At 43.2% G+C, this 144,179-nt stretch overlaps 3 protein-coding genes across 3 annotated transcripts; 2 read left to right on the top strand and 1 right to left on the bottom strand.

The window, feature by feature from the left end:
* Positions 1–32,513: 32,513 nt before the first annotated feature.
* Positions 32,514–48,752, top strand: LOC142194913 (glutathione S-transferase Mu 4-like). Its single transcript, XM_075264353.1, has 8 exons — positions 32,514–32,610; positions 32,696–32,771; positions 34,321–34,385; positions 34,509–34,590; positions 40,576–40,676; positions 41,550–41,645; positions 41,756–41,866; positions 47,828–48,752. The coding sequence occupies exons 1-8, from the start codon at positions 32,578–32,580 to the stop codon at positions 47,915–47,917; spliced, it is 654 nt and encodes a 217-aa protein (XP_075120454.1). The 5' UTR covers positions 32,514–32,577; the 3' UTR covers positions 47,918–48,752.
* Positions 48,753–53,331: 4,579 nt separating this feature from the next.
* Positions 53,332–90,169, top strand: LOC142194918 (glutathione S-transferase Mu 1-like). Its single transcript, XM_075264358.1, has 8 exons — positions 53,332–53,441; positions 53,535–53,610; positions 59,616–59,680; positions 61,950–62,031; positions 80,527–80,627; positions 81,115–81,210; positions 81,312–81,422; positions 89,940–90,169. Exons 1-8 carry the CDS (start codon positions 53,412–53,414, stop codon positions 90,027–90,029), a joined length of 651 nt encoding a protein of 216 aa, XP_075120459.1. The 5' UTR covers positions 53,332–53,411; the 3' UTR covers positions 90,030–90,169.
* Positions 90,170–111,479: 21,310 nt separating this feature from the next.
* On the bottom strand, positions 111,480–140,038 carry LOC142194071 (epidermal growth factor receptor kinase substrate 8-like protein 3). Its single transcript, XM_075263097.1, has 18 exons — positions 139,939–140,038; positions 138,947–139,011; positions 138,670–138,825; positions 132,813–132,956; positions 132,654–132,730; positions 130,544–130,665; positions 129,029–129,123; positions 127,505–127,580; positions 125,742–125,812; positions 124,588–124,662; positions 124,357–124,505; positions 121,976–122,075; positions 121,182–121,255; positions 120,869–120,959; positions 117,461–117,559; positions 116,227–116,315; positions 112,819–112,951; positions 111,480–111,485 (listed from the first exon to the last, which is right to left on the bottom strand). Exons 1-18 carry the CDS (start codon positions 140,036–140,038, stop codon positions 111,480–111,482), a joined length of 1,722 nt encoding a protein of 573 aa, XP_075119198.1.
* Positions 140,039–144,179: the final 4,141 nt, after the last annotated feature.

Genomic DNA, 144,179 nt, shown 5'->3' with positions numbered 1-144,179 from the left:
GGGGGCTAGAATAAGACATTATTCATAGGTGAATGCTGCCAATAAACTAAAGGTAGTTTGGGGAGCTTGGAAAAAGTTTTGGTTAGGTTTGGGGCTGGGACAAAACTAGAGTTCAGTTTGGAGACTAGAATAACACTAGGGCAAGGGTTGAGTGCTCGGAATAAACAAAAGTTAGTGTGGGGAGCTGGGATAAAGCTAAGTTTAGGGTTAGGGCTGGTCTAAAGCTAGGGTTAGGGTTAAAGACTGAGTCAATGCTAAGGTAAACTTTGGGGGCTAGAATAACACATTATTTACAGGTGAGTGCTGCCAATAAACTAAAGGTAGTGTGGGGAGCTTGGAAAAAGTTTTGGTTAGGGTTGTGGCTGGAACAAAGCTAGGGTTAGGGTTAAGGACTGGGCCAAAGCTAAGGTAAACTTTGGGGGCTAGAATAACACATTATGGAAAAAGTTTCAGTTAGCGTTGGGGCTGGGACAAAGCTAGAATTCAGTTTGGAGACTAGAATAACACTAGGGCAAGGGTTGAGTGCTGGGAATAAACAAAAGTTAGTGTGGGGAGCTGGGATAAAGCTAACTTTAGGTTTAGGGCTGTTCTAAAGCTAGGGTTAGGGTTAAAGACTGGCTCAATGCTAAGGTAAACTTTGGAGGCTAGAATAACACATTATTCATAGTTGAGTGCAGCCAATAAACTAAAGGTAGTTTGGGGAGCTTGGAAAAAGTTTCAGTCAGGGTTGGGGCTGGTACAAAGCTAGAGTTCAGTTTGGAGGCTAGAATAACACTAGGGCAAGGGTTGAGTGCTGGGAATAAACAAAAGTTAGTGTGGGGAACTGGGATAAAGCTTAGTATAGGGTTAGGGCTGGTCTAAAGCTAGGGTTAGGGTTAAAGACTGGGTCAGTGCTAAGGTAAACTTTGGGGGCTAGAATAACACAATATTCATAGTTTAGTGCTGCCAATAAACTATAGGTAGTTTGGGGAGCTTGGAAAAAGTTTCAGTCAGGTTTGGAGCTGGTACAAAGCTAGAGTTCAGTTTGGAGGCTAGAATAACACTAGGGCAAGGGTTGAGTGCTGGGAATAAACAAAAGTTAGTGTGGGGAGCTGGGATAAAGCTAACTTTAGGGTTAGGGCTGCTCTAAAGCCAGGGTTAGGGTTAAAGACTGGCTCAATGCTAAGGTAAACTTTGGGGGCTAGAATAACACATTATTCATAGTTGAGTGCTGCCAATAAACAAAAGGTAGTTTGGGGAGCTTGGAAAAAGTTTCAGTCAGGGTTGGAGCTGGTACAAAGATAGAGTTCAGTTTGGAGGCTAGAATAACACTAGGGCAAGGGTTGAGTGCTGGGAATAAACAAAAGTTAGTGTGGGGAGCTGGGATAAAGCTAAGTTTAGGGTTAGGGCTGGTCTAAAGCTAGGGTTAGGGTTAAAGACTGGGCCAAAGCTAAGGTAAACTTTGGGGGCTAGAATAACACATTATTCATACTTGAGTGCTGCCAATAAACTAAAGGTAGTTTGGGGAGCTTGGAAAAAGTTTCAGTTAGGGTTGGGACTGGGACAAAGCTAGAGTTCAGTTTGGAGGCTAGAATAACAATAGGGCAAGGGTTGGGTGCTGGGATTAAACTAAAGCTAGTGTGGGGAGCTGGGATAAAGCTAAGTTTACGGTTAGGGCTGGTCTAAAGCTAGGAATAGGATTAAAGTCTGAGTCAATGCTAAGGTAAACTTTGGGGGCTAGAATAACACATTATTTACAGGTGAGTGCTGCCAATAAACTAAAGGTAGTGTGGGGAGCTTGGAAAAAGTTTTGTTTAGGGTTGTGGCTGGGACAAAGCTAGAGTTCAGTTTGGAGGCTAGAATAACACTAGAGCAAGGGTTGAGTGCTGGGAATAAACAAAAGTTAGTGTGGGGAGCTGGGATAAAGCTAAGTTTAGGGTTAGGGCTGGTCTAAAGCTAGGGTTAGGGTTAAAGACTGAGTCAATGCTAAGGTAAACTTTGGGGGCTAGAATAACACATTATTTACAGTTGAGTGCTGCCAATAAACTAAAGGTAGTGTGGGGAGCTTGGAAAAAGTTTTGGTTAGGGTTGTGGCTGGAACAAAGCTAGGGTTAGGGTTAAGGACTGGGCCAAAGCTAAGGTAAACTATGGGGGCTAGAATAACACAATATGGAAAAAGTTTCAGTTAGCGTTGGGGCTGGGACAAAGCTAGAATTCAGTTTGGAGACTAGAATAACACTAGTGCAAGGGTTGAGTGCTGGGGATAAACTAAAGTTAGTGTGGGGAGCTAGGATAAAGCTAAGTTTAGGGTCAGGGCTGGTCCAAAGCTAGGGTTAGGGTTAAAGACTGGGTCAATGCTAAGGTAAACTTTGGCGGCTAGAATAACACATTATTCATAATTGAGTGCTGCCAATAAACTAAAGGTAGTTTGGGGAGCTTGGAAAAAGTTTTAGTCTGGGTTGGAGCTGGTACAAAGCTAGAGTTCAGTTTGGAGGCTAGAATAACACTAGGGCAAGGGTTGAGTGCTGGGAATAAACAAAAGTTAGTGTGGGGAGCTGGGATAAAGCTAAGTTTAGGGTTAGGGCTGGTCTAAAGCTAGGGTTAGGGTTAAAGACTGGGTCGATGCTAAGGTAAACTTTGGGTGCTAGAATAACACATTACTTAGAGGTGAATGCTGCCAATAAGCTAAAGGTAGTGTGGGGAGCTTGGAAAACGTTTCAGTTAGGGTTGGGGCTGGGACCAAGCTAGAGTTCAGTTTGGAGGCTAGAATAACACTAGGGCAAGGGTTGAGTGCTGGGAATAAACAAAAGTTAGTGTGGGGAGCTGGGATAAAGCTAAGTTTAGGGTTAGGGCTTGTCTAAAGCTAGGGTTAGGGTTAAAGACTGGGTCAATGCTAAGGTAGACTTTGGGGGCTAGAATAAAACATTATTTATAGGTGAATGCTGCCAATAAACTAAAGGTAGTGTGAGGAACTTGGAAAAAGTTTTGGTTAGGGATGTGGCTGGAACAAAGCTAGGGTTAGGTTTAAGGACTAGGCCAAAGCTAAGGTAAACTTTGGGGGCTAGAATAACACATTATTCAAAGTTGAGTGCTGCCAATAAACTAACGGTAGTTTGGGGAGCTTGGAAAAAGTTTCAGTTAGGGTTGGGGCTGGGACAAAGCTAGAGTTCAGTTTGGAGGCTAGAATAACACTAGGGCAAGGGTTGAGTGCTGGGAATAAACAAAAGTTAGTGTGGGGAGCTGGGAAAAAGTTTCAGTTAGGGTTCAGGCTGGAACAAACCTAGGGTTAGGGTTGAGAACTGGGCCAAAGTTACGGTTCAGTTTAGGGGCTAAAATAACACTAGAGTAAGGGTTGGGTGCTGGGATTAAACTTAAGTCAGTGTGGGGAGCTGGGATAAAGCAAAGGTTAGGTTAAAGGACTGCGATAAATCTTCGGTTAGGGTTAAAGACTGGACCAATGCTAAGGTAAACTTTGGGGGCTAGAATAAGACATTATTCATAGGTGAATGCTGCCAATAAACTAAAGGTAGTTTGGGGAGCTTGGAAAAAGTTTTGGTTAGGTTTGGGGCTGGGACAAAGCTAGAGTTCAGTTTGGAGACTAGAATAACACTAGGGCAAGGGTTGAGTGCTCGGAATAAACAAAAGTTAGTGTGGGGAGCTGGGATAAAGCTAAGTTTAGGGTTAGGGCTGGTCTAAAGCTAGGGTTAGGGTTAAAGACTGAGTCAATGCTAAGGTAAACTTTGGGGGCTAGAATAACACATTATTTACAGGTGAGTGCTGCCAATAAACTAAAGGTAGTGTGGGGAGCTTGGAAAAAGTTTTGGTTAGGGTTGTGGCTGGAACAAAGCTAGGGTTAGGGTTAAGGACTGGGCCAAAGCTAAGGTAAACTTTGGGGGCTAGAATAACACATTATGGAAAAAGTTTCAGTTAGCGTTGGGGCTGGGACAAAGCTAGAATTCAGTTTGGAGACTAGAATAACACTAGGGCAAGGGTTGAGTGCTGGGAATAAACTAAAGTTAGTGTGGGGAGCTGGAATAAAGCTAACTTTAGGGTTAGGGCTGTTCTAAAGCTAGGGTTAGGGTTAAAGACTGGCTCAATGCTAAGGTAAACTTTGGGGGCTAGGATAACACATTATTCATAGTTGAGTGCTGCCAATAAACAAAAGGTAGTTTGGGGAGCTTGGAAAAAGTTTCAGTTAGGGTTGGGGCTGGGACAAAGCTAGAGTTCAGTTTGGAGGCTAGAATAACACTAGGGCAAGGGTTGAGTGCTGGGAATAAACAAAAGTTAGTGTGGGGAGCTGGGATAAAGCTAAGTTTAGGGTTAGGGCTGGTCTAAAGCTAGGGTTAGGGTTAAAGACTGGGTCAATGCTAAGGTAAACTTTGCGGGCTAGAATAACACATTATTCATAGTAGAGTGCTGCCAATAAACTAAAGGTAGTTTGAGGTGCTTGGAAAAAGTTTCAGTTAGGGTTGGGGCTGGGACCAACCTAGAGTTCAGTTTGGAGGCTAGAATAACACTAGGGCAAGGGTTGAGTGCTGGGAATAAACAAAAGTGAGTGTGGGAAGCTTGGATAAAGCTAAGTTTAGGGTTAGGGCTGGTTTAAAGCTAGGGTTAGGGTTAAAGACTGGGTCAATGCTAAGGTAAACTTTGGGGGCTAGAATAACACATTATTTATAGGTGAATGCTGCCAATAAACTAAAGGTAGTTTGGGGAGCTTGGAAAAAGTTTTAGTTAACGTTGGGGCTGGGACAAACCTAGAGTTCAGATTGGAGGCTAGAATAACACTAGGGCAAGGGTTGAGTGCTGGGAATAAACAAATGTTAGTGTGGGGAGCTGGGATAAAGCTTAGTATAGGGTTAGGGCTGGTCTAAAGCTAGGGTTAGGGTTAAAGACTGGGTCAGTGCTAAGGTAAACTTTGGGGGCTAGAATAACACATTATTCATAGTTGAGTGCTGCCAATAAACTAAAGGTAGTTTGGGGAGCTTGGAAAAAGTTTCAGTCAGGGTTGGAGCTGGTACAAAGCTAGAGTTCAGTTTGGAGGCTAGAATAACACTAGGGCAAGGGTTGAGTGCTGGGAATAAACAAAAGTTAGTGTGGGGAGCTGGGATAAAGCTTACTTTAGGTTTAGGGCTGTTCTAAAGCTAGGGTTAGGGTTAAAGACTGGCTCAATGCTAAGGTAAACTTTGGAGGCTAGAATAACACATTATTCATAGTTGAGTGCTGCCAATAAACTAAAGGTAGTTTGGGGAGCTTGGAAAAAGTTTCAGTCAGGGTTGGGGCTGGTACAAAGCTAGAGTTCAGTTTGGAGGCTAGAATAACACTAGGGCAAGGGTTGAGTGCTGGGAATAAACAAAAGTTAGTGTGGGGAACTGGGATAAAGCTTAGTATAGGGTTAGGGCTGGTCTAAAGCTAGGGTTAGGGTTAAAGACTGGGTCAGTGCTAAGGTAAACTTTGGGGGCTAGAATAACACAATATTCATAGTTTAGTGCTGCCAATAAACTATAGGTAGTTTGGGGAGCTTGGAAAAAGTTTCAGTCAGGTTTGGAGCTGGTACAAAGCTAGAGTTCAGTTTGGAGGCTAGAATAACACTAGGGCAAGGGTTGAGTGCTGGGAATAAACAAAAGTTAGTGTGGGGAGCTGGGATAAAGCTAACTTTAGGGTTAGGGCTGCTCTAAAGCCAGGGTTAGGGTTAAAGACTGGCTCAATGCTAAGGTAAACTTTGGGGGCTAGAATAACACATTATTCATAGTTGAGTGCTGCCAATAAACAAAAGGTAGTTTGGGGAGCTTGGAAAAAGTTTCAGTCAGGGTTGGAGCTGGTACAAAGCTAGAGTTCAGTTTGGAGGCTAGAATAACACTAGGGCAAGGGTTGAGTGCTGGGAATAAACAAAAGTTAGTGTGGGGAGCTGGGATAAAGCTAAGTTTAGGGTTAGGGCTGGTCTAAAGCTAGGGTTAGGGTTAAAGACTGGGCCAAAGCTAAGGTAAACTTTGGGGGCTAGAATAACACATTATTCATACTTGAGTGCTGCCAATAAACTAAAGGTAGTTTGGGGAGCTTGGAAAAAGTTTCAGTTAGGGTTGGGGCTGGGACAAAGCTAGAGTTCAGTTTGGAGGCTAGAATAACAATAGGGCAAGGGTTGGGTGCTGGGATTAAACTAAAGCTAGTGTGGGCAGCTGGGATAAAGCTAAGTTTACGGTTAGGGCTGGTCTAAAGCTAGGAATAGGATTAAAGTCTGAGTCAATGCTAAGGTAAACTTTGGGGGCTAGAATAACACATTATTCAAAGTTGAGTGCTGCCAATAAACTAACGGTAGTTTGGGGAGCTTGGAAAAAGTTTCAGTTAGGGTTGGGGCTGGGACAAAGCTAGAGTTCAGTTTGGAGGCTAGAATAACACTAGGGCAAGGGTTGAGTGCTGGGAATAAACAAAAGTTAGTGTGGGGAGCTGGGATAAAGCTAAGTTTAGGGTTAGGGCTGGTCTAAAGCTAGGGTTAGGGTTAAAGACTGGGCCAAAGCTAAGGTAAACTTTGGGGGCTAGAATAACACATTATTCATACTTGAGTGCTGCCAATAAACTAAAGGTAGTTTGGGGAGCTTGGAAAAAGTTTCAGTTAGGGTTGGGGCTGGGACAAAGCTAGAGTTCAGTTTGGAGGCTAGAATAACAATAGGGCAAGGGTTGGGTGCTGGGATTAAACTAAAGCTAGTGTGGGGAGCTGGGATAAAGCTAAGTTTACGGTTAGGGCTGGTCTAAAGCTAGGAATAGGATTAAAGTCTGAGTCAATGCTAAGGTAAACTTTGGGGGCTAGAATAACACATTATTCAAAGTTGAGTGCTGCCAATAAACTAACGGTAGTTTGGGGAGCTTGGAAAAAGTTTCAGTTAGGGTTGGGGCTGGGACAAAGCTAGAGTTCAGTTTGGAGGCTAGAATAACACTAGGGCAAGGGTTGAGTGCTGGGAATAAACAAAAGTTAGTGTGGGGAGCTGGGAAAAAGTTTCAGTTAGGGTTCAGGCTGGAACAAACCTAGGGTTAGGGTTGAGAACTGGGCCAAAATTACGGTTCAGTTTAGGGGCTAAAATAACACTAGAGTAAGGGTTGGGTGCTGGGATTAAACTTAAGTCAGTGTGGGGAGCTGGGATAAAGCAAAGGTTAGGTTAAAGGACTGCGATAAATCTTCGGTTAGGGTTAAAGACTGGACCAATGCTAAGGTAAACTTTGGGGGCTAGAATAAGACATTATTCATAGGTGAATGCTGCCAATAAACTAAAGGTAGTTTGGGGAGCTTGGAAAAAGTTTTGGTTAGGTTTGGGGCTGGGACAAAGCTAGAGTTCAGTTTGGAGACTAGAATAACACTAGGGCAAGGGTTGAGTGCTCGGAATAAACAAAAGTTAGTGTGGGGAGCTGGGATAAAGCTAAGTTTAGGGTTAGGGCTGGTCTAAAGCTAGGGTTAGGGTTAAAGACTGAGTCAATGCTAAGGTAAACTTTGGGGGCTAGAATAACACATTATTTACAGGTGAGTGCTGACAATAAACTAAAGGTAGTGTGGGGAGCTTGGAAAAAGTTTTGGTTAGGGTTGTGGCTGGAACAAAGCTAGGGTTAGGGTTAAGGACTGGGCAAAAGCTAAGGTAAACTTTGGGAGCTAGAAAAACACATTATGGAAAAAGTTTCAGTTAGCGTTGGGGCTGGGACAAAGCTAGAATTCAGTTTGGAGACTAGAATAATACTAGGGCAAGGGTTGAGTGCTGGGAATAAACTAAAGTTAGTGTGGGGAGCTGGGATAAAGCTAACTTTAGGGTTAGGGCTGTTCTAAAGCTAGGGTTAGGGTTAAAGACTGGCTCAATGCTAAGGTAAACTTTGGGGGCTAGGATAACACATTATTCATAGTTGAGTGCTGCCAATAAACAAAAGGTAGTTTGGGGAGCTTGGAAAAAGTTTCAGTTAGGGTTGGGGCTGGGACAAAGCTAGAGTTCAGTTTGGAGGCTAGAATAACACTAGGGCAAGGGTTGAGTGCTGGGAATAAACAAAAGTTAGTGTGGGGAGCTGGGATAAAGCTAAGTTTAGGGTTAGGGCTGGTCTAAAGCTAGGGTTAGGGTTAAAGACTGGGTCAATGCTAAGGTAAACTTTGCGGGCTAGAATAACACATTATTCATAGTAGAGTGCTGCCAATAAACTAAAGGTAGTCTGAGGTGCTTGGAAAAAGTTTCAGTTAGGGTTGGGGCTGGGACCAACCTAGAGTTCAGTTTGGAGGCTAGAATAACACTAGGGCAAGGGTTGAGTGCTGGGAATAAACAAAAGTGAGTGTGGGAAGCTTGGATAAAGCTAAGTTTAGGGTTAGGGCTGGTTTAAAGCTAGGGTTAGGGTTAAAGACTGGGTCAATGCTAAGGTAAACTTTGGGGGCTAGAATAACACATTATTTATAGGTGAATGCTGCCAATAAACTAAAGGTAGTTTGGGGAGCTTGGAAAAAGTTTTAGTTAACGTTGGGGCTGGAACAAACCTAGAGTTCAGATTGGAGGCTAGAATAACACTAGGGCAAGGGTTGAGTGCTGGGAATAAACAAATGTTAGTGTGGGGAGCTGGGATAAAGCTTAGTATAGGGTTAGGGCTGGTCTAAAGCTAGGGTTAGGGTTAAAGACTGGGTCAGTGCTAAGGTAAACTTTGGGGGCTAGAATAACACATTATTCATAGTTGAGTGCTGCCAATAAACTAAAGGTAGTTTGGGGAGCTTGGAAAAAGTTTCAGTCAGGGTTGGAGCTGGTACAAAGCTAGAGTTCAGTTTGGAGGCTAGAATAACACTAGGGCAAGGGTTGAGTGCTGGGAATAAACAAAAGTTAGTGTGGGGAGCTGGGATAAAGCTAACTTTAGGGTTAGGGCTGTTCTAAAGCTAGGGTTAGGGTTAAAGACTGGCTCAATGCTAAGGTAAACTTTGGAGGCTAGAATAACACATTATTCATAGTTGAGTGCTGCCAATAAACTAAAGGTAGTTTGGGGAGCTTGGAAAAAGTTTCAGTCAGGGTTGGGGCTGGTACAAAGCTAGAGTTCAGTTTGGAGGCTAGAATAACACTAGGGCAAGGGTTGAGTGCTGGGAATAAACAAAAGTTAGTGTGGGGAACTGGGATAAAGCTTAGTATAGGGTTAGGGCTGGTCTAAAGCTAGGGTTAGGGTTAAAGACTGGGTCAGTGCTAAGGTAAACTTTGGGGGCTAGAATAACACAATATTCATAGTTTAGTGCTGCCAATAAACTATAGGTAGTTTGGGGAGCTTGGAAAAAGTTTCAGTCAGGGTTGGAGCTGGTACAAAGCTAGAGTTCAGTTTGGAGGCTAGAATAACACTAGGGCAAGGGTTGAGTGCTGGGAATAAACAAAAGTTAGTGTGGGGAGCTGGGATAAAGCTAACTTTAGGGTTAGGGCTGGTCTAAAGCCAGGGTTAGGGTTAAAGACTGGCTCAATGCTAAGGTAAACTTTGGGGGCTAGAATAACACATTATTCATACTTGAGTGCTGCCAATAAACTAAAGGTAGTTTGGGGAGCTTGGAAAAAGTTTCAGTCAGGGTTGGAGCTGGTACAAAGCTAAAGTTCAGTTTGGAGGCTAGAATAACACTAGGGCAAGGGTTGAGTGCTGGGAATAAACAAAAGTTAGTGTGGGGAGCTGGGATAAAGCTAAGTTTAGGGTTAGGGCTGGTCTAAAGCTAGGGTTAGGGTTAAAGACTGGACCAAAGCTAAGGTAAACTTTGGGGGCTAGAATAACACATTATTCATACTTGAGTGCTGCCAATAAACTAAAGGTAGTTTGGGGAGCTTGGAAAAAGTTTCAGTTAGGGTTGGGGCTGGGACAAAGCTAGAGTTCAGTTTGGAGGCTAGAATAACACTAGGGCAAGGGTTGAGTGCTGAGAATAAACAAAAGTTAGTGTGGGGAGCTGGGAAAAAGTTTCAGTTAGGGTTCAGGCTGGAACAAACCTAGGGGTAGGGTTGAGAACTGGGCCAAAGTTACGGTTCAGTTTTGGGGATAAAATAACACTAGCGTAAGGGTTGGGTGCTGGGATTAAACTAAAGCTAGTGTGGGGAGCTGGGATAAAGCTAAGTTTACGGTTAGGGCTGGTCTAAAGCTAGGAATAGGATTAAAGTCTGAGTCAATGCTAAGGTAAACTTTGGGGGCTAGAATAACACATTATTTACAGTTGAGTGCTGCCAAAAAACTAAAGGTAGTGTGCGGAGCTTGGAAAAAGTTTTGGTTAGGGTTGTGGCTGGAACAAAGCTAGGGTTAGGGTTAAGGACTGGGCCAAAGCTAAGGTAAACTTTGGGGGCTAGAATAACACAATATGGAAAAAGTTTCAGTTAGCGTTGGGGCTGGGACAAAGCTAGAGTTCAGTTTGGAGGCTAGAATAACACTAGGGCAAGGGTTGAGTGCTGGGAATAAACAAAAGTTAGTGTGGGGAGCTGGGATAAAGCTAAGTTTAGGGTTAGGGCTGGTCTAAAGCTAGGGTTAGGGTTAAAGACTGGGTCAATGCTAAGGTAAACTTTGGCGGCTAGAATAACACATTATTCATAGTTGAGTGCTGCCAATAAACTAAAGGTAGTTTGGGGAGCTTGGAAAAAGTTTCAGTCAGGGTTGGTGCTAGTACAAAGCTAAAGTTCAGTTTGGAGGCTAAAATAACACTAGGGCAAGGGTTGAGTGCTGGGAATAAACAAAAGTTAGTGTGGGGAGCTGGGATAAAGCTAAGTTTAGGGTTAGGGCTGGTCTAAAGCTAGGGTTAGGGTTAAAGACTGGGTCGATGCTAAGGTAAACTTTGGGGGCTAGAATAACACATTACTTAGAGGTGAATGCTGCCAATAAACTAAAGGTAGTGTAGGGAGCTTGGAAAAAGTTTTGTTTAGGGTTGTAAACTTTGGGGGCTAGAATAACACATTATTTATAGGTGAATGCTGCCAATAAACTAAAGGTAGTTTGGGGAGCTTGGAAAAAGTTTCAGTTAGGGTTGGGGCTGGGACAAAGCTAGAGTTCAGTTTGGAGGCTAGAATAACACTAGGGCAAGGGTTGAGTGCTGGGAATAAACAAAAGTTAGTGTGGGGAGCTGGGAAAAAGTTTCAGTTAGGGTTCAGGCTGGAACAAACCTAGGGTTAGGGTTGAGAACTGGGCCAAAGTTACGGTTCAGTTTAGGGGCTAAAATAACACTAGAGTAAGGGTTGGGTGCTGGGATTAAACTTAAGTCAGTGTGGGGAGCTGGGATAAAGCAAAGGTTAGGTTAAAGGACTGCGATAAATCTTCGGTTAGGGTTAAAGACTGGACCAATGCTAAGGTAAACTTTGGGGGCTAGAATAAGACATTATTCATAGGTGAATGCTGCCAATAAACTAAAGGTAGTTTGGGGAGCTTGGAAAAAGTTTTGGTTAGGTTTGGGGCTGGGACAAAGCTAGAGTTCAGTTTGGAGACTAGAATAACACTAGGGCAAGGGTTGAGTGCTCGGAATAAACAAAAGTTAGTGTGGGGAGCTGGGATAAAGCTAAGTTTAGGGTTAGGGCTGGTCTAAAGCTAGGGTTAGGGTTAAAGACTGAGTCAATGCTAAGGTAAACTTTGGGGGCTAGAATAACACATTATTTACAGGTGAGTGCTGCCAATAAACTAAAGGTAGTGTGGGGAGCTTGGAAAAAGTTTTGGTTAGGGTTGTGGCTGGAACAAAGCTAGGGTTAGGGTTAAGGACTGGGCCAAAGCTAAGGTAAACTTTGGGGGCTAGAATAACACATTATGGAAAAAGTTTCAGTTAGCGTTGGGGCTGGGACAAAGCTAGAATTCAGATTGGAGACTAGAATAACACTAGGGCAAGGGTTGAGTGCTGGGAATAAACTAAAGTTAGTGTGGGGAGCTGGGATGAAGCTAACTTTAGGGTTAGGGCTGTTCTAAAGCTAGGGTTAGGGTTAAAGACTGGCTCAATGCTAAGGTAAACTTTGGGGGCTAGGATAACACATTATTCATAATTGAGTGCTGCCAATAAACAAAAGGTAGTTTGGGGAGCTTGGAAAAAGTTTCAGTTAGGGTTGGGGCTGGGACAAAGCTAGAGTTCAGTTTGGAGGCTAGAATAACACTAGGGCAAGGGTTGAGTGCTGGGAATAATCAAATGTTAGTGTGGGGAGCTGGGATGAAGCTAAGTTTAGGGTTAGGGCTGGTTTAAAGCTAGGGTTAGGGATAAAGACTGGGTCAATGCTAAGGTAAACTTTGGGGGCTAGAATAACACATTATTTATAGGTGAATGCTGCCAATAAACTAAAGGTAGTGTGGGGAGCTTGGAAAAAGTTTTGGTTTTGGCTGTGGCTGGAACAAAGCTAGGGTTAGGTTTAAGGACTGGGCCAAAGCTAAGGTAGACTTTGGGGGCTAGAAAAACACATTATTCATAGGTGAATGCTGCCAATAAACGAAATGTAGTTTGGGGAGCTTGGAAAAAGTTTTAGTTAGCGTTGGGGCTGGGACAAACCTAGAGTTCAGATTGGAGGCTAGAATAACACTAGGGCAAGGGTTGAGTGCTGGGAATAATCAAATGTTAGTGTGGGGAGCTGGGATAAAGCTTAGTATAGGGTTAGGGCTGGTCTAAAGCTAGGGTTAGGGTTAAAGACTGGGTCAGTGCTAAGGTAAACTTTGGGGGCTAGAATAACACATTATTCATAGTTGAGTGCTGCCAATAAACTAAAGGTAGTTTGGGGAGCTTGGAAGAAGTTTCAGTCAGGGTTGGAGCTGGTACAAAGCTAGAGTTCAGTTTAGAGGCTAGAATAACACTAGGTCAAGGGTTGAGTGCTGGGAATAAACAAAAGTTAGTGTGGGGAGCTGGGATAAAGCTAACTTTAGGGTTAGGGTTAAAGACTGGCTCAATGCTAAGGTAAACTTTGGGGGCTAGGATAACACATTATTCATAGTTGAGTGCTGCCAATAAACAAAAGGTAGTTTGGGGAGCTTGGAAAAAGTTTCAGTTAGGGTTGGGGCTGGGACAAAGCTAGAGTTCAGTTTGGAGGCTAGAATAACACTAGGGCAAGGGATGAGTGCAGGGAATAAACAAAAGTTAGTGTGGGGAGCTGGGATAAAGCTAAGTTTAGGGTTAGGGCTGGTCTAAAGCTAGGGTTAGGGTTAAAGACTGGGTCAATGCTAAGGTAAACTTTGCGGGCTAGAATAACACATTATTCATAGTAGAGTGCTGCCAATAAACTAAAGGTAGTTTGAGGTGCTTGGAAAAAGCATCAGTTAGGGTTGGGGCTGGGACCAACCTAGAGTTCAGTTTGGAGGCTAGAATAACACTAGGGCAAGGGTTGAGTGCTGGGAATAAACAAAAGTGAGTGTGGGAATCTTGGATAAAGCTAAGTTTAGGGTTAGGGCTGGTTTAAAGCTAGGGTTAGGGTTAAAGACTGGGTCAATGCTAAGGTAAACTTTGGGGGCTAGAATAACACATTATTTATAGCTGAATGCTGCCAATAAACTAAAGGTAGTGTGGGGAGCTTGGAAAAAGTTTTGGTTTTGGTTGTGGCTGGAACAAAGCTAGGGTTAGGTTTAAGGACTGGGCCAAAGCTAAGGTAGACTTTGGGGGCTAGAAAAACACATTATTCATAGGTGAATGCTGCCAATAAACTAAATGTAGTTTGGGGAGCTTGGAAAAAGTTTTAGTTAACGTTGGGGCTGGGACAAACCTAGAGTTCAGATTGGAGGCTAGAATAACACTAGGGCAAGGGTTGAGTGCTGGGAATAAACAAATGTTAGTGTGGGGAGCTGGGATAAAGCTAAGTATAGGGTTAGGGCTGGTCTAAAGCTAGGGTTAGGGTTAAAGACTGGGTCAGTGCTAAGGTAAACTTTGGGGGCTAGAATAACACATTATTCATAGTAGAGTGCTGCCAATAAACTAAAGGTAGTTTGGGGAGCTTGGAAAAAGTTTCAGTCAGGGTTGGAGCTGGTACAAAGCTAGAGTTTAGTTTGGAGGCTAGAATAACACTAGGGCAAGGGTTGAGTGCTGGGAATAAACAAAAGTTAGTGTGGGGAGCTGGGATAAAGCTAACTTTAGGGTTAGGGCTGTTATAAAGCTAGGGTTAGGGTTAAAGACTGGCTCAATGCTAAGGTAAACTTTGGAGGCTAGAATAACACATTATTCATAGTTGAGTGCTGCCAATAAACTAAAGGTAGTTTGGGGAGGTTGGAAAAAGTTTCAGTCAGGGTTGGGGCTGGTACAAAGCTAGAGTTCAGTTTGGAGGCTAGAATAACACTAGGGCAAGGGTTGAGTGCTGGGAATAAACAAAAGTTAGTGTGGGGAACTGGGATAAAGCTTAGTATAGGGTTAGGGCTGGTCTAAAGCTAGGGTTAGGGTTAAAGACTGGGTCAGTGCTAAGGTAAACTTTGGGGGCTAGAATAACACAATATTCATAGTTTAGTGCTGCCAATAAACTATAGGTAGTTTGGGGAGCTTGGAAAAAGTTTCAGTCTGGGTTGGAGCTGGTACAAAGCTAGAGTTCAGTTTGGAGGCTAGAATAACACTAGGGCAAGGGTTCAGTGCTGGGAATAAACAAAAGTTAGTGTGGGGAGCTGGGATAAAGCTAAGTTTAGGGTTAGGGCTGGTCTAAAGCTAGGGTTAGGGTTAAAGACTGAGTCAATGCTAAGGTAAACTTTGGGGGCTAGAATAACACATTATTTACAGGTGAGTGCTGCCAATAAACTAAAGGTAGTGTGGGGAGCTTGGAAAAAGTTTTGGTTAGGGTTGTGGCTGGAACAAAGCTAGGGTTAGGGTTAAGGACTGGGCCAAAGCTAAGGTAAACTTTGGGGGCTAGAATAACACATTATGGAAAAAGTTTCAGTTAGCGTTGGGGCTGGGACAAAGCTAGAATTCAGTTTGGAGACTAGAATAACACTAGGGCAAGGGTTGAGTGCTGGGAATAAACTAAAGTTAGTGTGGGGAGCTGGGATAAAGCTAACTTTAGGGTTAGGGCTGTTCTAAAGCTAGGGTTAGGGTTAAAGACTGGCTCAATGCTAAGGTAAACTTTGGGGGCTAGGATAACACATTATTCATAATTGAGTGCTGCCAATAAACAAAAGGTAGTTTGGGGAGCTTGGAAAAAGTTTCAGTTAGGGTTGGGGCTGGGACAAAGCTAGAGTTCAGTTTGGAGGCTAGAATAACACTAGGGCAAGGGTTGAGTGCTGGGAATAAACAAAAGTTAGTGTGGGGAGCTGGGATGAAGCTAAGTTTAGGGTTAGGGCTGGTCTAAAGCTAGGGTTAGGGTTAAAGACTGGGTCAATGCTAAGGTAAACTTTGCGGGCTAGAATTACACATTATTCATAGTAGAGTGCTGCCAATAAACTAAAGGTAGTTTGAGGTGCTTGGAAAAAGTTTCAGTTAGGGTTGGGGCTGGGACCAACCTAGAGTTCAGTTTGGAGGCTAGAATAACACTAGGGCAAGGGTTCAGTGCTGGGAATAAACAAAAGTGAGTGTGGGAAGCTTGGATAAAGCTAAGTTTAGGGTTAGGGCTGGTTTAAAGCGAGGGTTAGGGTTAAAGACTGGGTCAATGCTAAGGTAAACTTTGGGGGCTAGAATAACACATTATTTATAGGTGAATGCTGCCAATAAACTAAAGGTAGTGTGGGGAGGTTGGAAAAAGTTTTGGTTTTGGCTGTGGCTGGAACAAAGCTAGGGTTAGGTTTAAGGACTGGGCCAAAGCTAAGGTAGACTTTGGGGGCTAGAAAAACACATTATTCATAGGTGAATGCTGCCAATAAACGAAATGTAGTTTGGGGAGCTTGGAAAAAGTTTTAGTTAGCGTTGGGGCTGGGACAAACCTAGAGTTCAGATTGGAGGCTAGAATAACACTAGGGCAAGGGTTGAGTGCTGGGAATAATCAAATGTTAGTGTGGGGAGCTGGGATAAAGCTTAGTATAGGGTTAGGGCTGGTCTAAAGCTAGGGTTAGGGTTAAAGACTGGGTCAGTGCTAAGGTAAACTTTGGGGGCTAGAATAACACATTATTCATAGTTGAGTGCTGCCAATAAACTAAAGGTAGTTTGGGGAGCTTGGAAAAAGTTTCAGTCAGGGTTGGAGCTGGTACAAAGCTAGAGTTTAGTTTGGAGGCTAGAATAACACTAGGGCAAGGGTTGAGTGCTGGGAATAAACAAAAGTTAGTGTGGGGAGCTGGGATAAAGCTAACTTTAGGGTTAGGGCTGTTATAAAGCTAGGGTTAGGGTTAAAGACTGGCTCAATGCTAAGGTAAACTTTGGAGGCTAGAATAACACATTATTCATAGTTGAGTGCTGCCAATAAACTAAAGGTAGTTTGGGGAGCTTGGAAAAAGTTTCAGTCAGGGTTGGGGCTGGTACAAAGCTAGAGTTCAGTTTGGAGGCTAGAATAACACTAGGGCAAGGGTTGAGTGCTGGGAATAAACAAAAGTTAGTGTGGGGAACTGGGATAAAGCTTAGTATAGGGTTAGGGCTGGTCTAAAGCTAGGGTTAGGGTTAAAGACTGGGTCAGTGCTAAGGTAAACTTTGGGGGCTAGAATAACACAATATTCATAGTTTAGTGCTGCCAATAAACTATAGGTAGTTTGGGGAGCTTGGAAAAAGTTTCAGTCTGGGTTGGAGCTGGAACAAAGCTAGAGTTCAGTTTGGAGGCTAGAATAACACTAGGGCAAGGGTTGAGTGCTGGGAATAAACAAAAGTTAGTGTGGGGAGCTGGGATAAAGCTAAGTTTAGGGTTAGGGCTGGTCTAAAGCTAGGGTTAGGGTTAAAGACTGGGCCAAAGCTAAGGTAAACTTTGGGGGCTAGAATAACACATTATTCATACTTGAGTGCTGCCAATAAACTAAAGGTAGTTTGGGGAGCTTGGAAAAAGTTTCAGTTAGGGTTGGGGCTGGGACAAAGCTAGAGTTCAGTTTGGAGGCTAGAATAACACTAGGGCAAGGGTTGAGTGCTGAGAATAAACAAAAGTTAGTGTGGGGAGCTGGGAAAAAGTTTCAGTTAGGGTTCAGGCTGGAACAAACCTAGGGGTAGGGTTGAGAACTGGGCCAAAGTTACAGTTCAGTTTTGGGGATAAAATAACACTAGCGTAAGGGTTGGGTGCTGGGATTAAACTAAAGCTAGTGTGGGGAGCTGGGATAAAGCTAAGTTTACGGTTAGGGCTGGTCTAAAGCTAGGAATAGGATTAAAGTCTGAGTCAATGCTAAGGTAAACTTTGGGGGCTAGAATAACACATTATTTATAGGTGAATGCTACCAATAAACTAAAGGTAGTGTGGGGAGCTTGGAAAAAGTTTTGGTTAGGGTTGTGGCTGGGACAAAGCTAGAGTTCAGTTTGGAGGCTAGAATAACACTAGGGCAAGGGTTGAGTGCTGGGAATAAACAAAAGTTAGTGTGGGGAGCTGGGATAAAGCTAAGTTTAGGGTTAGGGCTGGTCTAAAGCTAGGGTTAGGGTTAAAGACTGAGTCAATGCTAAGGTAAACTTTGGGGGCTAGAATAACACATTATTTACAGGTGAGTGCTGCCAATAAACTAAAGGTAGTATGGGGAGCTTGGAAAAAGTTTTGGTTAGGGTTGTGGCTGGAACAAAGCTAGGGTTAGGGTTAAGGACTGGGCCAAAGCTAAGGTAAACTTTGGGGGCTAGAATAACAGAATATGGAAAAAGTTTCAGTTAGCGTTGGGGCTGGGACAAAGCTAGAGTTCAGTTTGGAGACTAGAATAACACTAAGGCAAGGGTTGAGTGCTCAGAATAAACAAAAGTTAGTGTGGGGAGCTGGGATAAAGCTAAGTTTAGGGTTAGGGCTGGTCTAAAGCTAGGGTTAGGGTTAAAGACTGAGTCAATGCTAAGATAAACTTTGGGGGCTAGAATAACACATTATTTACAGGTGAGTGCTACCAATAAACTAAAGGTAATGTGGGGAGCTTGGAAAAAGTTTTGGTTAGGGTTGTGGCTGGAACAAAGCTAGGGTTAGGGTTAAGGACTGGGCCAAAGCTAAGGTAAACTTTGGGGGCTAGAATAACTCATTACGGAAAAAGTTTCAGTAAGCGTTGGGGCTGGGACAAAGCTAGAATTCAGTTTGGAGACTAGAATAACACTAGTGCAAGGGTTGAGTGCTGGGAATAAACTAAAGTTAGTGTGGGGAGCTAGGATAAAGCTAAGTTTAGGGTTAGGACTGGTCTAAAGCTAGGGTTAGGGTTAAAGACTGGGTCAATTCTAAGGTAAACTTTGGCGGCTAGAATAACACATTATTCATAGTTGAGTGCTGCCAATAAACTAAAGGTAGTTTGGGGAGCTTGGAAAAAGTTTCAGTCAGGGTTGGGGCTAGTACAAAGCTAAAGTTCAGTTTGGAGGCTAGAATAACACTAGGGCAAGGGTTGAGTGCTGGGAATAAACAAAAGTTAGTGTGGGGAGCTGGGATAAAGCTAAGTTTAGGGTTAGGGCTGGTCTAAAGCTAGGGTTAGGGTTAAAGACTGGGTCGATGCTAAGGTAAACTTTGGGGGCTAGAATAACACATTACTTAGAGGTGAATGCTGCCAATAAACTAAAGGTAGTGTAGGGAGCTTGGAAAAAGTTTTGTTTAGGGTTGTAAACTTTGGGGGCTAGAATAACACATTATTTATAGGTGAATGCTGCCAATAAGCTAAAGGTAGTGTGGGGAGCTTGGAAAACGTTTCAGTTAGGGTTGGGGCTGGGAACAAGCTAGAGTTCAGTTTGGAGGCTAGAATAACACTAGGGCAAGGGTTGAGTGCTGGGAATAAACAAAAGTTAGTGTGGGGAGCTGGGATAAAGCTAAGTTTAGGGTTAGGGCTGGTCTAAAGCTAGGGTTAGGGTTAAAGACTGGGTCAATGCTAAGGTAGACTTTGGGGGCTAGAATAACACATTATTCAAAGTTGAGTGCTGCCAATAAACTAACGGTAGTTTGGGGAGCTTGGAAAAAGTTTCAGTTAGGGTTGGGGCTGGGACAAAGCTAGAGTTCAGTTTGGAGGCTAGAATAACACTAGGGCAAGGTTTGAGTGCTGGGAATAAACAAAAGTTAGTGTGGGGAGCTGGGAAAAAGTTTCAGTTAGGGTTCAGGCTGGAACAAACCTAGGGTTAGGGTTGAGAACTGGGCCAAAGTTACGGTTCAGTTTAGGGGCTAAAATAACACTAGAGTAAGGGTTGGGTGCTGGGATTAAACTTAAGTCAGTGTGGGGAGCTGGGATAAAGCAAAGGTTAGGTTAAAGGACTGCGATAAATCTTCGGTTAGGGTTAAAGACTGGACCAATGCTAAGGTAAACTTTGGGGACTAGAATAAGACATTATTCATAGGTGAATGCTGCCAATAAACTAAAGGTAGTTTGGGGAGCTTGGAAAAAGTTTTGGTTAGGTTTGGGGCTGGGACAAAGCTAGAGTTCAGTTTGGAGACTAGAATAACACCAGGGCAAGGGTTGAGTGCTCGGAATAAACAAAAGTTAGTGTGGGGAGCTGGGATAAAGCTAAGTTTAGGGTTAGGGCTGGTCTAAAGCTAGGGTTAGGGTTAAAGACTGAGTCAATGCTAAGGTAAACTTTGGGGGCTAGAATAACACATTATTTACAGGTGAGTGCTGCCAATAAACTAAAGGTAGTGTGGGGAGCTTGGAAAAAGTTTTGGTTAGGGTTGTGGCTGGAACAAAGCTAGGGTTAGGGTTAAGGACTGGGCCAAAGCTAAGGTAAACTTTGGGGGCTAGAATAACACATTATGGAAAAAGTTTCAGTTAGGGTTGGGGCTGGGACAAAGCTAGAATTCAGTTTGGAGACTAGAATAACACTAGGGCAAGGGTTGAGTGCTGGGAATAAACTAAAGTTAGTGTGGGGAGCTGGAATAAAGCTAACTTTAGGGTTAGGGCTGTTCTAAAGCTAGGGTTAGGGTTAAAGACTGGCTCAATGCTAAGGTAAACTTTGGGGGCTAGGATAACACATTATTCATAGTTGAGTGCTGCCAATAAACAAAAGGTAGTTTGGGGAGCTTGGAAAAAGTTTCAGTTAGGGTTGGGGCTGGGAAAAAGCTAGAGTTCAGTTTGGAGGCTAGAATAACACTAGGGCAAGGGTTGAGTGCTGGGAATAAACAAAAGTTAGTGTGGGGAGCTGGGATAAAGCTAAGTTTAGGGTTAGGGCTGGTCTAAAGCTAGGGTTAGGGTTAAAGACTGGGTCAATGCTAAGGTAAACTTTGCGGGCTAGAATAACACATTATTCATAGTAGAGTGCTGCCAATAAACTAAAGGTAGTTTGAGGTGCTTGGAAAAAGTTTCAGTTAGGGTTGGGGCTGGGACCAACCTAGAGTTCAGTTTGGAGGCTAGAATAACACTAGGGCAAGGGTTGAGTGCTGGGAATAAACAAAAGTGAGTGTGGGAAGCTTGGATAAAGCTAAGTTTAGGGTTAGGGCTGGTTTAAAGCTAGGGTTAGGGTTAAAGACTGGGTCAATGCTAAGGTAAACTTTGGGGGCTAGAATAACACATTATTTATAGGTGAATGCTGCCAATAAACTAAAGGTAGTGTGGGGAGCTTGGAAAAAGTTTTGGTTTTGGTTGTGGCTGGAACAAAGCTAGGGTTAGGTTTAAGGACTGGGCCAAAGCTAAGGTAGACTTTGGGGGCTAGAAAAACACATTATTCATAGGTGAATGCTGCCAATAAACTAAATGTAGTTTGGGGAGCTTGGAAAAAGTTTTAGTTAACGTTGGGGCTGGGACAAACCTAGAGTTCAGATTGGAGGCTAGAGTAACACTAGGGCAAGGGTTGAGTGCTGGGAATAAACAAATGTTAGTGTGGGGAGCTGGGATAAAGCTTAGTATAGGGTTAGGGCTGGTTTAAAGCTAGGGTTAGGGTTAAAGACTGGGTCAGTGCTAAGGTAAACTTTGGGGGCTAGAATAACACATTATTCATAGTTGAGTGCTGCCAATAAAGTAAAGGTAGTTTGGGGAGCTTGGAAAAAGTTTCAGTCAGGGTTGGAGCTGGTACAAAGCTAGAGTTCAGTTTAGAGGCTAGAATAACACTAGGGCAAGGGTTGAGTGCTGGGAATAAACAAAAGTTGGTGTGGGGAGCTGGGATAAAGCTAACTTTAGGTTTAGGGCTGTTCTAAAGCTAGGGTTAGGGTTAAAGACTGGCTCAATGCTAAGGTAAACTTTGGAGGCTAGAATAACACATTATTCATAGTTGAGTGCTGCCAATAAACTAAAGGTAGTTTGGGGAGCTTGGAAAAAGTTTCAGTCAGGGTTGGGGCTGGTACAAAGCTAGAGTTCAGTTTGGAGGCTAGAATAACACTAGGGCAAGGGTTGAGTGCTGGGAATAAACAAAAGTTAGTGTGGGGAACTGGGATAAAGCTTAGTATAGGGTTAGGGCTGGTCTAAAGCTAGGGTTAGGGTTAAAGACTGGGTCAGTGCTAAGGTAAACTTTGGGGGCTAGAATAACACAATATTCATAGTTTAGTTCTGCCAATAAACTATAGGTAGTTTGGGGAGCTTGGAAAAAGTTTCAGTCAGGTTTGGAGCTGGTACAAAGCTAGAGTTCAGTTTGGAGGCTAGAATAACACTAGGGCAAGGGTTGAGTGCTGGGAATAAACAAAAGTTAGTGTGGGGAGCTGGGATAAAGCTAACTTTAGGGTTAGGGCTGCTCTAAAGCCAGGGTTAGGGTTAAAGACTGGCTCAATGCTAAGGTAAACTTTGGGGGCTAGAATAACACATTATTCATAGTTGAGTGCTGCCAATAAACAAAAGGTAGTTTGGGGAGCTTGGAAAAAGTTTCAGTCAGGGTTGGAGCTGGTACAAAGCTAGAGTTCAGTTTGGAGGCTAGAATAACACTAGGGCAAGGGTTGAGTGCTGGGAATAAACAAAAGTTAGTGTGGGGAGCTGGGATAAAGCTAAGTTTAGGGTTAGGGCTGGTCTAAAGCTAGGGTTAGGGTTAAAGACTGGGCCAAAGCTAAGGTAAACTTTGGGGGCTAGAATAACACATTATTCATACTTGAGTGCTGCCAATAAACTAAAGGTAGTTTGAGGTGCTTGGAAAAAGTTTCAGTTAGGGTTGGGGCTGGGACAAAGCTAGACTTCAGTTTGGAGGCTAGAATAACACTAGGGCAAGGCTTGAGTGCTGAGAATAAACAAAAGTTAGTGTGGGGAGCTGGGAAAAAGTTTCAGTTAGGGTTCAGGCTGGAACAAACCTAGGGGTAGGGTTGAGAACTGGGCCAAAGTTACGGTTCAGTTTTGGGGATAAAATAACACTAGCGTAAGGGTTGGGTGCTGGGATTAAACTAAAGCTAGTGTGGGGAGCTGGGATAAAGCTAAGTTTACGGTTAGGGCTGGTCTAAAGCTAGGAATAGGATTAAAGTCTGAGTCAATGCTAAGGTAAACTTTGGGGGCTAGAATAACACATTATTTATAGGTGAATGCTACCAATAAACTAAAGGTAGTGTGGGGAGCTTGGAAAAAGTTTTGGTTAGGGTTGTGGCTGGGACAAACCTAGAGTTCAGTTTGGAGGCTAGAATAACACTAGGGCAAGGTTTGAATGCTGGGAATAAACAAAAGTTAGTGTGGGGAGCTGGGATAAAGCTAAGTTTAGGGTTAGGGCTGGTCTAAAGCTAGGGTTAGGGTTAAAGACTGAGTCAATGCTAAGGTAAACTTTGGGGGCTAGAATAACACATTATTTACAGGTGAGTGCTGCCAATAAACTAAAGGTAGTGTGGGGAGCTTGGAAAAAGTTTTGGTTAGGGTTGTAGCTGGAACAAAGCTAGGGTTAGGGTTAAGGACTGGGCCAAAGCTAAGGTAAACTTTGGGGGCTAGAATAACACAATATGGAAAAAGTTTCAGTTAGCGTTGGGGCTGGGCCAAAGCTAGAGTTCAGTTTGGAGACTAGAATAACACTAGGGCAAGGGTTGAGTGCTCAGAATAAACAAAAGTTAGTGTGGGGAGCTGGGATAAAGCTAAGTTTAGGGTTAGGGCTGGTCTAAAGCTAGGGTTAGGGATAAAGACTTAGTCAATGCTAAGGTAAACTTTGGGGGCTAGAATAACACATTATTTACAGGTGAGTGCTACCAATAAACTAAAGGTAATGTGGGGAACTTGGAAAAAGTTTTGGTTAGGGTTGTGGCTGGAACAAAGCTAGGGTTAGGGTTAAGGACTGGGCCAAAGCTAAGGTAAACTTTGGGGGCTAGAGTAACACATTATGGAAAAAGTTTCAGTTAGCGTTGGGGCTGGGACAAAGCTAGAATTCAGTTTGGAGACTAGAATAACACTAGTGCAAGGGTTGAGTGCTGGGAATAAACTAAAGTTAGTGTGGGGAGCTAGGATAAAGCTAAGTTTAGGGTTAGGGCTGGTCTAAAGCTAGGGTTAGGGTTAAAGACTGGGTCAATGCTAAGGTAAACTTTGGCGGCTAGAATAACACATTATTCATAGTTGAGTGCTGCCAATAAACTAAAGGTAGTTTGGGGAGCTTGGAAAAAGTTTCAGTCAGGGTTGGGGCTAGTACAAAGCTAAAGTTCAGTTTGGAGGCTAGAATAACACTAGGGCAAGGGTTGAGTGCTGGGAATAAACAAAAGTTAGTGTGGGGAGCTGGGATAAAGCTAAGTTTAGGGTTAGGGCTGGTCTAAAGCTAGGGTTAGGGTTAAAGACTGGGTCGATGCTAAGGTAAACTTTGGGGGCTAGAATAACACATTACTTAGAGGTGAATGCTGCCAATAAACTAAAGGTAGTGTAGGGAGCTTGGAAAAAGTTTTGTTTAGGGTTGTAAACTTTGGGGGCTAGAATAACACATTATTTATAGGTGAATGCTGCCAATAAGCTAAAGGTAGTGTGGGGAGCTTGGAAAACGCTTCAGTTAGGGTTGGGGCTGGGACCAAGCTAGAGTTCAGTTTGGAGGCTAGAATAACACTAGGGCAAGGGTTGAGTGCTGGGAATAAACAAAAGTTAGTGTGGGGAGCTGGGATAAAGCTAAGTTTAGGGTTAGGGCTGGTCTAAAGCTAGGGTTAGGGTTAAAGACTGGGTCAATGCTAAGGTAGACTTTGGGGGCTAGAATAACACATTATTCAAAGTTGAGTGCTGCCAATAAACTAACGGTAGTTTGGGGAGCTTGGAAAAAGTTTCAGTTAGGGTTGGGTCTGGGACAAAGCTAGAGTTCAGTTTGGAGGCTAGAATAACACTAGGGCAAGGGTTGAGTGCTGGGAATAAACAAAAGTTAGTGTGGGGAGCTGGGAAAAAGTTTCAGTTAGGGTTCAGGCTGGAACAAACCTAGGGTTAGGGTTGAGAACTGGGCCAAAGTTACGGTTCAGTTTAGGGGCTAAAATAACACTAGAGTAAGGGTTGGGTGCTGGGATTAAACTTAAGTCAGTGTGGGGAGCTGGGATAAAGCAAAGGTTAGGTTAAAGGACTGCGATAAATCTTCGGTTAGGGTTAAAGACTGGACCAATGCTAAGGTAAACTTTGGGGGCTAGAATAAGACATTATTCATAGGTGAATGCTGCCAATAAACTAAAGGTAGTTTGGGGAGCTTGGAAAAAGTTTTGGTTAGGTTTGGGGCTGGGACAAAGCTAGAGTTCAGTTTGGAGACTAGAATAACACTAGGGCAAGGGTTGAGTGCTCGGAATAAACAAAAGTTAGTGTGGGGAGCTGGGATAAAGCTAAGTTTAGGGTTAGGGCTGGTCTAAAGCTAGGGTTAGGGTTAAAGACTGAGTCAATGCTAAGGTAAACTTTGGGGGCTAGAATAACACATTATTTACAGGTGAGTGCTGCCAATAAACTAAAGGTAGTGTGGGGAGCTTGGAAAAAGTTTTGGTTAGGGTTGTGGCTGGAACAAAGCTAGGGTTAGGGTTAAGGACTGGGCCAAAGCTAAGGTAAACTTTGGGGGCTAGAATAACACATTATGGAAAAAGTTTCAGTTAGCGTTGGGGCTGGGACAAAGCTAGAATTCAGTTTGGAGACTAGAATAACAATAGGGCAAGGGTTGAGTGCTGGGAATAAACTAAAGTTAGTGTGGGGAGCTAGGGTAAAGCTAAATTTAGGGTTAGGGCTGGTCTAAAGCTAGGGTTAGGGTTAAAGACTGGGTGGATGCTAAGATAAACTTTGGGGGCTAAAATAACACATTATTCATAGTTGAGTGTTGCCAATAAACTAAAGGTAGTTTGGGGAGCTTGGAAAAAGTTTCAGTCAGGGTTGGGGCTGGTATAAAGCTAGAGTTCAGTTTGGAGGCTAGAATAACACTAGGGCAAGGGTTGAGTGCTGGGAATAAACAAAAGTTAGTGTGGGGAGCTGGGATAAAGCTAAGTTTAGGGTTAGGGCTGGTCTAAAGCTAGGGTTAGGGTTAAAGACTGGGTCAATGCTAAGGTAAACTTTGGGGGCTAGAATAACACATTATTTAGAGGTGAATGCTGCCAATAAACTAAAGGTAGTGTAGGGAGCTTGGAAAAAGTTTTGGTTAGGGTTGTAAACATTGGGGGCTAGAATAACACATTATTTATAGGTGAATGCTGCCAATAAGCTAAAGGTAGTGTGGGGAGCTTGGAAAACGTTTCAGATAGGGTTGGGGCTGCGACAAAGCTAGGGTTAGGGTTAAGGACTGGGCCAAAGCTAAGGTAAACTTTGGTGGCTAGAATAACACATTAATTATAGGTGAATGTTGCCAATAAACTAAATGTAGTGTGGGGAGCTTGGAGAAAGTTTTGGTTAGGGTTGTGGCTGGAACAAAGCTAGGGTTAGGGTTAAGGAATGGGTCAAAGCTAAGATAAACTTTGGGGGCTAGAATAACACATTATGGAAAAAGTTTCAGTTAGGGTTGGGGCTGGGACAAAGCTAGAGTTCAGTTTGGAGGCTAGAATAACAATAGAGCAAGGGTTGAGTGCTGGGAATAAACAAAAGATAGTGTGGGGAGCTGGGATAAAGCTAAGTTTAGGGTTAGGGCTGGTCTAAAGCTAGGGTTAGGGTTAAAGACTGGGTCAATGCTAAGGTAAACTTTGGGGCCTAGAATAACACATTATTTATAGGTGAATGCTGCCAATAAACTAAAGGTAGTGTGGGGAGCTTGGAAAAAGTTTTGATTAGGGTTGTGGCTGGAACAAAGCTAGGGTTAGGGTTAAGGACTGGGCCAAAGCTAAGGTAAACTTTGGGGCTAGAATAACACATTATGGAGAAAGTTTCAGTTAGCGTTGGGGCTGGGACAAAGCTAGAGTTCAGTTTGGAGGCTAGAATAACACTAGGGCAAGGGTTGAGTGCTGGGAATAAACAAAAGTTAGTGTGGGATGCTGGGATAAAGCTAAGTTTAGGGTTAGGGCTGTTCTAAAGCTAGGGTTAGGGCTAAGACTGGGTCATTGCTAAGGTAAACTTTGGGGGCTAGAATAACACATTATTTATAGGTGAATGCTGCCAATAAACTAAAGGTAGTGTGGGGAGCTTGGAAAAAGTTTTGGTTAAGGTTGTGGCTGGAACAAAGCTAGGGTAAGGTTTAAGGACTGGGCCAAAGCTAAGGTAAACTTTGGGGGCTAGAAAACACATTATTTATAGGTGAATGCTGCCAACAAACTAAAGGTAGTGAGGGGAGCTCGGAAAAAGTTTTGGTTAGGGTTGTGGCTGGAACAAAGCTAGGGTTTGGTTTAAGGACTGGGCCAAAGCTACGGTAAACTTTGGGGGCTAGAATAACACATTATTCATATTTGAGTGCTGCCAGTAAACTAAAGGTAGTTTGGGGAGCTTGGAAAAAGTTTCAGTTAGGGTTGGGGCTGGGACAAAGCTAGAGTTCAGTTTGGAGGCTAGAATAACAATAGAGCAAGGGTTGAGTGCTGGGAATAAACAAAAGATAGTGTGGGGAGCTGGGATAAAGCTAAGTTTAGGGTTAGGGCTGGTCTAAAGCTAGGGTTAGGGTTAAAGACTGGGTCAATGCTAAGGTAAACTTTGGGGGATAGAATAACACATTATTTACAGGTGAGTGCTGCCAATAAACTAAAGGTAGTGTGGGGAGCTTGGAAAAAGTTTCGGTTAGGGTTGTGGCTGGAACAAAGCTAGGGTTAGGGTTAAGGACTGGGCCAAAACTAAGGTAAACTTTGGGCGCTAGAATAACACATTATGGAAAAAGTTTCAGTTAGCGTTGGGGCTGGGACAAAGCTAGAGTTCAGTTTGGAGGCTAGAATAACACTAGGGCCAGGGTTGAGTGCTGGGAATAAACAAAAGTTAGTGTGGGGAGCTGGGATAAAGCTAAGTTTAGGGTTAGGGCTGTTCTAAAGCTAGGGTTAGGGCTAAGACTGGGTCATTGCTAAGGTAAACTTCGGGGGCTAGAATAACACATTATTTATAGGTGAATGCTGCCAATAAACTAAAGGTAGTGTGGGGAGCTCGGAAAAAGTTTTGGTTAGGGTTGTGGCTGGAACAAAGCTAGGGTTAGGTTTAAGGACTGGGCCAAAGCTACGGTAAACTTTGGGGGCTAGAATAACACATTATTCATAGTTGAGTGCTGCTAAAAAACTAATGGTAGTTTGGAGAGCTTGGAAAAAGTTTCACTTAGGGTTGGGGCTGGGACCAAGCTAGAGTTCAGTTTGGAGGCTAGAATAACACTATGGCAAGGGTTGAGTGCTGGGAATAAACAAAAGTTAGTGTGGGGAGCTGGGAAAAAGTTTCAGTTAGGGTTCAGGCTGGAACAAACCTAGGATTAGGGTTGAGAACTTGGCCAAAGTTACGGTTCAGTTTGGGGGCTAAAATAACACTAGGGTAAAGGTTGAGTGCTGGGATTAAACTTCATTTAGTGTGGGGAGCTGGGATAAAGCTAAGGTTAGGCTTAAGGACTGCGATAAATCAGCGGTTAGGGTTAAAGACTGGGCCAATGCTAAGGTAAACTTTGGGGGCTAGAATAACACATTATTTATAGGTGAATGCTGCCAACAAACTAAAGGTAGTGTGGGGAGCTTGGAAAAAGTTTTGGTTAGGGTTGTGGTTGGATCAAAGCTAGGGTTAGGTTTAAGGACTGGGCCAAAGCTAAAGTAAACTTTGGGGACTAGAATAACACATTATTCATAGTTGAGTGCTGCCAATAAACTAAAGGTAGTTTGGGGCGCTTGGAAACAGTTTCAGTTAGGGTTGGGGCTGGGACAAAGCTAGAGTTCAGTTTGGAGGCTAGAATAACACTAAGACAAGGGATGAGTGGTGGGAATAAACAAAAGTTAGTGTGGGGAGCTGGGAAAAAGTTTCAGGGTTCAGAATGGAACAAAGTTAGGGTTAGGGTTGAGAACTGGGCCAAAGTTACGGTTCAATTTGGGGGCTAAAATAACACTAGGATAAGGGTTGAGTGCTGGGATTAAACTTAAGTTAGTGTGGGGAGCTGGGATAAAGCTAAGGTTAGGGTTAGGGCTGGTCTAAAGGTAGGGTTAGGGTTAAAGACTGGGTCAATGCTAAGGTAAACTTTGGGGGCTAGAATAACACATTATTTATAGGTGAATGCTGCCAATAAACTAAAGGTAGTGTGACAAGCTTGGAAAAAGTTTTGGTTAGGGTTGTGGCTGGAACAAAGCTAGGGTTAGGGCTGGTCTAAAGGTAGGGTTAGGGTTGTGGACTTGGACAAAGCTAGGGTAAAATTAGTGTGGGGAGTTGGGATAAATCTAAGGTTAGGGTTGTTCCAAAGGGTTAGGGTTAGAGACTGGGCCATTTTCATGTAGTGCAATATTGATGTATTATGTGGCCTCTATCTTTTATATTTTGGACCATGCGTTCACGCCTGCGCATTCGGCCCAACTTTATTTAGTGACTTCTATGTGAGCATTGGCGTCGTCACGCTAAGCATGCGTGATGACGTCACTGTGCACATACGGCCAGACACGGAAGTGGGACGCTGTGCTGTTACAAGAACACAGGTGTACCTTGTTACATGTATTTAGTAGGATTTATATATCGTATCGCTTCCTGATGAAGCCACGCTAAGGCGAAATGCGTGTCGGTGCATTTGGTTTGTTCTCATAGTGGCGCTCTGTTGTTTATCCCCTGTGTGGTATATTGACACTGCCAGCATGTTGATTGGTATGTATTAGACTTGCCCTTATATTTCCCTCATTTCATCATTCATATAAACTACTTTCCTATTAGGTAGTGTTTATTATCATATTCATTATATGGGTGCTACCACTCGGATTGAGGACCTTATTGGGACAGTGTGTGTGTATATATATATATATATATATATATATATATATATATATATATATATATATTTATATTCATTATTTGATTGTATTTGTATACCGTACATGTCCAGGGGTTATCTCCAGTAAACCATTAGTGGGAGGGTCACGGTATTGTCCGCTAGCCATCTAGGTGGACCCTCCTATGTTGTCCTCCATTGTGTTGTATGTCTTTTTTATTAGTATTTTGATCTACAATAAATATTTTTGCTATTTTTATATTAATTTCTTGGTCCCTTGAGTCTTTGTTGTGGTATATCTGTAGAGTTAAGGTTGATGCCTGGGCCAAAGCCAGGGATAAAGGGGTTGGCCACTTTCAGACCAATATTGAGTCTGACCGTGCTCTGTAATGGCTGTGTTCGCCTAGAGCTCTGCTGCTGCTAGCTCGATTTTCCCTTTTCCACGGCATTGTGCATCGGCATTATGGTAAAGTCTAGCAAGAAAAGGGGCCCTGACCTCCCCGGCACTTCCGAACCTCTGAAACAACAGGGTGACCTACAAAGATTTCTTAAAAAGAAGAATGCGCACTAACCGACAGGCCCTCTTAAGATGGTGCCATCTCTTTCCCGCGGCACAGACAGCAGAGAGGATTCTGATGCAGATAACGTCTCCACACAGGATAGAGCAGATGATGGGGTAGCATCCATCTCAAAAGCCTTTCTACAAAGGGGTCCACACAGTGGCTCAGTGGTTAGCACTGCAGCTTTGCAGTGCTGGAGTCCTGGTGTTCAAATCCCATCATGGGCATAAAACCATCTGCAAGGAGTTTGTATGTTCTCCCCTTGTTTGCATGGATTTCCATCCCATATTCCAAAGACATACTGATAGGGAAAAATGTGCATTGTGAGCACCGATTGCCTTGGTGGTTTCTGAATAAGTCAGTTTTTATTCATATGCTAATTAGACTGTTGCACGATACATCGTGCACTCCTCTCCTGTTGTTTCCTATGGGAGGCTGCTGCTGCTGATGACTCAGCTGCCTGTTTGCCTCACACACATAGGAGATAATAGGAGAGAGGAGGCTGCTGGGAACTTCCTGAGCTGGCTGAAAGCTCATTAGCATATGAATAAAAACGGACTTATTCAGAAACCACTGAGGCAAGCTACATACTAAAGGTAAGTGTGGAATAGAAGTTCTAAAGGCTATGCAAGCATGTGATTAGTTAAAAATGACTTTTCCCAGTGATAGAGCCCATATAAGGAATGTTTTTTTTGCAATTGCTTCTGTTGTAGCAAGGACACTCCCAGTTGCTTTTTTTTTTTTTAAAAAAGGGATCCTATATTTTAAACACATTTTTTTCTCCCTAACATGTCAAAATAGCCTTAAGAAAGGCTATTCGTCTCCTACCTGTCCTTGTCTTCTCCGCGCCACCGTTCGCCTGCAATTCCATTTTTCTTGGTATGTAAATGAGCTCTCTCGCAGCACTGGGGGCGTCCCCAATGCTGCCAGAGAACTCTCCAGCGCCGCTTCCATCTTCTTCTGCAACGAGGTCTTCACCTTGTCTTCTTCCGGTGGTGTCTTCTAACTTTTAAGCCTCAGGCAAAGCTGACTGCCCATGACTGCCGGCAATGAGAAAATGGCTGCTTACAGTACTGTTGAAGCGGCCATTTTTTTTGTGGCCGTCAGGCATGCGCAGTCGGCTTTGCCCGAGGCCTAGAAGTTTGAACCCAACTCCAGAAAAATATGTGAAGAGAGGCCGTTCCAGATGAAGATGAAGAGAAGCTGGAGAGAACTCATTTTCATACCGAAAACTGGGATTTCTACCATCCCGCGGCACGGAGAAGATATCTAAAGGTAGGAGAAGAATAGCCTTTCTGAAGGCTATTCCGACGTGGTAGGCAGAAAAAATACAATTTTAATGATAGAATCCCTTTAAAGAGGACCTTTCATCAGATCGGGCACATGCAGTTTTATATACTGCTCGAAAGCTGACAGTGCACTGAATTCACTGTCGGCTTTCCCGATCTGTGCCCGATGTAAAGCGCTATCGGTCCCGGTACCGTAGCGCTTTAGTGTCAGAAGGGCGTTTCTGACAGTTAGCCAGGGACGCCCTTCTGCCCAGCAGTGCCTAACGCGCTGTACTGTGGAGCGGGGAGGAACTCCCCCCTCCCGCTCCTGATAATACTCGTCTATGGACGAGCTGTGTGAGCAGAGGAAGGGGACGTTCCTCCCCGGTCTTAGAGCACAGCGCGATAGGCGCTGCTGGGCAGAAGGGCGTCCCTAGCTAACTGTCAGAAACGCCCTTCTGACACTAAAGTACTACGGTCCCGGGACCGATAGCGCTGTACACCGGGCACAGATCGGGAAAGCCGACAGTCTGTCAGCTGTCAGCTTTCCAGCAGTATATAAAACTGCATGTGCCCGATCTGATGAAAGGTCCTCTTTAAGTATTGTGAGACACATACACATTAGGTATCTCTGTGTCTGGAAACACCTGGTTTACAAATCTATAAAAAATATTTTCCTGTACAGTGAAGGCTGTTTCACCTCTGATAAAAATTTAAATAAAAAGTGATCAAAGCAATAGACATTTCCCAAAATAGTATTAAAAAGTACACCTGACCCCGCAAAAAGATGTTGCTTATGCATCTCTGTACACAGAAATATAAAAAAAGTTTTGGGTGCCAGGATACGGCAACTTTAGGGCTCATTCACATGGGGGCGGATTTTGACACAGAGAGTGACGCGGGAGCTGCGTCACTCTCGAGTCAAAACCCGCCTGCCACAACCATCACGGTCACGGCTTTCCCCTCCGTAGCCCGCTCAAATGAATGACCCGACAACGGAGGGTGCTGCTGCTAGGCGGAAGCTGCGGCTCAGTGCGCCACGGCTTCCGCCTGATAAAAGGTCATGTCGCTTCTTTTTTTCTGCTAGCAGAAAAAAAATGCAATCTACATAGATCACTATTGTAAAAGGGCAGATTTTGAAGCGAAATCCACTGTCAAAATCCGCCCCTTTGTTCACGTGTGAACTAGCCCTAAAAAAAAATTCTTTGCAACATTTTACATTGTACAGAATAATAAATGGTACTATTATGAAGAAAAACTTGTCCCACAAATGGCTCTGTGAATGGAAAAATAAAAACGTTATGGAGTTTGGGAGGTGAGGAGTCAAAAACGAAAATTGAAAAATGTCACCCGAGGGAAGGGGTTAAGGGGATAGAACAGAACACAAAGCATCATGTGAGTTCTCCTCCCTTCACATGAATGTTGTAATAAGGGTTATAACAAATACAATGTACAAGTGGGGCCATGTTTGATAGTTTGAACACCAATAATAACTATCCCCTCTACCTCATAGTATTTGCACAGCAGAGTTACAGACTCCAGCACTTGGCGCCTTCTCTCAGCACTTCGTCTCACCCAGCCTGACCTTATTCGCTGTTATTCCAGGAGCGAGTCACGTGATTGAATGAGGGGTTTTTTTTTTGTTTTTTTTTTCTCTTGGCGAGTTGAAGGCGCAGCGATCAGAGCAGACAAATTACTAGACAAGATGATGATCCTCGGCTACTGGGATATTCGTGGGGTGAGAGGAGGACTGACAGTTATATGGTAGATATCACCACACTCCGACAGACTAGTAATGTGATACTGTCTTCTTCTTCATCTAGCTCTGCCATGCGGTCCGCCTGCTACTGGAATACACCGGGATTCCTTATGAGGAGAAGATCTATGTGACCGGGGAAGGTGAGCGGCTCCTGTTCTGCCACTGCAGTGAGAGACTGCTCACCCGTGACAAGGCAGCCTGGAGTTTACATTAGAAATCCTAGTGGATTACTTCATGTGCGCAGAATATAGAGCGTGCTGTATATATCCAGTCTGGTGGGCCCAGTCACTTAATCAAGGGGCCCAACTTAGGGTATGTTCACACGGGAGATTTTTTGCAAGCTTGGTGTAGTTGATTTTTTTTTTCTAGTTGCCAAATACTGGCACCTGTAAATTTGTTTCTGACCTTTAGGGAGCTCTGTAAAGTGTTTTAGTGCCACAAGATGCAGTTTTAATTTGTACTATGAATGTTCATTGTTAGACCCTGTTCACATCTGCATTCTAGCCGTTCCGTTCCCCTATCCGCAGGAAATATGTGGAGAAAAGTCCTGCAAGAAGCCACATAGACCCCATTGTAGTGTATGGGGTCCGCGGGTTTTCTTAGGTAACCGCTTTTATATGTGGATAGTTTTCCTCTAGAGGGGTCTCCAAGCAGACTACCCGACCAGAAACCCAAACGCAGATGTGAACCAGGCCTTATGATTTTATTTTTGTTTTTATATGGAGAAAAAATAGAGGTGAAATTGCTGATTAGTGTGATCCCACTACTGAGAGCCCCTCACTCATCCTGACAACGGATTTTACCCCTCTTGTGAATGTAGCTATAGTGATCCCTATTTTTTTTGATGAGGATGCAATGTGGTATACTTCACCTATTTCCAGTGCTCCCATTATATACTGTACCTGTATTACTATAATAGGCGTGGAAGCTTTCAGAAGTCTCCTGGCTGCCATAGTAGCCGGCCGAAAACCACCCACTGGTGCTGAAATTACTACTGACTGTGGAATAGCCGGATTCACAGTTATCTCAAACTCTGCTGTTATAGCGGGATGTTTGCTCTAGTAGCATCCAGCGGCCATGGCATGTGTATAGCATCATTGCCTAAACCACTATCTGTATGTCGAAGGATGGCAGTCTGTAGGAATGACCCGTTTACTGCACTGTCCTTTTATATCCTGGGGCATGAAGTAGTTAAACTTGTCTGGAAAACTGAAAGCTGCTTTTTTGGTGGATGGTCACATTTGATAAATTAGGTGCATGTGACTGCTATACGTCCATACTGAATGCCATATTATTGTTCCTACTAATATTTTTGTTTGAATGTAGGCAGGAAAAAAGTGGACTTTGTCACTCTCTTGAAGTGACAAAGTCCAGAGATAAAATGTTTTTTGGTCTCAGGTTTTACGACCAATAAATAGAAGTTTTACATTTGCCAATACCTCTGGACTTTGCTTGCTGTCATATGAAGGGAAAAGTGACTGCATTTTTTTCTGCCTACTTTCTGTCAGTGGGGGTCACTTGGATCCACAGACAACCCAAAAAAGACAACAACATGCACCCTATATAGATGATAAATTCTGCATTATGCATGTTGTCAGCACATTAGTCCTGTGAGTCACTCTGCCAGTTTTTTTTTGTTTTTTTTTTCCTGGCACTTCTTTGAACTAATTCTTCTTCCTCTCCATATAGCTCCAGATTATGACAAGAGTCAGTGGTTGGCTGAAAAAGAAAAGCTGGGCTTGGACTTTCCCAATGTATGTAAACCTGGTGAAGGGAAGTCATAACTTAGTTGTGGGTTAATGAACAAATATGGCAGTACTGATCAGAATTTGCTCTAGAACCAAGTTAGTAATGATGGAATATTTTATATTGTGTAGTTGCCTTACCTTTTGGATGGAGACGTTAAGTTAACACAGAGTAACACCATTCTGCGCTACATTGCCCGCAAGCATGGAATGTGTGAGTATGGACGTTGAGTTTATTAAATACAGATTACTTTTCTAATTAAATTTTAAAAAAATTCTCTCATATTCACAAGTCTTGTTCTTCTGGCTAAATTGAGCAGCAGTCTGAGCATACGCACTGCCAATAATTCTCTGTGGGACTGCATGAGATAGCCATGCACTGTTTGTGGCTATCTCTAGTAGCGTCTTAGAGAGAGAACGGAGCAGCAGTGCTCATGCTTGGCCTGCCGTTCCTTTTGGACAGGGGAATGGAACCTCCATTCTCTTGCCATTGAACTCCCACTGGTATGCATGTTATTGTAACTTCAAAATTTAGGCAATCCTCTTTTCATCTGAAATAAATATTACTGGCACATAACACATTCTGTGCATTTCCCACCCGTAACATTTTATCCCTCTTTACATTCCCGCATTTATAGCTTTACATTTTATTTCAATGTACTGTAGCTTTACGAGACCTTGAATTTTGTGGGTACAAAAGACTTTTTGATTAGTTTTTAATTCTTTCTGTTTTTGAGAGGTGAAAATCAAAATACATCAATTCTGACATCTAAATTTTAATGTTTATGGCATTTGCCAGGTCGAATAAATAACATACTAAGGGTGGGTTCACACCTGCACCTGGTCTTCGCTTTAGCCAATCCATTGGGTTACCGTCTTCTGCTCCAAAAAACTGGACAGGGGACGGAAACCCAGTGGTCAGTTTTCAAACCCTTTTGCTTTAATGGGTTTGCAAAGTGACTGCCTGTGCGTGTCTTCTGCTCGTCCATGGCGAAACTGTTTTTTTTGTTGTTTTTTTAACCGGACATGCAGGACTTTGTGTCCAGTTAAAAAAAAAACTGACTGCTGGGTTTCCATCCTCTGTCCAGTTTCTTGGGGCGGAAGACGGAAACCCGCCAGATTGGCTAAAGCAGAGACCGGGCGCAGATGTGAACCCGCCCTTACTATATTTTAGGGGTTCTTATGAATGTGGTGATATCAATTGTGTGTTTTAATTCCTTTTTTTATTTCTTTACCAAGGGAGAAAAAAAAGTCATGTGGGTTTTGTTTTTTGTTTTTTTCTCCCTCTATGAAATGATTTAGGTGCTGCAGTCAGCATTGACCACAACATATAAGGGGTGAAATGACAAGTATGCTTCTGATTAATATTGGGGAATGGTATTGTGAATAAAAGTTCTTGGTATCCCTTCCCCTTGCGTTATCTGAAGTGACAGGGACAGGAGAATAAAATCATTTTCTCCTCTTCCTGCACTGTTGCTAGCTTCCAGGAGGCTAAGTTGTGTAGGCCACCATCATCATCATTTCTCTCATCTCTAGATGAGATGCCAAGAGCAAATAAAGATCTCGCTTGATCCTCTTGCAATGGTGCTTCATCAATACCTCCTGGCCGAGTAAGACTTCGTGCCTCAACTCAAATTTCATGTCTGCACCTCCACTTCCTTTGCTTCCTTGCTGGAATTGTTTAGTGGCTGTTCTTTAACCACTTCAGTACTGGGTCAATTTGTGGTCCAGGACCAGACACACATTTTAGGTTTATTTTGTATATGCGATTTAGAGGTCTGTAACATTTTTGTCGTATGTCTCAGTCAACTAATTTTTGCGTCTTTTTTCGGGGACACATAGGGCTTTATTTTTATGTTTTTATTTTCAAATGTGTTTAAATTTTTTTATATCCAGGAAAATATAAACAAAATAGGAGGGAAATTTTGTCTGGTTTTTAATGTATTTATTTTTTTATTTAATAACACAAAGTGTCACTGAAAAACTTTATAATATAGTTTTTCCTCTCCGTTACAGTAATTTTTATTTTATAGGGTGTCATCGGGGGTGGGGCTATAACCTTTAATAACGGCGTTTTATTAGCGTATTTTTTTTTTATTATTATTATTTTATTTACATTTTTTTAAAACTTTTTTTTATTAGATTTTTATTTTATTTTTTTCAGATTGCGTCCCAATAAGGTGATAAGAGACCTTTGGGGACATCTGATCACTTTTTTTTTTTTTTTTTTTTGTACTGGAGGCTGATTTCTCCTATAACTGGGACTGGTACATTTAGCCTCAGTTGCAGGAGGAATACATCCTCCTGCACGCTGTATACACAGTATGCAGAGCTGATCTGGGTCCTGTAGGACCCAGCAGCTCTTGCAAGACGCTGCTCCCAGCGGATCACGTGACCGCCGGGTCAGAGGGCGGCCACATCATTGCAGTGCCCATAGCTGAGGGGAGGTAATAAATCTTCCCTGCCATCTCTCTGGGAGCTCCGGCATAAGTTACAGCCGGCTCCCAGCTTTAGTAGCTGCACGATCTCCGTGCAGCTACTGTGTTCTGACTGGACATACTGGTACGTCCTGTCAGAACTAGGCAATCACTTCCCAGACGTTTATATTCTATGGGCGGTGCGGGAGTGGTTAAAGGGATCCTATTATTAACCCCTTCCCGCCGATGGCATTTTTTGATTTTCGTTTTTCGTTTTTGACTCCCCTCCTTCTAAACCCCATAACTTTTTTATTTCTCCGCTCCCAGAGTCATATGAGGTCTTAATTTTTGCGGGACAATTTTTTCTTCATGATGCCACCATTAATTATTCTATATAATGTACTGGGAAGCAGGAAAAAAATTCAGAATGGGGTGGATTTGAAGAAAAAATGCATTTCTGCGACTTTCTTACGGGCTTTGGTTTTACGGCGTTCACTGTGCAGCCAAAATGACATGTCCCTTATATTCTGTGTTTCGGTACGGTTCCAGGGATACCAAATTTATATGGTTTTATTTACATTTTGACCCCTAAAAAAATTTCCAAAACGGTGTTAAAAATGTTTTTTTCTAAAAGTCACCATATTCCGACGGCCGTAACTTTTTTATACATAGGTGTACGGGGATGCATAGGGCGTCTTTTTTTGCGGGGCCGGGTGTACTTTTTAGTTCTACCATTTTCGGGAAATGTTATTGCTTTGATCACTTTTTATTCAAATTTTTAGCAGAATTAAAACAGTGAAAAAACGGCGGTTTGGCACTTTTGACTATTTTTCCTGCTACGGCGTTTACCGAACAGGAAAAATATTTGTATAGATTTGTAGAGCGGGCGATTTCGGACGCGGGGATACCTAACATGTATATGTTTCACAGTTTTTAACTACTTTTATATCTGTTCTAGGGAAAGGGGGGTGATTTGAACTTTTAATACTTTTTATATTTTTTTATATTTTTTTTTTACTTTTTTTTTTATTTTTTTTTTGCATTTATTAGACCCCCTAGGGGTGTTGAACCCCAGGGGGTCTGATCACTAATGCAATGCATTACAATGCTAATGCATTGCAATGCTTTGCAAAAAAGCATCATCTCTTTTGCAGGCTGTATACACCAGCCTGCAAAAGAGAGAATTTGCAGACTGGCTGGGAGCCCTTAACAAGGCTCCCGGCTGTCATGGCAACGGGGGGCCGGCCCTGGAGCATGCTCCAGGAGCCGGCGATCCCTGCCAAAATGGCGGCGCCCATGCGCCGCCGGGAAGATGGCGCCTCCGGCGCCTTTGACAGCAGCGCCGGAGGGGTTAATGCCTCCGATCGGTCCGGGGACCGATCGGAGGCATTAGAGCCGGTTGTCTACTGCTTGAAGCAGTAGACACCCGGCGGCTATGACGGCCGCCCGGCTCCCGGGCGGTCGCCATAGTTACAGACCCGACACGCGCCGTACTATTACGGCGCATGTCGGGAAGGGGTTAAAATGTTTTATTTTTCTCACTAACACGTATGAATAGCTTTAAGAAAGGCTATTCTCCTACCTTTAGATGTCTTCTCCGCGCCGCCATTGGGTAGAAATCCCGGTTTACTTCTGTATGCAAATGAGTTCTCTCACAGCACAGGGGGCGGTCCCCAGCGCTCAAACAGCACTGGGGGTGTCCCCAATGCTGTAAGACAACTCTCCAGCGCCGCCTCCATCTTCTTTTGGAATGGCTTCTCCTCGCGTCTTCTGGCGCAGGGGTCAAACTTTTACGCACACGCAGTCGGCTCTGCCATCGGGCCTCAAGCAGAGCCAGCTGCACATGCGCACGGGCATTTTCTTGTGGCCGCTTACCCCAGCTTAATGTGTAAGCGGCCACAAGAAAATGGCCACTTACACCAGGCGGGTATGAACTGTCGGCTCTGCCCGAGGCCCGATGGCAGAGCCTACTGCGCATGCCTAGAAATTTGAAGCCAGCGCCAAAAGAAGACTCGGGGAGAGTCCGTTCCAGAAGAAGAGGCGTCGGTGAGTTCTCTCGCAGCATTGGGGACACCCCCAGTGCTGTTTGAGCGCTGGGGACCGCCCCCAGTGCTGTGAGAGAACTCATTTACATACTGAAGAAAATGCGGATTTCTACCGAACGGTGGCGCGGTGAAGACATCTAAAGGTAGAATAATAGCCTTTCTTAAGACTATTCCTATGTGTTATCGAGGAAAAAAATGTTGTTTTATTGATAGAATCCCTTTAACATGGTCACTTCTTCAAGCTGCTCGTTTTAGTCCTCTTGGGATTGGACTCCCTATTGCACTGCATGTCCTTTTGAGGCTTTTGTACATTTGCCCTTCTGGCCATCTGATACTCGTTTACTCACTATCGAAAACATGTTAAGCACAGGCAAAGGCTGACTAAAAGAAACTCAAAGCACCCTAGATCTAACGTCCAACTTGCTGAACTGGCTAAATATATTAATGTTCCGGTGTCCCCCCAGGGCGTTTTGGATCTTCTGCTCAACAAGTCTTTCTGAGATCTACTGTGACCGCTGAGGCCAATCAGGAAGAGACTTATGGTGTCACAGGTAGTGACATTGCATACCCTTCGCTGATTGACCTCAGTGATCAAATGACCGCTGAAGCCAATCAGCAGCTTCAGTGACACTCACTTGAATTTAGCCCAGTAGGATTTGGACCAGTGATGGTTCCACCTTTTTCATTTTAAGTTGCTTTAGGTCTTAATCACACTTCTACTTTTCATGCACATGTTCTATCTGTATTTTTTACAAATGGAATACGGGCATATTGATTGCGATGTTATTATTTACACGTCCATTGTTTACTAACAATTAGTCCCAGAACTATAAAAACCAATGCTCTCTTTTGTTCTGTTTTACTGATCACAGGGTGTGCAAATATTCACACTTTCATTTTTCAATATGTAAGGGAACATAGTTGACAGTGCAGGAAGAGGAGAAAACAACTTTATTATTCTCCTGTCCCTCTCACTTCAGATAAACCTAGAGGAGGATGTACCATAGACTTTTGTTCATAATCTCACCCCCCCACACACACCCTCCAACTTTTGCCGTCAATAGTGGCCAAAGTACATAAGTACTGTAAGCTGATGGCCGGCCAGGTAATGGAGGGGGTGTACATCTCACCCAGACTACTAAGGTGGGTGAGATGAGAAAACTCCAGAAAGAATGTTTCTCAGTAGATAACTATTGTCTGCTGAGGGTTATTTCAAAGTTCCGGTTACTGGGCTGGATTTTTAGGAATGGCAGGTAGGTTGGTAGTGGGACCTGTCATTCCACCCCCCTCCAGTCCACACTTTGGGGATGTTCCAGCAGCGACTCAGCTGCAGAGAGTCTGCTCATCAAAGGAGGCTTAAGAAGCCAGCTCCAGCAGAAGACTCTGGGCAGAGTTTGGCTGGAGAGCGAAAGAGGTCATATTTTTGGAGCTGTGTCCTGAGTGATTCTACTGGCTTTTGGATTTCTGTTATTCTAGGTGAGGTAACCTATTCTATGTTTAGTTAGAGCCTAGCCCGGCAGGTATTTATTTTTTTATTGTTTCCTTTTTGTTGCTGCACTACCTTTTTGAGTGAAAATAAACTCTACTTATGTTATGGACTAAAAGAAACTGGACTTTTGTGTCTATGCCACCCCACCTAGCAACCCCAGACCCTGACAGTACATAAAGTACGATTTCATACATGTTCTAAAAAATGCTCTTTTAAAAGTGGAATGACTTGTGCTTGCTGTTTTGCAGGTGGTAATACTGAGAGTGAACAGAACCTTGTGTCACTTCTTGAAAATGAAGCCATGGATTTCCGGATGCGGCTTGTATTTATTACATACAGCCCTCAGTTTGTAAGTAAAGCCTAAAATGGAATGTGTTTCTCATTCATGCAAGGAAACTTGTATTGGTTTTTATATTGTATTAACTGATGTGAGCAAAATAATGTTAGTTGTCCTGGTTGATGTTCGGTCTTGGTTGGTTTTGGATTAGCCCTATATTTAAACTGTATTTGCTTGCTTCATAACCTGAGCAAGATCTGTATAGTTGTGTTGTCTCCCTAACCTCCTGCAGAACTATCACAGCAATGGGAAATACATTCTGGGTTATTTCCCTTCTTGCGGAAACCGAGCACTTTTGTCTGTTGCAGGAAAAACAGCTGCCTTTTATACAGTATCTTCAAAGTGAATGAGATTCTGGATAATCGTATCCTCACATTTAAGAAAAAAATGCATGTGCTTTTAAATTGCACAGCATGCCAACTTTAGCAGCAGAAATTCAAGCGTTTTCCCAACAGATTTATAAGGAGACAAAAATGCAATGGAAAAACATGTGATGCGTTTTCGCTGCCTTTATTTATTTAATTTTTTTTTCCACTTTGTGTACTTGCTTCGTTTCTGTAACATGTGGCCCGCCCCACTCCACCCACATTCGCTGAAAATGTCGAGGACTTTTCAGAACTGGGAATGTCTTGCAAATTTGGCGCAAGAAAACTTGACCAAATGTGCACCACAATATCACCCATCCATGCCAGAAAACTGGAGTGGAGGGGCTGACAAATTCTCCGTCCTCCCCTGCAATTGAGAAAAAAAAAAACTTACATATTTTTTATAAACCTTGCCGAAAACCTTAGATTTTCTTTGAAAAATGTTGATAGTGTATATATATGACTGTGCGTGTATGTATATATATATATATATATATATATATTTCCTTTTCCTTTTCAGGACCAGCTAAAGGGACCATACCTTGAAAAGTTACCAGCTGTATTGGAAAGATACTCTCGATTTTTGGGGGACCGACACTGGTTTGTTGGGGACAAGGTAGTATTGTCTTTTTATGTACTGGTTGCTAGTGTGCTTATATAATGTACATTTCTACCTTTAATTTTTTACATCACTTATATACAGTGTTTCTGTTTTCTGTTCCAAAGATTACATTTGTAGACTTTCTCATATATGATGTCCTGGATCAACACCATATTTTAGATCCTACCTGCTTGCAAAAGTTCAAGAACCTGCAGGATTTCCATGCAAGATTTGAGGTACATAATAGATTTATTTATGTCAGACAGATTATGAATGGGTTTGAAAAGTGACTGCCGGTTTCCGTCTCCTGTCCAATTTCTCGGACAGAAGACGGAAACCTAAAAGCAGAGACGTGCAGGTGTGAACCCGCCCTTAGGTTTGTTCCCCATTGGACGTGCCTGCTAATTTCCCGTTCTGGTTGATCTTCTGTATGTCTTGTGTGTGAAGTGGCAAACCAAGTAAAGTTACAGGGCAGAGTCACAGCACTTAAATTCATCATGCAAAAAAAGTTGCAGACATTCTGATAACTCAGTAACTGCAGTTTCAGACTTCCACTGGAAAAAGGGTTTACACCACATTTATCCATAGAATAGAAGATACTAGCTGATTGGTGGGTTCTGACAGATTCCCCTCCGATCCTGAGAATGTCATGTTTTATTCTGACTCTGTATGCAGTTGGACTGAACATAGGCATGTGCCTGCTGGATGGGACACATCCCTTCTGCCATTCACTTCAATGGGAATGCTGGAGATGAAGGATGTACAGCATCTATGGTGCTCCGATTGGAGTGGGAATGCGTCCCATCCAGCAAGAGGCACCCTCATAACTTTCCGTGCTTTCGCTCTGAGGACTGTAGTCTGAGACATAACTGTGGGTGGTTTTTCAGTGTTTGGCCCTTAGTCCAAGTGAAGGGAAGTCTTAATGCTTCGGCATAGCAAGACGTTTTGAAAAATTGCATGCTTTCAACTTTGTGGGAACAGTTTGGGGGAAGACCATGTTCTTTTCCAGCATGACTGGCCTAGTGCACAGGGTCCAAACAGCCATGGTTGGGTGAATTTGGTGTGGGAGAATTTGACTGTCTCACACAGTCTTCACCTCAACCCATTAAACACCTTTTGGGTTAACTAGAATGGAGACTACAAGACAGGCCCTCTTGTCCAACATCATTGTCTGAGCTCACAAAGGCTCCTCTGTTTCGATCGGCAAATATCCCCATGGTCAAAGTCTAAAATTTTCTATAAAGCCTTTCCAGAACAGAGGAAGCTGTTTTTAGTTTCAAAGGTATTTATTAAATTACAACAGAATAAAAAAACACAATAAACAGCAAGCATTAAATGTCAAAGATGACATCATGTAACAAATGGTAGTGTACGAGGAAACAGGGTAAATAAAGGAAAAATAAAAACATAAAAATCAACCAGAATAAGGAGAGGAAAGGGAGAAAATCAGCACTAGGATGGAAAAGGCAGCAGAAGAGGCAACTAAGAATCTGCTAGTAGGGATGGAGGACTCAATCCAGTCACAGGACTAAAGCTGGAAATTGTATGGGATTGCTGGGATGTGACCTGTTGACCCAAGGTGCCCAAATCCTGTCAAAGATGGGGCAAGCATCAAAAATAGTGGAACTCATTTTCTCATGAAACATAATGGTATTAACCTGTTGCATAATCTCGGCCACTTAAGAGAAATTATTTTCTTCCGTTGGAGGCGATGTGAATCCGGGCAGCTAGTAAAACCTATTGGAGTTGCTTAAACTAGGCATATTTCAAATTGAAGATCTTAAAGAGGTTGTCTGAGAACTGGAAATCCCTACACTAATGTAAACACCCTCCCCCTCCTACTTTCTAAATAACATAATTAATCAAAAAAGTATATTTATCCATATCCTGTGACAATCCATTTTCCCATTTCCGGAAATGGATTGTCACTATTACTCCCATCCACCTCATTATACTTGACCTCCGCACTTCTTCCTGCGAGACGTCTCCTCCTCCTTTATACTGATACGGCGCACTGCTGCTGATAATCTACCTCTACTGCACAGCTTCCGTATGCGCAGTAGAAGTGTTTCATAGATGCAGAAAACAGAAGCGATGGATAAGAGTGTGCACCGTCTCGCAGGAAGGTTAATATACTGTATAATGGGGTTGGAGATTGGGCTTAGTAGATAAGAAAGGGCAGGATAGCTGGAGAGACAGGGTGGGGGCGTATGGGAAGGAGAGGGGAGTAAGGTGAGAGGGGTTAGTGAGAAAGTTACATAGCAGGAAGCTGAAGCAAGTAAACAAATGCAGGAACTCCCAGAAGCACTTAGAAGTCACTCAAAACACTGCTAAAGGTATATGGGTGCATTTATTAACCCATTATTGGCTCTAACAGACACTTAAAAAAACAAAAAAAAATTTTTGCCCAGAAAACCCCTTTAAGGTTGAGGAGGAATATGGAGACTTGAAATGGTAAAGACTATTCAAAAAGTCATTGGGCAATCCTATGGCTAGCCAACCAATAACGTCGGGCTTGAGGGCAGGACCACCGCAAATGGAAGGCACTTCAACCACTAAAACATAGGGGTGACACAGTAACAAAAAAAAAAAAAAAATGGTGAAGTCTATGAAGAACCAAATACATCCTATACAGAACTTTTAAAGCAGAATCCATGAGGTGACCTGCCAACTACCTTTGCTAATCGATGTACAGCAGTCCACCCATTGAGCTGGGGTCAAGGTCTCGCTCCCAGCGGAAAAACAGGAAAGAGAGTCCTTATCAGCAGCTCTAAACAAACATAATCTCTTGAAGCTAATTTAAAAAACAAAAAACCTGAGTCTTCAGTAGTTGATACCTTTTTTTATTGGCTAACTAATAATGATGACAGATTACAAGCTTTCGAGGCTCTCTGCCTCTTCCTCAGGTATATGTAAAAACAATTTCTGAAGGATGCATATTTATGTACAAAAGGATGCTTAAGAATAGAATGTTAGGTGGGAAGGTGAATGGTTATTGGTACATACAAGTAAACAATTCATCAACTACTGAAGACTCAAGTTTTTTGTTTTTTATATTTCATACCCACTGGCTAACACTGTAAAAAAAAACATACGTTTTACTTACTCTGGAAGCTAGTGAGAGCTAGATTGAGTGGGAGAAGAGAATGCAGGAAGTGAAATATCTGAGCAGTCCAAAAGGCCTCTGAGGTGGGCAGAGAAAATGTCCTTGGTGAAGACTTGGTTACAGAGTAAATTGTTAAAGTAGTTTTATGGGCAAAAAAAAAAACGTAAAAAGGTATTTTAGTGCTATTAATGGGTTATTAATGGCACCAAAATACTCTTAACAGTGTTTTGAGTGATTTCTGTCTTTCTCTGGGACCTCCTGACATCCTCTACATTTGTTTACATGCTTTCCCCTAGCATCCTGCTGTCCTAGCCTACAACACCAAAGATCCACCCCTCCCTGTTTCCCTAGCTAGCCCGTGGACTAGTAGCCCTATCTACCTCACCCAGCCACAGTCTCCCCCACAATCATACTTACCAGTCTTGTGTCCTTCTTCTGTGGACTTCTTGTGCATGTGTGGTATGCGCTCTTCACTTCTGTCGGCGACTGTACAATAAAGCTTTATTGCTCAGGCGCCGGCAGAAGCAGAGGAAGTGCCAGAAGAATGAAGATGGGTAAGTATATAAGGGATGGGGCAGGGGAGTTTTGATGACGTTTCGTTTCCGGAAATGCGGAAACGGCACATCACCGGATCATCAGAAAATGTGCCTGGGTCAGTCATGTAACCACCCCAGGCATATAGGTAAACATAGATTCTTTTCTTTTTTTTTTTGTCAAGTTAGGTAGGGGGAGGGAAGCTTAGTTTAGGGGCTGATTTTCATGTTATGAGTTTTGTGTATTTGGGAATTTCCTTAGTTATGGATTTTTTTCATTCCTGGGTATAGTTAGGAGATTGGGTCTTTGCTCCTGTATGTGCCTCATATATGTGAGGGAATACCTGCCGTTTTTCTCAGAGTCTTTGGGGACATAGCTTAGTGTGATCTCTGTTTTGTATGCCTAGTTCCAAGGCGCAAACAGGTCTGTTCTTAGTTGGTCTTTGTTAAATTACATTGTGTGTCTTTTTTTTTTTTTTTTTAATTGCATCTTTTTATCGTAAAACACTGTACCCTTTTTGTGTATTAAATCCCTTAAGTGGTGTGTGTGGTGGCAGCTTTGTGTGTAGATTTGCGATTGTTTGGGTGTAGCCTAGTGTGACAGGTGAGCTGGAAGGGAATATGGAAGCTACAGTGTTGGCCAAAAGTATTGGCACCCCTGCAATTCTGTCAGATAATACTGATTTTCTTCCAGAAAATGATTGCAAGCACAAACTCTTTGGTATTAATATCTTCGTTTATTTTGCTTGCAATGAAAAAAACACAAAAGAGAATGAAAAAAAAGTCAAATCATTGATCATTTTACACACAACTCCAAAAATGGGCCGGACAAAAGTATTGGCACCCTCAGCCTAATACTTGGTAGCACAACCTTTAGACAAAATAACCGTGAACAACCACTTCCGGTAACCATCAATGAGTTTCTTACAATGCTCTGCTGGAATTTTCGACCATTCTTCTTTGGGAAACTGCTCCAGGTCCCTGAGATTTGAAGGGTGCCTTCTCCAAACTGCCATTTTGAGATCTCTCCACAGGTGTTCTATGGGATTCAGGTCTGGACTCATTGCTGGCCACTTTAGAAGTCTCCAGTGCTTTCTCTCAAACCATTTTCTAGTGCTGACCTGAAGTGTGTTGGTTGGTTATTGGAAAAAAAGTTTTTGGCTTTCTCAGGTAAGTTTTGGCAAACTGGAAGACCCCTGACCTCTGAGGGAGACCCAGCTTTTTCACACTGGGCCCTACATTATGCTGCAAAATTTGTTGGGAGTTTTCAGACTTCATAATGCCATGCACACGGTCAAGCAGTCCAGTGCCAGAGGCACAAAGCAACCCCCAAAACATCAGGGAACCTCCGCCATGTTTGACTGTAGGGACCGTGTTCTTTTCTTTGAAGGCGTCTTTTTTTTTTTCCTGTAAACTCTGTTGATGCCTTTTCCTACTTTTGTCTCATCTGACCAGAGAACACTCTTCCAAAAAGTTTTTGGTTTTCTCAGGTAAGTTTTGGCAAACTCCAGCCTGGCTTTTTTATGTCTCTGGGTAAGAAGTGGGATCTTCCTGGGTATCCTACCATACAGTCCCTTTTCATTCAGACGTCTACAGATAGTACAGGTTGACACTGTTGTACCCTCGGACTACAGGGCAGCTTGAACTTGTTTGGATGTTCGTCGAGGTTCTTTATCCACCATCCGCACAATCTTGCGTTGAAATCTCTTGTCAATTTTTCTTTTCCGTCCACATCTAGGGAGGTTAGCCACAGTGCCATGGGCTTTAAACTTTTTGATGACACCGCACGGTAGACACAGGAACATTCAGGTCTTTGGAGATGGACTTGTAGCCTTGAGATTGCTCATGCTTCCTCACAATTTTGCTTCTCAAGTCCTCAGACAGTTCTTTGGTCTTCTTTCTTTTCTCCATGCTCAATGTGGCACACACAATGACACAGGACAGAGGTTGAGTCAACTTTAATCCATTTCCATTTTAATCCATTTCAACTGGCTGCAAGTGTGATTTAGTTATTGCCACCACCTGTTAGGTGCCTCAGGTAAGTAACAGGTGCTGTTAATTACACAAATTAGAGAAGCATCACATGATTTTTCAAACAGTGCCAAAACTTTTGTCCACCCCCTTTTTTATGTTTTGGTGTTGAATTATATCCGATTTGGCTTTTTGACAATTCTTTTTGTGGTTTTCCATTGAAGACAAATTAAATGATAATAGATAATAATACCAAAGAATTTGTGATTGCAATCATTTTCTGGAAGAAAATGAGTATTATCTGACAGAATTGCAGGGGTGCCAATACTTTTGGCCTACACTGTAAGTACCCCTTTTTACCATAGCATGTGTGTGGTGAGTTAGGCGTAAGCATACCCCACAGAACTGGTATGCAGTGAGCAGATATATTATGTCCGAGACCCTCAATCCTGACTCTGTGTGTGTGTCATATATATAATTTTATTTATTACACAAAGAATGCAGTTCCTGAAATGGTAAGTGATCTGTTTACTGCAGCAAATTCCTTCAATATTGTAATTTTAGTCTTTGTTTTTCTTTTTTTTTAGGCTCTGCCTGCTATTGCTGCATACATGAAAACGCCCCGTTATATAAAGACTCGCATTAACAACCGAATGGCTTCATGGGCCAACAAATAAATTATGTGCAACATACTGTATTAATAAGCTGATAAGGTGGCATGTTGCATATTGAAGGGTTAAAATGATTCTGTTCCATAATTCATCTCTAATTGTGTACAGTCATGGTTAAAAGTTTTGAGATTGATACAAATTTGGCTTTTAACAAAATTTGCTACTTCAATGTTTTTAGTATTGTCATGCCAATAGTAAAGCGAGATTGTTCATGTTGGTTTTGCTTTTATCCTGGGGAATAAAGCATGATATCTAGACATCCTCCTAAGAATAATTTCTCCAAAAGAGCAGGAGCAATTTGGTGATTTATCATGCTGGGGAAAGCTTTGTTCGAGTACCATGTCACAAGGCAAAAGTATTAGTGGCTTAGTGATTAGACATTGCAATTTTGGGTTATTGGAAATTCCTCAGATCTCCATCTCATTGAGAACCTGTGGTAAAACAAAAAATAAGGGTCAACACTCTAAACTGAGTTTTTGCATAAACTTGATGTTTGTTAAAAGTTTAACAAATTATGAAATGCTTATAATACCTTAGAAACTTTTAAGGCCTCTTGCACATGACTCTGTATATTGTCAGTGTGCTAGCCATGTTTTACATAGCCAACACACTGAACTAGTAATTTCTATGACCCCCAAACGTGTGACCACATGTCATGGGGTCGTGAGCCTGTGAGATAAACACCGCACACAGTCATGTACATGTAGCCTAAAAGATCTATAAACACTGCAGATGCGAACTTTGTGAGAACCAAAATTTGTCATTCACCTCTTTTGGCCACCACTGTAGCTTGTTCCATGTATCTTTTCAGAATTTTAAATAAATGTGGTTTTGAAAACTATTGCGTGTACTGGTGGATTATTATGATGAGGCACCAGAGAGAAGGCACCATCAATGGCCATATCATGGTGGGGGCAAATGGATCCAGCTGAATAGGAGGGTGAATATACACACAGTCAGCTGGAGGCAAGTAAAGAAAGGATGGGGGTCACAGAAGACCTAATGGACATTCAGGACATTGGCTCTAGTTATTCACCTCACATACCCCTACATTTCCCAGGAAGGTCAACGGACTGTCTCTGCAGAGGCCTAGTTCTGCATTAATGAGAGCAGTCATTATGACTTCTGTCTGTACATGCAGCAGGAGTGCTCAGCTGTTAGGCTGGTCTTACACGACCGTAGTTTTACACCACAAATAGTCCGCAATTGCGGGTTTAAAATTGCGGACTATTTACGGTCCCATAGTTTTCTATGAGGCCTCTTACACGACCGTAGATTTTGTCAGTGGTGTGGCGTGCCGCAACCGTGCTCTGAACAGTATACCGCATGTCCATAATGGCCGTGCTTTTACGGCAAGGCACGGAAGGTCCAATAGAAGTCTATGGGCACATGCATTTTTGCGGATACACACAACACATGTTCAGTGTGTATCCATAATTGCGGATGTCAAGACTGGACGCTGTTGGCTGAATCGACGCGTGTAAAGCCAGGCCATTAAAAAGTACTCCATAAATGGATCCATTTTGCACCAAACTCAAGGCAGCAGAACAACAGCAGCTCACAATGACAGCACTGTCCCTGCAACAATGAACAAAGCAAAGATGACCACTATCCAACAATGTCACCTATGCAGGGGGTTGGGACATCCCCTTCTTTTTTTTTGGTTGGGGGTGTGTGTTGTTTTTTTGCGGATCCGAAAGAAAACGGGTGCATACAGATGCACTTTGCGGTTGGACACGGACGTCTGCAAAATGAGTGGATGATTGTGGACTGCAAAAACCACTACGGTCATGTAAGACCAGGCTTAGAGGCATAATACTGTGGTGAAAATTAGAATACAAGGTAGAACGCAGCATAAGGCTGCATTCACACAGAGTAACGCCAGGCGTCATTTGTGTGTAATTTGTGTGTCTTTTACGGCCGTCATAAAACGTTTACATAGAGTTCTATAGGAAAAGACGTCCGTAATTTACTGCCGTCATTTACGGCCGTCATTGTAATGACGGCCGTAAATGACGGCAGTAAATTACGGACGTCTTTTCCTATAGAACTCTATGTAAACGTTTTATGACGGCCGTAAAAGACACACAAATTACACACAAATGACGCCTGGCGTTACTCTGTGTGAATGCAGCCTAAGAGTTGAAATACAGCAGAATACAGGTAGGGACTTTTATTTATTTCAAAAGTGGCTATCTGGTCCCAAACTAAATTTCCATCCAAAAGTGGGAACCACTGCTCTAAAGAAAGGTATGCAGGCACTCTTGAAATTGCATAAAACCATTTTCTTATACACTTAGAGGATGCCCTCTTGTCACCTTTTATAGGCCTCAGTATAACAAGATTATTGGAAAGATATCATATATTTGTACATTACAATCTAGTTCCCCCCCTCCCCCCCTGCCGACTAGGGACCGTCAAATCTGATAACCTGTTTTTATACTCCACTCATCCCATCCCTTAATTACTATGGTTGCCCTCTGCATCTGCTCCTGTTCAGCCATCTCATTCCTATATACTAGAAACCCTGCACAGCATTCTGACCAGTGATTTGTATAGAGGCAAAACGATATGCTGACATTCCTCTCTTATTGGAGCCCTTTTTAGTTGCTTTGGCAGCAGCTACCTGGCTCTGGTCTGGAATAACTCCCTATTTATTTACCAATCGTTGCTCCTGCTCACAGCCGCCAGCGCTTCCCCTTCTGCGGAGGCAGCTGTAAACGGGTTATTGGTAAATAAGGCCGGTTGGTCGGAGGAGAAGGGGTGGGGTTATCCATCTCAAATTTTCACCTTGGGACTCCACCATTCCTAGTTAAGCCACTGTCATCTGCCAATTCTCTGTCAAGGCTTCCCCAAATCACTGTAATATTATACAATTTGCAAATATTGATATTCTAGTCTGTAAATCGTCTACTAGGTCATCGAAGGGGCTTTTGGGGAATTTTTTTTTTTTTTTTTATAAAAGGGTCTTAGTTCTATTATTGGGTTAATAACTGCTACCAAATACCTTTAGCAATGTTTTGAGGGATTTCTTGGTTCTCCTGGCATCCTCTGCATTTCTTTACGTGTATTGTTTTTTTTGCTAATGCTCTCTCTCCCTCCCTGTCTCCCTAGCTGTCCTGCCTACTATTAGCCTTTTCCAAGGGGGGGGGCGGACTGTGCTGGGAAGCATTGGGGAAAAGATGAATATGATTCTCTCTTTTTTCACTTCCCCTCCCTGCGGACGATTTTAAGAAACATGAATAATTGTTTTGTCAATTTTGTTGTGTAAGGTAAAATATAGAAGGGCAATATATAGTGTCCAGGGAAGCTAAAGAGACCCACCTGTGGCAGTAACCAGCACATCACATAATGATGGCATTGGGAGAACTAAACAACACATGCGCGGGTGTAGCAAGCCATGTTGCAATGACAATGTATACAGTGACTTGCAAAGTGGCTTGTATTCATACCCTTTGAACTTTTTCACATTTTGTCACCTTACAACCACAAACTTAAATGTATTTTATTGGAATTTTAAGTGATAGACCACAAATGAGCAGATAATTGTGAAGTTAAATGCAAATGATACATGGTTTCAAAATTTTAATCAAATAAAAATCTGAAAAGTGTGATGTGGAAAAGTATTCACCCCCTGTACTCTGATGCCCGTAAATAAAATCCAACACGCACAATTGCATTTAGAAGTCACTTAGTTAATAGAGTCCAGCTGTGTGTAATGTAGTCTCCGTATAAATGCACCTGTTCTGTGAAGGCCTCAGTGGTTTGTTAGAGAACATTAGTGAACAAATAACATCATGAAGACCAAGGAACTCACCAGACAGGTCAGAGATAAAGATGTGTAGGAGTTTAAAGTAAGGTTAGGTAAGAACATATCCTAAGCCTTGAGCATTCCAAGGAGCGTGTTCTATCCATCATCCAAAAATGGTAAAAGTATTCTACAACTACAAACCTACTGAGACCGGGCCGTCCACCTAAACTAACAGATTGAACAAGGACAACATTGACTGGTCAGTGAAGTCACCAAGAGGTCCATGGTCACTCTGGAGTGGATACAGAAATCCAAAGCTCAGGTGGGAGAATCTATCCATAGGAAAATTATAAGTCGTGCACTCCACAAATATGGCCTTTATGGAATAGTGGCAAGAAAAAAAGCATTGTTGAAAGAAAACATAAGAAGTGCCGTTTGCCACAAGCCATTTAGGGGACACAGCAAACATGGAAGAAAGTGCTCTGGTCAGCTGAGACACAGTTGAATTTTTTGCCTAAATGCAAAGTGCTATGTGTGGTGGAAAAGTAATACTGCTCATCACCCTGAACACACCATCCCCAATTTGAAACATGGTGGTGGCATTATCATGCTGTGCAGATGCTTTTCTTCAGCAAGGACGGGAAAGCTGGTCAGAGGTGATTGGAAGATGGTTGGAGCTAAATACAGGGCAATCCAGGAAGAAAACCATATATATGTGGTATCACAGGAATCATACCAACCCATAGAATACAGATGACATATCATTTGGGCCGCAAAGTGAATGCTATAAAGAATGATGCACAAACACAGTTTTTCTCTAATTTCACCCCATTCAGGAGGGCGGGCCTCACTGCTCAGTGTCATTGCTGGGTGGTAAGGAGCTATAGCAAGGCTATTAAAGAGTTCGGTCGGGGGAAGCGTTGCTTACTGCCCAGCAAAGACGCTAGGATGTAAGACCCACTCTTCTGACAGTGGAGAGATATCAGTACCAAAACTAATGGCACCAATATCTCTGTTTCCCAGGCATGTACCAGAAAATCTGATAGTGTGCTGAATTGAGCGCACTCTCAGCTTACTAATGGTATGTAATACTGCCGGTGCCAGAAAATGTGAAAGATCCTCTTTACTGGTAGGGCTCTCTGAATGGAAAAGTTATGGCGTTTGTAAGGTGTGGAATAAAAATTGAAAAATGGCTAAATAATAATAAGATATAAAAGACATTTGGTATTGCTGTAGTCTGACTTGCCCACTGAATAAAGGTAACATGTTATTCTACAGCACAGTGAACACAGAGGTCCAGATGTACTAACTGGGCTGCTCCAGGAAAGTGGCCATTGCTGTGTGTAATACCTGTCTCATCTCCAGGAGGCGGGCTGGGGACACCTACTAGGGCTCATAATGTCCCCCCAAGACTTCTGTCTCCTCCATGAATTTGCAAGTACGAAAAAAAAGGGGCTCCAATATGATTTTATGTGATAGCCTGTTACACAAAAACAATAACCGTTCGTATCGCACCGACTATGTAACAATCTGTGTATTATCTTCCTATAATAGTTGTGTACAGAACGTGTAATCCTGCAGCGCCTTTTCTATCTCGTCGCTCCTACTCTCGTCTACCTCTGGCCCGTGTCCAGGCAGAACGTGATTGGCGGGAATTCCGTCCATGAGTCACGTGAACAGACGAGCCCTGGACTGTGAACTTGAGCTTGTGTGCAGAGAGTAGTGTGCGGGAAGTTGTTGGAGAAGACGATGATTCTCGGCTATTGGGATATACGCGGGGTGAGAGGAGTATTGCAAGTAATGGCTGATAGTTATGTTGTAGGTAAATGCCACTGCTAATGTGATATTGTCTTTTTATTGGGATGTCTGCAGCTCGCCCATACGATTCGTTTGTTGCTGGAATACACCGGCACTCCTTATGAAGAGAAGCGCTACGTGGAGGGGGATGGTAAGTGCTGGGGCAGGCAGCAGGGTGTGAATTGTCATACATCCAATGAAAGGAGGGTCTCTTAAAATAAATAAAGAACCAATATGGCAATGTATTCAGTGAGAATTTTCTGCGCTGTGTTTATAAACCGCTGGAAGTTCTGCCTGAGAAGATGTCTTCTGTCAGATTTGGAGTATATGGGGAAGACAACTGGTTACAGAAACATGACCCATTTGTCAGGCTTGATGGTACCCTTATAACAAGGCCTCACCCCTTCAACTTTCACATTGGCGGCATCTCGTTGACCCAGACGGAAGACAACGGCACAAACTGATTACATACTTTTAAAACTCTTTGAAATGAATGGGTTTTCATCCAGACCGTTTGAAATCAGTTTTTGAAATGTCAAATACTGATCACGAACGGAATGGCCAAATACAGATGTGAACCAGGCGTTAGTCTGTTTGGTACTATTCCGTTATCGGGCCAGCAGCAGCGCATTTCAGCACCAGCTTTCGGGACAGCAGTTCAGTTCAGCAGCGGGAATTACAATGACATCCGAGGACTGCTGGCCCGATGCTTGTGCCCAGTAGCCAGTACATCAATGACCCCCCCTCCATCTCCTCCTCCTTCCAGTGCTGCCCCCCAGCTCTCCTTACATCTACCCCGTACCCTCTCCCCGCCACATGACTAAGCCGATGCTGGCCCGATGATAGAGGCCGTGCTTGTGTGTAGTAGGCAGTACATCGATCGATGCCCTCATCCTCCTCTTCCTTCCAGTGCTGCCCCCCAGCTCTTCTTACATCTGCCCCGTACCCTCTCCCTGTAATAGGCCTCACCGTAAATCTTGAGCAATGAATGCTACTAGATAGCCGCCGGACGCTGCAGAAAGTTTGTCCCTCCGGCTCGCTGTAGCTCACCGTTCCTATAGTCGGCGTGTTTCTTGTCAGGGCCTGGATTGAGCCCCGGTGTCTTTCCTTTCGGTCTCGGTACTAGCGCTGAGGTGAGGCCTAGTCGTGTGGCGGGGAGAGGGTACGGGGAAGATGTAAGGAGAGCTGGGGGGCAGCACTGGCAGGAGGAGAAGGATGGGGGAGGGGGGTCATCGATGTACTGGTTACTGGGCACAAGCATCGGGCCAGCAGTCCTCGGATGTCATTGTAATTCCCGCTGCTGAACTGCTGTCCCGAAAGCTGCTGCTGAACTGCGCTGCTGCTGGCCCGATAACGGAATAGTACCGTCTGTTTTACTTACACATCTTACACCAGAGATTTGTGTACCTCATATAATATGAATATAACTTTACCAGGGTGTACAGCTTACTTCTCAGGGTGGTGACACAGCCGCCACACAGCAGCATTAATTTCACTGTCAGTAAATGGGGGTTATTCTCATCACCAATATTTTGTGTGTCAATCAAAATATAGGTCATGTTCGTGTTTTTTGTTTTGTTCCCCCCTCCCGTTTTCACAGATCCCTCTGTGCAGATAGCCTTACTCTCTGTTAGCTTATAGGTGAGTCTAGGTCCACATCTGTGTTGGAGTCCCCTGTGCAGATCTGTCAGAATTTGCCAAAAGTTATGTAAGCACAATGTTTTCATTAGGCAAATTCCGTTTAAAATGCAGACATCTGACGCAGGACATTATAGTCAGTGTGGTTCTTTGGGCTTCATTCATTTCTGTCATAGAACTGATCCGTTTTTCTGGTTCTCCGATGGACCAGAGGAATGGATGGCTAAACATACTGTAGATGTAACTGTAACCTGAAAATGCAGGTCTTTTCACCCCTCCTCAGTGTATAGAAAAGATAAATTAATTTGCTTTGCTGGTACTGTAAAATTCATAGTTTTTTCCCCCATTCCCCCCACAAACACACAAACACACCCCAGCAACAGCCTAAAATACAGAGTTTCTTGTTTCTGATGTGGAGACTTGGCCTAAGGGGGGCGTTCACACTACCGTCAATCTTGCGCGGACATTAGCAGCGGACACTAGCTCTGTCCGTGACATTTTTCATTCATTAAATGGAGATCGGGTCCGTTGTTTTGCACTCCGTGCCTGTCCTTAGGTGTCCGTTCCTAAAGATGTCTGACTTTTCAAGTGGACAGCAAAACCCGACATGTAGGTTTTTTCTGTCCGCTTGAAAAGTCGGACATCTTTAGGAATGGACGCTTAAGGACAGGCACGGAGTGCAAAACAACGCACCCGATCTCCATTTAAATGAATGAAAAATGTCACGGACACAGCTAGTGTCTGCTGCTAATGTCCGTGTAAGATTTTGAATGGACATTAGCAGCGGACACTACCTGTCGGACACTGACGGTAGTGCAAACGTTCCCTAACAAGTAGCAGTTATCAGCCAGCAGTCAGCAAAAAGGGCAGTTGGAAAAAAGACAAAACTTTGACCTCAAATGTGTTCTGGTATGCAAGGTTGATTGATTAAAGTTTTTATCAGTGTAGTTTTGCTGATGCAATAAATGGATTAACCCTTTAGCGGCCAGGGGTTTTCAGAATTTTTCTCTCTCCTGACTGCTAAGGCAATTTTCATAGTTCTGAAACGGACAACTAAAACAAATAAAAAAAAAATCATACTAACTTACCCCATACCTATATATTTTCTTGAAGGAAATCTATCAATTTCTTTTTAACTACCGTAATTCCATTCCAGAAGACACCATGTAGATACTGTGTAAGCGACCATTTTTCTTGTGGCCGCGGGCATGCGCAGTCGGCTCTGCCCAAAGCCTAGAAGTTTGACCCCCAGCGCCGGAAGAAGACGTGTGAAGAGGCCGTTCCTGAAGAAGATGTATGCGGCGCGGGAGAGTTCTCTCGCAGCATTGGAGACGTCCCCAGTGCTGTTTGAGCACTGGGGCCCGCCCCCAGTGCTGCGAGAGAACTCATTTGCATACCACCAAAAACCGCTATTTCTACGGAACGGCGGTGCGGAAAAGACATCTAAAGTTAGGAGAAGAATAGTCTTTCTTAAAGGGGCTCTATCACTGAAAAAAGTAATTTTTAACTAATCACATCCTTGCATAGCCTTTAGAAAGTCTATTCCATACCTACTTTTAGTATATAGATTGCTACTTTTAGTATATAGTGCGGTGAAAACCGCAGTTCCCCCGTCCCGTGTGGTAGGTAGGACAGGGTACCTACCTACCACACGGGACGGGGGAACTGCGGTTTTCACCGCACTTCATCTATTTAACCACAAAACTCCTCCTGATGAACTGTCCTGATACAAGGACATAGAAACGCGTTGAGGGGATTTATGATAGAAGTGCAGGCAAGCTATCGGCATTTTATTTGTAGCCTTATTATAGGTGAGCAGGCTGGGGAAATACTATGCCCAATACCCTAGCTATACCTGCCAAATTGGTCAGAGCCTAAATGCAAATTATATGGCTGTGACACATTATTTAACCCCTTATTTGCCATTATAGGGGTAGTGATATGGTGGTACAGGGAACAGTAGCGAATTTACTAGCCAGTTTATCTAATAGGCTCATCTGATAATTAACCTGACCCCATATACCTAAGTATGCTGGACTAATATTTTAGAATCCTTTTATGTTTATTTATTAAAAGTTATGTTTTAGAGTTACTCCCTCAGTGAAGTGTATTCCTATGTGTTAGTCACAAAAAATAGCATTTTAATGATAGGATTCCTTTAACATAAATCAAAAACTGCAATTTTTTTTTTTTTTCTAAAAGTCACCATACTCTGACACCCATAACTTTTTACACTTCCATGTACGGAGATGGAAGTGTAATTTTTTTGCTGGGCCTGGTATATTTTTTAATTACGGTATATAATTTTGTGGAATTTCTATTTCTTTGATCACTTCTTCAAATTTTTATCAGATGCAAAACAGTGAAAAAACTGCAGTTTAGCACTTTAGATTTTTTTGATCTCCAGGGGATCTGACCACCAATGCAATGCATTACAGTGGTAATATTAATATAGCATTACAAAAAAATGGTTCTTCTATTGCAGGCTGTGTAATGAAAGACAGGCCTGGAAGCTGTCACAAGGCTCACAACTGTCATAGCAACGGGACACCGGACCCGGAGCTTGCTCCAGGTTCCAGCAATCCCTGGCAAAATTGCGGCTCCCATGTGCTGCTGGTAAAATGTTGCCTCAGTCAGCTTTGACTGAATCACCAGAGGGGTTAATGCCAGTGATCAGTGCGGGCAGTAGTGTCGGGTCTGTGCTGCATAAAACACGTTATTGGATCTGTGCTGGTAAATTACTATTTGCTGATCAGAATCAATTGGCCTATAGCAGGCCAATCAGCGACTTAGGCTGCGTTCACACAGAATTTTTTTGGTCAGGAAACTGACTCAAATTCCTCCTCCTAAAAACGCCTCACCATAGGACTGTATGGTGAGTCGTTTTTTGGGGGAGGAATTTGAGTCGGTTTCCTGACCAAAAAACTCTGTGTGAACGCAGCCTTATGGAAGGGACCTGGGGATGTCACAGGTAGGCATCACTGGTCACATACGGCGGAGACTTCCACAGGAAGTAAACAATCTGTAGGACCAAAACATGCTGAGAAATCCTGGAGAAAGGTGAGAATATATGTAATTTTTTTTTAATTTCATTTCCCCCAGCCTGACTGAAAAAAATAATATTTTACCCTGGACTACCCTTTTAAATATGATAAAGATTTTTGTATTGAAGTGTTCACAAATTAATCCATGTGCTCCGTTGCCTTTTAAAGTGTGCTTTGCGTCTAACTGTAGAGCAGTGTTTGCATGTATGGTAGGTTTCTATTATCCCTGAATGCAATAGGTGGTAGCAGCGTGTAACTGGGTTGCGTAAATTGTGTTGTGGTGTGATTTATGCTCAGTTTACAGCCTAAGGGTAAGTTCACACAGGGTATTTTGGTCAGGATTTTGAGGCCGTATCCGCCTCAAAATCCTGACCAAAAAGACGGCTCGTATTGAACTCAATGGGAGCCGCTCAGTTCTTTTTTCCAGGAGCCGTTTCTTCCAACTCCCGGAAAAAAGAAGCAAGCTACTCATTCTTCAGGCCGAGTCACCTCACGATTCATTGGGCCTAATCCGGAGCAGAGTGCGCGGCTGGATGGAATGGAACCTGAGGCGGCCTCCGCCCCAGGTTCTGATCCAAAAAACCCCGTGTAAACTTACCCTTACTGAGTGGAGTAAATGAATATCGCAGTCACACCCGTGTCACGTGTTTGGATGGTACGTAGGTAACACCACTCGCTTGGCTAATATTCCTTAATTTGTATCAACACTAAAAGGGCTTATATTGTTGGAATGGCTGGAAGGATAACTAAACTGAAATGCTTCAAGCTCCATCCACATGTTAAAGGACACGACTGTTGACGGCTCATAAAGTTTTATGTTTATGTAATTACAGTCACCTCTGTTGCAAAAGTGTCTGACGTCTGCATAAGCAATACCGCCCCTGCTACCTCTTGTGTCACCCTCTCTACCTCATAGATTGTAAACTCTTGCGAGCAGGGCCCTCAGTCCCATTGTGTCAAATGACTTTCTTTGTAATGTATCTTTCTGTCTGTATTTGAACCCTACAAATTGTACAGCGCTGCGGAATATGTTGGCGCTATATAAATAAAATTTATTATTATTAATTTATTATTATTAAATGCTCAGAGTGACCATGCCTTTTAGATGTATGTCACCGGGCTTTTCTGACCTTGGTAACGCATCCTTTTTTTTTTTTTTTTTATGTTTCCTATTTTATATAACGCATCCTTTTTAAACCGCTGATGGGGAGTTACCCAATATACAACTGTGGTGCAGCTTTCAATACTCTCATCTGGCAGAATGGAGGGAATCCATTATTGTCAGTGAGATCTTTCGGCTGCTGTTGTCATATAATGGCAATTCCTTTTTTTTTTCTGCTCCTATCATTAAACTTATCTGAACTAATATCCTGTTCTCGCTGTAGGACTTTAGAGTTTGGTAAATGTTGATATGAAGCAATAAATGAAATAATGAACATAACTTTTCTGTGGTGCTAATTTTTCCTCCATACAGCTCCAGATTATGACAAGAGTCAGTGGTTGGATGAGAAGGAGAAACTGGGCTTGGACTTTCCAAATGTATGTAAAACTGGTGACACCAAAATAATTGTCAGATGTTTTTAAAACTGTGTTCAAATTCCTTAAATGTAATACTCTGCTTACAGTATATAAATCCCATATTTTGAATATGTGATATTCTTCCTGGCACAGAAGTATGTGACGTCACAAATACTGTAATATTCTCAGCTTACTGGGCAGTAGAAAGCATAGCATACAGTTTATCTAGTGTCTCAGTGTTGTGATGAATTTGAAGATGCAAAGTAATAAAGAGACATCCAAATAGCTGTATATACAGTCATGGCCAAAAGTTTTGAGAATGACACAAATATTATATTTTCACATGATCTGCTGCCCTCTGGTTTTTATGTGTGTTTGTCAGATGTTTTTATCACATACAGAAATATAATTGCAATCATATTATGAGTAACAAAAGCTTATATTGACAGTTAGAAGGAGTTAATGCAGCAAGTCAATATTTGCAGTGTTGACCCTTCTTCTTCAGGACCTCTGCAATTCTCCCTGGCATGCTCTCAATCAACTTCTGGACCAAATCCTGACTGATAGCAGTCCATTCTTGCACAATCAATGCTTGCATTTTGTCAGAATTTGTAGGTTTTTGTTTGTCCACCCGTCTCTTGATGATTGACCACAAGTTCTCAATGGGATTAAGATCTGGGGAGTTTCCAGGCCATGGACCCAAAATCTCTCTGTTTTGTTCCCTGAGCCATTTAGTTATCACCTTTGCTTTATGGCAAGGTGCTCCATCATGCTGGAAAAGGCATTGTTGATCGCCAAACTGCTTTTGGACGGTTGGGAGAAGTTGATCTTGGAGCACATTCTGGTACCATTCTTTATTCATGGCTGTGTTTTTAGGCAAGACTGTGAGAGAGCCGATTCCCTTGGCTGAGAAACAACCCCACACATGAATGGTTTCAGGATGCTTTACAGTTGGCATGAGACAAGACTGGTGGTAGCACTCACCTCGTCTTCTCCGAATACGCTGTTTTCCAGATGTCCCAAACAATCGAAAAGGGGATTCATCAGGGAAAATGACTTTACCCCAGTCCTCAGCAGTCCACTCCCTGTACCTTTTGCAGAATATCAGTCTGTCCCTGATGTTTTTTCTGGAGAGAAGTGGCTTCTTTGCTGCCCTCCTTGAGACCAGGCCTTGCTCCAAGAGTCTCCGCTTCATAGTGCGTGCAGATACACTCACTCCTGCCTGCTGCCATTCCTCAGCAAGCTCTGCACTGCTGGTAGCCCGATCCCGCAGCTGAAACAATTTTAAGAGACGGTCCTGGCGCTTGCTGGTCTTACTTGGGCGCCCTGGAGCCTTTTTGCCAACAATGGAACCTCTCTCCTTGAAGTTCTTGATGATGCGATAGATTGTTGACTGAGGTGCAATCTTTCTAGCTGCGATACTCTTCCCTGTTAGGCCATTTTTGTGCAGTGCAATGATGACTGAACGTGTTTCTTTAGAGATAACCATGGTTAACAGAAGAGAAACAATGATGCCAAGCACCAGCCTCCTTTTAAAGTGTCCAGTGGTGTCATTCTTACTTAATCATGACAGATTGATCTCCAGCCCTGTCCTCATCAACACCCACACCTGTGTTAATGTAGCAATCACTGAAACGATGTTAGCTGGTCCTTTTAAGGCAGGGCTGCAATGATGTTGAAATGTGTTTTTGGGGATAAAGTTCATTTTCTAGGCAAATATTGACTTTGCAAGTAATTGTTGTTAAGCTGATCACTCTTTATAACATTCTGGAGTATATGCAAATTGCCATTAGAAAAACTGAAGCAGTAGACTTTGTAAAAATTAATATTGGTATCATTCTCAAAACTTTTGGCCATGACTGTAGAGTGTCTGTTACCAGCATGAGGAGTCATGAGAACTGTCCAGCTCCAACAAGTCCAGCTCCTTACATCAATTCTAGCACAGTTGAAATTCTCTCTAGTCCCCACCATTTTTAAACAACAAGTGCAGTTAGTTTAGGTGCCTGATGTGCTATGTAATCTCTGTAGTGTCAGAACTCAAAATCATAACTTGTCTTCTCCTGCCTGACACAGCCCTTTTTACAGTACAGAGTCTAAATGGCATATCCGACGCCAAAACTAACAGCATTGATTGCTTGGGAACGGTGAGGGCTAGAGAAAAAAATCCAGCTATGCTGGAATTGGTGAAGCAGCACCTATTAACCTTTATAAGAGCACCCACAGTAAGCCCTGTCAGATTAAAGTAAATTGGTGATAATAGCATCTTTTTTTTTTTTTTTTTATTATATAGTTGCCCTACCTTTTGGATGGAGATGTTAAATTGACACAGAGTAACACTATTCTGCGCTACATTGCCTCCAAGCATGGACTGTGTGAGTATAGTGCATTAGTTTATTATATGCACATTTGGGGTTATTAAACCACAATTAGGATTAATAGTGATTATTTAGGCCTCAGCCTTTTTACAGTATGAGTATGTAAAGAGACCCCAGAGTATAATAGCAGTTCCAATCTGGACCTTGTAAATTATGTAATAACTGAACCAAAATAACCAATGTGAACAAAATCACATGGGTTATCCTGGATGATGTTCAGTTATTTTTCCATTAATCACTCAGCCCTACCTGACAGTTTAACTTAATTTCTATTGTAGATTTTGAATTTGTCTCAACTAAATCTTCTGGGAAAATAACCCTGCTGCCTTTAAACCCTTAAGAACACAGCCTAAAAGTACCTTAACCCCTTTCCGACATACACCATAATAGTAAGGTGGATGTCATGTATTCAAATATGGTGACCGCTTAGGAGCTGAGCAGCCGCCACAGCTGCTTGCTGTCTGCTGTACTGTATGGGTCCGTAGATGACTCTCAGCCTGCGCTGTGAACAAGCACTTGCAGGACGCTCTTAGGGATGGAGGGGGCCGGGGTGCTGCTTGTTCACAGCGCAGGCTGAGAGTCATCTACAGACACTGGCAGGCAGGGCTGCCGCAGCCCCAGCCTGCCAGTGTCCAGAGATAACTCTCAGCCTGCGCTGTGAAGAAGCAGACAGCGGGGATGCCTGGGCGGCCACCTCTCACGATCCGCCCAGCCACGCCCACATACCCTGCCCTGCCCACAGACCCGCCACGCCCACATGTCCACCCCGGCCCCGCCCACAAGAAGTGGGTAGTCGATCTTAGGGCTTGGTCATTTAAAGAAGTAGCTCACATGCTGACAAAGTGTGAGCACCCCTGCCCTATAGAGTTTCAGCAGAAATAATAACGTCTACCTAAGGCTGAATTCACATCTGCGCTGTAGTCTGCAAGGAGGACTTTTCTCTGTGCCATTTTCAATATAAAACCAGCGAACCTCTGATGGACACCCGGCAAACATCATTATAGTCTGTTGTCCACTGGTGTCCACAGGTAACGCCTGTTTTATGCTTGGTTCACACCTGCGTTTGAGTTTCCGTTTGTCGGGTCCACTTGGAGACTGCTTACAAAGCAGTTGCACTATAATGGGGTATGCCGGGTTTCTGCTGGAAAAAGGCAGAAAATGCAGAGAGAAAAGTCCTGTTTGCAGAACTTCTCTCTCTACATTTCTTAAAGGGGTTGGCTACTATATAGGTAAAAGTCTGCAATGTGTAGCACAAACATAAATAATAAACTTATTCATAGACATTCATTTGCATTTTTACTTCTGTCTCTTTATTTTTAAAGCCATGCCCCCCACTAACATGGCTCTGCCGGCTCCCTGACATGCCTGCCTTGACCACCATGCGCATGACATGGAGGGACATGTGACACAGTCTGACCATGTCACGTGACTTTGTGCGCGCCTGCGCTGCTCTTATGATTTGTGTTAACCCCTGAGATGCCGGCATCTCAGGGGTTTCCTTATATTTTGGGCATCTCAGGGGGTTTCTCTATGTACTGGGGTCCCGATCGGCGCCCCCCCCGCGACGGTTTCGGACAGCCTGGGGTCTGTTCAGTGACCCCGGGTCTGCCCTTCATGTGTCCCTACACGTACCTGGTCGATCCTGCCAAGAATGGAGGCTGCCAGCCCATGTGTGTGCACAGGCTGACAGCTTCCTATACACTGCAATACATGTGTATTGCAGCGTATACCGCTGTGTCCCGTCCCTGTCCGGTCTGTGCAAAGCAAAAGGACAGCAGCGCTGTCTGGCTCGCCCCTCCTTCCCTCCTGTGTCGCTTTATTGCTTTATTATGAAAGACAGGGAAGGAGGGGCGGGCCAGATGGGTGAAAGGCGTGGTTTCAAGCATGCCGCAAAACCATGCCTCCTTCCCCTGTCTGTCCCGCCCCTCCTTCACTGCCTCTCAGATCTAGCTCCTGCAATGAAGCCACACAGGCAGGGAAAGAGGGGCGGGCCAGATGGGTGAAGGAGGTGTGTTTTCACCCTCCTTCACCCGTCTGGCCCGCCCCTTTTTCTCTTCTTTCATAGCTTCACTATGTGAGATCTCACTCAGTGAGATCTGAAATTAGAGTTGATCACATTTGCGTCTACAGCATTTCTTCTGGGATCCACCACATTAGTTTAGACCCTGAATGCCTCATATATATATACACACACACACGCATGCATGCATGTTCAAATCACCCCCATATCCCTAGAATACATATAAAACAAAAACATTACTGTTGAAACACATACACATTTGGTATCCCTGTGTCCAAAACTCCCCGGTTCTATTTACATTGGTGAAATATTATATTATTATGTTATTACATTTTTTACAAATTTTTTTGCTTCAAAATTTTTTTTTCCCTCTTCTAAAATCTTAAAGCCTCTTATGGTCTGGTGCGTCTTATAGTCCGAAAAATATGGTATGTATTGAAGTAGTGATCAAAAGATCACTGCTTCAAACCCCCATGAGGACAGAAAATTTAAAAAAAAACTTAAAAAAAAATTAATAAAAGTCCCAAAAATCCAATTTTCCCATATAAAATGTTTTATTATGAAAAATAAAGAATTTTTTTTTTAAATACATATTTGGTATCACCACGTCCATAAAAACCTGAACAATAAAAATAAAACATAATTTAACCTGCACGTTAAACGACATTAAAAAAACGTAGAAAAAAACACACAAAATAATGATTATTTTATTCACCACCTAATCAGGTTATAATTATCAGATGAAAACCAAAATGCCCTTAAACAGCTATTTTTTTAAACAGATAAATAAAAATGTTATGCCTTTCAGAAAAATAATAGATTTTTTCCCTGAATTGAATTTTATTCTGTACAATTAGCAGCGAATGGAAAAAGAATATAAATGAGGTATCGCCGTAATTGTACCAACCCACAGAATAAAGGTCACATTACTTATGTTGTATGCAGCACGGGAAAAAAATTAAATGCTAAAACGCAATGTCAGAAATTTAAAATTTAGAAAATAAGTTACAGGCACCCCAAAATGGTGGCATTGAAAAGTACACCTCATATCGCAAACATATATGGCGACATCGCCAGAAAACAAACCAAAATTTAGCTTATACAATGTGAAGACAAAAAACCCCCAAAAATCGCCTAATCATTAGAACACAACTGGCTGCGTCAGGAAAGGAACGTATAAGTTGTGCGAGCGAATATCAGCGGACAACCCAGATTTACAGTTTATGAGAGAGAATACGCAAGTGCTCCCCACCCCCCATCAGTGTTATAGTAGCTAGTGGGAAATTGGGTTCAATGTCTTGTCACAGTAAGGACACATGCATTTTTATGGGCCCAGGCACACAATCGCATTTTTTGCAGCTGTGTGTCCTTGCAATCTACATGCATGTGCTATAATTGTCTGCATTTACAGCACTGACGCTCCTATTCATTTGGGCCTAATCAGGATGCTGCGACGGAATGCCAGTGCTGCACCTTTTCCGCCATGTGAACATACCCTTAGGGTTCTCCGTGGGCCTCTGTGGGGTTTTTTTTGTTTGTTTGTTTTTGTAATAGGCCATCACCTGCTGGAGTAACCCAGCAGGTAACTGGCCCTATTTACTTTCCGATCCCCGTTCCTCTTCACAGCCACCTCTACTTCCTCTTGTTCCCTCCATGGGGCCCTGTGAGCTTCATATCATGTGCTGACAGCAACATGATATGGGACACACAGGGCCTCGAAGGGAACAAGGGGAAGCAGAGGCGGGCAGAAGTAGGAGTGGGGATCAGTGAGTAAGGTCATGAGCCCACAGCATGAGAATATGTTTAGCAAACCCCATGAGATGCATTTTATAAGATTTGCCTGGTGGTTCTGTTCGGACCACCAGGCAAACGTTCAAACTGAAACTTCTATTATTATACTCGTAAATATAATGATCCCTCTGGAATCCTGTATGTCTTCAGGCCTCTTTAATAATTTTACGTGGGTCAGGCCGACGTCAAAATGTATAATTATACCGGCATAACCATCGTCTGCTGGAATCCAGGAGAGGTAAGTAGCACTGTTTTATATTTTTTGTCACATTCCCTGGGCCTCCAGTTATTATACTCTGGGGTCTGAAAAGTTCATGGGTGGTGTACTCCAAATATCTGACGTTATACTGTGTGGAAGCGCCACTATGGCCATTATATTGTGTGCAGAGGCCACTATGGAACATTATGCTGTAAAGGGAGGCCATAACGGAACATTTTACTGTCTACAGTGTTCACTATGGAACATCATACTGTGTGGAGGGACTGCTATGGAACATTATACCATGTTAAGGGGTCGCTATGGGACATTAAACTGTGTGGAAGGGCCACTTTATGACGGTATACTGTGTGGAGGGCCCGCTATGACATTATACTATCTGGAGTTTGGCCACGGGAGAGGGGGGGGTTGGGTTGGCCATGGGAGAGGGGGGGTTGGGTGGGCTGCGGGGGGGGGGGCAAGGGGCGCTGGTTGCGGAAGCGAACGCAAGGAGACTTAGTGTGGGGGGGTGGGGAGTGCCACACAGGGTGGATGGGGCGGGGGCTCCGGGGGAAAAGAGGGGCTGGTGGGTGCCTTGACAGGGGGCGGGCAGGGGCCCGCAGGAGGAAGGTGCGGAGGCTGCGGGAGGGGGGGGGTTGGGACGCGGGCAGGGAGCCCAGGGGTCCGTGAGATAGGGGTGGGGTGCCGCTGAGGGAAATGGCGCCTGTGAAGGGGGTGCCCCGGGATGAGAGGTTGGGGGCCAGAGGCACGCGACACAGTAGGAAGCAGGGCCATAGGCGCGGGGACAGGAAGGGGCAGATGCGCGGGTGACAGGGGGGAAGGCAGGAGCAGGTGGTAGATAGGCCGCGCGGCCCGACGAGGGCCAAGGGAGGTGAGGGTGCACGGCGGATTGTAACCAACACAACTTGGCTAAATAGAAGCGGCTCAGCGCCAATGCCAACCCGCAGACGAAGTTGCGGGCAGATGCTAGTACAGCTATATATATATTATTCTGTATACATTACACAGTATATGTTTGAATGTAAACATATAGCTTCAGATGGGTAATAAACATTATCTAGTGTTTAGATTGGAGGAATCTCACCATTTTCAGTGTTTCTGTCTCTGTCTGTGGAGGAGCTGAAGTGAATAAAGCTGTGTGATAACGTCCTATGTGTGGAAAGATGCAGAGCTGTCATGTGACCTCAGCTCCACCAATGGAATGCAGGCAGGAGTTTTACTTTCAGTTTGTTGTCCTGGACTGGCTTAGCACGGAGCGGTGGTTTGGGGAGGCCACTGAAGCAGCGCTGCTCCAGCAGCCTCCCCGCACGCTCAGGCAGAGCGCAGGCAGTCTCCGGGCCTGCTCTCTGCCGGTGAACGGCGCTAAGCCCCCCCCCCGCGAAGCCACGCCCCTCCGCTAAGCCATGCCCCCGCTCCGCCGCCGGGGGGGGGGCGGCTTTCTGCACTTCGCCTTGGGCGGCGAAAGGGACAGGTTCACCATAACCATGAACAGAATACAGGTGCAGGTGTGATCTTAGCCTTAGTGGTTCGGCTCTCCGTTGTTTGGGTAACTGAAGGATCCAAAAAAAGATGAGCCGTGTGCAGGATGTGAACCTAGCCTAAATTCAGTATTATTTCCTCACCATATTGCCTTTTAGGCTGACACTAAGTTCACACTACTGTCCGGCAATCCATCCTTTATGTCTGCATGCGAGCCTGTCCAAATAAAATGCTGCGTATCCAACAGAATATAGTGGGGCCCCCTGGTTTCATACTGAAATTGACAGAGAAAAAAGTCCTCCTTGTAGGACTTTTCTATCCTCTATTTTTAGTCGGAATCTGTGGTGGAGTCAATTACAGAGACACCAATGCAAACCTAGCCTAAGGCCCCACAAAGCAAATTGGCACAAAAAAATGCAGCAGAAAAACAAATTGAGCAATTTTACAATAGACACTAGAGAGAAAAAAAATATATATATATTTTTGTGTGTTTTTTAAATTCATGATTTCCTCAAAACTGCTGGTGATTCCACAGCTCTTTTTTCCTCGCAATCATGATGATCACTTTGCTTGTACTATAAAATTCACGGCTGTGTTTCTGCAACGTGAGGCTTTAGGCAAAGGCCTAACATTGCAAAATGCAGATAAACATTTATGGAAAAAAGGCATTTAATGCTAAAGCCCAATGTTGAAGAAAATGTGTTTTAGTATTCTGCAGGAATGCAGTTCAGAAAAAAAGCTGTTTCAGTACCAGCAAAGTGTATGAGATTGTACTCTCAGCCACATTGAAAAAAAATACTTACAAAAAAAAAAAGCAATGTGTTGTCAATCACTTTTTGTTCTACAGAATTTCCCCTTTTTTTTCTTCACTCTTTGGGGCCTTAGCCTAAAACAAGCTCACACATATTTACTGCAGTGTTCATCATTTTTTCTAACCCTATTACATATAAATGGCAAATGTTTGCAAGGCTGAGGTCCTACATTGTGGAAAAGCAGGGTTTTGCAGCATTTTTTTTTTTAGCCAAACCTAGTACCAGCTTACAAAAGAAATGCAAAAATAAAAGGAAACTGTTATACTTCTCCCTACTGCTCAATCCACTCCTTGCAAAAAAAAAAATAAAAAAAATAAATCAGCAATTCTGTGGGACTTAAGCCTAAATTTTTTCCCCGTTTACAAGCTAGATGATTATTTAGAATAATGGAAAATGCTGCAATTTATTTCTGCTGTGTTTCCAAAGCATACAAAAATGCTGTGTTTCTGCAACATGTGGCCTTAGCCTCTTTGTATCCACTTTGACTAGGGCCCCCTACCCCCTTCCTACAGCTTATTCTTCATAGCAATGGTTATGGGTGTTGCAGCGGTATCTAAGGTACTTGAGAGGAATACAACTGTTTACCACAACTGCAGTAATCAAGAATATGTTGTGTAAGCAACAGAGTGCCCGCTATGTACACAATAATGGGAGCTGTGCGCTCTGGGAAACAGCTGATCTGCAGGGGACCTAACAGTGTAAGATATCGGTGCAACACCCAGGGCCCCTGCTGATCAAATGTTTGAAGGTACTGTGGTGCTTTTGCGAGAACTGTGGCCTCTTCACTATTTACATTGCACACCATCTGATTTATTGTGACCAATGCAATTACAGCCTGTGATAACATCACACAGCTGCTATAAAACAGATAATGTATGATGTAAATAAGTGGCCCTACACAGTATAATATGCTCCCCCAGACCCCCCTCACAGTATAATACTCCACAGTGGCCACACACAGTATAATATGCGCTGCAGACACCTTAAAGAGGACCTTTCACCTTCTGGGGCATATGCGGTTTTATATACCACTAGAAAGCCGACAGTGCGCTGAATTCAGCACACTATCATCTTTCCCATTCTGTGCCCCCGGTGAAGAGCTATTGGTGCCGGCACCGTAGCGCTTCACTGTCAGGAGGGCGTTTCTGACAGTCAGTCAGGAACACCCTTCCTCACAGTAGCACCTATAGCTGTACTGTTAGAGCAGTGAGGAACGCCTCCCTCCCCTCCTGATAGTACTCGTCCATACACCCCGCTCAGGGTAATCGCTGGGCAGTAAGGAACGCCCCCTCTCACAGTACAGCGCAATAGACGCTACTGTGAGGAAGGGCATTCCTGACTGACTGTCAGAAATGCCCGACTGACAGTGAATAGCTACAGTATCGGCACCGATAGCTCTTCACCAGGGGAACAGAACGGGAAAGCCGACAGTGCGCTGAATTCAGCGTACTCTCGGCTTTCTAGCAGTATATAAAACCGCATGTGCCCCAGATGGTGAAAGGTCCTCTTTAATTGCCCAACAGTAGCCCTATAGAGTATAATATGCTCCCAGAGTTCTCACACACTGTACAATGTTCAACAGTGGCCATACACACGCACAGTATAATATGCTCTGCACAGTATAATATGCTCCACAGAGCCCGCCCCCCGCTGTAATGCTACACAGTGCTTCCCCACCCCAGTATAATTTTCTTCCAACAGTATATTGTTCCACAATGGCCCCACACAGTAGAATATGCTCTCCACCATGGCCCTACACATTATAAAATATTCCCAAGAGCTCCCTTGGAGTCACTACAGGTCAACACCATAAAATTAGTTTCAGTGAATATTCATGAGGTTTAGCCCTCTGGTTAGGTGTTTTTTTATTTTTATTTATATTTTATTTATGTTCCATCCTATTATCTATATTAACCCTTTTGCTGCCAAGCATGTAGCTATACGTGCTCCCAAGGTGGCACTTCAGTAGCAGAGGACGTAGCTACTACGTCCTTACTACTGAAGTCCATAACTCTGTGAAAAATTGGGTTATCTTGACAGTTTTGGTGTCATTTTAAAGCCAAGAATCTTGACTTTAAAATGGCAAAACGATCTGATGACCTAGAGGTCACCAATCGCTCCCAAAACTATTAATATAGGCAGATTCTGCTCCCTGTTTTTTCTATAAAAAATGTAGGTAAGGCACTATAAAAGTAGTATAGTGAGCTGAAAATGGCAGCTGCCATTTTCAGCTTATGTGAAAGCCAAGAGTCTGCTCTTTAAAATAAGCTAGTGATCAGCTGACCAGGGAGTCGCTGATCGCAGCTGTCAACTAAAAAACACAGCAGTACCGCTCCGTGACGCGACAGTAGAAGGGGAGGGGGAGCGCTCACATAAAGCTTAAAAGTGAGATGAAAATTGCAAGCAGCGTTGCAATTTTCATCTTATTTGAAAGCTAGGAACATGGGCTACAAAATAAGCCAGCTATCAGCTGTCCAAAAGGTCGTTGATCGCAGCTATCACATAAAAAAGACACCAATACCGCTCCATCTGTCCCTCCCTTGTCTGTACTGCTGAAGAACGGGCAGCGCTTGTACATACTAATACTGTGAGATGAATATTATGAATAGTGTCACAATTTTAAAATCATTTGGAAGCTATGAACGTGGGCTATAAAATAAGCCAATGATCAGCTGTCCAAGGGGTTGCTGATCACAACTGTCAACTAAAGAAGTCAGCGGTACCGCACAGTGTCGGCACTATTGAAGGGGATGAGAGAGAGCTCACATAGTGTTACAGTGAGATGAAACCTGCAAGTAGATTTGCAGTTTCCACCTCATCTGAAAGCTAGGAACATGGGCTATAAAATGAGATAAAATTGTGAATCTACTTGCAGTTTTCATCTAACTGTAACACTTTATGTGAGCTCTCTCTCACCCCTTCAATAGTGCCGACACTGTGCGGTACTGCTGACTTCTTTAGTTGACAGCTGTGATCAGCAACCCCTTGGTCAGCTGAGCACTGGCTTATTTTATAGCCCATGTTCATAGCTTCCAAATGATATTAAAATTGTGACACTAATCACAAGATTCATATCACATTTGCACTTCATACGATCGATCGCTGCACGATCTTCAGCACCATAGATAAGAGGGACAGAGGGAGCTTACTGCCGTCTTTTTTATTTGATACCTGTGATCAGTGACCTTTTGGTCAGCTTATCACTGGCTAATTTTATAGCCCATGTTCCTAGGTTTCAGATAAGCCAGTGATAAGCTGACCAAAAGGTCACTGATCACAGCTATCAAATCAAAAAAGCTTTATTGGCACGTCCAAATAGGTATTTGGCATTGCCAAAGCTAGTAAAGTGGGCGGGAGGGGGGGGAGTTGGATTCGGGTGGGTGAGTGGTGGGTATGGGGGGGGTGGTTTGGGTTATAACAGTCCATGGAGTCTCATCTTCCTCTTAGTTGGTGACCGCTGTATGGGGAGGTGGGGTGGGGCGGGTGTATTGGGATAAATATAATACTCCGTGGAGTCTCATCTTCCTCTTGTTTGGTGACAGCTGGACACGTATTGGGCAGCGATCTCCACAGTGGCCTCTTCTTCTATTGCTGCTTTGAAGCTTCCTGATATGCAGATATGAAGTCTGGGATGTGGGCAGAGAGTCTTTGGTAGTAGACGGCCCTCACAGCTAAGTATTTGGTGCAGTGTAGCAGGAAGTGGGTCTCGTCTTCTAGGGCCCCCTGGTCACAGTGCTGGCACAGTCTGTTCTCCCGTGGCTTGTACGTTTGCCTGTATCGCCCCGTCTCTATCTCTAGGTTGTGGGCGCTCAGTCTGTACTGGCTCAGGGTCTGTCTGTGTTTGGGGTGGCGTATTCTCTCCAGGTCATGGCCATGGTGTAGTCCCTTTGTAGGGATTGGTACACGGTGAGTTTCTTGGAGTTATTTATTTCATTTCTCCATTCTTCAATGTACCGCTCTCTGTTTGCCTCTGTCGTCGCCTTTATTTCGGCCTTGGTTATCATCTGTTGGTGTTTTTGGTTTGGTGGTTGGCTGTTGTTTGGTTGGTGAGTGTCTGGTTTGCTCAGGTGGCTTAGCCATGCTTGGTGGTGGTAGGAGTCAGGCTTGCTCCCCTGGATGTGTGCCTGGAAAGCTAGCGCCCTCTTCTGTATGGTGAGCCATAGGGGGAGTCTGCCTAGCTCTGCCCTGCAGGCCATGTTGGAGGTGTTGCGATGGACATGGAGCAGGTATTTGCAGAACTCCAGATGGAAGTTCTCTGTTGGGCTGGAATCCCACTTTGACCTCGTTGCCATAGAGAAGGATTGGGGAGATGACTGCGTCAAATATCTTCAGCCAGACCCTCACCGGTGGTTTGAGGTGGTACAGTTGTCTTCTGATGGCGTAGAAGGTTCTGCAGGCTTTTGCTTTCAGGGTTTCTATTGCTGCTTTGAAGCTTCCTGATTGGCTGAGCTCCAGCCCCAGGTAGGTGTAGCTGTTGGTTTTCTCCAGTGTGGAGCCGTTCAGTGTGAATTGTGGGGTGGTGGAGGCTTTATTGTGGCCCTTCTTCTGAAATACCATGACTTTGGTCTTCTTCTGGTTGATGGGTAGGGCCCATGTGGTGCTGAATTTTTCCAGCACTGACAGGCTTTCTTGGAGGTCTTTCTCGGTGGGGGCCAGGAGTAGGAGGTCGTCGGCGTATAGCAGGAACTTCACCTCCCGGTCGTTCAGGGTGAGGCCTGGGGTTGGTGAGGCCTCCAGGGCTGTAGCCAGTTCATTGATATAGATGTTGAAGAGCGTTGGGCTCAGGCTACAGCCTTGTCTGACCCCTCGGGCCTGTTGGAAGTATGCTGTCCTTTTCCCATTCACCTTCAGACTGCACTGGTTTCCAGTGTAGGAGCTCTTGATGACGTCGTACGTTCTTCCTCCTATTCCACTCTCTAGGAGTTTTAGGAGTAGGCCTGGGTGCCATATTGAGTCGAACGCCTTTTTAAAGTCTACGAAGCAGGCGAATATCTTGCCTCTTCTGGTGTTGTGGACGTGCGTCTTGATGAGGCTGTGCAGGGTGTAGATATGGTCTGTGGTGCGATGGTTTGGCATGAAGCCTGCTTGGCTCTTGCTGAGGACCCCGTGTTGTGTGAGGAAGGTGAGGATTCTGTTATTGATGATGCTGTTGAACAGTTTCCCCAGCGTGCTGCTGACGCAGATCCCTCTGTAGTTGTTGGGGTCATATTGGTCCCCATTCTTGTAGATGGGGGTTATGAGCCCTTTGTTCCAGTCTTCGGGGAAGTGTCCAGCATTGAGCACGAGGGTGAATAGCTTTGCCAGTGCCGCGTGTATTGCTGGAGGGCTGTATTTGATAATCTCTGGCAGGATGCCGTCAGGGCCACTGGCCTTTTTGCCTTTCAGCAGAGCAATTCTTTCCTGTATATCTTTTATGGTGATTGGCGAGTCCAGAGGGTTCTGGAAGTCTTTGATGACTTTCTCCATGTCCCTCAGTTTGGTGATTATCTGTTGCTGTTCTGGAGTTAGTTCTTCTGGGATGTTTTTGTAGAGACCTCTGAAGTAGTTGAGCCAGATATTGCCATTTTGGATGTGGAGAGCGTTTTTCTTGGGCTTTGTGCCCATGTGGTGCCAGGTCTCCCAGAATGAGCTGTCCTGGAGGGAGTCCTCTAGTTGCTCTATTTTGTGGGAGAAGTACCTCTGTTTCTTCTCTCTGAGGGTGCCTTTGTATTGCTTGCATAGGTTGTTGTAGGCTTCCCTCACCTCCTTGTTGTTGGGGTCCCTGTGTTTTTGGTTGGAGGCTGTTCTTAGGGTATGGCGTAGTGCTCTGCAGTCGCAGTCAAACCATTTGGAGGACTGTTTATTGGTTTGTCTTATGGGTTTGGTTCATTTCAGGCCTGCTAGTTCTGCTGTGGTCTGTAGGATGTACTTGAGATCCTTCACAGCTCTGGTGACTCCCTGTTGGTCTGGCTGATAGGTGTTTGTATGGAATTTTGTGAGCAGTGTCTTGATTTCGGGTCGGTTGGTTGCGTTGGTATATTCTATGGCCTGGTGGTTGGCCCATTTGAAATGTCTTGGTAGGTTGTAGAGGCCGGACTGTTGGGGCTCATGTGTGGGTGTTTTGTTCATGGTTCTCATGTATAGTAGGATCTGGTTGTGGTCTGATAGATGGGAATCAGGGGCGATTGTGAAGTCTTCAATGTCTGACAGGTCTGCGTCTGTAATGGCATAGTCCACCACGCTGTTGCCCACCTGAGAGTTTAGTGTGAAGCGTCCTCTGCAGTCGCCTGTGACACGTCTGTTTATTATGTACAGTCCTAGGCTTCGGCACATGTTCAGCAGTTGTCTCCCACTCTTGTTGACAATTCTATCTTGGCTGTTTCTTCTTGTCTGTGTGGGTTCTGGGTGGTGGATCTCACTACCGTGCGTATGTGGGTTGTCGTCAGGGGGCAGGTAGTCTATCTCTGTGCCCGTCCTTGCATTCAGGTCTCCGCATATTAGTACTCTGCCTTTGGGTTGGAAATGGGCGGCTTCCCTTTGTAGGACCTCGTAAGTGTCGGGGTCGTGGTAGGGGACCCTGGTGGGGGCATATATACTGCACAGAGATAGATGTCCTGCTGGCCGCTGAGGATGGAGCTGCTTATTTTTATCCATATGTGATTAGTTCCACGTTTGGTAGCTTTTACGTGTTCTTTGAGCTCCTCCTTAAACCATATTAGTATGCCTCCTGAGTGGCGGCCATGTTTGGTGGTCTTATTTTTCTGGGCGGGCACTGAGAATTCCTTGTAGCCCATGGGCGTTAGGGACTCGTCTTCTGCCCGGGTCCATGTCTCTAGGAGGATTTGGATGTCTATGTTTTTTAGTCTGTCTATGAAGTCTGGATCTTTTGGTTTAGATCCAAAGGCTGAGGCGTTCAGCCCTTGTATGTTCCAACTACTAATAGTTAGTGATTTCATCACATAAAAAGACCGCTATCTTTGTCCCTCTCTTATCAGTGGTGCTGAAGAATGGGCAGTGATCATATAAAGTGCTACTGTGAATTGTGACACTCACAATTTTAATCTCATTTGGAAGCTAAATGTCTGAGCTTCAGAGTAAGGTAACATCTGGTGACCAGATCATTCCTATCTGCATAGAAACTGTCCTTACCTGTGTAAAGTGAGGAGCCCAGGAAGCAGTGTCACTAAGCACTTCCACCACATTCACTTACACTAACAGAATAACATTTATACTCGTACATATCCATTCAGTTACACTAACAGAATAAAATTTATACAAGTACATACCCCTTTTTAAAATTCTTAGCAGCTTACCCCTGTCCCTGATATACCAACCCCACTCCTCTTCTATTATCCAAACCCCCTATTTCCTATAACGTCTTTAAGTTACGGGATTCTTTTTTAAATTTAAGCAATTATATACTGTTAAAAAGTTAGTATTAGGGGCTACACGGTGGCTCAGTGGTTAGCACAGCACAGCGCTGGAGTCCTGGTGTTCAAATCCTGCCAAGGGCAAAAAACCATCTGCAAAGAGTTTGTATGTTCTCCCCGTATTTGCATGGATTTCCATCCAATATTCCAAAGACATACTGATAGGGAAAAATGTACATTGTGAGTTCTATGTGGGGCTCACAAGCTACATTTAAAAAAAAAAAGTTAGTATTGCTTAGTGCACAAAGAACTCAGCTTTGACAGTTTTCTGTATATATAGTTCGAACTGTCTCAGAGATTTAGTCTCAAACCTGAACTTTTGTGTAATTTTCGCAAAAAATCAATGTTTGATAAAAAGTTGCATGAAGGTGGCTGTGAGTATAATAAGCTAGATGGTATTTTTATGATCGTCAGGGTGTCTGCTGTTTGGAAATATATAGGTTTATGGGGTTTAGTCATTGAATCTAATGTCAATGGCATATTTTATTCATGCTACTATTTTTTTTCACATTTAAGGCCAAAATCAAGATTTTGAGGTGCACTTTTTTAGCGTCTTAAAGGGAGTTTAGTCACATATATGTAGTATTGATGAATTAAAGGCACCTTAAACTTTAGTATACTAAGGAAATTATGTCAGTATATCCCTGCATGTGGTAGAGTTTAGGTCAGAAATTTGGAACTTTAACTCAAATGTATACAAGTATAATGTAGCATTCCAAGATAGAACTGTTCAAGCTATATTCCCCAGGCTCCCTCCTTCAGAAAATATATTGGTCTGGGGGTCTTTGACAAACATTTAATTTAGAAATATGTGTTTTATTCAGACATGTCAAAACTGTGAAAATTGCTCTGGCTACTGGAGGTGCAAAATTTCCAGAGACCCTTGGCAGCGAAAAGGTTAAAAAACAAAGTCCTTAAAGGGGTATTCCCACCTCACATACTCAGCAGTCTTCACTCTTGTAAAATCTTCTTTCTTCCTTGTTTCTTGCATCATTTGGTGGGCGGGGTTTCACAGGCAACCTGCCGTTTAGCTCCGCCCCCAAATTCGCGTGTAGCTCCGCCCACCCACATTGGACTATGAAGTACAGGCAGCAGCAACTCCATTCTGTGTTACATACAGAGACTGCCTGTCTCTGCCATAATGAACACAACTGAATTAGCTAGCCTGATAACTGGGAGAACAGAAGAAATGAAAGCAGCTCCTCTCCTCTATCTGATAGCAGAGAGCTAGGTCACGTGGTGTAGACACAGGATTAGCTAGATACACAGGCTCGCTCCCTGCACTTAGCCCCTCCTTCCTCCCCCCTGAGAGCAGCAGATACATCATTTGACTCAGGAGCAGCTAGGTCAGGGCTGTGGCCACAAAAAATTGAATAAAGTAAGATAGTGGACAAACAAAGCAGTTTTGCTGAAGCAATGTATTTAGGAAAAGTCTTACATCCACATTAACCAGCAGTATAGATAGGATCCTTGTGATGGGACAACCCCTTTAAATTCTGCAGAACACTGGTGGATTCTGTGTGTAATCTATATATACTGTATGTCGCAGGGAAATGATGAAACTAGGGATTTGTTCAAATCCCAGGAGATGTTAAAATAACTCTGTTGGGTCAGTGATTTGATCAAATCCCTGAACTGTTTTAGTGAAATGATGAAATAACACAAGTCAGGAGTTGCACAGCTCTATGTTTCTCTTGTTATCATTCCCCCCTTGAGGCTGGGTTTACATGGGGTTTTTTGGACAGGATTTTTACATAGGAAGCCGCCTCAGAATCCGGACCAAAAAGCGCCTTCCACGGCTAGCCTAGACTGTCGTGGCATTCCAAAATTTTTGGTATTCTGCTCTGGATTAGGCCCAAATGAATGGGCCTAGTTGGGAGGGAGTGTCGCACCACGGAATCTGCAGCAAGAAAGTGCAGGTCCCTTCTTTTTCCTGCGAGTGGGAAGAAACCGCTCACAGAAAAAGGAAGTGAACGGATCCCATTGAAGCCAATGGGATGTGTTTTTTTGAGCCGGATTCTGAGGTGGATTCCAGATCAAAATCCTGTCCAAAAAACCCTGTGTGAAACCAGGCTTACCTTGCTGCTCCACGCCTTGCTTCTGACGTGACACACACGAAAAAAGGGTTCAGATCTAAAAAAAAAACTCACTGGAAATAACACAAGTTCTATGTTTTGCTTGTTACCACGCCCCCTTTTCCTCACCGCTCCCCTTCGGTGTCCGTGCCAGCCAGCATGCCGCGCTTCTGACGTGACGCACGTGAAAAATGGGTTCAGATATAGAAAAAAAATCAAACTGACCAAATTTGTATCTGAAGAAAAGTTTAAAGGGGCTCTATCATTGGAAAAAGTAATTTTTAACTAAGCACATCCTTACATAGCCTTTAAAAAGGCTATTCCACACGTACCTTTTGTATGTAATCACTTCAGTAGTTTTTGAATGAGGCCGTTTTTATTCATATGCTAGATAGCCTCTTGGTGCACCCCGGAAGTCTGATCGTGTACCCTCTGCTATTCTTTCCTATGTATGTGTTCAGCACAGGCTGCTGCTGCTGCTGATGACTGAGCTTCCTGCTTGCACACACAGGAGAGAATAGCAGATAGGAGGCTGCCGGGAACTTCCTGTGCTGGCTGGAGGCTAATTAGCATATGAATAAAAACGGGCTCATTCAAAAACTACTGAGGCAATTTACATACAAAAGGTATGTGTGGAATAGCCTTTCTAAAGGCTATGCAAGGATGTGATTAGTTAAAAATGACTTTTCCCAAAGATAGAGCCCCTTTAATGAAACTATCAGGACGTGTTTTGAACATGCGGCATGATAAAACCTTTGTGGACTCACGAAAGGATAGAAAAAGCTTCACAGTCATTGAACAATTTAAAATTAGTCGCACTATTTACACTACAACGGACACATACACAGGACTATTAAGGTAAAAATTACAATGTTATGGAAATATGTGCTAAAAGAAAATCACCTTAAGTACCTATTTGTTATGTTAATTAGTTTTGAATAAATAATTTGTGCTTCAATGACTATTGTTGTATTACCTACTCTACATTTAATAATGCATGCTTTACTAAATCAATACTTTTCATATCTTAAACAAGATTATTTCATCATTTCACTAAAACAGTTCAGGGATTTGATCAAATCACTGACTTTCTTTAGGGAAATGACCCAACAGAGTTGTTATTTTAACATCTTCCTGGATTTGATCAAATTATCATTTCCCTGCGACATATTCATGATAGCTGTGATCATCAATCAATTCCTAGAACTCTTTCATACAAGTCTATGGCCCCATGGTCTATAGCAGGGGTCCTCAAACTTTTTAAAAGGTGGGCCAGGTCACTGTCCCTCGGACCATTGGAGGGCCGAAAAATAGTTTAAAGGGATTCTACCATTAAAATCACATTTTTTCTCGATAGCACATAGGAATAGCCTTAAGAAAGCCTCTTCTTCTCCTACCTTTCGATTTCTTCTTCGCCCCGCTGTTCAGTTAAAATTCCGTTTTCTGTCGGTATGCAAATGAGTTATCTCGCAGCACTGGGGGCATCCCTAATGCTGCGAGAGAACTCTCCAGCGCCGCCTCCAACTTCTTCTGGAACGTCGTCTTTATGCGTCTTCTTTCGGCGCAGGCAGAGACGTTTGCGCATGCCCACAGGCCACAAGAAAATGGCCGCTTACTTACTGTGTAAGCGGCCATTTTTCTTGTGGCCGCGGGCATGTGCATTCGGCTCTGAGCGAGGCCCAAGGCCTACAAGTTTCTCCTGCGCCAGAAGAAGACGCATGAAGATGACGTTCCAGAAGATAGAGGTGGCGTTGGAGAGTTCTCTCGCAGCATTGGGGACGCTCCCAGTGCTGCAAGATAACTCATTTGCATACCGACAGAAAACGGAATTTTAACTGAACGGCGGTGCGGAGAAGAATTTCCTTTCTTAAGGCTATTCTGACGTGTCAACGGCAAAAAAAAGTTTTTAATGGTAGAATCCCTTTAAAGCTGACCCAGTGGAATGCACACACCAAACACAAGTGTGAATGCCCCCTGAGGTGTTATTAATCCTACAGTAAGATATTATAGTGCTTACTTCAGGGGACACAGGTATGCTCTGGGATCCAGGAAGTCAGCAGGCACTAAACCAAACCAGTGAGGTGGCTTTGCCCGCTGTAATTTGGGCTGCCTTAGGTCAGGTCACGTTGCTATGGTGACCTTACTGAAGAAGTGACGCGGAGGGGCACAATTGACTATACCGGGCCAGGCCATGGAAACAGCGCGCTTCCCTTTACTGATTGGAGGGCACCGCTCCTGATGCCTGCGCGATCTGCTGTCTCCGGTGTCCACCTGTGTCCTCCTGTCACATCGCAAGTATGCGATGTAAGGAGGATACCGGAGGCAGATCACCGGTATCCTCCTTACATCGCAAACATGCGATGTGACAGGAGGACACAGGCGGACACCGGAGGCAGAGCAGATCGCGCAGGCATCAGGAGCGGTGCCCTTCAATAGGTGAAGTGAAGCACGCTACATGGCCTGGACCGAGCTCCCCAGGAGCTTCATTATAAATGCGCGCCTGCCGGTGGTGCCAGCGGGCAGGACAGATGTGCTCGGCAGTCCGCATGTGGCCCGCGGGCCGTAGTTTGAGGACCCCTGGTCTATAGGAAACAGGTCAGTGTGTTTTAGGCTTGATGAGAAAAGTTTAGATTGCAAGATTTCTTTAAGCAACGCTGGAAATATTTTTACTTTATTGTATTATTTATAGGTGGAAATACTGAAAATGAGAAGAACTTTGTGTCACTGTTTGAAAATGAACTTATGGATTTTCGGATGCAGATTGCTCTTCTTTCATATAACCCTGAATTTGTAAGTATATCCTAAGGTAGAAAAAAATCTTTTCCTTACAAATCTTTTATAGCTTCATAAGTTATGGTTTAACTGCATAATATTGGACAATGGTCAATATATACACTGTCACTGAAATTCTCACTAATTTTATTGCTTTGTTGGTGTTTGGACAATTCATAGAATGAGAACAGTACATACAATTCTTCAGATTTTATAAATATAGCGACTATGCTGCTCTGTTGAACATCTAACATTTTTTAAGACTACTTGGTGATTCTATCACTGGAAATTTCTGAAAATGCTTATGATAAAGAACCTCTGGTATTGAGCACCTTGTTACATAAATTTGAATAAATGCATATTACACTACATGGTCCAGCTATTGGACGGCATTCAAATTTCCACATTCAGATATCATTTTACTAATATATAATGTATTTTATTTTTTTTTAAATAATGGATCCAAAAACATGTAGAAATTATCCTGTAACTTAATTTTCTTCAGGAAAAACTGAGAGGACCATACCTTGAAAAGCTACCAAACACGTTGGCAAGATATTCTCGATTTTTGGGGGAAAGACACTGGTTTGTTGGGAACAAGGTGAATACACTGCAGGAGAGGTTTTTTTTTTTTTTTTTTATTTACTGTAAATATTTGCAGGTCTTTTCATTTATACAATGTATTTATCTTTCTTTTCAAAGATTACACTTGCAGATTTTCTGATATATGATGCCCTGGATCAACACCAAATTTTGGATCCTACCTGCTTGCAAAATTTCAAGAACTTGCAGGACTTTCTTGCAAGATTTGAGGTAAATGGCTGCCTGTTGCGGTGTCAAGAATATGTACCATCGTAAAATCCTTTTCTCGTTGTATTTATTGAGGGACACAGATCCCACCCTTGTTGTTCCTGCCCCGGGTTCATTTTTGGGTTTAGGACATGCTGGTGGTTGTTGGCTTCCTGTTCTTTTTTGTGCCTCTCTCCTGCAGTACAAACTAGCAGCATATACAGTGGGGCAAAAAAGTATTTAGTCAGTCACCAATAGTGCAAGTTCCACCACTTAAAAAGATGAGAGGCGTCTGTAATTTACATCATAGGTAGACCTCAACTATGAGAGACAAAATGAGAAAACAAATCCAGAAAATCACATTGTCTGATTTTGTAAGAATTTATTTGCAAATTATGGTGGAAAATAAGTATTTGGTCAGTAACAAAATTTCATCTCAATACTTTGCACTATTGGTGACTGACTAAATACTTTTTTGCCCCACTGTAGTATGTGGAGAAGGTATAGACCAGCCCCTTTGTTATTCCCAGTGTCAGCCTCTTAGTGGCCAGGTCTATTTTCCACAGTGAGGTGTCCCTCAATTGAATACAAGAAAAGGATTTTACAGGGGTACATAAAGAACATTTATTTTAGTGTGTAAAGGATTTCGCTAGAGAGGCAGTCACCATATTTTACTTTACGCTTCAGTGTCAAATATAAACTTTATTGAGGATTTTGTTTATGTGTTATGTAAGTGTTTGGTGCAACTCTTTTGGTTCTGCAATTTAGACGATGGTAAACATCTGGGTCACAGTATCAATGAACTTCCTGATTATGTTGAGAGGGGTATTACAGAGGATAACACCTCTGATTAGATTCGCACTTATGTTATACCTCTATGTGACAATCAAAGAGCAAAAGTATAGTGCTATAAAGTAAGTATATACAGTCCTATGAAAAAGTTTGGGCACCCCTATTAATCTTAATAATTTTTAGTTCTAAATATTTTGGTATTTGCAACAGCCATTTCAGTTTGATATATCTAATAACTGATGGACACAGTAATATTTCAGGATTGAAATGAGGTTTATTGTACTAACAGAAAATGTGCAATATGCATTAAACCAAAATTTGACCGGTGCAAAAGTATGGGCACCTCAACAGAAAAGTGACATTAATATTTAGTAGATCCTCATTTTGCAAAGATAACAGCCTCTAGTCGCTTCCTGTAGCTTTTAATCAGTTCCTGGATCCTGGATAAAGGTATTTTGGACAAACAATTCAAGTTCAGTTAAGTTAGATGGTCGCCGAGCATGGACAGCCCGCTTCAAATCATCCTACAGATGTTCAATGATATTCAGGTCTGGGGACTGGGATGGCCATTCCAGAACATTGTAATTGTTCCTCTGCATGAATGCCTGAGGATTTGGAGCGGTGTTTTGGATCATTGTCTTGCTGAAATATCCATCCCCGGCGTAACTTCAACTTCGTCACTGATTCTTGAACATTATTCTCAAGAATCTGCTGATACTGAGTGGAATCCATGCGACTCTCAACTTTAACAAGATTCCCGATGCCGGCATTGGCCACACAGCCCCAAAGCATGATGGAACCTCCACCAAATTTTACAGTGGGTAGCATGTGTTTTTCTTGGAATGCTGTTTCTTTTTGGACGCCATGCATAACGCCTTTTTTTATAACCAAACAACTCAATTTTTGTTTCCAAAATGAAGCTGCCTTGTCCAAATGTGCTTTTTCATACCTCAGGCAACTCTATTTGTGGCGTACGTGCAGAAACGGCTTCTTTCTCATCACTCTCCCATACAGCTTCTATTTGTGCAAAGTGCGCTGTATAGTTGACCGATGCACAGTGACACCATCTGCAGCAAGATGATGCTGCAGCTCTTTGGAGGTGGTCTGTGGATTGTCCTTGACTGTTCTCACCATTCTTCTTCTCTGCCTTTCTGATATTTTTCTTGGCCTGCCACTTCTGGGCTTAACAAGAACTGTCCCTGTGGTCTTCCATTTCCTTACTATGTTCCTCACAGTGGAAACTGACAGGTTAAATCTCTGAGACAACGTTTTGTATCCTTCCCCTGAACAACTATGTTGAACAATCTTTGTTTTCAGATCATTTGAGAGCGGGCTGTCCATGTTCGGCGACCATCAAACTTAACTGAACTTGAATTGTTTTGTAGAAAGAAATGGTCCAAAATCCCTTCATCCAGGATCCAGGAACTGATTAAAAGCTACAGGAAGCGACTAGAGGCTGTTATCTTTGCAAAAGGAGGATGTACTAAATATTAATGTCACTTTTCTGTTGAGGTGCCCATATTTTTGCACCGGTCAAATTTTGGTTTAATGCATATTGCGCATTTTCTGTTAGTACAATAAACCTCATTTCAATCCTGAAATATTACTGTGTCCATCAGTTATTAGATATATCAAACTGAAATGGCTGTTGCAAACACCAAAATATTTAGAACTAAAAATGATTAAGATTAATAGGGGTGCCCAAACTTTTTCATAGGACTGTATGTGCACTCTGATTGATAGGAGTGGGAATAACATGGACAGAAGTCCATGCTACTCCTCCCTCTGGAGTTGCATATAGTTTATGCACAGACAGTGATTTATCATTGTCTCTGCAGCTATTCTCTTCTGCCGCTGCACCAAGATGCTGTCTGAGGCTGGAGGGGAGGCGGGGGAGAGGACCTATAACCAAAAAATAGATTGCATTGCATAAGCCCTAGGTGCTTTCTTGGGATTGATTTATTGCGTGACAATTGCTGGTCTACCTATTGATATCTGTGTGTAGAAGATTTATGACATTTTAAAAGTAAGACTTCTCTATCCTATAACAACCAATCTCAGCACAGTTTTCATTTCATATTTCCCTCTTGAGAAAAGAAAGCTGCATTGTGACTAGTTGCCAAAGGCTTAAACAAAGTTTTATTTTTTAGTTTGCACTGGGGGAAATTTCTAACTGAAAACCATGTTTTTTGCTCATAACAATCACATTACAGCATTTATTTTGTTTGTTGTTTTCTGGTCTTGAAAAATGAAAGCTGTAATTGCTGCTGCATACATCAAAAATATCCATAAGCCTCCCCTTTTTTGACAGATGCCAAAAAGTGTTCTTTTAGCCTTTGTCTGGTCTGTCATTAGGCTGCATTACTCCATACAGAATTATCTGGTTAACTTTTATTACGTGGTGTACTTTAACATGCAAGCCTCTCCGTAATGGATACCACTGTATATCGATGTATATATGTTGGAGGTTTACATTGGGAAATATTCCTAACCAATGAACATTTGACTGTCAACAGCTCAAACTGAAATAGTTAAAGAGGACATTTCATGTCCTTGGGCACATGCGGTTTTATATACCGCTAGAAAGCCGACAGTGCTGAATTCATCAGCTTTCCCGTTGTGTCCTGGGGAAGAACTATCGCTGCTGTTTCCGACGCTCTTCACTGTCAGAAGGGCGTTCCTGACGGTCTAACTGGGAACGCCCCTCCTGACAGTACTGTGTGTATCGCTATACTGTGAGAGGGCATTCCTTACCGCCCAGCCATGACCCCCTTTCCCCAGTACTAGTCTATGTACGAGTACTGTCAGGAGGCTTTCTAGCGGTATATAAAACCGCATGTGCCCGAGGACATGGTCCTCTTTAATTTTAGTAGATTTTACCTAGTTTGACATTGGTTTGCTTATTGTAAATCTTCTTGTCTGAAATGTTTTATTTAAAGGGGCAGTTCATGTTTGTGATCTATGCTTCACGGTCTACACAAAATGTAATGATAGAGCTCAATTTACCCTTTTGGGTTTTTTTTGTTTTTTTTAAATAGGGAGTCTCTCAGCAGTAAATTGGGAATAAACCTAATCACAGTACCTTGTAGAGATGTTTCTGCGGGCTACAAATATGCCATTATTTTTGAAGACTTTCATGTAACTTGTTGCATTGGTACAGATGTCATGATCAGTAAACTGTCTTATTTATATGCAAATGAGGGGAAAACTACTTTGCCAGGTATCTAAAGCAGAGACTAAAACCTAGGCAAGTGAGATATCATGAAGTCCATAGTACCTTCTCCCCAGGTGTTATCTGAAGTGTCATGGACAGAACAATAATAAAATCTTATATGTTTACAACCACTGACACATCTGCAAAGTCTTAGATTGACAGGGAACTAAATTCTTACCTATACAGTAGCTAGGTCACTGAAGAATGAATTGGCATATGGTTACGAATAATTCCCTAAAATGTAGTACCGTATTTTCCGGACTATAAGGCGCACATAAAAACCTATGATTTCCTCAGAAATCGTAAGTGCGGCTTATAGTCCGGTGCGCCTTATATATGGATGGAAGCAGTGGCAAAGTCTGCGTGCCGCTTCCATACATACATAAAAGGCACCGTAAGGGTGCATTCACACTACGGAACGCTGGCGTGTATCACAGCCGTACACGCCGGCGTTACAGCAGGGCTGCCGGACACTTCCTATTCATTTCTATGGGAGCCGGCATGCGAGCGCTCCCCATAGAAATGAATGGACAGACACTTCCCATTCATTTCTATGGGAGCCAGCATGCGAGCGCTCCCCATAGAAATGAATGGACAGACACTTCCCATTCATTTCTATGGGGAGCGCTCGCATGCCGGCTCCCATAGAAATGAATGGGAAGTGTCTGTCCATTCATTTCTATGGGGAGCGCTCGCATGCCGGCTCCCATAGAAATGAATGGGAAGTGTCTGTCCATTCATTTCTATGGGGAGCGCTCGCATGCCGGCTCCCATAGAAATGAATGGGAAGTGTCCGGCAGCCCTGCTGTCACGCCGGCCTGAAACTTACCGAGCGGTGCAGGGCGGGCGGGCTGGCATTCAGGCCTCCTCTTCCTCCGATGTCCTGACCACTTCCTCCGGCGCTCGCGAACTAATGGCCTGGGCGCATGCGCAATATCATAATGCTTCTACTACTGCGCATGCGCCCAGGCCATTATCAGCTAGCGAGCGGCGGAGGAGGAGGACGGAACATCGGAGGAAGAGGAGGCCTGAATGCCCGCCCACCCTGCACCGCTCGGTAAGTTTCACATTCTGTTTCAGGCTTTTATCTTAAAACGGGGGGGGGGGGGGGGGGGGAGTTTAATCTAACTTTTACGGTTGGACTCTATCAGCATGATTTTGCTGATAGAGCCCCTCCTCGCCTGCCGAGCGCTTCCAATAGAAGCGGCTGGCACGCGGGGGGTTAAGCGGCCGCTGGCAAAGTCTGCCTGCCGCCGCTTTCAATAACATATAATGCGCACCGGACTGCGGCTTATAGTCCGGTGCTCCTTATATATGAACCGAGACGGACTATAAGGCGCTCATGGGCAATGCGGCTTATAGTCCAGTGCGCCTTATAGTCCGTAAAATACGGTATTAATTTTTTTATTTTTTCTCTCCACTTTTTCAAAAATTATGGATAATTCAAGGCCCTTAACCTTTTACCAACATCTGCTGTAGTAGTACAGTGGATGCTGAGTTTTTAAAGATGGCATACCCTTTCCTGCTGCACGGTCGCCATAGCAACTGGGTCTTTGCTGTATTCAACAGGGCAGGACCCAACCCACCCCCAAAGGTAAAAAATAACCCCTGGGGCCGGTCTCCATCGGCCCCGTACCTTTAACGTTGCAGGCTGGCTCCCATGTGGCGATATCGCGGGAGCTGACCTGTTCTTATGAAGGGTCCAAGACATGTCATAGTATTATAGCCTTTGACCAGCCTCAATAGCTATGTAGTGAATCTCTCATAGACTACAATATAGGGCATCAAGGCTCTGTCCTGGGATGTTTCCTTTTTTCTCGTTTAATCCACTATCTCTCTGCTATCTCTCTGCTAACTCTCTGCTTGACCCCTTACAATCTGGTTTCCGCGCTCTGCACTCTACTGACACGGCTCTCACAAAAGTCTTCAATGATCTCCTAATGGCTAAATCCAATGGTGACTTCTCTTTTCTTATTCTTCTGGACCTCTCTGCAGCTTTTGACACTGTTGACCATCAACTCCTCCTCACTATTCTCCGCTCAGTTGGCCTCAATGACACTGCGCTCTCCTGGTTCTCCTCTTATCTCTCAGACTGCACTTTCAGTGTATCATTTGCGGGCTCTGTTTCTTCCCCTCTTTCCCTTGCTGTTGGGGTTCCTCAGGGCTCGGTCCTAGGCCCCCTGCTCTTTTCTCTCTACACAGCCCCCATTGGACAAACCATTGCCAGATTTGGCTTCAGGTACCATCTTTCTGCTGATGACACCCAATTATACACATCTTCCCGTGACATCACCCCTGTACTCATACAACACCAATGACTGTCTCTCTGCTGTCTCAAATATCATGTCCTCACTCTATCTGAAACTAAATCTCTCTAAGACTGAACTACTACTGTTTCCACCATCTAATAGATCTGGTCTCAGGCCTTACTATAACTCTTAGGCAGCAGGCCCGCTGCCTCGGGGTCATGTTTGACGCAGACCTTTCCTTCACCCCTCATATTGAATCACTCGCACGTTCATGTCACCTCCACCTCAAAAACATCTCCAGAATCCGCCCTTTCCTTACCAGAGATACACTAAAGACACTTATTGTCTCTCTGATTCATTCTCGCCTTGACTACTGTAACTCCTTACTAATCGGTCTTCCCCGTACTAAACTCTCCCCTCTACAATCTATTCTGAATGCAGCGGCCAGGCTCATCTATCAGGCTAGACGCTACAGCGATGCCTCGGGTTTGTGCCAATCGCTACATTGGCTGCCTATTCATTATAGAATAAAATATAAAGTTATCACTCTCATCCACAAGGCTCTCCATAATGCCGCACCTCCCTACATTTCCTCCCCCATCTCTGTCTACCGCCCAACCCGTGTTCTCACTTAATGACCTTACACTTACATCCTCTATTATCAGAACCTCCCACGCTCGTATACAAGACTTCTCCCGAGCTGCACCACTTCTCTGGAATACTCTACCCCGGACAATCAGATTAACTCCCAATTTCTACAGTTTCAAACGCAAACTAAAGATGCATCTTTTCAGACAAGCCTATCACAATGTCTAACGTAAACCCTTAACCCTCCTTTGTCCCCGCTCCCACATTACCCCACATGATATGCTGTCATCTCATGCTAACTTTATAGGTCCAAGATCCATCCACATGTTAAAGGACACGACTGTCGACGGCTCATAAAGTCTTATGTTTATGTAATGACAGTCACCTCTATTACAAAAGTGTCTGACCTCTGCATAAGCAATACCGCCCCTGCTACCTCTTGTGTCACCCCCTCTACCTCATAGATTGTAAGCTCTTGTGAGTAGGGCCCTCAGTCCCATTGTGTGAAATGACTTTCTTTGTAATGTATCTTTCTGTCTGTATTTGAACCCTACAAATTGTACAGCACTGCGGAATATGTTGGCGCTATATAAATAAAATTTATTATTATTATTATTTTTTCCATCTACATCCTCAGCCAACTCATAGAATCCCATGATATTAAATACCACTGTTACATCAACACTCAGATCTCTGTCTCTGACCCAGACGTTACTGGTCTGTTGTCCAGAGTGTCTAGAAGCCATAGCTTCCTTCCTTTCCTACTGCTTTCTCAAACTCTATATGGAGAAAACTGATTTTATCATCTCAACCCTACCCCCCCATCAGACACCGGCCCCCTACCTGACCTATCTATCAAAATTAATAGTGCCTCAATCCCAAAAGTTTGTTGCCTTGGGTTATCTTTTGATTCTAATAATTCCTTCAGGCCTTCACATCTGAGCCCTTAACCCCACCTGCCACTTCCAGCTCAAGAACATAAATTGAATCCACTCCTTCCTAACCAAAAATGCTGGTCAGTGCCCTCATAAACTCTCGCTTAGACTACTGTAACACCCATCTCACATAAGACCATCCTCAACTTTTCCCCTACATACATCTCTAACCTGAACTCCTGTTTGCTATCCACACATAATCATTGATCTGTCTCTAGACCTCCTCATCCACTCTGCTGTTATCTGCTATAAACACAACCTCCTCCAAGTCATCTTCTGTGCATCCTCCATGTTTTGGAACTCGCTACTACAACACATAAGACTGTTCCCCACAGCCACACGCTTCAGTACAACGTTAAAGACGTGCCTCTTTGGGGAAGCGTGCAACCAGCAATTGCCCTGCCGCCACTGCACTACCATCCAAGCAGCATCTACCATCACCTACTGTCTCTATATCACTTACCTTTTAAATTGTAAGCCCTTGCGGGCAGGGCCACTGTAACAGTTGGTCACTTAGTATTGTACTTGTTTTGTATGAAACTCTTCTTAAATATACAGAGTATACAAAGGAATTAATATGGCTTTAAAAATAAATAATAATCCAAAAAAGTGGAAAATTTATTGAATCTTTACTTTAGTTTTTGTTGTTTTTCCCAAAAAGTATGTTGAAATTGTCTTCCTATTTAATATTTTTAATATTTTTATTTATTAGAATTTTTTTTTTAAATGTACCGTATTTTAACTGTATTTTTTTTTTTTTTAGGCTCTTCCTGCTATTGCTGCATACTTGAAATCACCCCAATACAAGAAAACTCCTATTAATGGCAAAGCAGCATTTTGGTGCAACAAATAATTTTGAATGGAAAAAATAATAATAATAATAATCTTGCTCAACACCTTTGTCCGCTGAAATACTTAAGCTGGGCACTCAAATGCAGTTTTTGTTTTGATCCAATCATACACTCAAAAAGGAAATTTTCAACATATTAAAGAAGGAAACTTGTAAAACCAATATGTGTGTGTGCTTTTTCTTTTTTCTGCCTCCAATTCATTACAATGGGTTTCCAAGGTAGAATCTGCCTGAAGATAAGTCCTGATGCTGCTTTTTTTAAAAAAAAAAAAAAAAAACTTCTCTCTCTCACGACCTGATTCTACATCAAAACTTGTCTGCAAAAATAAAAATCAGTGTGAACTTACCTTTTTAATGTTTCTTTTTATTTAATTTCTTGTTTCTCGCTGTAGTATGTTTTGTGAGAAGATTTCAACTATGATAGCTTATTATTATAAGCAGTAGTTAAAAACAAAAAGCAGTGCTTTAATTTTAAAAGATAATTATTAAAATTGCACTGCAGAAATTTCATGGATTTTTAAAATAATTTTAAAAATAATAACCCCTTCCCGCCGATGGCATTTTTTGATTTTCGTTTTTCGTTTTTGACTCCCCTCCTTCTAAACCCCATAACTTTTTTATTTCTCTGCTCCCAGAGCCATATGAGGTCTTAATTTTTGCGGGACAAATTTTTCTTCATGATGCTACCATTAATTATTCTATATAATGTACTGGGAAGCAGGAAAAAAATTCAGAATGGGGAGGATTTGAAGAAAAAATGCATTTCTGCGACTTTCTTACGGGCTTTGGTTTTACGGCGTTCACTGTGCAGCCAAAATGACATGTCCCCTATATTCTGTGTTTCGGTATGGTTCCAGGGATACCAAATTTATATGGTTTTATTTACATTTTGACCCCTAAAAAAAATTCCAAAACTGTGTTAAAAAAATTTTTTTCTAAAAGTCGCCATATTCCGACGGCCGTAACGTTTTTATACATAAGTGTACGGGGATGCATATGGCGTCTTTTTTTGCGGGGCCGGGTGTACTTTTTAGTTCTACCATTTTCGGGAAATGTTATTGCTTTGATCACTTTTTATTCAAATTTTTATCAGAATCAAAACAGTGAAAAAACGGTGGTTTGGCATTTTCGACTATTTTTCCCGCTACGGCGTTTACCGAACAGGAAAAATATTTTTATAGATTTGTAGAGCAAGCGATTTCGGACGCGGGGATACCTAACAACATGTATATGTTTCACAGTTTTTAGCTACTTTTATATGTGTTCTAGGGAAAGGGGGTGATTTGAACTTTTAATTCTTTTTATATTTTTTTTAACTTTTTTTTTTATTTTTTTTTTTGCATTTATTAGACCCCCTAGGGGTGTTGAACCCCAGGGGGTCTGATCACTAATGCAATGCATTACAATGCTAATGCATTGCAAAAAATCATCCTCTCTTTTGCCTGCAAAAGAGAGGATTTGCAGACAAGCCTGGGAGCCTGTACAAGGCTCCCGGCTGTCATGGCAACGGGATGTCAGCCCTGGAGCATGCTCCAGGAGCCGGCGATCCCGGCCAAAATGGCGGCGCCCATGCTCCGCCGGGAAAATGGCGCCTTTGACCGCGGCGCCGGAGGGGTTAATGCCTCCGATCGGTCCGGCATTATCCGGGGACCGATCGGAGGCATTAGAGCCGGTTGTCTACTGCTTAAAGCAGTAGACACCCGGCGGCCATGGCGGCCGCCCGGCTCCCGGGCGGTCGCCATAGTTACAGACCCGACATGCGCCATACTATTACAGCGCATGTCGGGAAGGGGTTAAAGGGTGTACCCTGTCCCACAAGCATATTAACTGCTACAACTACATTATAGAGAGCATTACAATAATAAGTAGCATAACTTTATGTATGAGGAGATTTCAATATATTATCTACTACAGTATGTTCTTTTTTTTTTTTTTTTTTTTTTTTTGTAGATTGTGAGCCCCACATAGAGCTCACAATGTACATTTTTCCCTATCAGTATGTCTTTGGAATATGGGATGGAAATCCATGCAAACACGGGGAGAACATACAAACTCCTTGCAGATGGTTTTCTGCCCTTGCCGGGATTTGAACACCAGGACTCCAGCGCTGCAAGGCTGCAGTGCTAATCACTGAGCCACCGTGGGGCCCCTCTACTACAGTATGTTCTGTCAATATTAGGGTATGTTCATACAGTTTTTTACAGATGGATTTTGATTTTGGCACGGAATCCGCCTCAAAATCCACCTGCAGAAACGTCTCCCATTCATTTAAATTGGAATGATTCGCATTTTTATTCCGCTAGCGATTTTTTTTTTTTTCAGATAAAAAAAAAGCACCATGCTCTATCTTCAGGCAGATTCCGTGGCTTGAGACTCCCTACTGATTAGGCCCATTCATCCAGGCCTAATCAAGAGCAGGATGCCACGCGAAAAAGCCACAAGTCGGAAAAGGTTTCCGCCATGTGAACTTACCCTTAGAAAGCTGACCTTGTCTGACATGCAACTCAAGACTGTAGCAGTTCAGTCTGATGAAAGCCCTGGAACTGACAGGATAGTACAGTGTGTACTGTAAGGAATTCAGACAATGATGGGCCACATCCCTCAAAGGAAGAAAAGCCTAAAGAAATTCAAGAAATTATTATTGTTGTTTATGGTGATGATGCGCCTTCCTACTGCCAAGAAAAGTTTTTGGCAATGAAGTTTAAATGGGGTAGATGACCCATGGTCAGGGTAACCTGTCGAAGCATCTTCAACAGAAATGTGCCAAAAAATGGAGACTGTGATTTTGGAAAATGGTTGATTTAGAGTCACTTTTCTAACTTATAAATTACACATTTCAATTGGCACAGTTTCCAGTGTCATTCATGATGTCTAAGGTCGGTTCCCAGTGGGTGACACGAATGTTCACACGTGAGCAAAAAACATGTTGTCAATAATTTAGAAAAGAGAATTTAGGCATGCTTAGAGAAAAATCCAGGAGACTTCTATTCTTGGGTTGTTACGGATAATGAAACGTGGTCCATTACCATGATCCTTAGACCAAATAAGTGTCCATACAATGAAAGTACAAGGAGTTTCATTTGTAGCAGTGAGCTGGAAAGGTCATGGCAAGAGTTTTTTGGGATACGTTTCATAGAGCTTTACTATCTAGCCTACAGTCCAGACCTGGCTCCAAGTGATTACTTTCTTTTTCGTAACAGTGCAGTTGATGCACTGGGGCAACCTTCAGCCCTAGAAGAGCCATGATGCAGTAGAATCCCTTTAAAGGGGCTCTATCAGCAAAATCACATATGCGTGAATAGCCTTTAAAAAGGCTATTCAGGCACCGCTAAAGTTATATTAAACTACCCCCTCCACCCCCGTTTTAAAATAATACCCTAAAAAAAAAGAATGTGATCAACTTACCCATCGTGCATGGTGGGCGGGCATTCAGGGTCCGCCGTCTTCTTCATCCACGCCTCCTCTTCCTGCGATGTCCTCGGGTCCCGTCTTCCTCCGGCGCTCGCGAACTGACATTGCTAAAAAAAAATTGGCCTGGGCGCATGCGCAGTAGCCGTAGTAGAAGCAGCATGCTACTGCGCATGCGCCCAGGCCATTTTTTTTTTTATAGCAATGTCAGTTCGCGAGTGCCGGAGGAAGATGGGACCCGAGGACATTGCAGGAAAAGGAGGCGTGGATGAAGAAGACGGTGGACCCTGAATGCCCGCCCACCGTGCACGATGGGTAAGTCGCCCCCTGCCGACCACTGGAAAATTGACCTATATTCCTAGCCTAAAGGAGAAAGTGAGGATAAGTTCCTTTGCACTTGAAGAAGGGCGACCTATGCCCGAAACGCGTTTGCTGTTGAACTTTAATAAACTGGTTATTTTGACATCTGGTGAAGTGTGGTCCTTCCTCCTGGTCCCTATTTATATCCTTCACACCATTGGTGAACAGGACCTAGTTGCTCAATCACTTATAGGGAGAAACCCCCTAGAATTGGTTTCCAGGCACTTACAGTAGTTGTGAATTTCACACAACTCTATCAGGTGAGAGTACATTTAACCCTGTTACTACACCCTTAACTTAACAATACTTCACCATATACAGCTCGGTGCTGTTCTGTTTTTTTGGTTTTTTTTTGGAATATGGGATGGAAATCCAAGCAAACACGGGGAGAACATACAAATTCCTTGCAGATGGTTTTTTGGCCTTGGTGGGATTTGAACACCAGGATTCCAGTGCTGCAAGGCTGTAGTGCTAACCACTGAGCCACTGTGTGGCTCCCAAGTTTCTAGGGTTTTTTTTCTCCATTTTTTTTTTTTATTACATTTAAAAACTTTAAAAGAAAAAAAAAAGTGTGCATTGCCATATTGTGACACTTGGTATTTTTGTTTTTTGTGTAGGTGAAGTAAAGACAGGCAGATATATCTTTATATAACTATATACCAGTTGTACACAGCAGATTTCTTTGCCTAAAAACTGGTATTCAGACCTCTTCAGTCATTTTTGTAGCTATGATGGAAAAAAAAAACTTCACTGGCTGAGAGGTCAAGGGAAACAAAGTGCCAAATATCTACTGTACTTACATACATGGACATGTAACTTGAGAGAATGCAGCTGTAGGAGCTTCCTGTGTAGAAGGCAGGGATGGTTGGTGTATGTGTATATAGTTCAGAAGGCAGTCACAAGGCTTTCTGCTTTGGTCTTGGCAATCACATCATCGCTTGGCAACTGCTGTGGCTTAGTGGATGTTATTTGTATGCCATTTTTCAGTTTTTTTTTACCTGTAGACTTAAAGAGTACCTTTCATATCCTCGGGCACAAGCAGTTTTATATACCGCTAGAAAGCTGACAGTGCGCTGGATTCAGCGCACTGTCGGTTTTCTTGTTATGTGCCCTGGGAGAAGAGATATCAGTGCATTTACCGATAGCTCTTCACTGTCAGAAGGGCATTCCTGACAGTCTAGATGGAACTCCTAACAGTCTGTCAGTAGCTCTGTACTGTCAGAGGGGGGCGTACCTTATCACCCAAAAATGATGCTAAGTGTTGAGGAATGCCCCCCCCCTGACAGTACTTGTCCATAGACTAGTACTGGGGGGAGTGCCTGACCATTCTGCGTCATGGCTGGGCGGTAAGGTAGCCCCCTTTGACAATACAGAGCTACAGACGGACTGTCAGCAGGGGGCGTTCCCAGCTAGACTGTCAGTCACTTCCCCCTACATGACTTCTGAAATTACAGAATTTAAATAGCACATCAGGTATCAAAACTACCTTGTTGCTCAGGAATAGTGGAGGCTAGAGAAAAAAAATTCCAACTGTACTGGAATCAGTAGAGCTTCAGCTATTCACAGATGCTAAGAACTTAAATAGGTGGCGGTAATGAAAGGTCCTCTTTAGGTTTATCAGATTTTCTTTGTTCACGCAAAGGACAGAAATGCGTCATGCGTGCCACTGCAAAATTAGCTCCATCCACTGTTAAATTGACTCTTACCATGCCCATCCATTTCTCTTTGTGCTCCCCACACAGTATAATACTCATATGGTCACCCTAATACTTTATGCCCCCACATTATAATGTGTTCCTCCCCAGTATGTGTTGACCCCACAGTATAAAGTCTCTTTCCTGGCGCATCCACAGTTTAATAGTAATAAATATTATCTCCCATATCTCTGCTTTATATCGGCATCATCTTTTGATTGTATTTTAATTTATTTTGGACGTTACAAGGCTTACAAGTGTAACAGCGATTTTCCAGATTTACAAGAAATGTAACTATGTTTGTTTTTTTGTTTGTTTTACACACTTTATTTAAAAAAAACAAAAAAAAAAACTTTTTTACATTTGTGCTGTAAGCACACTAGAACCAGCGATCAGAGAGGATCACTGGTTCTATACTAACTATTAGAGATGAGCGAACAGTGTTCTATCGAACTCATGTTCGATCGGATATTAGGCTGTTCGGCATGTTCGAATCGAATCGAACACCGCGTGGTAAAGTGCGCCATTACTCGATTCCCCTCCCACCTTCCCTGGCGCCTTTTTTGCTCCAATAACAGCGCAGGGTAGGTGGGACAGGAACTACGACACCGGTGACGTTGAAAAAAGTAGGAAAAACCCATTGGCTGCCGAAAACATGTGACCTCTAATTTAAAAGAACAGCGACGCCCAGCTTCGCGTCATTCTGAGCTTGCAATTCACCGGGGACGGAGGTTTCCGTCCAGTTAGCTAGGGCTTAGATTCTGGGTAGGCAGGGACAGGCTAGGATAGGAAGGAGAAGACAACCAACAGCTCTTATAAGAGCTAAATTCCAGGGAGAAGCTTGTCAGTGTAACGTGGCACTGACGGGCTCAATCGCCGCAACCCAGCTTTCCCAGGATCCTGAATGGAATACACTGACAGTGTATTCCCGTATACCCGATATATACCCCGATACCCGTTCCAACGGTGTGCCCCCCCACCTTCACCCCAGAAATACCCTGCAAGTCCCCTAGCAATAGAATTGGGGCTATATACACCCACTATTTTTGCTACTGCCATATAGTGCCATTGTCTCACTGGGAATTCAAAGAATATATTGGGCTTACATATAACTTCAATTCCAGGGAGAAGCTTGTCAGTGTAACGTGGCACTGACGGGCTCAATCGCCGCAACCCAGCTTTCCCAGGATCCTGAATGGAACACACTGACAGTGTATTCCCGTATACCCCATATATACACCCCAAATCCCCGTTCCAACGGTGTGCCCCCCCACCTTCACCTCAGAAATACCCTGCAAGTCCCCTAGCAATAGAATTGGGGCTATATACACCCACAATTTTTGCTACTGGTATATAGTGCCATTGTCTGACTGGGAATTCAAAGAATATATTGGGGTTACGTGCACCCACAATTTTTGCTACTGCTATACAGTGCCATTGTCTCACTGGGAATTCAAAGAATATATTGGGGTTAAGTGCACCCACAATTTTTGCTACTGGTATATAGTGCCATTGTCTGACTGGGAATTCAAAGAATATATGGGGGTTACGTGCACCCACAATTTTTGCTACTGCTATACAGTGCCATTGTCTCACTGGGAATTCAAAGAATATATTGGGGTTAAGTGCACCCACAATTTTTGCTACTGGTATATAGTGCCATTGTCTGACTGGGAATTCAAAGAATATATGGGGGTTACGTGCACCCACAATTTTTGCTACTGCTATACAGTGCCATTGTCTCACTGGGAATTCAAAGAATATATTGGGGTTAAGTGCACCCACAATTTTTGCTACTGGTATATAGTGCCATTGTCTGACTGGGAATTCAAAGAATATATGGGGGTTACGTGCACCCACAATTTTTGCTACTGCTATACAGTGCCATTGTCTCACTGGGAATTCAAAGAATATATTGGGGTTATGTGCACCCACAATTTTTGCTACTGGTATATAGTGCCATTGTCTGACTGGGAATTCAAAGAATATATTGGGGTTACAAATACCCTCATTTCTTGCTACTGCCATATAGTGCCAGTTTCTGACTGGTAATTCAAAGAATATATTGGGGTTACGTGCACCCACAATTTTTGCTACTGGTATATAGTGCCATTGTCTGACTGGGAATTCAAAGAATATATTGGGGTTACGTGCACCAACAATTTTTGCTACTGGTATATAGTGCCATTGTCTGACTGGGAATTCAAAGAATATATGGGGGTTACGTGCACCCACAATTTTTGCTACTGCTATACAGTGCCATTGTCTCACTGGGAATTCAAAGAATATATTGGGGTTATGTGCACCCACAATTTTTGCTACTGGTATATAGTGCCATTGTCTGACTGGGAATTCAAAGAATATATGGGGGTTACGTGCACCCACAATTTTTGCTACTGCTATACAGTGCCATTGTCTCACTGGGAATTCAAAGAATATATTGGGGTTATGTGCACCCACAATTTTTGCTACTGGTATATAGTGCCATTGTCTGACTGGGAATTCAAAGAATATATTGGGGTTACAAATACCCTCATTTCTTGCTACTGCCATATAGTGCCAGTTTCTGACTGGTAATTCAAAGAATATATTGGGGTTACGTGCACCCACAATTTTTGCTACTGGTATATAGTGCCATTGTCTGACTGGGAATTCAAAGAATATATTGGGGTTACGTGCACCCACAATTTCTGCTACTGGTATATAGTGCCATTGCCTGACTGGGAATTCAAAGAATATATGGGGGTTACGTGCACCCACAATTTTTGCTACTGCTATACAGTGCCATTGTCTCACTGGGAATTCAAAGAATATATTGGGGTTATGTGCACCCACAATTTTTGCTACTGGTATATAGTGCCATTGTCTGACTGGGAATTCAAAGAATATATGGGGGTTACGTGCACCCACAATTTTTGCTACTGCTATACAGTGCCATTGTCTCACTGGGAATTCAAAGAATATATTGGGGTTATGTGCACCCACAATTTTTGCTACTGGTATATAGTGCCATTGTCTGACTGGGAATTCAAAGAATATATTGGGGTTACAAATACCCTCATTTCTTGCTACTGCCATATAGTGCCAGTTTGTGACTGGTAATTCAAAGAATATATTGGGGTTACGTGCACCCACAATTTTTGCTACTGCTATACAGTGCCATTGTCTCACTGGGAATTCAAAGAATATATTGGGGTTAAGTGCACCCACAATTTTTGCTACTGGTATATAGTGCCATTGTCTGACTGGGAATTCAAAGAATATATGGGGGTTACGTGCACCCACAATTTTTGCTACTGCTATACAGTGCCATTGTCTCACTGGGAATTCAAAGAATATATTGGGGTTATGTGCACCCACAATTTTTGCTACTGCTATATAGTGCCAGTTTGTGACTGGTAATTCAAAGAATATATTGGGGTTACGTGCACCCACAATTTTTGCTACTGCTATACAGTGCCATTGTCTCACTGGGAATTCAAAGAATATATTGGGGTTAAGTGCACCCACAATTTTTGCTATTGGTATATAGTGCCATTGTCTGACTGGGAATTCAAAGAATATATGGGGGTTACGTGCACCCACAATTTTTGCTACTGCTATACAGTGCCATTGTCTCACTGGGAATTCAAAGAATATATTGGGGTTAAGTGCACCCACAATTTTTGCTACTGGTATATAGTGCCATTGTCTGACTGGGAATTCAAAGAATATATGGGGGTTACGTGCACCCACAATTTTTGCTACTGCTATACAGTGCCATTGTCTCACTGGGAATTCAAAGAATATATTGGGGTTATGTGCACCCACAATTTTTGCTACTGGTATATAGTGCCATTGTCTGACTGGGAATTCAAAGAATATATGGGGGTTACGTGCACCCACAATTTTTGCTACTGCTATACAGTGCCATTGTCTCACTGGGAATTCAAAGAATATATTGGGGTTATGTGCACCCACAATTTTTGCTACTGCTATATAGTGCCAGTTTCTGACTGGTAATTCAAAGAATATATTGGGGTTACGTGCACCCACAATTTTTGCTACTGCTATACAGTGCCATTGTCTCACTGGGAATTCAAAGAATATATTGGGGTTAAGTGCACCCACAATTTTTGCTACTGGTATATAGTGCCATTGTCTGACTGGGAATTCAAAGAATATATGGGGGTTACGTGCACCCACAATTTTTGCTACTGCTATACAGTGCCATTGTCTCACTGGGAATTCAAAGAATATATTGGGGTTATGTGCACCCACAATTTTTGCTACTGGTATATAGTGCCATTGTCTGACTGGGAATTCAAAGAATATATGGGGGTTTCGTGCACCCACAATTTTTGCTACTGCTATACAGTGCCATTGTCTCACTGGGAATTCAAAGAATATATTGGGGTTATGTGCACCCACAATTTTTGCTACTGCTATATAGTGCCAGTTTTTGACTGGTAATTCAAAGAATATATTGGGGTTACGTGCACCCACAATTTTTGCTACTGGTATATAGTGCCATTGTCTGACTGGGAATTCAAAGAATATATGGGGGTTACGTGCACCCACAATTTTTGCTACTGCTATACAGTGCCATTGTCTCACTGGGAATTCAAAGAATATATTGGGGTTATGTGCACCAACAATTTTTGCTACTGGTATATAGTGCCATTGTCTGACTGGGAATTCAAAGAATATATGGGGGTTACGTGCACCCACAATTTTTGCTACTGCTATACAGTGCCATTGTCTGACTGGGAATTCAAAGAATATATTGGGGTTACAAATACCCTCATTTCTTGCTACTGGTATATAGTGCCATTGTCTGACTGGGAATTCAAAGAATATATGGGGGTTACGTGCACCCACAATTTTTGCTACTGGTATATAGTGCCATTGTCTCACTGGGAATTCAAAGAATATATTGGGGTTATGTGCACCCACAATTTTTGCTACTGGTATATAGAGCCATTGTCTGACTGGGAATTCAAAGAATATATTGGGGTTACAAATACCCTCATTTCTTGCTACTGCCATATAGTGCCAGTTTCTGACTGGTAATTCAAAGAATATATTGGGGTTATGTGCACCCACAATTTTTGTTACTGGTAGATAGTGTCATTGTCTCACTGGGAATTCCACAAATAATTTGGGGATTCATTCACCCTACATCTCAGGCTCTTGCCATATTCACCCAGGTTGTCAGTGCTGCACCAGCTCGTTCCCAGACAGCTCGGCCCGAAAAACACGTTACCTATATAGAGGATTTGGACAATGAAGACAACATGTTCTAAATCTAATGTCTGCACCTTCTCCAGAATTAAAATAAAGGCAGCGTTTAACTTTCAAATAGCACTGCACAAAGGAAGAGCTTATCAGCTTGTCTCATGACATGCTACTGAAAAGTGTCATTTGTGTATCTTAATGTAAATATAGTTGTATAAGCTTTTTGGGTTTTAGGCACTGCCAAGTTATTTATTACCACCCGCTCCCTTATAATGATGATGACGCCAAAGTCACTGTGGGTGTTCAGAGCTCACAGCTTTGGTTGACATTTGTCTTGCTCTCTGTCGGTACCAGCTGTCTTTTTGGATACCGTAAAGTTATGTTGACTTTATTAACAGCTATAGAAGCTTTAGCCAGGTTGTGACGGTGTGTAACCCTAACAACACTAAGTGGGATACACATTAATAGTCAGTCTATGTACGCTAAACGTATCACTGAAGTAATTTTTTTTCCCTCTCCCCTAATATAAGAAAGGAACAGACATTAGACCTAGACCGGGGTTTGAGGCTTGTAAAAATCCAGTATTATTTGTTCTTCATGATGTGAAATATGTGTTGAAAAGCAACCCAAGATGAAGTCAGCCATGTGTGCCAGTGTGTTACTTGGCATGCCTTTGCTGGCCCCAACTGTAAGGGTCACTCTCCATTTCCTCCATTTTCCACTCCCCTTCACAGCATTTGTGGTGAAGCAATGGGATGCACTGAAGTGCACCCTCTAGCCTCGTGTGGGACAGGGACATCAGATGCCACTCCAACCCCCTCGTCTTCCTCCGCCAGCCAACAGTGCGAAGATGAGAGGAGTGTGCTCTGAATGTTTTCTGCCTAGCAGAGGCTAGTTCTCACTTACAAAAATGGCCCCACTTTGACCTGTATATCAGGCACAATGGTGTAGGTTTCAAAGAAACATGGCACCAACAAGTTGGAAAACGTGGGCCATGCGTGGACTGTGTTTGAGTCTGGCAAGCTCCAGATCTGCTACCAGGTTCCAGCCATTATCACAGGCGCAAAAATGCCAGGCCCCAGGTGTAGCAGGGAAAAAAAAATGCCATCTCAGCCAGGATGGCATCCCTGACCTCGGAGGCACTGTGCTGTCTGTCCCCCAAGCTGATCAGTTTCAGCACGGCCTGCTGACATCTCCCCACGCCAGTGTTACAGTGTTTGCCGCTAGTAGCTGGGGTGGAGGTTGCAGCATCGTAGGGTTTCAGTCTACTCCTGCCATGAATTTTGGCCTGGGAAAGGAGATAGGCCACCCCAGTTTGTACCCGGGGACCAGACTCCACCACATTCACCCTGCCTGTCATTAAAGATAAGCACTGCAGCATCCCTGACCACAGGCGCTTGTCCATGTGTCGGTGGTCAAGTGGACCTTGCAGCAAAGCGCAGAGCTCTGGGCCCGACTGATGTTATGGGACACATGCAGGCGCAAGGCAGGGACAGCACACCAAGAGAAGTAGTAACGGCTAGGCCCAGCATAGGGAGGTGCCCCAGCTGCCATCTGCTGACGGAAGGCCTGGGTCTCCAGAAGCATAAACAAACACCAACATCTCCAGGGCCAGCAGTTTATCGATGAGGCTGTTAAAGGCTTGGGCATGGGGGTGGGTTGTGTTGTACTTCTGCCTGCAATGAAAAGCTTGGGAAATGTGGAGTGGCTGGGAAGAGGCGCATGATGGTGCAGGCCAAAAGGGCGCATGAGGGTGAACTCCCCAATGTGTCAGAGATAGGTGTGTAGGTGTCCTTGCATCATATACTTGCAACATATTTGGCTTTGGAAGTTAATTTTGTGCCAAAAAGTGGTTAAGACAGCGATCCCTCAGCTACTCCCGTTACACTGTCTAGTGAAGTTACCATCTGTGGAAGTGGACCACCACTTGTAAGATCCCAAAGGAAGCAGGCAAGAGATGTGCAGTGCAGAAAAAAAGATGAGAAAATAAGTGTAGGCTGTAGAGCACAGAGGGATCGGAGAGGACAGAGCTGGTGTCGGCCAAGTATTCCCACAACATGCGCCTATACTTGTCCCTCCTGGTGACACTAGGCCCCTGAGTGGCAGTAATTTGTCCAGGGGGGCCATTAACGTGTTCCAGACCTAGGAATAAGTCTTCCAACAGGGTAGAGTTTTGCATGCCTTTGCTTCTACCCACTGTTTTTGCTGCTTAGCTTCCCTCCACATCTACACTGCTTTCACCCCTAAACATCACCCCAGTTTATGCCTTTGCTTCTACCCTGTTTTTTTTGTTGAATTAGCTTCCCTCCACATCTACACTGCTTTCACCCCTAAACATCACCCCAGTTTATGCCTTTGCTTCTACCCTGTTTTTTTTTGTTGAATTAGCTTCCCTTCACATCTACACTGCTTTAGCCCCTAAACATCACCCCAGTTTATGCCTTTGCTTCTACCCTGTTTTTTTTGTTGAATTAGCTTCCCTCCACATCTACACTGCTTTAGCCCCTAAACATCACTCCAGTTTATGCCTTTGCTTCTACCCTGTTTTTTTTTGTTGAATTAGCTTCCCTCCACATCTACACTGCTTTAGCCCCTAAACATCACCCCAGTTTATGCCTTTGCTTCTACCCAGGTTTTTTGTTGATTTAGCTTCCCTCTACATCTACACTGCTTTAGCCCCTAGACATCACCCCTGTCCATGTGGGGTCGGTGGCCTCGTCATCCACCAACTCCTCTTCCAATTGCGCACTGGCCCCTTACTGCAAACCGCACATGACCACAGCTTGCCCTGATGGCAACTGTGTCTCATGATCCCCACTTAGGTCCAGACAAGTCGGTGGCGGGTCCAAAACCCCAAAATTGGAAGGAAATGGCGGATGCTGCAGTATTTCTAACACCTGTTCCTGGTGCTCGGGCCTGGTCTGTGTTGTACCCTGCACCCTGCTTAACGCAGCTGCCATATCCGAAGTTGTGCTGAGCGCATGCTAATGTTTCGTGTCCAGTGCAATGGATGGGATGGGATTTCACATAAGTCTGCCACCCATGGCCACTCATGGTTGAGCAACTGAGGGATTTGACTTTGACGAACCCGAGGGTTTTGGAGTTGGAACTACATCAAAGGTCTGTGCTGCTCACACACTCTGCTCAACACATGATACGTTTAGTGCCAGCAGTGTGGAGACGTCGCACAACAGCCGTTGTTCCAGCAGGTACAGGCGTTGTAGGAGTGCATAGAGGCTAGCAGCGGCAACTATAGACTTTAAAAACTATCCGCACAAGCGCCACACTTTCACCAGTAGCTCAGGAGCATTGGGGTACCTTTTTAAAATGATTAGCAGCAATGAGTTAAAAACGTGGCCCAGGCATGGAATATGTTGCAGGCTGCCAAGCTACAGAGCCGATCCCAGGTTACGGCCATTATCACACATGACAACATGCCTGGGCCCAGGTGCAGTGGCAAAAACCACATTGCCGTCTCATCGAGGATGGCATGACTCACTTTGTAGGCAGTGTGCTGTCTGGCCCCCAAGCTGATGAGCTTCAGCACGGCCCGCTGACGTCTCCCCACACCAGTGTTGCAGCGTTTCCAGCTCGTAGCTGGGGTCAATTTAACAGCGGAGGAGGGTGGTGTTTCAGCCCTCCTCCCAGGAATGTTGTGTGGGGAGACAAGTCAGGCCACCACATTTTGCGACCCGGTCCACGCCTCAACTACATTCAACCACTGTGCCAAAATTGAAAGGTAGCGTCCCTGTCCGCATGCACTTGTCCATTCGTAACTGGTCACGTGGAACTTTAGGGCTAAGCGCTGAATTTAGGGACCGCCTCATGTTTGGGGGAAAGTGCTGGTGTGGACGGCACAGTGCGGTGGCGCAGTAGACACTCTGCCCAAAAAGGGCAGAGTGTCCCCCAGCCGGGATTCCAACATCTCCTGGGCCAGATTTCTTGAGATGAGGCCGTTGAAGCCTTGGGCATGTGGGTGGGTTGCGCTGTACTTTAGCATGAAATGAAAGGCTTGGGAGATGGGGAGTTGCTGGGAAGAGGCGCATGATGGCGCGGGCAAAAGGAGAAATGGCAGGAAAAGGTGAGGATGAGGGTGAACTCCCCAAAGTGTCAGAGGCAGATGTGGAGGTGTCCTGGCTGCTGGTCTGGACTGCAGCACCAGCCCTGTCAACAGTGGGAGAGGCAGTGGCCGCCAGGCCAAACGACGATTATCCTGCGCTTGCTCTCACCCACTGAGCCCAGGGCTTGCCTTCCAAATGATGGCACCCGCAAGAGGTGGTGAGATTCCTCTCTGCAGATCTCCAACCCATCTTGGACTTGCAAATTGCACTAAATTTGTCATGTAACTGACATGTATATGACGAGTCTATCCATTGTCTGTTCGTTTTGGTGAAAGTCAGCCTGTCAGCTGACAGACAGCTGTGCTTGTCAGTGATGATGCCACCGGCTGCTTGTACCCCCAGTTTTTGCTGCTTAGCTTGCCTCCACATCCACACTGCTTTTGCCCCTACACATCACCCCTATCCATGCCTGTGCCTCTAGCCATAAGTCTGCCACCCATGGAAACTCATGGTGCAGAAAGTGAGGGAGCTGACTCTGAGGAACCCTTGGGTTTTGTAGCTGGTACTCCATCAAAGGTCTCTGCTGCTCACACACCCTGCTGAAAATACGGTATCTAGGGTTAGAGCGTGTGGTGACCTCGCACAACAGTAGGTGCTTCAGTCAGATGTAGGCCTTGCTGGAGTGTATTGCGGCTAGCTCCAGGTACTGTAGACTTGGGAAAGTGGGTGTCCAAGTGCCGCACTTTCACCCTTAGCTCAGCTAATTTGGGGTATGTTTTTAAAAATCATTGCACCACTACATTGAACACGTGGGCCAGGCATGGAACGTGTTGGAGGCTGGCAAGCTCCAGAGCCCTCCAACTAGACAAAAAAGCCTGGCCCCAGGGGCAGCGGGGATAAACAAATTGCCATCTCATCCAGGATGGCATCCCTGACCTCAGAGGCAGTGTGCTGTCCGTCTCCCAAGCTGATGAGCTTCAGCCCAGCCTGCTGACGTCTCCCCACACCAGTGTTGCAGCGTTTTCATCTCGTAGCTGGGGTCAATCTAACAGCGGAGGAGGAGGAGGGTGGTGTTTCAGCCCTCCTCCCAGGAATGTTTTGTGGGGAGACAAGTCAGGAAAATTCTTGAAACAGGGGAGAGTTTTGCATCTTTGCCCTTGCTGCCTATGGACATCCCTTTGCCTCTAGCCACCATTTTCCCTGCTTTGCTTGCCTCCACATCCACACTGCTTTTGCCCCTAGACATCACCCCAGTCCATGCCTTAGCTTGTACCCCCAGTTTTTCCTGCTTAGCTTGCCTCCACATCCACACTGCTTTTGCCCCTAGACATCACCCTAGTCCATGCCTTAGCTTGTACCCCCAGTTTTTCCTGCTTAGCTTGCCTCCACATCCACACTGCTTTTGCCCCTAGACATCACCCTAGTCCATGCCTTAGCTTGTACCCCCAGTTTTTCCTGCTTAGCTTGCCTCCACATCCACACTGCTTTTGCCCCTAGACATCACCCCAGTCCATGCCTTAGCTTGTACCCCCAGTTTTTCCTGCTTAGCTTGCCTCCACATCCACACTGCTTTTGCCCCTAGACATCACCCTAGTCCATGCCTTAGCTTGTACCCCCAGTTTTTCCTGCTTAGCTTGCCTCCACATCCACACTGCTTTTGCCCCTAGACATCACCCTAGTCCATGCCTTAGCTTGTACCCCCAGTTTTTCCTGCTTAGCTTGCCTCCACATCCACACTGCTTTTGCCCCTAGACATCACCCCAGTCCATGCCTTAGCTTGTACCCCCAGTTTTTCCTGCTTAGCTTGCCTCCACATCCACACTGCTTTTGCCCCTAGACATCATCCCTATCCATGCCTCTGCCCCTAGCCATAACTCTGCCACCCCTGGAAACTCATGGTGCAGAAACTTTGGGAGCTGACTTTGAGGAACCCTTGGGTTTTGTAGATGGAACTCCATCAAAGGTCTGTGCAGCTCACACACCCTGCTCAAGATATGGTATTGTAGGGTTTCAGCGTGTGTGAATGACGGACAACAGCCTGTGTTTGGACAGATGTAGGCCTTGCTAGAGTGTTTTTAGGCTAGCAGCGACTCCTCTGCACTTGCAAAAGTGGGCGCACAAGCGCCGCATTTTCAACAGTAGCTTCGGTACATTTGGGTATGTTTTCAAAAAACTTTGCACCACTAGGTTAGACGTGGGCCAAACATGGAACGTGTTGGAGGCTGGCAAGCTCCAGAGCCGCTACCAGGTTCCAGCCATTATCACAGGCGTAAAAATGCCAGGCCCCAGGTGTAGCAGGGAAAAAAAAATGCCATCTCAGCCAGGATGGCATCCCTGACCTCGGAGGCACTGTGCTGTCTGTCCCCCAAGCTGATGAGCTTCAGCACCGCCTGCTGACGTCTCCCCACACCAGTGTTTTAGCGTTTGCCGCTAGTAGCTGTGGTGGAGGTTGCAGCGTCGTAGGGTTTCAGTCTGCTCCTGCCATGAATTTTGGCCTGGGAGAGGAGATAGGGTATCTCAGTTTGCACCCCGGGACCAGACTCCACCACATTCACCCTGCCTGTCCTTAAAGATAAGCAGCATCCCTGACCACAGGCGCTTGTCCAAGTGTCGGTGGTCAAGTGGACCTTGCAGCAAAGCGCGGAACTAAGGGCCCACCTGATGTTGAGTGACACGTGCTGGTGCAAGGCGGGGACGCCACACCGGGAGAAGTTGAGACGGCTAGGGACGGCATAGTGAGGTGCCACAGTTGCCATCAGGTCCGGGAAGGCGGGAGTTTCAACAAGCCGGAACGCCAACCTCTCCTGGGCCAGCAGTTTAGCGATGTTGGCGTTCTAGGCTTGCGTGGGTGGGTGGTTAGCGGTGTATTTCTGCCGGCGCTCCAATGTCTGAGAGATGGTGGGTTGTTGTAAAGAAGCGCCTGATGGTGCCTTTGATGGTGCAGGAGAAGGAGATAAGACAGAAACAGGGGAGGATGAGGGAGAAGTCAACAAAGTGGCGGAGGCAGATGAAGTGATGTCCTGGCTCGTCCTCTGGAGTGCATCGCCAGCACTGTGAGCAGAGGCAGTGGCATGAACGGCGGGCGACGTTTGTCCTGCCGTTGCTGCCTGCCACTGATTCCATTGCTTGGATTCCAAATGATGGTGCATTGAAGTGGTGGACAGGTTGCTCTTCTCAGGGCCCCTACTCAATTTCAAGAGGCAAATTGTGTAGACGACACTATATCTGTCCTCGGCGCATTCCTTGAAAAAACTCTACACCTTCAAGAAACGTGCCCTCGATGGGGGAGTTTTTCTGGGCTGGGTACAAAAGGGAACATCTTCGGACATTCCGGGTCTGGCCTGGCTTCGGCAAAGCAGCTGACCTCTGCCTCTGGACATGTCTCTGCCTCTAGCTACCCTTTTTGGTGCTGCACCTGCCTCAACATCCACACTACTTTCCCAGCTTGACATCCGCCTTGTCCAGGTGGGGTCGGTGTCCTCGTCGTCCACCACCTCCTCTTCCAACTCCTGTCTCGCCTCCTCCTCCTGCACAATGCGCATGTCAACTGGCTGCCCTGACAGCAACTGCGTCTCATCGTCGTCGATGAGGGTGGGTTGCTGGTCATCCGCCACCAAATCGACCGGAGATGGAGGAGACTCTAGTGTTTGAGCATCTGGACACAGATACTCGTCTGTTAGGTCCGTGGAATCGCGAAATGGAGGGGCAGGTTGCGGTACAGTCAAAGGAAGGGAGAACAGCTCTGGGGAGCAGGGACAGTTGGGGTTATTGTTCTGGGAAGATTGGGAATTTTGGGTGGAAGGAGGACAAGACTGTTGGGTAAGAGGAGGTAGAGGCTGACTGGCTGGTGGACAATATGCTTTAAGCGTTATCCGACAGCCATTGCAAGACCTGTTCCTGGTTCTCGGGCCTACTAATCTTTGTACCATTCAGCCTAGTTAATGTGGAACTTTTGTGCAAAGCGCAGAACTTAGGGCCCGCCTGATGTTAAGGGACACACGCTGGTACAAGGCTCAACTCACCCTAAGTGCCAAAAACACTGCTGGTGCAAGGCTCTACTCATGCCAAGGGCCTCAATCTCTGCTGGTAGCTCAGCTTAAGGTCCTGTAACTTTGTTTGGAAGGGCTCATGTTAAGGGCTAGAAAAGTGAATTTTGGAAGGTCTTACCACATCACACACACACACACACACACACACACTCAAAATGACAGTTAAGGGTGAGGGCTTTTGGAATTCCCATTGCCTATTCCATTTGTGGTTGTCATGGGGAACGTGATTTAAAAGGGTGGTTGTTACTGTTTGTTGAGCTTAAATTGGGGTTTGTGTCCATCCATTTGGGGAGTAAAGAAGGTTTCCAGGTATTTTCCCACTTTGATAGAGGTTTTTTTGAATGTGGAAAGTGTGTAGTTGTTAGGCAGTGATGTTGGGGTAATAGAGGGTCTTTGGTGTGTTAGATGCCCCCAGACATGCTTCCCCTGCTGTCCCAGTGTCATTCCAGAGGTGTTGGCATCATTTCCTGGGGTGTCATAGTGGACTTGGTGACCCTCCAGACACGGATTTGGGTTTCCCCCTTAACGAGTATCTGTTCCCCATAGACTATAATGGGGTTCGAAACCCGTTCGAACACACGAACATTGAGCGGCTGTTCGAATCGAATTTCGAACCTCGAACATTTTAGTGTTCGCTCATCTCTACTAACTATAGACTTGCAATACACGTGTATTGCAGTCTATAGAGGAAGCTAGCTATGCAGATGCATAGACTAGCTTCCTCTCGTCCCAGCATCCAAGGGGTTAACCCTCCCCCCATCGGAGCTCGCTCCGATGGGGGGAGGGATTAAGGAGCATCGTGTAGCTGTAAATTACAGCTCACACAGACTCCTTAGGCAGCCAGCAGCATGCTTTATGGCCGGCCAAACCCCTAGGGTGCCATGATCACTATGGATCATGGCACCTTAAGGGTTAAACAGGGGGGGGTTGGTGCAATCACCGTCCCTGCTGCTACAGGGGAAGCCTGGCTGTCAGATACAGCCGGCCTCCCGTGGAGATCGCACGGGCTCTGCTTCTGAACCCGTGCGATCTCTATCACGTACAGGTACGTGGGAATGCGGGAACTAACCACATTCCCTGACATACAGGTACGTGATTTAGCGTTAAGGGGTTAATGTCTCTCTCCAGCTGCTCCATAGTTTAATGTTTCCTCTAGCTGCCGCAGTTTAAATTGGGGCAACTAGAAGGGGACATTAAATTGGGGCAGCTGGAGAGGGACATTAAGCTGTGGGGTTAGTTGGTGGGGGACATTAAAATGGTGCAACTGGATCCCCCCTCTATTTGCCCACAGTTTAATAAAAACAATAGAGAAATGTCCACAGCTCAAAAATAATGAATATGATGGAATCAGTATAACCCTAAAGTGCCCGAAAAGACGCCCTCCGGTTAGGGCAAAAAGCAGTCCAATAACATAACAAGAAAGTCCTCGGCACAAAGGGTGTATTCAATAAAAAATAACTTTTATTCCAAAAAAAAAAATAAAAAATGTTATAAAATAGTCACAAAAAAGCACCAGATACGAAAATGTAAGTGGGAGAAAAAACTCACAACAGATGTGTATGTGGCATTCAGATGAACTGGCCTACGCGTTTCAGGACCTCCGTCTCTTACTCATGGCGATGTACAAATGCCTGTTGCATTGCTGTGTTTTATAGTCATGCTCACAGGTGAAACAGTGAGAGACAATCAACAAAGAGAAGCTTTTCTTTATTGATTGTCTCTCACTGTTTCACCTGTAACCATGACTATAAAACACAGCAATGCAACAGTCATTTGTACACCGCAGTTTAATGCCCTCCTCCAGGTACCCTGTCCCCAGTTTAAGGTCCCCTCCAGTTGCTCCCAGTTTAATGTTTAAGTTTTATCTGCTCCAAAGTTTAATATCCCCCTCATATGCCCTCCAGTTTAATATCCCCCTCATATGCCCCCAGTTTAATGTCCCGCTCATATGACCTCCAATTTATTGTCCCCTCTCCATCTGCCCGCACGGTTTAAGGTCCCTCTTCAGATGCCAAAGTTTAACATAAAAACAGTGATACTCACTTCTACTCACTCCCCTGCTGCACAGTCTGCAGTCTCTTTTCCCAGAGTGTTCAGGGGACTGACATCATCACATCGTGCCTACAGCTCCTAGAGCTCATAAGGGGCACAATGGTGAGGCAGTAGCTGTCCGTTCCTGCTTCACCACTGTATGCAACTCATCTGTGTCCTCACCTCACGCAGATGAGTTGAATCCAGTACATACCTCCTGCCGACCAGGACCGTGGGACAGGACCTGGAATCCAGGACTGTCTCGCCGAATCCAGGACGCTTGGGAATATGTGTGGAAATCTCAATCTAAAAGTGTAGTCCACAAAGAGAGCCATAATAGGCATCAAATGTGTAGGTGCTAACTTGCGGTTTTAACTTTTTTAAAAATATAAATTGCCCCAAAATAGTGGCACTTAGCGGCATTTGATATAAGGTTTTAAGAGTAAAGTTTTTACAAGCATATTTGCAGATTTTATGGACACCAAAATGATCAGACTATTGTAGTTAAAATAATTTATTGAATTGAGATGGCAAGTATAAATCAGCAATAAATTATACTAATCATAATTGTCTGATAGGATTTCCACCACGCTTTAATTGCAAATATTTGATAGGAACTTCCTGGTTGGGCTTTCATATCTAAACAGAATAAAAAAAAAAGATATTTAAAATAATTGTAGATTTGTCATACATCCTAATAGAATGATAACTAATAGTATACAGTATGATAGATTTTGCTATGATCAGTCAGAGATTCTGAACAATTGATGTTAAAGTTTCCCTAATTGACAGGTAATAATGGCTGGGCTTTCCGCACTTACAGTAACTGCAGGGATGTACAGGTACATTTTTGCAGCGTCTGCAGCTGCATGGAGATTGTACTGTGACAGGCATAGTGAGATGGCTGTCGGTGCCAGCTTGACTTCTGTGTACACACACACACACACACACACACACACTGTATACAGATCAGGAAGCCTCCATTTTGCCTCCTGCTTTGATCTCAGCAGTCAATTGCGAGACACCAGTAAGCTGCGGGGTCTTAACAGTATTTCAACATTTAGTAAGGAAAAACAAGGATGGCACTACCTCTTCCTCACATAAATTCACCAGTCATATTTTCTTCTGTATAACCGAATATCCCACGATAGAATAATAGTAAGCAGTTCTGCATATGCAATAGTGCTCAACTCCAACAGGTAGTAGTATAACAGTGCAACCAGAAGAAGAATCAAAAATGGAGGGAGTAAAATACACATCGGCATCGAGGCAACAGCCGTTTCACGCTACCACTAGCAATTTCTCAAGCCTAAACATGCAGCGTGAAACGGCTGTTGCCCCAATGCCGATCTGTATTTTACTCCCTCCCAGGAGCTGCTTTTAACATGTCAAAATAAAGGACTGAATTTTTAAGCAAAAAGTATCCAGCTATGTGGTGAGTGCCCTCTATTTTTGATTCTTCTTATCAGTATTTTCCCTATAACTGGGGCTAATATTTTTTTTTTATTATTATTATTATTTTTTTTTTTATGTAGATTGTGAGCCCCACATAGGGCTCACAATGTACATTTTTCCCTATCAGTATGTCTTGTTGGAATACGGGATGGAAATCCATGCAAACACGGGGAGAACATACAAACTCCTTGCAGATGGTTTTTTTTGTCCTTGGTGGGATTTGAACACCAGGACCCAGCGCTGCAAGGCTGCAGTGCTAACCACTGAGCCACCGTGTGGCCCCCTTAACTGGGGCTAATATGTCAGCTCCATTTACAGGGAAAATCAGCAATAAAGTTGCCCCTAAAGGTCTTTTATGATCCCATGGGGACCACAATGTTTAATTTTTTTTAATTTTTTTTTACAAATAAAAAGGAATGTCACTACTACCCGACATAAGACCTTCTTGCCCTACCCCATGACACAACTATATCTCCTATATAAAGCAAAGTAAAAAAAAAAGTTTTCAAAATCTCACCCCTAAGGAAGCTCTTACTCCGCTGAGTTCAGAATATACACGAGCACACTCTTCAGGACATACTGCTTTCAGGTCTTCCTGAGTCAAATCCAATAGCTGATTCCCTCTTAGAACTCCAAGGCACTTTACAGTACTGCTCAATAAAAATTAGAACAGGAAGGATTTTTTTTTTCTCAATTTGTAAACAAACATTCAACTTGTCTAACTAGTAAAAATATGTAATGAAATGTTTGGCTGTCTTCTACGACTTCCTTTCCTCTTCATCCATTCCCCCTTCAGAAAGTCACTCTACATACAGTCCTATGAAAAAGTTTGGGCACCCCTATTAATCTTAATCATTTTTAGTTCTAAAAATTTTGGTATTTGCAACAGCCATTTCAGTTTGATATATCTAATAACTGATGGACACAGTAATATTTCAGGATTGAAATGAGGTTTATTGTACTAACAGAAAATGTGCAATATGCATTAAACCAAAATTTGACCGGTGCAAAAGTATGGGCACCTCAACAGAAAAGTGACATTAATATTTAGTAGATCCTCATTTTGCAAAGATAACAGCCTCTAGTCGCTTCCTGTAGCTTTTAATCAGTTCCTGGATCCTGGATAAAGGTATTTTGGACAAACAATTCAAGTTCAGTTAAGTTAGATGGTCGCCGAGCATGGACAGCCCGCTTCAAATCATCCCACAGATGTTCAATGATATTCAGGTCTGGGGACTGGGATGGCCATTCCAGAACATTGTAATTGTTCCTCTGCATGAATGCCTGAGGATTTGGAGCGGTGTTTTGGATCATTGTCTTGCTGAAATATCCATCCCCGGCGTAACTTCAACTTCGTCACTGATTCTTGAACATTATTCTCAAGAATCTGCTGATACTGAGTGGAATCCATGCGACTCTCAACTTTAACAAGATTCCCGATGCCGGCATTGGCCACACAGCCCCAAAGCATGATGGAACCTCCACCAAATTTTACAGTGGGTAGCATGTGTTTTTCTTGGAATGCTGTTTCTTTTTGGACGCCATGCATAACGCCTTTTTTTATAACCAAACAACTCAATTTTTGTTTCCAAAATGAAGCTGCCTTGTCCAAATGTGCTTTTTCATACCTCAGGCAACTCTATTTGTGGCGTACGTGCAGAAACGGCTTCTTTCTCATCACTCTCCCATACAGCTTCTATTTGTGCAAAGTGCGCTGTATAGTTGACCGATGCACAGTGACACCATCTGCAGCAAGATGATGCTGCAGCTCTTTGGAGGTGGTCTGTGGATTGTCCTTGACTGTTCTGACCATTCTTCTTCTCTGCCTTTCTGATATTTTTCTTGGCCTGCCACTTCTGGGCTTAACAAGAACTGTCCCTGTGGTCTTCCATTTCCTTACTATGTTCCTCACAGTGGAAACTGACAGGTTAAATCTCTGAGACAACGTTTTGTATCCTTCCCCTGAACAACTATGTTGAACAATCTTTGTTTTCAGATCATTTGAGAGCGGGCTGTCCATGTTCGGCGACCATCAAACTTAACTGAACTTGAATTGTTTTGTAGAAAGAAATGGTCCAAAATACCTTCATCCAGGATCCAGGAACTGATTAAAAGCTACAGGAAGCGACTAGAGGCTGTTATCTTTGCAAAAGGAGGATGTACTAAATATTAATGTCACTTTTCTGTTGAGGTGCCCATATTTTTGCACCGGTCAAATTTTGGTTTAATGCATATTGCGCATTTTCTGTTAGTACAATAAACCTCATTTCAATCCTGAAATATTACTGTGTCCATCAGTTATTAGATATATCAAACTGAAATGGCTGTTGCAAACACCAAAATATTTAGAACTAAAAATGATTAAGATTAATAGGGGTGCCCAAACTTTTTCATAGGACTGTAAATGTATAGACCTTAGTTTTGCTCTTCAGAAATGTCAAGATTTTGGTTTGTCCCCCCTCTTTTTTTATTTCACTCATCTAAAATGTCCAGACCCGGTCACATAATTTATTTCACTGGCAATATCCTCTCTTTTGTATTGTACTTATCCCCTTGACTCTGCCTTGCTTAAATTTATTTTTCAATAACCATTTTGTCTCCTTAAGGCTGGGGCTTCGTGTGGCGTAAATGCCACTGTTTGCATGGAAATGCTTGTGGAAAAAAAATGCTCAATCTCATCTACACATTGCAGGGAACGCTGCAATTTCCAAAACTGTTGTTATTTTGGAAATCGCATCATGTTAATTATACCTACAGAAACGGTGGCAGTTTCCCTATAGTTATAGTTATAGCAGAAATTCTGCAAAGGAAACCTCTAAGGATTTTCTGTAAAAAAAACATTGCTTGCGACTACGGTTTTTCCTGCAGTGCTTTTTTGCTGCGGGGTGCTACGTGAGTCTTTACCTTAAAACTCGATTTCTTGCTATTATGACTGCAAAGCCAGAGACACAGAGAGAGTAATCACAGTGGATTATTGACTAACCTGCTGTGATCTACAGTATCAACATAGAGGATGAGATTTAAAACAAATCTACCAACAATAGCAAAGAGGTGCACAATGTATCGTGCACCAGTCTAATTAGCATATGAATAAAAACGGACTTATTCAGAAACCACTGAGGCAATCTACATACTAAAGCTACGTGTGGAATAGACTTTCTAAAGGCTTTGCAAGGATGTGATTAATTAAAAATGTCTTTTTCCCAGTAATAGAGCCCCTTTAAACAGTTATTTCTGCAGGTTTTACCTGTGGCTTTCAAACTTTGCAGACAATACAGACTTGCAGTGATACATTTAGGTGTGTTTTGTAAGTCTGTAAGTAGCTTTGGGAGACCCCATCTGAATTTCCCTGAGGTTACTTTAACATATTCAGTATCTGGTCATTATGTTTCATTAGTATTTGTAAATAAAAATTAGGAGTGGGCCCAAAACACAGAAAAGTGCAAATCTTTCCAAACTAGCAATCCATGTTCCTTTTTAGCGGAAAGTGTGTCATCAGTGTGTGATCCGAGTTTGCGGATCCGCAATAAAAACACAGAAGACATCTAATGATGTCCCTAATCCATCCACAAATACAGACAGCACAATGATGACACATGGAGTACATACATGTGCTATCCTTGGATCCTTGGTTTTTAGTCTCTCATAGGCTTCTATGGACAAATCTGATATAACAGAATACAGGCCTGCTTTATATTTTGCATCGCGGATTCACAGCCCGCACACTGATATGTGGAAATCATGTACATGAGCCTATAGAAATTAATGGGTCAGTGTGCTATCCATGTTTTTTCCCAGATAATCTTGACCATGGTCGTCTACAAGGGGCTTTAGTTTTTATGTACAATTACTGAAGCATTTTTATTCCTTGTCATCCCGATATCGAATTTTATGACAATATGGTTAGAAAAAAGTGTTAACCTACATCCTTGAGAAACCTTTATCCTTTAGCCATTTAGTCACTTCCTCTGGTGTTGAGCTTTCCTGCAAGTTTACTTCTTTTATTTGAACCTGCTGTGAAAGAAAAACAAATTTGTTATTGGACAGAAGCAACTGAGTGATGCACAATGCATTTGCCAGAATGATGGATCACAATGTCGCAAGGCAAAAGTGGTAACTCGGGGAACAAAACTGAAAATTAGAGTCTATGGCCAGAAAATTCCCTAAATCTCAGTGAGTGCTGTATACACAGCTATGGGCGCCGCCATGATGTGTCCGCCCTCTGACCCATCGGTCAGTCGGTGTCAGCGTCTTGCAAGAGCTGCTGGGTCCTACAGGACCCAGATCAGCTCTGTAAGCAGTGTATACAATATGCAGGAGGCTGTATTCCTCCAGCAACTGGGACTAAATGTACCAGCCCCAGTTGCAGGGGAAATCAGTCTCTAATACAAAAAAAAAAAAAGTGATCAGATGTCCCCAAAGGTCTCTTATGACCTTATTGGAACAGAATCTGAAAAAAAAAAAACTTCTAGAAAAGTTTTATAAAAATGTAAATAAAATAATTAAAAAAATAAAATAAAATAATACGCCAATAAAACACCGCTATTAAAGGTTATAGCCCCACCCCCGATGACACCATATAAAATAAAAATGACCATAATGGAGAGGAAAAACTATTTTATAAAGTTTTTCAGCAGCACTTTGTGATATTAAATTAAAAAAAAGAAAAGTGAAAATCGGACACGATTTCCCTCCTATTTTGTTTATATTTTCACGGATATAAAAAAATTAAAACACTTTCAAAAATAAAAACAAGATAAAAATAAAGCCCTATGTGTCCCCGAAAAAAGACGCAATAATTAGTTGAATGAGACATATGAGAAAAATGTTACAGCCCTCAAAAACGCACATACAAAATAAACCTAAAATGTGTCTGGTCATGGACCACAAATTGGCCCGGTACTGAAGTGGTTAAAAATAAGGGTCAACACTGTAAATACTGAGACTTTGCATAAACTTGATGTGTTTGTCAAATGAAGTTTAAAAACTGGAAATATACTTCTCCCATCTGTTACAGCCACACATGGCTTTGGCTAAAAAAAAAAAAAAAAATACAGTAAAATTTGCAGCAAAATGTGTGACCTCAGCTGTAAGACGACCTAAAACATGGTTGTCTGCAAGTGAGCTTATAGTTTGCTTTCTTTAATATATTAATTTACCTTGTTATTATTTGCGCTCTCCAATATGTTATTTGGAACAAATCCTCTTTGCCCCTGAATGTTCTCAACCATCCACCATTGCCGAGTCTGATCTAGAACCTAAGGGAAATAACAACATAAAACATATTAAAAATGAATATGCTTTTCCTTGGTCTATAAATTTCACATGCAGATTCTGTCAAAAAAAGAGTTTGTATCCACTGCATGCCATCAGTTTTCCCATAGATATACATGCCACTTCACTTGAGATAATTTAGGCTGTTTGTCTTACAGAGCTAAAAATTAGACATATAAGTGGTGCCCTGATAGTGTTATACAATATACTTTAAGCCAATATAAGCTGTGGTTCATATCAAACTTGTTTGACCTGAAACAAATTTTGTGATCGAGCCACCTGAACCTGAAATTAAACGAATCTTGTATCTTATACTATACCTGGTGGATCAGAGTTAAAGAGGACTTTTTACTAATCCATCAACTTCAACTCTGTGTATCTTTCAATAGGTGCAGGTCCATTATTTCTGGTGTAGTTGGAATTTTTTCTCTAGCTCCTACGATTTCTGAACAATCATTGCTGTTTTATTTAATTAGGCTCTCTACAGTCAGGTGGGTGGTCCCTTTCTTTCTGCTCCAGCCAAGAGTCACCCACCTGACAACAGAGAACATAATTGTGCTGAAACTAACTGCACTGGTTGCTCTGGAATGGTAGGGGCTAGAGAAAAAATTCCAACTGAGCTGGAATCAGTGAACAGGTGTCTATTGAACAATGCAAAGAGTTCTTGCAGTTTGTGAAAGATTCTCTTTAAGAGGCTGATGTAAATTATTTAATTATCCCTTTCTCAACATCTGGCGTAACGGTATGGCGGATGTTGGCAGGCAGCTTTATGCAGCCTGACATACAAATAACGGTATTTTGCAATGTATTACAATTAGAGATGAGCGAACACTGTTCGATCGAATAGATATTCGATCGAATATCAGGCCGTTCGAGGTATTCGATTCCAATCGAATACCACGAGGCAAACACAGTAAAAATTTGTATCCCCTCCCACCTTTCCTGGAGCTTTTTTTGCACCAATAACTGTGCAGGGGAGGTGGGAAAGGAACTACGACAACGGAGGCATCGGAAGAAAAAAAAAATCGGAAAAAGAAATTGGCTGGCTAAATCAGGTGACCTCCAATTTAGACGAACAGTGGATTTAACATTCGGTTAATTTGAGACGGTGAACTATGTGACTGTGAGACAGGGATAGATCTATAGGCAGGGTTAGCTAGGGATTACCTTTATTTAGGGGGGAATGTTACTCACCCAGCTCTTTGGGGCTCTATCTGGTCTACTGTGGTAACCCTGCTGTGTGGTGTAGTAGAGCTGTGTGTGTGCAAGGATTCTACTGTGGTAACCATGCTGTGTGATGTAGCAGAGCTGTATGTGTGCGAGAATCCTACTGTGGTAATGGTGGTGTGTGATGTAGCAGTGCTGTGTGTGTACAAGGCTGCTACTGAGGTAGCCCTGCTATGTGCATGCTATGTGTGATGTAGTAGAGCTGTGTGTGCACGGTACTCCTACTGTGGTAACCCTGCAGTGTCCATACTACATTTGATGTAGCAGAGCTGTGTGTTTGGAGCTCCCACTGTAGCAACTTTGCTATGTGTGATGTAGCAGGGCTGTGTGTGTGTGTGTGTGTGTGTGTGTACAGTACTCCTACTGTGGTAACCCTGCTGTGTGTATGCTATGCTATGTGTGCACACTCAGCTCTGCTACATCTCAGATGTAGCAGTGCTGAGTGTGCACTGAACCCTGCTGCACACTCAGCTCTGCTGCATCTCAGATGTAGCAGTGCTGAGTGTGCGTTGAACCCTGCTGCACACTCAGCACTGCTACATCTGAGATGCAGCAGGGTTCAGCGCACACTCAGATCTACTGCATCTCTGGTGTGTGTGCTGAGCTCTGCGGAGTAGCTGAGCTGAATGCACGGCCAGCTCTGGTTCATCTCCGGTGTAGCAGTGCTGGCCATGCTCTGAGCTCGGCTGCATCTTCGGAGTAGTCTAGCTGAGCGCATGGCCAGCTCTGCTACATCTCGGCATAGGAATGCATTGACCAGCGTTGATTGGCCGAATGCCATACAGAGTACAGCATTCGTCCAATCAACGCTAGTTCTGCCGGAGGAGTCTAAGATCGGTCCACAGCAGTCTCCATTCTGGTCCGATATTAGACTCCGCCTCCTCACATACGAACCTCCGACAGAACCAGCGTTGATTGGCCGAATGCTGTACTCTGTATGGTATTCGGCCAATCAACGCTGGTCAATGCATTCCTATGGGAAAAAACAGGGATCCTGATGTAATACAGTGACTTGGGCTTGTTAGATGCCCCCAGGCATGCTTCCCCTGTTGTCCCAGTTGCATTCCAGGGTGTTGGCATCATTTCCTGGGGTGTCATAGTGGACTTGGTGACTCTCCTGAGTCGAAGAGTAGGATCCTCTGAAACAAGCATTCTGAATTTTTTTTAGCTGAAATCTTGCTTTCTCTGCCTCTCTGTTTGTCATACTTGAGCCTGCTTTTATCCATCATTAAACGACCACTGCATTCTCTTCAATATAGTGACTACAAAGGGAATTAGAGCTTTCACCAAAATGAATTGATTTACAGTGTGAATGACTACAAAAAAGAGGATACAGTGCTGGTATTTGTCCTATAGCTCCTTCAAACAAAGTGTGAGGCAGACCCCTCCAATTCTGATATGAATGATATATCCCGAAAATAGATCAACGAAATCCTGATCCTCGAAACCTTTAAAAGTTGTTAAAGTATGAAGGTGGTAAATTACACCTTGACTTGAATAAGGATTCACATTATCTGCTTTGCACCAACAGTATATATTCTATACATGAGCTACTTTGTATTGAATTGGGAACACTGGCATAACTATAGTGGTTGTAGCTGCAACCGGAAGCCAAAGGTCACCCGAAATTGGATAAAATTCTTTCACCTCCTTTCTGATTTCTATGCATACACTTCTATAAGCCTTGCCCTCTGGGTAAAAAATATGCAAATCTATTCTCCAGGATGTAATTAGGAGAACAGTGCACTCTGTATGCCGCCCTCTAGAGGGCAGCATCCTTAACATCATGCATTGATTAAGTTAAAAAGTCTACTATCATGATGCAGATTTAATTGCAAAATTAGTATTTCTATTCCAAAAGGAACAGATTCCCAGATATGGACAGTGCTGTTTCGGCCTATTGGGCCTCCTCAGCATAGCGCAGGGATACTGATTTGGCAGAGTGAGAGAGTATAGACCAGGGTCAGGGGATAATCGTACACATCAGGGAGAGGAAGTCAAAAGTAACACATATATATTCAACACATTTTATGACCAGTCACATATGTTTAATGAACTTTTCTTACCTTTACACTGTCTCCTGTCTTCACTGATAGTTCACGCTCATTTCTGGCTTCAAAGTCATAAGCAACTTTCATTTGATCTGGCTGGGAGTTTCTGTAAAAGATGATTGTGTCTCTATCAGGAATGAGTACTTTACTTTTACAGAAACTTTGTATAAACCAATAGTACAGTGTGTACATGGTGAGTAACAATATATCTGGCCATTATGTGGCTTGCATGCTGCAAGTTCTAGCAGTTCTCTCATCTCCATGTTCTACTTTTAGTTTACATGTCTCTGCACTAGTGGCTGCACACCAGGAGCTTTATATTGCATACAGTAAATAAAGGAGAATCTGCCCCATAAATGTCTGTCTGTCATTCAGAAAGTAGAGGACATTAAACTGGCGCAACTGGAATGGGACATTAAACTGTGGGTGCAGCAGGAGAGAAACTTTATACTGTGGGGTCAAATTGAGAAAAATGTTATAATATATGGGCATATAATATTAGGGAGCATTATACTGTATAGGGAGCACAAAGAAAAATAGATGGGAATGGGTGGAGTCAATTTAGAAGTGGGTGATGCTAAATTTGACACAGTGCACATAGCGTGCCATTTTGTTTCTTTTTTTGTCCTCTGAAGGTTGGGAAGTATGAAAAATTGTATGAGAAAATTAAATGTTAAGAAAGTCTCCTGCCCAGACTACATTCATCCACGGACCCCTATGGCCACGAGTATGACACCTTATATATCTTTATATATGATCAATTTATTATTTTAAGTGTAGGATAATTTATGCAACCCCAAAAAAAGACTGCCAGTGCTTCCATAGGTATAATTGACATACTGCGATTTCCAAAACTGCAGTGATTTTGGAAATCACAACATTTCCGCTGCGGGTGTTTTTCTGTAATGTGCGGATGGGATTCACTAGAATCGATTCCACTTTGCAGTGATTCTAAAATACAACAGTTTTTGCCACAGCATCTATGCAACATGGGCCCCCGGCCTTACTGTATTTAATGTTTGTTTTTGCAAGCTAGCATTAAATTGTTTTTAAAGGTTATATAGCATGAGCAGTATATAAGTAACGACCAGTGAAGTGGCATTATTTTACAAATTTGCATACCTCTAGTTGGCCATTACTGAATGGAGTTGATGGCGGAAACCACCCATCAGAGAAAGTTGGTACATATGGGGGTACATCCTTTCCATTGGGCCAGTCTTCTCTAGAATGTAAATATATGATAGTGAGCAAAAATATAAAGGGCATATCTTATTTACTGATCATTAATTCAATACAATGCAATGTTAATGCATTACAGTGTATTGAAAAATACCAAAGCTTCTATCACAGACGCCTAGCACAGCCTGTAATAGAAGTAATTGTATGTCAAGCCTTTGATCCTTCAAAACCAACCCAGCTGTCATCATAAGGGGTCACCTCAGGGCCGGCGTTAGCGCACGGCATAGTCGGGCAAGTGCTGGGGCCCACAGAGCCTCTGGGGGCCCCCCGGCACTTGCCTGTCACAATTTCAGCTCATCGGCGTCCGTCCGCCGATGAGCTGGAATACATACGCGATGCAGGAGCTGCGAGATCAGCTCCTGCTTTAAAGCTCCGGCCCGGCTTGCGTGTGTAGGCGCGATGACGTCATCGCATCACGCCTACACACGCAAGCCGGGCCGGAGCTAAGCAGGAGCTGATCTCACAGCTCCTGCATCGCGTATGTGATTGGAGGGAGAGAGAGAGAGGAGCGTCGGGGGAACGAGGGAAGGTGAGTGATAGAAGGTGAGTGTAAGTGTTTGTTTTGTATTACATATTAAGGTGAAACATAATGAAGGGGGCCCATGAAACTGGGGGGCAAATGAAGGGGAGGGGGGGAACGGCATGACACTGGAGAACATGAAGGGGGTGGGGAGAGAACGGCATGAAACTGGGGACAAAGATGGAGGGGGCCCAAAGAAACTGGGGGGCAAATGAAGGGGAGGGGGGAACAGCATGACACTGGGGCAGATGGAGGGGGGGGAGAACAGCATGACACTGGGGCAGATGGAGGGGGTGGGGAGAGAACGGCATGGAACTGGGGACAGAGATGGAGGGGGCCCAATGAAACTGAAGGGGCAAATGAAGGGGAGGGGGGGAACGGCATGACACTGGGGCAGAGACGGGGGACATGAAACTGTGGGCAGATGAAGGGGGAGAACGTGATGAAACTGGGGACAGAGATGGAGGGGGGACATGAAACTGGGGGCAGAGGAAGGGTGTATATGAAACTGGGGGAGAGATGGAGGGGGGGCATATAATTTACAGGTGACTGTAGGAGGATTATACTGTGTGGGAGCACATAATGAATGAGAATGGGTGGAATCAACATAAAAGTGGGTGGAGCTAAATTTGCAGCGGCGCGCAGAGCACGCCGCACATTTTGCCCCTCTTTCTACTCTTTAAAAGATTGGGAGGTATGGCGTTGGTGACGCCACACTCCTGCATGACGTCACTCGCTTCATCTGCAACGCACAGTGTCTCGACTCCCCCACCTCCTTTACAAGGGGGCCCACTGAGGCTCTGTCGCCCAAGGGCCCATAAAAACCTGGAGCCGGCCCTGGGTCACCTGACCCAAGAGTGAGATCTCCAGGGAGCTTGACTGATGTGTTCCCCAACAATCACAATAGGGGACAGAAGTTGAATGAAGCACTGGTGTACTTGTGTGATCTGTGCTCCATTCACTTCTATGAGGTTGCTAGGATGGGAATCTCTGGGAACCCTGTATACATCAGCATCTCATACTCTCCATCATTAGGGGTTCCAGCAGTTGGACCCATCTCAATCAGACACATGTACCTTATTCTTTGAATAAAGGATAAGTGTCTTTGGTTGCCCAACCCCTTTAACTACTTCCTGACATCCACCATACTATAATGGCAGATGCTGGTTACTTAAATATTGTGGGCCGCTCAGGTTTCTACACAACAGGAGCTTAGTGTCCACCACTAGAGATGAGCGAACACTGTTCGGATCAGCCGTTCCGAACAGCACGCTCCCATAGAAATGAATGGAAGCACCTGGCACGTACACTTTGCTGGTGGTCGGTCGCCGTGCCAGATGTTTCCATTCATTTCTATAGGAGCATGCTGTTCGGAACGGCTGATCCGAACAGTGTTCGCTCATCTCTATCCACCACAGCTACCAGGTCTCCAATGTATGAACACCAGACAGCGAACACCATAACAATAAAGCTTGTAAAAATGTCACACAAACACAGTTTTTCTCCAATTCCACCCCATTCTGATTTTTTTTTATCCAGATTCCCAGTACATTGTACGGAATATTAAATTGTACCATTACGAAGTACAAGTTGTCCCACAAAAATTAAATGCTCATATGGCTCTGGGAATGGAACAATAGAAAAGCTGTGGCTTATAAAAAGTGTGGAGTCAAAAACAAAAATAAAAAATATGGCTACGTTGGCAAGGGGTTAAATTTCTTTATGACATGAACATTATTATTACCTTGTTCTTATCCATGAATCTCCTAAACTTTCCCACAGTTTTCTCTCTTTATCTGTAACACAAGAACTCAAAAGCAATATTGCTCTTTGTGTAAGAAAAGGAGACAGAACATTGTTAGCGGTGTCCTTCCTTGGACATTTCGATAGGATCTGTAATAAAACATAGTATTTATTATATAACATGTTTTGTATGTTGATGTGATGGAATAAACATCTTACTTATAATCTTTACCGTGGGCAAGATGTCCATCAATATGTGAACTAATTCTGGAGCAGTCGGCTGGGACATATGGTTTTGGACTTTTGCCTGTTTAGAAGAATGTAAATGAAGCATGGATATAAAATATTATTAATCGGAACTCTAGACTTTAAAATAATAAGGTACTGCTTCTTATAGTTACTACTGAAATAAGTCCAGGCCATTTGTCCAGCAATGATAGCAGTAACACATGACAGAATCTTCATTGTATAGTTGTTATGCATTGGATGCGTTGTATGACTATACTATAATAGACTATAGCAGGATCCGTTGGGTCTCGGTCAGGTGTCTGTCTTTTTTAACTGGAATCCCTGGATGAATAAGTAAGGACTTTTTTGTCTAGAAATTTTAGATGGATCTTTGCTGTATACTCTGAATAGATCTGAGCCCAAACTGTATGGTATAGGATATATAACTGTAGAGTTTTGCTTGCTGTCTGTTACAATACACATTCATAGGTCTGCATAGGAGCAATAGAATCAAGACCTATTAAATTGTTTCATTTTTTCCTCTAACTCATATTGCCACAACTAAACAAAACATTGGTTGTAAGGCTAAAGCCCCAAGGGATGTCCTGCAGCAATAAAGCAATGCGGGAACACATCACGGTGGGAACACATCACGGTTCTTCCCGCAGCACTTTAAACAGAAAGTTCGTTGAGTTTTCCTCCACGGACTTTCTGTTACAATTATATCTATGGGAAAACTGCCGGCGTTTCTGTAGATATAATTGACATGCTGTAATTTCCAAAACTGAATTGGCTTTGAAAATCACAGCGTGCCCGCACGGCGGTTTTAACCGCAAAGTGGGCATGGGATTCGCTTGAATCCCATCCACTTTACCTGTACTGTAAAATGCTACGATTCATGGCGTTTCCGGCCCATAGGACCCCGGCCTAAAGGTTTTCAGCACCTAGCCTTTAGGTTAGGTCATTTTTAGTTTCCCCAATGAAAAGTCAGGAAGACCTCTAGAAGTGTGCAGAAGCGTTGGGGTGAGGCTATACAGACTAGATTAATGAAAATACATGTAGCCTTATTGTACTGACTAATCCAATGATTGTAGATTTACTAATTGGGCATGCTCATTTCCCGAAACAAAGTCTGATGCAAATACGATAGTTACTCACCATTATATTAAACCCATATTTTATCTTCTGAAAACAATCAATAAAGTGCGATTCGGAAATGGTTGATTTTCCTTTCAAAGACAGAAAATAAGGAATAAGTCTAAGTTTATCATCACGTCGACCACATTTAGTAATAGTTTGTAAAAACTTAGGCCTAATTTACAGTTTCTAACATCTGTCACACCGCCATTTTAATAATAATGAGAGTGAATGTGTGTATCACATATTCTTTTTTATGGTAGATACGGTGTAACATGCTCTATCTTTGTCCATTTTTATGGACACTTGGACCTAATAGAAATCTATGGATCTGTTTTTAATGGATTTCAAAAACATTGACGTTCGAGTTATGTCCATTAAAAATTGGTTAGTAGGTTGGGTCAAAAAAGAAAGACCAATGAAATTCACTGATTTTGGTTTTTTTTCTAACTGTCCTTTAAAATAAATGAGTTTTAAAGTGACTTCTCCCAAGAATATTTAAAGAGGACCTTTCATGGGTTTGGGCACAGGTAGCTCTATATACTGCTGGAAAGCCGACAGTGTGCTGAATTCAGCTCACTGTCAGCTTTCCCGATCTGTGCTCCGGGTAAAGAGCTATCGGTACCGTAGCTCTTTACAGTCGGAAGGGCGTTCCTGACAGTCTGTCAGGAACGTCCTTCTCCACAGCAGTGCCTATCGCCTCCCTCTGCTCACAGTGCTCGTCTATAGACGAGTATTATCAGGAGGGGAGGGGGCGTTCCTCCCCACTCACACTGTACAGCGCTATAGACGCTGCTGTGGAGAAGAACATTCCTGACAGACTGTAAGGAACGCCCTTCTGACTGTAAAGAGCTACGGTACCGGTACCGATGGCTCTTCACCTGGGGCACAGATCGGGAAAGCCGACAGTGAGCTGAATTCAGCACACTGTCGGCTTTCCAGTAATATATAGAACTGCTTGTGCTCAAAACCATGAAAGGTCCTCTTTAACTGGCACTTCCATGTTATAAAGCATTACAGGGATAAAGAATATACCATTGCTGTGTTTGTCACTTTTGCAGAGTTGAATAAAAAAAAATATAACATAGAAGTTATATGCAAATGAATCAGTTGATGTACGGAGGGCGGACGTTAAGTTCTCGCAGTTAAAGGCATGACTCAAATTCACCAACTGCCTCTTCTTCACAGTAGCTGGATGATAATTCTGGTACATCTTTAGATTGTAAAATTAGTAAATATATATTACTTATTAGTTGGATTACGTCGCATATTACTTCTAATTTAAACCACACCCCTTTACCAAAAAGCCGCCTCCTTTCATGCAAGGCCGCGCTCCTTTAGGCTAAGGTCCCACATAGCAGTCCACTGTAAAAAGGTTCTGTGGGAAAAACCACAGCCGCAATGCATTGCAGTTTTTCAGCAGCGTGTTTCACAGGAAACCTCTGCAGACGTTCTGCTTCAATTATACCTATCAAAACTACCGGCATTTCCGTAGATATAATTGACATGATGTGATTTCCAAAATTATGACGCTTTTGGAAATCGCGGTGTGTCTGTTGCGCATAATTTGGTAGAATTCCATCCACCTTACAGTGACTGTAAAACACTTAATTTACGCCATGTGGGGCCCCGGCCTCTAAGTGGGTTAGAAAAATTTGGTTATGCCAGATTTTGGCACATGGTAACCACAAATATATCACTGTCCTACTATGTTTACCTAAAGACTTTTATGTCATATATACATTTTAAAAAAATATATATATATTTTCTTAAAATTTCCTCACCTTTTTTCTTTTTTTTTTCCTGACTTAGCTTTTCAACAAACATCTCAATATCTGCAAGAACATGGTTCAAGACTTCCTAGAATCAGAAGAAATTCTTCAGTGAATATTGATGGACTTAAACCTCTAAAATACACTGTATATATGTCCCAAGTGTAAAAAGGAAGCACTTTCATTTACAATCAATATCATTTATTAATTATTAGGGTTGATTTTTATGTGGTGGACATTTTTGAATTGCCTAATCTGGAGCGGAATGCTGCGACTGGATGCCGGTGTACTATATGCACTGCAACGGCACCCAGTCATGGCTAGCCGGTTTTTGGATTGGATTCTGAATCGGCCACCACATCAAAATCCGGTCCAAAAAACTCCTGTGTGAACCCAGCCTAAAACAGTTGATAATCCACACCAGGAAACTGGCGGGACACTTTAGCCTGCTTCGATGGCTGGCCTTGAGCTGTGTGCATTTGGCTCAAGAAAGGGCCTTGCGCCAAACACACAACTCAATATCATCCCTCTATTTTTCTGGAGTAGAGGGAATGATGAATTCCTCCACACTGTGTTCCTGCAGGTAGCTATAGATGCCTACTAGAGATGAGCGAACACTGTTCGGAACAGCGTTCCGAACAGCACGCTCACAGCACGTTCCCATAGAAATGAATGGAAGCGGCCGGCACGCGGGGTGTTAAGCGGCTGACCGCCGGCAAAGTCTGCGTGCCAGGTGCTTCCATTCATTTCTATGGGAGCGTGCTGTTCGGATCGGCTGATCCGAACAGTGTTCACTCATCTCTAATGCCTACATTTCCCGGCTGTTGCTTTCACCTTCAAATAAGTTAGACCACTTCATTTCAGCTGGATATCATTACAGTCTGAGCAGTTTTGTTACCGCATGGCCTGTAGTGATATCCAATTGAAATGAATCAGTGTTTCTTAGGGTCCATTCACATGGAGGAAAATATTGAGAAATTTGGTGTGGAATTTCAGCGCTGAAAAAAAAAAGCCTCCCATTGACTTCAATGGGTTCCTTTTTCTGAAAAGGGAACTCATTGAAGTCAATGGGAGGCTTTTTTTCAGCACTGAAATTCCTCACCATTTTCCTCTATGTGAATGGACCCTTAGAAGTGAAAGCATTGATAGTGGGGCTACAGATACTCCGTGTGCCACTATCTTTAGGTAAAATGCATGGATATCCGTTAACACTAGAGATGAGTGAGTACTGTTCGGATCAGCCGATCCGAACAGCACGCTCCATAGAAATGAATGGATGCACCTGGTACTTCCGCTTTGATGGCAGCCGGCCGCTTAACCCCCCCCCCCCCCAGTACAGTACTCGCTCATCTCTAGTTAACACTCATTTATTTTTTTGTTCCAATTATGAAGAACAACATACTGAAGCATATGAAGTGCACGTGGAAGCAGAAGTAAAACAATTGTGATGGGACAGGCAATTTTGTAAGATATAGGGGCATTCTTGCAATAATGAAATAAGAAAAACACCCCTAGTCACATATGATATAGACTTACAATGTCACGATCTATGTCTGCCATTTGATTAAGAATTGGCGGTGCTTGGTAGACTGTAGGCCCAGGTTCAAATCTTCTTTGGGAAATTGGGGTACCTGTTATAGAGCACAGTATACAATAATATAAAGTCCTTAAACTTTTCATAGAGGGCATACCTTCTGGTTTTGGTTGCCACCTCTTAGTCATTATGATGTAATAATCAATATTAATTTTCTTTGTAGCCTGAATCCTTAACAAACAAATTAATGGCAAACATCATATTTGGATGTTCATGTGTTGTTGATGTTGCCCCTGATTTTCTCATATGCCATATCAAGTTTGGCTTAAAAAAAAAATGGGTTTATACACAGTCCAGTGACATTAATGTGACCACCTGTCAAAATCCAGAATCACCACCTTTCGCAGAGCGGACCGCTGAGAGACGTGCAGGAAGAGAGGGGATGTTGTGATGATGTTCATTGGGATGTTGAGCCATGCCGACACCAATGCCGTGGCCAGCTGCGCTAGTTATGCGGTTGGGCATCCATGATCAACCCAATCGAAGTGGTCCCACAGATTCTCGATTGGGTTCAAGTCCGGGGAATTTGCTGGCCAAGGGAGTACGGTAAACTAGGTAGATGCCATCATCCTGAGGAAAAACAATTCGCATGTAGGGGTGAACATGGTCCGCAAGGATAGATGCATACTTCTGTTGATCCATCGTGCCTTCCACAATGATGAGTGCACCCAGATGGCTGATAAGTGCCTTCTGTGATTGGTTATTTAACGTTGACATCAAAAGTAGGCGGTGGTCACATTAATATGACTGGACTGTGTAAAAAGGAAGCACTTATACTTCTCCCTTTTGCTATGTCCACTCCTGTCTTTGACTCAAAACTGTAGAAAGATATACAACATAAAAGAAGGCTTTTCTGTGTCGTTTGGCCTCCGCCAACATGTGGAGGCTGAAAACCCCTGGTAAAGCTAAAGCCCCACGTTGCAGAAACTCAGCTTTTTTTGTTGCAGATTTTGTTGTGGTTTATGAGCCAAAGCCAGGAGTGAATAGAGCAAAACATAGAAATATAATATCATCTTATATATTTTCCCTTCCATTTGTAGCCATTCTTGGCTTCATCTCAAAAAACAGCAATAAAAAGAAAGATGTGTTTCCTCAATGTGGGTCTTCAGCCTAATAGAATAAGAACAAACATATTTCATGCAATATTTTTGTGTGAGACATTTCCTGGTAAGACATAAATGAAGAGATTTACAGAACCAAAATCAAAACTGCAGCCTCTTAAAGGGATTGTCCAGAATTAGGAAATGACTACATGCTTCCAAAAACAGCCCCACATCTGTCTAGGGGTTGTGTGTGGTATTGGTTCCATTCACGTTAACCCGGACAACATCTTTATGTTTAGAAATCAGTGGAGATTTTGAGAAAATCATAGATCAAACTCTGCAACATCTTTCCTGTGCCAGAAAATGATTGCAGAGTAGTTGTCACATGCAAAACTCTTCAAGAAAAACACAAACCTTGGGGAGTTTGACGCTCTGGACGTTCTAGTTTAGGACTATCTATTGATTGAATGGTTTGTGGGGAAGGACTGCGTTCATTGAATTCATTCTGTAGAGTTAAGGTATTCTGTAGTTTATTTCTAAAATAATAAAAAAAATGGTTAGTTTAGTCAAATTTTAAACAAATGTAATAAGGGTTTGTCCAGCACCAAATCAAATTTTTATACTGATGAACTATCCACGGTCAAAGCTGTTGCAGCTTTGGAAATTGCAGAATCTCAATTATACCTACGGAAATGGTGGCAGTTTCCCTATAAGTATAACTGAAGCACAAAGTCTGAAAAGAAAACCTCTATGGACTTTCTGTGATAAGCGATGCAGAAAAAAACGCAATGCATGTCCACCACAGTTTTTCCTGCAGCGCTTTTTGCTACAGCCTACTACGTGAGGCCTTAGCCTTAATGTCAGAGGTCACTGATCATTTGTAGACAGGCAGAAAAAAAAGGTGTCAATTTTGTGGGGAGAGATAGGGTCTCAAACAGTCAGAAAAAGATAACAATGCATTGAAAATAAAAAAAATTGCAGATTCTGAGGAAGTGTAGTTTTGGGATTGGACAAAAGGACCATTTAGTTGCTAGAGAAATTGTGAGCATCACTGAAGTGTTACTGTTAAGCCGGGTTCAGACGGGGTTTTTTGGGTTGGATTTTGACACGGAATTGACATCAGAATCAGGCTCAAACAAACACCTCCCATTGAATTCAATGGGTTCCTTTTTCTGCGGTTTGTTCCTGCTCGCAGAAAAAAAGAAGCGACATGCCCTTTCTGCAGGCAGATTCCGCAGCTGATTCAGCAGTGGACGTCACTACACTCTCTCCAGACTAGGCCCATTCATTCGGAGCGGAATGCTGCAACTGGATACCAGTACACTGTATGCACTGCACTGGCATCCAGTTGTGGCTAGTCGTTTTTTGGACTGGATTCTGAGGCGGCCTCTGCCTCAAAATCCACTCCAAAAAACCCCTGTGTGAATCTGGATTTAGAGTGCTGGAGCAAAAACATCATTATGTCGGACTTTGTGTCCGACCAAAAAAAACAAACCAGTTTTCCCGTGAAGAGGCTGCATACAGACACCGACGGTTTGCTTTTAAAACCCATTCAAATGAATGGGTTTTAAAACTGACTGCCGGGAAGCCATTCCGTACGCAGTTTCTCTGGGTAATAGGACGGAAACCCAGCGGAGAGACACAGGGTGCATGGGGGCGCAAGTGTGAATGCCCCCTCAGTTGTATAATTTGTATATTTCAGCTCACTTGTATCTATATATTTTGATCTCTTTCGTTATGGATAGTTGGGTTATGTGATCACCCATCTGACCCGTCAGTCCAGACCTTACTCTTTTGTGTAGACAGAATGTCAGTCTCTTCTGTGACCTTCACAATGACTACCATCTATCAACTTGAAAAATGCCAATTATACCTACAGAAACACTGTCATTCTTCATATAGGTATAATTGAAGCAGAAAGTCTGCAGATGAAAACTCTGATCTTTCTATGAAATACGCTACAGGAAAAACAATTATGTATTTCTGCTGCAGTTTTTCCCACAGCGCTTTTTGACTATGGCTCACTACGTGGGGCTTTAGCCTTGAAGATATGGGCAGGTAAGACTGTTATTCTTTAAGACAATTTTCACAAATCTATATATCTGCCACATTGCTTCTGTCCTAAGGGAGCAGAAAATGATTGGTATAAGCAATGATGCAGAGTTATAAAACGCCCCTTCCTTACTGCCTATAGTATCTGTGAGTTTCTGCTGTACTTCTATGAGAGACTGCCAAAAGACACAGCTGCATCATATGCAGTAAAATATAATGAGACTGCAGTGAGTCATGGGACAGACGTTCTGTGGTCTGTACATTCTGTTGTGTGCATTAGGCCAAGTGGCAAAGAATGAATAAAGATGGCCGCCAACCCATAAATGGAGCGTCAGCATAAACAGATATACACAAGAGTCTCTACAATTTTTTATTAGTACTAGCCTATACTCCACTACAGCTTTATAAATGACTGGATTTGGAAATATTACAATGGCAGAGCTCAGAACTTTTAGTAAATTTCAATGTATACCTGAAGTCATCTTTATTCTGTTGGACTTCTTTCCCTTGAGTCAGTGCTTTCTCCAGATTTCTTTCTAGGATGTTAGCCTAAATAATATCAGAGTACAAGTGTTGTTAGAGACATGGTAACAATTATTGATGCTATATGTCAGTCTGTTATATGACTCACTGGGTGCTCATCTGACTGAAAGAGCAAAATACTTGTATTTCCATGATTCTGTACAGTAACCACAAAAATGGAATTGTAAGGTTGGCTTCCCATCACAGAATGACAGCTTTCTATATTCTGCAATGGAATACTTTCCAGGCTGTCCTAAAAAACATAAAAGATGTGTCATTATCATATTTGTAATATCTTATGAGTACAGTACAAAGTTTCCATGTTACTTTTATCACACAACTTCTATTCCTTTGACATGATAAAAAATTCCAGTGGTGTGCAGAATGCATGAATCCCAAATTATCTTTAGTTTCCAATTGTGCTTTTTATGCTTTATGTAACTGCTGTTCCTTAGATAGTAGCACATTTCATATCTACTTTAACAATTTTTGTACATGGGAAAGTGGGGAATGTATTTACAATGTACAGTGTAGGTGGCAGAACATTTTAAGGGGCCCCTTGTGAATATGCAGCATTTTGACCGTGGTGGAAACGCCATAGGAAAGAAATGTTGTGTATTACAGCTCCTGCAAAGTGGATGCAATTCTGGCTAATCCCATCCACACATTGCAGAAACAAATCTGTAGTAGAAATGCTGTGATTTGCAAATCGCAACATGATCAATTATACCTACGAAAACACGGGCATTTCCATATACACATGTGGACAAAATTGTTAGTACTCTTTGTTTAATGAATGAAAAACCCACAATGGTCACAGAAATAACTTGAATCTAAAAAGTAACCCAGAAGTGAATATGTAAGCTGTGCAGAGTAAATTGGGTACACCAAATCCCAATCGATTTTCCCACTAGCCCCTATGACGCGAATGGGGAAGAGGAGCATTCTGGGGATCAGAGCTGGTGTATTATCTCTCATAAGCTCTAAATATGGGGTGTCCACTGAAAACGCTCGCACAACTTATACATTTCCTTCTAGTTGCAGCCACTTATGTCCTAATGATTGGGGTGATTTTGGTTTTTTTGTCTTCACATTGTACAAACTAGATTTTTATTTTTATTTTCTGGCAATCTGAGGGCTTGGTGTTTGCAGTATTAGATGTACTTTTCAATGCCACCATTTTGGGGCCTGTAACTTATTGACTACATTTTATTAACTCTTTCTGGGTGGGATGTAAAAGGAAACATCAATTCTGGCATTGCTTTTTAGCATTTATTTTTTTCCCGTGCAGAGTACAGCATAAGTAACATGTTACCTTTATTCTGCGGGTCGGTACGGTTACGGCGATACCTCATTTATATTATGTTTTAATGCGTTGCTATTTGTGCAGAATAAAATTCAATTTAGGAAAAAAATCAATTATTTTTACATCACCATCTTCTGAAAGGCATAACATTTTTATTTTTCGGTAGACAGAGCTGGTTGAGGGCTTATTTTTTGCGGGATGACCTCTGCTTTTTATTGGTACCATTTAGGTTTTCATCTGACCATTTGATTACTTTTTATTGAACATTTTGTAAGGGAAAGGTGGTGAATAATCATTATTTTGTGTGGTTTTCTACGTTTTTTTTTTACGCCGTTCACCATTAGGGTTAAATAATGTTTTACTTTTATTGTTCAGGTTATTATGGACGCGGTGATACCAAATATGTAATGTTTTTTTCTCTTTTTCTTTATTTTACATAATAAAACATTTTAAATGGGGAAAAAGGGATTTTGGGGGCTTTATTATTTATAATTTATTTTAAACTTATTTAAACTTTTTTATTTTTACTTTTTTCTAACTTTTTTTTTTCTGTCCCCATGGGGGATTGAAGCAGTGATCGGCTGATCACTGCTTCACTAGATATACACTGCAATACACGTGTTACACGTTTATTGCATTGTATAGGAAGCTGTCAGCCTGTGTAGACGCACAGGCTGACAGCTTCCTTTAGGGCAGGATCAACCAGGTGCGAGGACGGGGTAAGTGAAGGGGCAGACCCGGGGTCACTGATCAGACCCTGGGCTGCCCCCTACGAACACCGGCACCCCCGAAACGCGGGGGGGGGGACTTGGGTGCCGATCGCCACCATATTACACTGTAACCCCGGAGATTCCGGCGGTCATGTTGACCGCCGGCATCTCAGGGGTTAACACCCGCGATCGGACCCGGTTCCGACCGCGGGTGTTACGGGGCATTGTCAGCCGTAACATACGGCTGACAACCGCAGGGCATGGTGCGCACACAGGCTCTGCGGGAAGGCCTTTCCGGCAGTGCCGTACTATTACGGCAGATGTGGGGAAGGGGTTAATGGCAAGTCAAGCCCATGAAAATCGAGCCATGTGTTTGATCTGTAAAAAAGTAATGCGTACATCATGGATAGCACATGGCTGAGCAGTTAGTTTTTGTGAAGTCTAAAGCTTATCCTTGAGAAAAGTAATGTAACGTATGAAACTTTACAGAATGTTATATTTGATGCCTTAAAGGGGTTTTCCCATCTTAGTGTCTCAGCATGCTGCCTGCAATGTCTGCTTCTCACTTCCTGTATTTCTCTCCCCCCTTGCTAAATGAGACACACAATCCTTCTACGGCTTTATCAGCAAACTGCAATTAGCTGAGCTGATTGTACAGTACTTCACTTGTCCTATCTCCCAAGTTTGTGGTTATAGCAATGCTGTGTAAACAATTGGATAAAAAAGGTCACATTGCAGGGGAAGAAAGCAGAATTTCTAAAGCAATATATTTAGGAAAAGTCTTCAATTTACACAAGCTACCAGTGTAGATAGGACCCTTGAGATGGCACAACCCATTTAACACTGAGTTTTCATACTAAAATCTAAGATCATATATTAAAGCAAAGAGTGGTACAAAATAATGTTTTATATTCGATTTCACTTTTGCATCCAACACCACTTTTGACAATAATATAAAATAACTTCTTTTCAGAAAGTGGTTACATTAAGTAACCTAGTACTGAACTGCAATATGTGTTCTAAATTACAGTACACTGTGGACTGTGGACTTTGTTATGGTCTTGCACTTTGGTTATAGTCTAGAAAATATTAACTTCTCCATTTGATAATGTTCTACATTTTAATTAAGAAAATATGTAATTTGCTATTGCAGTTACCAGTAAAACCTGGTTCACATCTGCATTCGGTATTCCATTCGAGGAGTCCACTTGAGGACTCCCCAAACGTAATACCGAATGCAGATATGAACCCGGGCCTAAGCTAGCAGAAAAAGGAACCCATTGAAGTCAATGGGAGGCTTTTTTCAGCGCTGAAATTCCACACCAAATTCCTCACCATTTTGCTCCATGTGAATGGACCCTAACAGTTTAGTCTGAATAGGAGATGGGCAGTGAATATGCAGAGGGAGGGAGTTAGTAAAATGACTCTAGAGCTGTGGAGGCTACAGCCACAATTCTTACAATTCCATACCTCCCAACTTTTGAACAACAGAAAGAGGGACAAAATGTGTGGCCCACTTTTATGCTGACTCCGCCCATTCTCATTCATTTTTCATGTCCCCTGACACAGTATAATCCTCCTACAGTCACCCGTACGTTATATGTCCCCCACATTATAATGTTCCCTCCAACTGCCCCACAGTATTAAGTCCCTCTCCTGGTGCCCCAGTTTAACCATGAAACTGGAGCAGCTGGAGGGAAACATTAGCAATGGGGGTAGTTGGAGGGGACAATAAATAAATGGCAGATGAAGTGGGACATTAAACGGTGGGCAACTAGAAGCATACATTAAACCATAGGGGTAGCTGGAGGCTGACATTAAACTGGGGGCAACTAGAGGCAGACATGTCCCCCTCCAGCTCCTCCCATGGTTTAATACCCTCTCCAGTTGTCCCCCAGTTTAAGTGCCCCCTTATCTGCTCCATTTCATGTCCCCTCCTCCATCTCTGCCCCCGGTTTCATCTCCTCCCTCCATTTCTCCCTCAGTTTCATATCCTCTTTCATTTGCCCCCAGTTTCATGTCCTCCCTCCATCTCTGTCCCCAGTTTAATGACAAACACAGACAGACAGACAGACACACACACACACGCTCTCTCTCTCTCCATCCTGCATCTCAGATCCCACCTTCCCCCTCCCTTCTCAGTACCTTACACGGATCTCTTCTCTCTTCTCTGCACGGGACACTGACACGCCCACCTAGTCACGTGACCGTGTGATGACACACAAGGTCCTTGAACCATAGTAAAGCGTTCCTCCGATCACGGCAGCCTATTATCTGTTATAAGAGCAGGCGGTGATCGGAGGAATGATTGATCAGTAAATCATTAAAGGGACATAGTGGAACATGTAGGGAGCTGCGTGAGACGGTGGGACAGGGGCAGGAAAACGTGAGTGTCTCGCGAAAATCAGGACGGTTGGGCGGTATGCAATTCATTAATGATCTACCATTAAAAACAATGGGGCAGATTTATTTAAATGGTTTAAAAGCAAAATTGTGTTAGCTGCCAACAGCAACCAAACGCAACAGTTTTTATTTTAACTTCTGGTCCTGAAAAATGAAAACTGCATTGTGATTGATTGCTATAGATAACTAAGATAGTTTTGCTTTTAGAAAATGTTAATAAATCTTCCCATATTAGTATGCTATTTTGTTGGGGAATTGCTAGGACAGCAATTCCCCAGTAGCTGTTGAACCCTGGGAGGGAACACAAGAAACTGTGAGCCCTAAGCTGACGCCCCCAACTGTCCCTTCCTATTACTAGGCCCTATCCTACGTAATAGGCGGCAACCACGAAGTCAGTCCCTTCCTGGATATGTGAGACACAAAACGCAGACAAGACGGACAACAACAAAGAGAGGTCAGCTAGCCAAGGGTCAGTAACAGTCGAGTGATGCAGTGCCAAATCGGAGTCCAAAGAATAGTCAGTGAGGAAAGCCAAAGGTCAAGGATAATAGTGTAAGCAAAAATAGGGACAGTACGGAGCAAGTATGCACACGGCAATAGCAAGCCCTGGTGTGTATGAGAGCGAAGGCTAAATAGGGAGGAAGAACCCGCCCCTGGAGTTGACAGGAAGGCAGGCTGTCAATCACACAAATTAACACTTCAAGAACAGAGGCAAACCAGGGCAGAAGACGGGTGTGGTGCAAATAAAATCACAGCACTAGAGCCGTGTTCACACAGTGCGACCAAAAACTTTAAGCCAAGAACCAAACTGCACACGCCTCCTGCACCGCCGTATGCGAGCAGAGGGTGGTGCAGTCATCTGAACAGGCAGAGATGTTACATATTTGTTCTACTTGAACCATAATGTACGAATGCCAGAATTGATGTTTCTGATAATCTGACCTTTCAAAAACAAAAAATAATATAAAAAAGATCAATAAGTCATATGTATTCCTACATTGTACAAATAGAATTTAAAAGACATCCAGCAAAACAATCTCACCTAGTTTCCACCATAAATAACAAAAAAGTGATAAAAAGCTGCACATATCAACCAAACAATAAAAAAGTTATAGACGTCAAAATACGATGACCTCAGACAAATAGTTTATTTTTGGAAAATGGTGTTTTATTTAGTAAAACAGAATATACCCAATACAACATATCATATTGCTGTAATTGTAATGACTTGCCAGCCAAAGTTGCCATGTCATTCTTAATGTAGAGTGAATGCCGTAAAAACAAAAATGGGATTCACTTTATAAAAAAATGTCAGAGGTAATCTTATTAATATGCATAAATATAAACAAGTTAAGGAAATAAGATGTTTATTAAACACCAAACCAGTCTAGGAATTAATATTAGTATGTGACTGTAAGATTGCATATCAGCATTTTATCGGAAGTTATAGTTATGGATGCTGGCAATTACTTTTATTTATACTCTAAAAACCATATAATTTTTCACTATATTCTTAATCCATTGAAACATATGGAGAAGTATCTTACCCGAGATTCCAGGTCTGTCAATACCAATTCTGCATTTTGTACCTGGAGAATCATTTCCTGACCCCAAACTTTTCCCTCCGCATCTAAAACGGTGAGATGTTTCAGGCAATCCTGAACATTTCGTAGGCGATTATTAAGTTGACAAGTTATCAGGTGCTGAAATAGACATATTAATGTTCATAAAACATTATTTATTGTCTTAAAATGTGTTTAAAATGTAATTCATTCATATATTTATTGCCATGTTACATAATGAGTATAAAAAGTATTTCATTACCTCTACTCGATGATGGAAGCCGTTATTAACCGTGGACAAAGTCTGAGCATACTGTTTTCTTTGATCTGCAATACAGCCAAAAATAAAATGCAAGTAAACAGGAGCTCTATATAATGTTTTCTATAATACTAAAGGAAACTATTTTTAGATTAAAAATATCCATATACAGATGTGGCACTATTTAACATAATTGGTGGATTGTGTTAGCGTGATCTACCTTGGAAATGAAATTTGCTCAGATACACTATCTTCCTCTTTTCCCACACTCCCTCCCTTTTTTTGCCTGTTATATCTACATGCTGTGACCCCCCTCCTCATGTCCTCCAACCACGGTCGGGCTGTATTATTAACATCACTTCACACAGAGAACTAAATGATCCTGCAGTGTGTCTGTGTTTCTTTCTTTTTAGTTGCTATGATTCCTAGGATTTCTCTATCTGCCATGAGCTTGTATGTGTTTTTCTCTCTTCTTATATACTACTGTACCATCTATGAAACTGTATCACTGAAATTTCCCCATTGTGGGACTATTAAAGGATTATCTTATCTTATCTACAATATGAAAAAACATTGGCAGCAGTGTGAAGCTGCATAAAATCATAGTTGCTGCTATAATGACGATACATAATGATGTCACACTACAGGGATAGTAATAAAAACATTAGGTGACAAAGGTTGAAAAAAAAAAAAAAAAAAGATAGCGGAGCTGCCCTCAAGTAACGCGAGCAGTGGCCTCTCTATGAAATGGTTCTAAGGCGGGGGTGTGATTCAGGGCTCAGAATCACACCTCTTAACTGCTGCTGTCTGACAGTTCAGAGCCTAAATGACATATCAGACACCAAAACTAACAGCATTGATTGCCTGGGAACAGCAGGGGCTAGAGAAAAAATTCTAACTTTGCTGGAGTCAGTGGAGCAGCAGTTATTAATTGAAGTAAAGATCTGTGTTTGTAGGAGGTAAAAGGTTCTCTTTAATAATCGTAGATTACTTACTGTAGATGGATTTTGCACTTGGTCTGCTACTAGCACTGCTGGATTTGGTGGATTCTACCTGCTGTGCCAGCACACCCCTAATAAAGGACAAAGATGACATATAGTACAATATAGTAATATAAAACATAAAAAATAGCCTGATTTTCAGAGGCTTTCCTCTTGGCAATTAAAGGGGCTCTATCAGCAAAATCATGCTGCTAGAGCCCCACATATGCGTGCATAGCCTTTAAAAAGTACCGTAAAAGTTATATTAAACTACCCCCCCCCCCCCCCCGTTTTAAAATAAAACCCTGAAAAAGAATGTGCTCTACTTACGGATCGTGCACGCTGGGCGGGCATTCAGGGTGTGTCTTCATCTTCTTCCACGCCTCTTCTTCCTCCAATGTCCTCCGGTCCCGTCTTTCTCCAACGCTCGCGAACGGACAGTGATAGCCTGGGCGCATGCGCAGTAGCTGTAGTAGAAGCCGTATGCTACTGCGCATGCGCCCAGGCCGTTTTTTTATATCAGTGTCGAGCGCCGGAGGAGGACGGGACCGGAGGAAGAAGAGGCGTGGAGGAAGATGAAGACACACCCTGAATGCCCGCCCAAGGTGCACGATCCGTAAGTAGAGCACATTCTTTTTTAGGTTATTATTTTAAAACGGGGGGGGGGGGGGGTAGTTTAATATAACTTTTACGGTGCCTGAATAGCCTTTTTAAAAGCTATTCACGCATATGTGGGGCTCTAGCAGCATGATTTTGCTGATAGAGCCCATTTAAAACACTCTATTCCCTCCCCTTGGTAGTTGTTAATTTTTCCTATCTGCAATGGCACACACCAGGGTAACCCCCAATCCCCTCTCATTTTCAGTCTCTGCAATGAACCTCTGGCTTCCCAGATACACTCTAACCCAGACATTACGGGATTAAGCCTTTGTGCTGATGACGTCCTCACTCTCATTAATCCCCACATCACCCTACTGAGTCTTCTGCATACTCTGCGGCAATATGATGATCTCTCTGGTTATAAAGTGAATCCCTTAAAGACAGAGGCCCTCCCCCTAAAAATCCCACACAAATCTGTTCAACTGCATAACCATTTTCAATGGAAGGACTCCTTCTTTCACTATCTGGGAATCCAGCTCTCTTCCTCCTACTCCATATACTCCGTATATTCGGTTAACTACTCTTGTTTTTTTCAGAACCTCCAGTCCCTACTTGATAAATGGCGTCTCCTGTATATATCCCTTATTGATCGAATAATAGCAGTAAAGATGACCCTGCTCAAAAAAACTCTTATATTTTTTTTTAGACCCTCCCAGTAGCATTTCCCTGCTCTGAAATATGATCCCTTCAAAAAAAAATTTTCCATTTTATTTGAAATGTTAAACATCACTGGATCCAATGCTGGCTGGTAAGGAGGCGGGGGGCTGGCGGTCCCACATGTCCTTCACTATTACTGGGCAATCCATTCCATATTGGGCAGGCTTGCTTCATGCTGCACACTTGATTGATCTGTTGACTTTGGAGCTCAGACCTTTTGATTATTTCATTACAACCTTTTAATTACCTACATCTGAATTGTTTCATTACTTGAAAATAGCCAATTTTTTGATTACTCTTTACAGAGCCCCGCGGGTCTCTGCCCCTATTATGTTTCAGAGGTTATGCCAAGTTGGTACCCCTGTGAAAGGATTTATCCCAGCCATATACAGTATATGCTCCTCTCCTCACTGGATGGGTGAACAACCCCCCCCCCACCACCACCACGCAAGTACATTTTAAAATGGAACGAGGCACTCAGCAGACAGATCTCACCTGGGCAGTGACAGATTATATGGTCTCCTGCAGCCAAGTCTTCTACATATGGCACAGTACAAAATTATAATGCACTGGTATCACAACCCTGCTTTGTTGCATGCCCTCAACCCTGCACCTTTTGGAGATGCCTATCAGCACTGGGAACATAGCATCATATTTTTTGGGATTGCCCTCTGATCCAACCCTTTTGGACGGAAGCCCAACTTCCCTATTTTTGTGTTTTCCCCTCGTCACCATGGTCTACACTTATTTTTCCTTTGGAATGTTTCTTTGTTTATTCTCAATGACTTTGTTCTTTGATCTTTTATTGTATTTTTGCATGTTGGTATACTAGAAACTAATTAACATTACAGTTGGGGAAAAAAAAAATCAGCCTGATTTCATGTAGTCAAGACTCCTGTCTTGAAGGATATGCTCCATATGCCTCTTAGGAGGTTGGGATTTTATCAATTTATTTGTTAGCTTCAGGATAAAGATTTCTTTGTTTACATACAAATTACTATTGCAAATTCTAGCAGGAATACACCAACTATACAGAGACTGCCAAGTAGCTAGCTGTAGCTAGACGTTCCTTTATCTGGGAAAAAGGTTCAGTTAACTGCTCTTCCTCTGTATACATAAAAGTGGATTCTTGGCATCTCATTTGACAATAGCACCTGAAACACATGTCCTTATAAATATAAGCTATGCCCCAGCTATGCCCCAGTAAAGAGGACCTTTTACCATCTTCGCCAATTCCTGCTCCTTTACTAGGCACAGCTCCACTTTTGTGCTGTTGTTTTTTCTTTAGCCTTTCTAGCTAATTAGGTTCTGTATAGTCAAGTGGATTTTCTCAGGCAGGGAGAGCTACGAGGACTGACTGAGCTCTCGGACACCATCTGCCAGTGATTGCATAGTATCGGAGTTCAGAATTATGCCTTCTCCTGTCTAACACTATCCATATAACTTGCAGGGAGCCTGAGTAGCAAATCATTCACCAAAATGACTTCTTGGAACAGTGGGCGCTGGTATAAAAATTCCAGCAGCAGTGGAATCAGTAGAATGGTGCCTATTAAAGAATGCAAAAAACTAGAGTTCGAATGAAAGAAGGAGAAAAAAAACTAGGTATAGGTAGGTGCAGCTTGTATTGCTTTGTGACAAAGTGATGCAGAGTTAATAAATCCAATTCCACAGTACAAATAAAAGGCAACGCATTTTGACATTGAACCAACATCTTCATTACACCAACTTAATGGCAGAGCCAACTGTGCATATGGGCCATTTAAAGCCAGAAGAAGCCATCATAAGAAGATGTCGCAGAGAGGACGTGCCAGAAGAAGACAGAGGCTGTCGCAGGAGAGTTTTCTCGCAGCACTGGGGACGCCCCCAGTGCTCTTTGAGCGCTGGAAACCTCCCCCTGTGCTGCAAGAAAACTCATTAGCATGCAGAAGAGAACCGTGATATTTATGGAATGGCAGCGAAGAAGACTTCTAAAGGTAGGAGAAGAATAGTATTTCTTAAGGCTACTCCTACATGTTAGGGAGAAAAAAATGCCATATGTATATGGAGATATATATACACTTGTATATATATATATATATATATATATATATATATATATATATATATACACTCACACATCTTTTCCTTTCTTTTATTGATATGTTTTTATTGACACACCATAGTATATTTATTGATCATTTATTGACGCAGTACTGCATATATATATATATATATATATATATATATATATATATATATATACATATATATATATATATATATGTGTATATACAGTCCTATGAAAAAGTTTGGGCACCCCTATTAATCTTAATCATTTTTAGTTCTAAATATTTTGGTGTTTGCAACAGCCATTTCAGTTTGATATATCTAATAACTGATGGACACAGTAATATTTCAGGATTGAAATGAGGTTTATTGTACTAACAGAAAATGTGCAATATGCAGTAAACCAAAATTTGCCCGGTGCAAACGTATGGGCACCTCAGCAGAAAAGTGACATTAATATTTAGTAGATCCTCCTTTTGCAAAGATAACAGCCTCTAGTCGCTTCCTGTAGCTTTTAATCAATCCCTGGATCCTGGATGAAGGTATTTTGGACCATTCCTCTTTACAAAACAATTCAAGTTCAGTTAATTTTGATGGTCGCCGAGCATGGACAACCCGCTTCAAATCATCCCACACATGTTCAATGATAATCAGGTTTGGGGACTGGGATGGCCATTCCAGAACATTGTAATTGTTCCTCTGCATTAATGCCTGAGTCGATTTGGAGCAGTGTTTTGGATCATTGTCTTGCTGAAATATCCATCCCCAGCGTAACTTCAACTTCGTCACTGATTCTTGAACATTATTCTCAAGAATCTGCTGATACTGAGTGGAATCCTCAGTGGAATCCTGAACTAGAGTTCAGTTTGGAGGCTACATTAACAGTAGGGCAA

Source organism: Leptodactylus fuscus, chromosome 2 (genome assembly GCF_031893055.1).
Source record: "Leptodactylus fuscus isolate aLepFus1 chromosome 2, aLepFus1.hap2, whole genome shotgun sequence".
Taxonomy (NCBI): domain Eukaryota; kingdom Metazoa; phylum Chordata; class Amphibia; order Anura; family Leptodactylidae; genus Leptodactylus; species Leptodactylus fuscus.
The sequence above is the reverse complement of the archived record's forward strand: the minus strand, read 5'-3'. Positions and strand labels throughout refer to the sequence as shown.

Excerpts from the sequence above, each read along its gene's own strand:
- LOC142194913 (XM_075264353.1), top strand. The coding sequence starts at position 32,578 with ATGATGATCCTCGGCTACTGGGATATTCGTGGG. Across the intron at positions 32,772-34,320 it reads GATCTATGTGACCGGGGAAG|CTCCAGATTATGACAAGAGT; the intron begins GTGAGCGGCTCC and ends CTCTCCATATAG. Across the intron at positions 34,591-40,575 it reads TGCCCGCAAGCATGGAATGT|GTGGTAATACTGAGAGTGAA; the intron begins GTGAGTATGGAC and ends GCTGTTTTGCAG.
- LOC142194918 (XM_075264358.1), top strand. The coding sequence starts at position 53,412 with ATGATTCTCGGCTATTGGGATATACGCGGG. Across the intron at positions 59,681-61,949 it reads TGGGCTTGGACTTTCCAAAT|TTGCCCTACCTTTTGGATGG; the intron begins GTATGTAAAACT and ends TTTATTATATAG. Across the intron at positions 62,032-80,526 it reads TGCCTCCAAGCATGGACTGT|GTGGAAATACTGAAAATGAG; the intron begins GTGAGTATAGTG and ends TATTATTTATAG.
- LOC142194071 (XM_075263097.1), bottom strand. The coding sequence starts at position 140,038 with ATGTCATCTTTGTCCTTTATTAGGGGTGTGCTGGCACAGCAGGTAGAA. Across the intron at positions 138,826-138,946 it reads GCTTCCATCATCGAGTAGAG|CACCTGATAACTTGTCAACT; the intron begins GTAATGAAATAC and ends TGTCTATTTCAG. Across the intron at positions 127,581-129,028 it reads CAGACATAGATCGTGACATT|GAAGTCTTGAACCATGTTCT; the intron begins GTAAGTCTATAT and ends TTCTGATTCTAG.